Here is a 140,920-nt window from a genome sequence, read left to right on the forward strand (position 1 = left end):
TCCTGCACCTCAGTTTCCTCATCTGTAAAATGGAAATAGTAATAAAACCTAGGAGGATTGTTGTGGGAATTCAATGACTGAATCCTTAGCATGCCTGAAACCATTGCCTTGCTGGTAGTAAGGAGTCATTAAGCACCAACGATTGTTACTGCAATCCACAGCCAAACCAGCAACTACCCCAATAAAAGGAAATATTTTACATTGCATTGAGTTTCTTTTTGTATCCACCCCCCCACCTCCCACCAGGGGTGAGAAATGACTGAAAGGGACCACGAGAGGAGCTTCTAGGTGCTGGTTACGAAAGTGCTGTATTCACTTGGGAAATTTCATCTTGCTGTTCACTTGGCTTTGTGCGCTTAAAGTGCAGTATCTCCCAGGATCTTCACGGTCCTGCGAAGATCGTCATCTCCATTTTTCAAACAAGAAGCTGACAGCGATTTTGATTTGGTCAAAGCAGCAGGGGATGGGGGTGAGGAAGCTCCTTTCCAGAGAACCACCAACTCTCCCCGAGAGCACGGCGCCAGCAGTACCTGGCTCTAGGTAAAAGCAAATGGTTCTGAGTCGTTCCTGAATGTACTGCCCTTCCCCCAGCGCGCACGCAGGCTCGCAGCCCTGAAGGGTACTTGCAGATGCACACTCAAAGGGCCAGCCCCACACGTGGGCACCCCTGGGGGAGACCTGCGCGCGGGGACCCCGCGGGGGAATGGCGCCCAGCCCCGGGCCAATGAGAGTAGCGGAATTTCTTTCATTCAGTGCGGGGCCCGGCTCCCGCCCGGAAAGGGGCGGGGCGAAGTGCCGGGGGCCGGGCCGCCGCGCGCCGGGGAGGGGGCGGTGCCCGCCCCAAGGCCGGACCAATCGGCGCCGCGACCGGGGGGGGAGGGGGGAACCAGGCCTTTTTTCCCTCCGCGCGGGACCAATCCCGACTTTACAAGCTTGAACTTTTGCCACCCTCGGACGAGCTAGCGCGCCCGAGGAGGTACCCCGCCGCGCCGGCTCCAGGGGCAGGAGCGGCCTTAACCCTTCCCGCGCCGGGAGGCTCGCTGCTACCGCCGCGCCCCCCCCCCCAGCCAGCCCGGGGCCAGGCGGGGCGGGACCCTGCCCCCAACCCACCCCATTTCTTTGGGGAAAGCACGACCCCTACCCACATTCCTCTCGGTGGTGTACGGAGTCAGTTGGGGAAAGGGGAGGAGGAAGCACCCGGCCTCGAGGGGGCCCGGGACGCCTGGCGGTCCGCCTAGCTCCGAGAGAGGGCCGTGGCGACCGTGAAGAGCCGGAGAGGGGACACTCCCCGCCTCTACCCCATTCCCTGTAACTCCCTACCTCGCGCAAGCCTGGAGCCCCCATGCGCCAAGCGTCCCACGCCCTCCGTTTGGCCCAGCAGAGCGACCCCTGACTGCGCAGGGGATGTGGAGACCTTGAGCCATCGCGGAAGATCCCGCTACCCCAACAAATCAGCCGCTCCCCAGCTCCCAAGGGACTGGAGCCGGGAAGGCACACACGCACACCCATATTTATTAGCCTTCCCTGGGATGGGGGTTTGGACCAACTCGAAAGTGCAATGTGTGTTTGCAAGTTTGTGCACAAGCCAGGGAGAGGCAAAGCGCTCCATTTGCATACAAGTCTCAGTGGGTCCACAGAGTCCTCGCGCGCTCACCCCTGGTTTGTGTAACTCGCGCGTGTGTGTGTGTGTGTGCGCGCGCGCGCGCGTGTGCTCGCTCGCATCCGTGCCCGCGGCGCAACGCGGGCCAGAAAGCGGGCGGTGGGCGCTGTCAGGCTCGGGGCGGGGGTGCCGGGGCGAGCGTGGGGCGGGAGCCCGGACTCGGCCCGCCCCGGGAGCCGGCCCCTCGGAGCCTCGGGCCCTGCAATGGGACGTGTTCTCCTTTAAGAGTTAAGAAACTTGAAACCTTGTTTGCGCAACAATCAGCGCCGCGGAGCCGCCAAAGTGTCTAGACTGGCATATGATGGGAGGCAGCCAATGACTCCGCGGCGCTCCTCCGGGGGCCCTCAGTGTGCGTTTGAGGAGAACAAAAAAGAGAGAGAGCCGAGCTGGGGAGCGAGCGAGGGAGCCGAGCCGAGAGAAAGAGCCGCCGGGCGCTGCCTCGCCAGACCTCGCAGGGACCGTGGGGCCACCGGGAGGCACTTTTTGTGGAGGGGGGAGGGGGACGACCTCTGCAGCCGCGGCGCCCCGGGCGTCCGAGCGCAGCGTGGGGCGGGCTGCGACCTCTGCCTCGGTGGATTGCATTTTTAATTAAGGATTCCCAACAGCTCTTGGGATTTTTACAGTTTCCACTCAAGTATTGACACCCGCGTTCTGGAGAAACTTGCTCCAAGTGCATCTAGCGCCTGGGACCTGAGACGGAGTTGGCTTCTCGTGCATGCAATTCCAGGATTTTGGTTTTGTTTGGGGTTCTTTTTCTTTCTTTCCTTTTTTTTTTTTTTTTCCTTTTTGCAGGGAGTAAGAAGGAAGCTGAGGGTATCAACAAGCCTGCCTTTCGGATCCTGCAGGAAAAGCCCATGTAGTTAAGCGCTTGGGTTTTAAAGGCAGGGCTGCCCCCGACACGTCTGGGGGGTTCGGCGCGAGCGCTTTGTGCTCATGGACCAAACGCGCAACTTTTGAAGGCTCGCCGGCCCATGCGGGGTCTTTCTGGCGCGGCGCCGCCTGCAGTCCCCCTCCAGCGCCGGGGCTGGAGTTGCTGAGTAGCCGGGCCGCCGGGGTCAATGTAGCCGCTGGCCCCGCGCGGACTGCGGCTCGGCGCGCGCCTGCTCCCCGCCGTCCCGGCCCGGCGAGCTCCCTCATGTTGCAGCCCCGCGGCGCCCCTTCGACGACAGGCTGTGCGCAATCTGCACGGCGCCCGGCGGCGGAGCTTCATGTGGGGCTGCGGCCCGCGCAGTCGGCGCCTCGCTGAGGGAACGGACCCCCGGTAACCGGAGACCGCCTCCCTCCCACCCCCGGCGCCAAAGGATATCGTATGTTCAGGTCCAAACGCTCGGGGCTGGTGCGGCGACTTTGGCGAAGTCGTGTGGTCCCCGACCGGGAGGAAGGCGGCGGCGGCGGCGACGACGAGGATGGGAGCTGGGGCAGCCGAGCTGAGCCGGCCCCGCGGGCACGAGAAGGCGGAGGCTGCGGCCGCTCCGAAGTCCGCCCGGTAGCCCCGCGGCGGCCACGGGACGCGGTGGGACAGCGAGGCGCCCAGGGCGCGGGGAGGCGCCGGCGCGCAGGGGGCCCCCCGAGGCCCATGTCGGAGCCGGGGGCCGGCGCTGGGGACTCCCCGCTGGACGTGGCGGAGCCGGGAGGCCCGGGCTGGCTGCCCGAAAGTGACTGCGAGACGGTGACTTGCTGTCTCTTCTCGGAGCGGGACGCCGCGGGCGCCCCGCGGGACGCCGGCGACCCCCTGGCCGGGGCGGCCCTGGAGGCAGCGGGCGGCGGGCGGAGTCGCGAAGCCCGCTCGCGGCTGCTGCTCCTCGAGCAGGAACTCAAGACGGTCACGTACTCGCTGCTGAAGCGGCTCAAGGAGCGCTCGCTGGACACGCTGCTGGAGGCGGTGGAGTCCCGCGGCGGCGTGCCGGGCGGCTGCGTGCTGGTGCCGCGCGCCGACCTCCGCCTGGGCGGCCAGCCCGCGCCGCCGCAGCTGCTGCTCGGCCGCCTCTTCCGCTGGCCCGACCTGCAGCACGCCGTGGAGCTGAAGCCCCTGTGCGGCTGCCACAGCTTCGCTGCCGCCGCCGACGGTCCCACCGTGTGCTGCAACCCCTACCACTTCAGCCGGCTCTGCGGGCCAGGTGAGCGCGCGCGCGCCGGTGGGGGCTGGGGGGTTCCCCTTCCTGCCCCTTTCCGAGACCTTTTCGGGCCAGAACACCGCGGGCCGGCGGGCGGGTGGAGCTGCGGCTGCATCCGCGGGTGCCCCTGGAGCGTGGGAGCCCCGGGTGGAGGCGCCGTGCCGGGCAGGACAGCCCGGGAAGTGGCACACGTGTCAAATGGCACCTTTTTAAGACTTGGGCAAACTCGAAAGGGTGGCATTGGAGTTTCTCTGCAGCTTCAGGGACCTAATGTAGGCTGCAGCTTCATAGACGGTGAAAGAGGAGGGCAGGCCTAGGAGAAACCAAACGCAAGTGTCGTCCAGTCCCCCCCCCCCCTCATTTTACCCTCAGTCCGTGCCCAGGCCTGTAGCGTTTGTGTGCATATGCTTATCCCTATGCTGCACTTCCCTATATCCAGGTAGACACAAGTTGTGAAATTGGGCGTAGGAAATTCATGTCTAGAGTCAGAAGTGTTCATAAATTGTCACATTGGTTCCTTTGTGCAATTTGAAGCAAAGCTGTCTCCAGGTGGAGATCACCTTCTTGCCCTGGTTGCTGGCAGCATCCCTTGGGTGTCAAATATCAGCCGCTTCCCTCCCCCCCCACCCCCCCCCTGGGTGGTCATCACTGTCAGTTCTGTGTACAGTCTTTCTAGAGTTGAGGGTCCTGGAGGCGACTGCAGGTGGAGGAAGCAAGGAAGCCAGATAATTTATTTACCTCTGAGACCTGCCTCCCTTCTTTGTTCTCTTCCTGGGATTTCCCCCGCACACACCCCACCCCCAGCCCTGCTTACTGAGCAGGCCCTGGATTCTGGAGCAGAGGTAAGGACTGCCAGACGGCCCCCGCCCCACTCTGACCTCTGCAGTGCATGGCTCACACATTTCAGCCCATAGCATCTTAGGGGCGTGAGCATTTGGTGGCACTGGGGATTCGGTGGGGGTGGGACTTCTAGAAGATTGAAGGCTGTTGGGCCTGGGTAGGCTCTGAGCTCCTCCAGCCTATGTCCCCTTTGGAGAGTCAGCATCCAGCCTGGGGGCACATAGTGGGTCAGATCATAGATCTCGAGACTCCCAATGTGGAAGGGGACGGTGGGCCCAGGATTTGTCCCAGATGTCTTGTTCACATGTGGGGGTGGTGGCTGGGGGGAAAGGCAGGTGTAGCTGTCTTGGTGGTTCCTGAAGAGAGAGCACTGATTGGGGGGTGGGGGGAGGTTGGGGAGAAGCACCATGGATCTGGCTGCCCTGATCCCTGCATGGTCACTCCAGGCCCGACTCAAGGGCTTTTGGCAGTACCTGTGGCCCATGGGAGGCTTTCTGTGCTCCTTGTTCCTCTTTGGGACAGCTTCTCCTGGAAGTGTCTTCCTCTTGTATGGTACCCCGTCTCCTCCCTCACTCTGGGGCAAGGGTCCCTGTTGGTGGTTGCTCTGTCGCCGGTCATTTTTGGTGCATGGGAGGTAATTGGTGGGGCCCACTTTGTGCTTTCAGCAGGCCCTGGCAGCTTACTTTCTCTCTTACCAGGTCAGTGTGCCCACAAATACATGTTGAGCACTTACTGTGTGCCAGGCATGGTGCTGGGTGCTGTATAGCAGAGAGAGTAGAAATATGAGTAGGGTGCCCTCGAAAAACAGTCTATCCGTGGGAGATGGGTCAGAGATGGGGGAAAAAGGGCCAGGTCTTTAGGTCTGAACTATCTGAGTGCTGTGGGATGTGGAGGATAACAGGATCCCCTCCTGGAGCTCCATAGTTCTGTCTGGAGACAGCCTTGGAGGGTGGGTCAGGGAGGTGGGCCGTGGAAATGGGCAGAGAGGAGGAGAAGAGGGCCCGCTGAGAGTCAAGGTGCCTGGTCTGCTCAGGTGTGTGAGAGCCAGAAGGGATGCACACCCCTCTCTCCCCAGCTTAGATGCCAACTTAGATGGTGGTTTGAGTTTGGCCAACTTGGGGATGGGGTACAAGTTGAGGGGTGGAGCTGTAGTGGAGCAGTTCTTCCCCATAACCCTGGTCCCAGGGTCTTTAGTAATTTAATAATTTTGACCTTGGATGAGTAACCTGCCCTCACAGTCTCCCTACTAGTTCTTGGGAGGCTCTAGGAAGATTCTCCATATCTGATTCTAGCCTGAGCACTGGCACTTGACTCCCTCCCTCCTCCCCAAAGGAGGCACTGTTACAGCCTGGTGTCCGTACCCTGCCTCTTTGCCAGCCCTCTCCCCTCTCCCCATTGAGGCCACCCTGGGGGTAGGTGGGAGGACAGATGGCCTGGGAAGAGTTTTCAGGAGGTGCCAGGTTGACCCTCTTGCTTCCTCCCCTGCCCGATGGTGTGGGCCGCCGGGACTGAGAACTGGGGAGCCCTTTGCTGCCCACTCCACCCCTGCTGCCTGGCCGCCAGCCTGGCTCCTAGAACTGGGCGGGTACATAGCTGGAGCTCAGCCGTGCGCATCCTGATAAGGAGACTGCTCCTTCCAGGGCTTGAGGGGGAAGAGGGCTGGGGCAGTGGGGTGGGCAGGCAGACAGACAAGACAGATGTACAGACAGACACGCTTGGGGAGAGGAGGCACCTAGCTGGAGAATATAGCAGCATACTCAGCAGGCCAACTGAGGGGCACCCACCAGTTGCCCCAGTGCCCACCTGACCCCCACAGGGAGCCCAGGTGGCCAGGAGGCCCCTTTCTGGGCAGTGCTGACTCCTGCTGCTCACAGCAAACCCTGATCCTATCCATCAGCTTGCTCTGGGACCCTGGGGCCAGTTCCCCTCTTTGGACCTCTTTTCACACGGTGTAAAATGAGATGGTGGGCAGAATCCTGGGGTCTGATGGGCAGATTCCAGGCAACCCAGGCCTTCTCCCCTGCCCTCTCCCCCATGCTTGTCTCAGAAAGTGGGGGTCCTCCCTCCTTTCGTGGCTCTGTCCTGCACCTCCGTCCCTGTGGAAGTCAGGCCCCAGCTGCCCTTCCCTCTTGTGTGTCTTTCTGTCCCGGGAAAAGCCAGTTCGCTGAGCTTGGTGCCTATGTGGACGGAAATGTGGAGAAATACTTTAATCACAGTTCTAACCTGTGTTTATATAGCTCCTTTCTCCTGAAAGTATCCATTAACTTTGGAATAAATCTCCTGCTCTTTGCTCCACCACTTTTTTTTTCTGTAATTATATTCAGTAAATTACTATTATCCAAATTGCGCCAGGGAAAGAGAGCGAGAGCGAACTTCTGAGCGACTGGAGGAGGCTGCCTAGGAAAACACAGGGCTCCCAGGCCAGGACTATAGGAATTAGAATGGGCTAAAAAGTTTTCCTTTTATTTGGCCTGGCATTATCCCTTTGAAATGAGATCAATTTCAAGTTGGGCTTCCAAGCCCCTGCCCCGCCCCTCTGGCGGCCCCTCGGCCTGCCCGCCCTGCTCCTCAGAGCTCCTCCTTGGAGGTGAGGAAGGGGTGATAATGTGCTGTTTGCCTCTTGCTGGCGCCAGCCGGCCGTGCTGTTTATCTGGCTGCCGGGGGAATCTGGGCAATTAGGCTCCGCCGGCCTTAAAGCGCCAGGAGCTCCTTTTTTTGAGGCTCCCATCCCCGGCTTGAGCTTGAGCCTTCAGGTTCTGGGGGTGCAGGGGACTGGTGCTTGGGAGGCCCCCTCCCCACCCACAGCCACCCCTGGGAGGGGGGCAACTGGGAGGCCCCTGGCGTCATGTGGATCCTTTCCTAAGGGAGATGTTGGGCTGCAGAGCAGGGGTGGAAGGCTTTGTCCCAAACTGAAACCTTACCAGGCTCTGGGAGAGGCTGGGAGCTCTTCTGGCTTTAGAATTAGGGTCTAGATCCCAAGAAGGCTAAGTACCCCCTGGGGGCTAACCAGAGGCCCGTCTGGGCTGGGCTGAGCTGAGCACTAACCTTCTGGTACCCTCGGCCCCTGGCTGACTGCTCTTCAACTTCTGAAGGAAGTTGGAGGAGATTCCTGAAGTTGATGCCTGAGGCTGGAGTGTCTGATCTCTCTCTCTCTCTCTCATCCAGTTCTTTCAGAGGGTCCCCAAGGGTTCTGGCGCTCTCCCCTTCGAGTTTAGAGCATCTAAGTTATTACTGAAAAATTAGTATGGCTTTTGGAAGCCCTAAGGTAGCTCCTAAAAGGGGACTGGATGGAGGGCCTGGAGGCAGCCCACACTTGGCCTTCTGACCTTTTGTCTCTCACCTGAGTTAATGACCTGGGGCTTTGATGACCTGGCGATCCCTTTGCCCAGATCGCCCAGATCCCCCAGATCAGCGGGAATGGGAGGCATGGGAGTGAAGTGAAGATGCCAGTTAAAGGTCCCCCAGGACTGTACACAGCAACATTATTCCTAATAGTCAAAAAATGGAGAAAGTCCAAATGTCCATTAGCTGAGGAATGGCTAACCAGACATGGTATATCCATACAGCAGAGTATCATTCAGCCATAAAAATGTTCCATTGATGCTGTTGCGCGTGTGAGCCTGGAAAGCATTGTGCCGAGGGAAAGAAGCCAGACACAAAGGGCCGCATAGTATGTGAACCTATTCGTGGGAATTGTCCAGGATAAGCACATCCATAGGGACTGAAAGTAGATTTATGGTGGCCTAGGGTTTGGGGTTTGAGGGGATAGGGACTGACGGCTAACGGGACAGGGCTTCTTTGGGATGAGGAAAATGTCCAGTAATTACATGGTGGTGTTGGTCTCACAACTCTCAGTATACTGAAAACCCCTGAATTATACACTTTAAGAATTTTTTTTCAAAGTTTTATTTATTTATTTTTTATTTGACAGAGAGAGACATCACAAGTAGGCAGAGAGGCAGGCAGAGAGAGAGAGGGGGAAGCAGGCTCCCCACTGAGCAGAGACCCCCAATGCGGGGCTTGATCCCAGGACCCTGAGATCATGACCCGAGCCGAAGGCAGTGGTTTAACCCACTGAGCCACCCAGGCGCCCCCTGAATTATACACTTTAAAAGAGTGAACCTCAGTATGTGAATGAGAACTCAGTTGTTTGAGAAAAGGTAATTCAGAATCAGTCCCCACCTGGCCTCCTGCTTTGTTTCAGAGAAATAAAATAATGTCTCCTGCCTTCGGATGTAGCCTTGGACGGGTCCTGTACCTGGCTGGACCTCAGCTGGCCCAACCAGTTAAAAGGAGCAGTTGAGCTGGGTGAACACGTGACGTTATAAATCCCTGGGTCTTGGGGTGGAGTTTGTAGGCCTTCCTACTTTTTGCCCAGGATGGAATTTAGCGCTCAGCTCTCAGCCTCTGAAGTTGTTGAGCAGCTCTGTGCAAACCATTTTGTTGGAGCAAACGGGGGCCTGGTCAAGTCCCTCCTAAAAGCTTTGCAGTTCTCACGAGCTGGTGTGAGGGACATTTCTAATTTACAGATTTGCTTTCTGCTTCACTCACATTAGGAGACACCCAGACCGGGAGGGGCCATGGGTGGCAGGAATCTCGGAAGCAACCTCCTCTATCGCCTTTCTTCCCCTCCACGTTTTGGGTCTCAGATAAACAGATCCTGGGAGAAATGGTGGGGTTGATGACAATGGCTTGACTCCAGCCACCACTGCCCATTGCTGCCAAGTTTCACTCTGGGGGGACAGATCCGGGAGGGCAGTTGTCCAGAGTGCCCCACCGTGTGTGGCCTGAGCCTCAGCCAATCAGATTTTTGCAAAAGGAACCCTAACACAAGAATTACAGGCCTTCCAGTAAGTGAGTGGGGGCGTGGACAGGGCCTGAGACCAGGGATCAGGAGACCTAGCTTCTGGCTGAGGCTTTGGCTCTACTGTCAGTTTGCTGTGTGGCCCTGGGCAGGAGCGGGGGTGGGAGGGGGTCACCTCCTCCTGTCAGGCCTCTGTGATCACTGTATGGGTAGGAGCGCCTGCCTCAATTCTCTTTCCCTGTGGAGCTTTAGGCCTCCTTGCATTTTGCCTCTTGTCCTGAAAGGCTGGTCCTCACTCAGGTCTTGTTTCTAGTCCCTGCACAGCTTGAGGACCCGTGGGTCAAGTAAGTGGCTGCTACTGAAGGCAAATTGTTGCCTTCCTAGAGCCTTGTTGGGGGCTCCTTTGGGTCACCCTTTTCAGCCTCTAGGTCCTCATTCTCCGCACCTGTGTCTGCAGAGGCCCCAACTTCTCCATTATCCTGATTACCATTGTCTTTGTCTGCACATCATGTTGACCAAGCACTTTGGGTGCACGTGATGGCCTGATGCCTGGGGTGAACGAGTATAATATGGGGGTGCCTCTTGTTCCCTGTGTCCTTGGGATGTAGAGTCGAGTCAGGGCCTAGGTCCAGATTCCAGTTTCATCATGATTGGCTGGAGGGGACCCTGGGCAAGTCCGTCTTCTCATCTGTAAAATGGGAATGACAACGGCCATCTTAATTTATTTTTGAGAAAAACGAGTAGGCACCCAGAGTGTGATTAACCACACTGTACCTAAGATCCAAAAGAATGATATTACTTACAATAAATGAAGTTGAAAATGCCCGGCATGGAGAAAGACACAGGGTGGGCATTCAGCAAATGTTTGCCTCGGTCCCAGTGGCGCTTCCATGATTCACTTTTCCTTCTCCTAAACTCTGGTCCACAAAAGAGTCCCTGTTTCTAGACCTCAGAGCCTTGACTTTGTTGAAGTAATTTCAGGATGGAAAAGCTGGGTGGGGAAGAAGGGAAGCTGCACTGGGTGTACGGAGCAAACCAAATGCTCCTACAACTAATTGTGCCTTATTATAATTGCGAAAAACACTTATTACCCCTTGTGTCATTACTGATACCTGCCTAATAATAGTTATTACTGCTTTACTACCACTGAGAGTTTGTTTTAGTTTGCGATTTGATGGTGTTTAGTTTCATTTAGGGAAAATGAAGGGTCATTTCATTCATGCAAATTGTTACTTAGTTTAGCAAATTGTTACTTCCCCTAAAGCAAGAGGCTAAGGAATTCTTCTGAAGACAAAATATATGTTTTTAAGGAGGAGTATTTTAGGCAAATGAAAGGAGACCAAAAGAAAAATACTGTAGACAATAAGGAATCACAGAGGGTCTGAGCTGGGAGGCCACGGAGAGCTTGGGGTCCGCCCCTTCTCTTTACAAAGGGGGAGACTGAGGCCGAGAGCTAGCTGGAAGTGACTGGCTTAAGGTCTCCCATCTGGGGAGCTGGGTTTCCTTCCTGGCTTCTAGCCTGTCTTGCCCTTCTGTCTGCCCCAAAGAATGTCAGTTGTAATGCAGCTTATTTGGGAAGGAGCTTCTGTGTCTCTCATGCTCAGTTCTGATTAGAGTTGCCAAATTTAGCAATAAAAGGACAGAATGCCTAGCTGAATTTGAATTTTTGATAAAAAAAAAAAAAAAGAACCCACAACAAAACACAGCACATAATTTTTCAGCATATGTATGCCCCTAATAGTGCAAGGGACATACGTATACTAAAGATGATGCCGCATATATCCCGTGTTTTCTTAGGCAACCCCAGCTCTGACTTTCCCTGCACCCATGTGTCACGTGTTATCATGACAGCAGTGTTTGTACAGGTACTTTTCCAGAAGACCAAGAGCTGTTTTACATATATTATCTGTGTTTGCCCTCCTAGCGAACCTGGCAGGTCTTTATGATTATTAACCCTATTTTAGAGCTGAGGAGACAGGCTCCCAGAGGTGAAGGAACTTGCTTGAGGTCATACAGCCAAAGGGGCCAAAGGGAGCCAATGAGGGCTTGAATCCGGGTCTGTACCCCAAGCCTACAAGCCTCACCTGTTGAGTAAGAGACGTGCTGGGAGATGAGAGTTTCCTGGGGGCTGGGTTGAGTATTTGAGGACACCAATAATCAAAAGCAGGTCAAACCCCCACGTGTGACCTCCCCTGCCCCAGCCTTGACGTGTTGTGTCTCCTGTCTTCCAGAATCACCACCACCCCCCTATTCTCGGCTGTCTCCCTGCGACGAGTACAAGCCACTGGGTAAGTGTGTGCTCCTTCCCACCCAGCTCCCTTCCAGTCTGGGGGCGCCCAGCCTCAGTGCGTACGGGCTGGAGGGGAGGGCTGGGAAAGCAGGCCTGGCTGCCTTTGCGACGGGACGATGGGATGAAGTTTTTACAAACACACCTACAGTTGGGCCAGAGGAGACTCGGGGTCTATAGCGGACTATTTACATCTCGAAATTCCTCCGCTCATCATTAACCTCTCTGTGACCTTTAAACATGGGCCTGTGGGAGATGAATGGGTTTTGGCTTAAGTACCTCACTGGAGATGGGTTGGGTTTTCTTCCTTTTCCTCTCCCCCCTCCCCCAGCCCTTGGTTGCTCTCCTTTGAGCCTGTGGTAATTAGCACTATGACAGATAGGAGAGCAGGAAGTCACCTGAAGGGGAGTGGTGTGCCCCCCCACCTCGCCCCCGTTTAAGCCAAGAAGTTCTCCTGGGCAGAAACAAGAGTTGGACCGTGGAGAAACCTGTGTGCAGTCCTGTCCGTGTGCTCAGTGGAGATGGTCATCCATCCTTTTAGGCGGGTCCCATTCGGGGGCAGAATGGGTTTTCTGGAAAACCTTGGGGCTAGATGGGCAGCTCAGATCCTGGAGTAGAGGCATGTGGTTTTGAAAGCAATGGCTTGTTTTCTGGCCCTGCTGTACCCTCCCCGGAGGATCCCAGGGGTGGGGCCCATGAATTTGGCTTTACCAGTATCAGGAGAGGGACTCTGTGACCCAGGCCGTTCCCATGGGATTCAGGCTCTTGAACTCAGCTAGCTCGGCAGGGATGCTCATACATTCCACCAAGTGACCACAAGAAGTGGGTTTTGTTTTGTTTTGGGGAAAGACCTCTTCCCAGTAGCCTGTGTCAGCATCGTCCGGGAGGTCACTTCGAAGTGTCCCAGACTCTCAGGCATCTGGGCCAGTTTGCTTTCCAGGCCCCGCTGGAAAGTCAGAGGTGCCCACCAGGTCCATTCAGGAGTTTGACCTCTTCTGTCGAGAGGGATAGAGGCTATCCCATGACGGTGTGTGAGTCAGTGGTTTAATGATGGCAGCTTCCTCATTGTTTCTCTCCACGTCTGGTCATCCCATGGAGGGAGGAGCTTTATTTAGTTCTCCAGGGACCTGAAGAGGTCATCTGGTGGGACCCTGTCACTTCGCAGATGAGGAATCTGGCTGAGGGATGGAGAGGGCCCCCCAGCTAATGAGCAGCAGGGCTGTGGCGGAAACCCACTAGCAGCCCCCTGTTTGGGTTTGGCCGTTCCCCATCCCTCCCTCACGGGCCTGTCTCAGCATTTCCCAAGTCAACATAATTGCACTAGTCGCTTAGAAGATCCCTAGTTCCATTAGAGGAAGGAAAAAAAAAAAAAAACACCCAAATGTTCTCAGTAAATGTAGCCTCTCTGTTTGAAAGTCAAGGATCATTGCCCTGAGGAATTGCGGGTCAGCCTGTGATAAAGCAGCAGAAATCAGGACAGTGCCTGGCCCTGCCGAGCAGCCATTTGGAAATCAACAGGTGTCTCGGTTATTTTACAAATGAGACAACTGAGGCCTAGAAAGAGGAAGTGACACTCGCTGGTAGTCACACAGCTCAGGAGTCTGCAGACTGTGGCCCGCCATCTGTTTTTGTATGGCTCGTGAGCTAAGGATGGTTTGCACTTTTTTAGATGCTTAAAAAAAGTCAAAAGAATACTATTTCCTTGTGTGTGAAGATGATAGGAAATTCAAAGTCTAGCATCCGTACTAATAGGCCTGTGGGAACATGGCCGTGTTCCCCTGTTCCCACATCGTTTCTGGCTGCTTCTGACCACACGGTTGAGTCGCTGTAACAGAGATCCTGTGGCTTGCAAGGCTAAAAGTTCTATTTACGATGGGGGTCCTTTGCAGAAAAAGTTGATGAGCCCTGATTTTTACGACTGGTGATGGAGGTGGGACTCAAACCTGTGCCCCCAGCTTCTAGGCAGGGTCTCTCCGTGCCGTGATCAAGGTCGGAAGTGTTCTTCAAGGTCATAAGAAGCAGTAGACGGGAGGCTTTGGAAGAATGCACACAATAGGGCCGTCCCACTTCTGGGACCCTCACTCACAAAACTGGCCACGTGGGCTTTCTAGCGGCTCCCTTGGAAGTAAGGTTCAGCCCTTCAGACAGGAAGAGGCAGCAGGACTCAGGGTGCTGGGGCGCCTGGGTGGCTCAGTGAATTAAGCCGCTGCCTTCAGCTCAGGTCATGATCCCAGGGTTCTGGGATCAAGCCCCGAATTGGGGTCTCTGCTCTGTGGGAAGCCTGCTTCCTCCTCTCTCTCTGCCTGCCTCTCGCCAACTTCTGATCTCTGTCTGTCAAATAAATAAATAAAATAAATCTTTAAAAAAAAAAAAAGACTCAGGGTGCTGAACACTTTGGGACCGTTAGCTATGAAAAGCAAAACCCTCTTTAAGAACCTCCCACTTGGGCATTGTGGGTATTATTTTTATTTTAAAGAGGTTTTCCATCTGTCCTATTTCCCTCCTAACACGTTTTACTAGCAGATAACTTTCTCGTGCCCTGATAAACAGTCTGAGCTATTTTTTTGTATTATTTTCTTTCCCTTGCATTGTTGCTTTTTCATAAACAAAAAGTCAGTTCACTTCTAAGCCTCTGTGATCACGTGAGACAAAAAAAACAAAAAAAAAAACCCAAAGAAACAAACAAACAAAAAACCCACCCCAAATAAAACCCAGAACACCCTCAGCATCTGGCAAGTGGGGATACAAACAAACAAAAAAAAAACAACACCAAAAACAAAACAAAAACCCCAATTGGTTAATGTTTCATCTTCCCGTTCCTCAAACCTTGTGGTAAAAGGAGAAAAAAGAAAAAAGTCCTACAGGATTGAATGGAATTCTAGCTCGCCAGGGCCTTGGCTAACGGTTTCTGTGCCAGGAATCTCCAGCTTGGAGTGGTTCTCCTGAGCGAGGTGGGACCAGCTGAGCCAGACCTGGGTCGAGCTGGGTAAGAAGGTGACGAGCTGTCAGCCTTCCAGAACATGCCTTATGACTCCTTCACACGGGCAACACCTCATGGCTGGGAAAATGTTGCGAGTCTGCCTGCCCAAAAAGGCATGGGCTTGTCTGGGTAGCAGCTCAGTATTCCAGAGAAAATGTGCAAAAGATTTTCCTTTCCCCATCTCACTCACTGCACAGACAGGGGAAAACAAATAACACAAGCCATATGAAGTACTTGAAATTACTTTAAAAAAAAAAAAAAGGCAAAAAACCAGTCCAGGCATTGCAAGTTGCTCTGTGAGCAGGTCTGGATGTTAAGAAGTGGAGGAGGGAAGAGGGAAAAAAAAGTTAATCTGGGAGCAAATGCTTGAGCCGTTAATTAGAGGGGTACAAGTGGGGCAGAGTGAGGGTGGCTAGTAACTTGTTAAAACAGAGCTTCCCCAGCTCCAGCGAGGAAGGAAGGAAGGAAGGAAGGAAGCAAGAAGGAACAACTTTAAGAATTTTAATGGTGGTAATTAAGTGCAGCAACTATGAATTGTTTAGGGGCTTAATTTAACCTTACCCACAGAGGCTCCAAGTTGATACTTGCTTAGTCCCCTGAACTTGGGTTATTTCTGTGGTCAGAGTAGTTGAGACTTTTCAGGTGCCAAGGCTATAAGAGTCCGCATTTTCCAGAGGAGTTCCAGGGCTGGCTGGCCTGGTCTCGTGTGATCATGGGACGAGGTTACAGAGTGGCATCCGAAAGCTGGGAGGGACACAGTGCCCTTTGCAAGCACTTACTTGTGAACACGCATGCATGTGCGCTTGCCCACATACACGCGCGCGCGCGGGCACAGAAGAAAAGAGAGGACTGCCCCCACAGCCAACTAAGTTGTCTTTCTCTTTCCTCCGTAGATCTATCTGATTCCACATTGTCTTACACTGAAACGGAGGCTACCAACTCCCTCATCACCGCCCCGGGTGAATTCTCAGGTTGGCATTTCTGTCCTTGCACGGTGCTGTTGTGTTGAACTTCACGGAAGGGGACAGGTTGGGGGGGAGTTTGATGGAGACCTTTATGATTTCTTCCCTCCTTTTCTTTTCCCCTGTTCTCCACCTCTTGGATAGGAAGGCTCAACGGTCTTCGTCCCCAGCATCCATGGGGTTAAGAACCATCTGTATGAATGAGATCTAAAGATGGTCACTTTGAAAGTGCCTTTTGGGCCACACGCTCACCAGTTGTCTCCACCTTGTCTCTCGTGGGACTGGTGAAAGCCTAGCACGGCTCTCCATCCCTCAGTTTAGCAGGGAGAAGCCTCTTTTCCCAGCTGCTGAGAGGCTACAAAATGCATGTATTTATCTTTGTGGCTTTCTTCTCCTGTCCGCCCTCTGGGGAAGGACTGACGTGGAGGGTCAAGAGAAGGGGGAATGGAGTGTGGATGGAACTAGCTTCCGGGGAGGGTCTGGCAAGCGAGGAGTTGGCCAAAGGCTGGTGGTATCCATGTCTCTCTCTGAGCAGTGGATGCTGGGCTAGGAAGCAGAGATAACCCCAGTTTGGAGTTCCCCAGGCCCCTGCAATGAAGAGTTGGCCACAGGGATCCTCCCGTTCCTGGGAGTAGCTAAACCAGGCTTGCCTTAAGAAATGAGAGGCTGGCGGTGACCTGGAGACATCGCGGGGCCAGGAGGGATTCTGGTGCCGAGGTCTGTGGGACCCTTTGGGAGCATGGTGGATGGGTGTTCTGGAAAGACAGCTGGGGCTTGTGGCATGGGTGTGCACTGTGTGGCGTGATAGCCACTGGGTCCTAAGTGGACATGGCTGGCTGTCTGTGAGCACTTCTGTTTGTGTGCATCCAAGCTGTCCTTCCCCTGCCCCATGGCCATGGCAATAGCAGTGACCATAGCTATTGATGGAGTGTTTCCTTTTGGCCATGTTGTCTGCTCTGGCGTTGTACGTGCATCATCTCAGAATAGCAGTAAAGTACTCGCCCTGGGTCACATAGTAACAGAGCCATTTGCCACCATGCTACTGTGTTCCTGACTGCTGTCCCGTCCCCCTTTTCTGCAAGGGCTGAATGTACCTCCAAAGCCTGCATTCCCCATATGAAGTTCTGGCTGTCATTCTTGCCATCCCCTCCCCATGACTCTAAGAGGGACGCGATGCTGGCTGCCTGTGGCTGCCTGGCCATTACCCAGGTCCTAGCCCTTCCGCATTCATTCTGTATTCCATCACAACCGTGGGAGATCCCACGAGGGTGCCCGTTTCTGTGATAGGAAAACAAGAAGCTAGAGCAGGAAGTGACTTGCCAGGGTCCCGTAGTGGGGCTCATGGCTCAGGTACTGGTGTCCCAGTCTTCAGGGTCCCCCTTACCTTCTGGTCTTTGGTGGCCCAGACTGGTTGGGAGTTTCTTCTATGCCTGTGGGCCCCTACTTGGTGATAACGCCTGAAAGACCTTATCAGATGAGCACAAGAAGTTAATACTTTAATCCATTCTTTTTCTTCTGTGCGTACGTGGATGAAAGCCACATATAATTTTAAAGCAAGAGGCTTAACAGTGTTTCTGAATGCCTGATTCTGTGCCCCTGCCAGCCCTCAGAATGTATTTAATTTAGGTGAGTACATTGGCATGGGTTGTCTAATGGATGAGTAGTGTTTCGACATTCTCTGCTCCCCCTCCCCCTGTTAATGGTGGAAACTCCCATTTGCAGAAATGCTTCAGAGGGCCGTGGTTTGGGTCTGTTTACGGATATAGTCTCTTTGGATCTCTCTCTGTCCTCCCAGAGTGGCCTGGGTGTGTGGCTCAGGCAGGATCGGAGCAGACCCCAGAGACCCTGCTAGAACCAGGAGAGAGCACCCTCTGGAGGGACATGTCCGGAGACCCTGGGGGCTGTTAGGCTTGGCCCCGGGGCCCAGAGTCTGGGATTACCACCCAGTCATCCCCGAGTGGTGTGTGGTACGGCCAGTGAGCAGACACCCCTGGTGCTCTTTCCTGTGGGTGAGGCCCGCATGAAAATCTGGCATCCAGTGGAATTCTGAGGAACTGGGGAGGCAGTTTGGGGTTTCCGAAGTGGGGGTGGAGGGATCGAGTGGGGTCTGCTGGGCTTTGGTCTGAGTTCGAGGTTGTCTCAGGAGGTGAGCATTCCCCATGTAGTCACCCAGGCACCTTCTGGGGACGTCATGCATCTCCTCCCACTCTGGGGGCTCTGGGGGTTCACTGGCCAGCTTTTCCAGCTTCCTTGAGCTGTGGGATTCAGAGGACCGGTGGGTCGGCACTGCCCTCGCCTCCTGGGAGCTCCTAGGCTCGGGGCTGTCGTAGCTGTCATCCTGGAGGACAGGCTCCGGGAGGGAGGCCCTGCAGGGTGATGGGAAGCCCTGGAGAGGTGACAGGTCTCCTCCCTGGATGGAAGCAGGATTCATCCGGCTGAGGTAGAATGCAGGGCTTGCCCAAGGGCAGGACGGGAGGTGAGGTCAGAAAGCTGAAGGGCCAGGCCAGGATGTTTGATGTTCAAGGACAGATAACGCCCCTGCTGACAACAGTTGACACTTACTGACACTCCCTGCTTAGCTCTTTGCTAAGAGCTGGTCATTCTCCACTTCTTGGACTCCTTACCGCACCCCAGGGAGACAGGTGTGAGTCCCCCTGTCTTCCAGGGAAACTGAGGCTCTCTGCTGGGCCAGCTGCCCAAATTCCTGAATTGTAAGTGGCAGGCTCCAGCTGGGAGCCTGAGCGGTGTGACTGCCCAGCCCTCCTGCCTGAGGGTCCTGCCTGGCATTCCAGCTAGGGCTCCCAGCCCCCTGGGGAGACACACCCTGGTGGGGGATGGGGCAAGGGAGAAGGATCGCAAGAATCTGGGGACAGCCTGGCCCTGTTTAGGAACTGGGGATGGGGTGCAGGGATGGTGAGAGGCCTAGAGCTCAGCACCCATCCTTGCCACCACGCAGGAGGGTGCAGACTACCCCGAAGCCATGCCGGCCGGCTGCCCCGGCCCCTTCTGACTCCCTGAGTCCCCAAGAGCCCGGCCCCTCTCTGGAGCAGAGTGTCTGTAGCCCCGAGACGGAGCCTACTCCTGTTTGCCTTGCACTATTTTTATCCAGCTCCAAAGTCTCCGCTTCACTTTCCTGTACTGTTGTTGAGGCCACGTCGGGGATGGTGGGCATTTTGAGGTGCTGTCATTGCCAGGGCAGGCAAGGACACGTGGGTGGCAGGGTAGGAGAGGGACTGGTTACCGCTCTCTGCAGAGTGGTTGACAGGACACTCGTCCGACCTGTTAAGGATCTCCTTGGTTCATGATCTCTGCTGAACGGAAGCCGGAAGCTGGGAGGAGACAGATGACTCTACCAAGATTGCTCCGTGAAGGGTAGAACCCAGGGCTTCTATGAGATTGAAAAACCTAGAAGTCCCCCTTTTGGGGTGCCTTCAGAAGCTCAACACTCTGGATTCCTGGCCTAACTCAGGGCCTAGGATGCTGCCCTTGACTAGCTAAAGTCTCCCCTCAGGCTGTCCTTATGAGCCCTCCCTGTGGCAATACCTCTGTCTTTCTCCTTCTGTGTTTTGGGTTTCAGTCTAGGTTGGGGAGGACAATGAGGTTAGCTGGTTAAATTCATACTAAGGTGTGAGTGGCTGGGAGACAGCCCTTCTTGGCAGTATGAAGGTAGACTAGGCCATAATTCAAGGAATTGCGGGAGGAAGGGCCAGCCACATAGACATGGCCATTCTGAGGAGGGTTGAGGAAGGGGATTAGGGTTCTCTCGGCTCTCGGGGGCTCTAGGCTAGAACAGGATGTGCACTGCACAAGGAGCATTAGGCCCTTTGAGGAGCAGCCAGATGAGGCCCTGTGCTGGGTGCTGAGTGAGCGTTGGGCTGTTGAATGAGAGCCTGAGGTGCTGTGTTGCTTTGAAAGCCAGACTTGCTTCATCTGGGGGCTGCAGCGCTGGGCTGGCGTCTTCAGGAACCGGTGACTCCTCTGTGGTATCCTAGTGCCTAATGGATAACTGTTTGACGGCTTTATTAAGCACCCACTGTGTGCAAGGTGCGTTGTCAGCTGCCAGTCATCGGGACTGAGCTGTCCCTTTCGCTGACCTTGGACGTGTTTGCTGGTCTCTCAGTTGTCAGAGCATGCTGTTTCTTTAGAGCTGCGCCAGTGAGGGTGAGCCCCTCATTTTTAGGGGGAAGAGTCCATCAAAGGAAGGGAGCTGCGGAGGATCACGTGGTTGGGAGCTCAGCTGCACGTGAGTGTCTTTCCTCTACCAACCAGACTTAAGCTTCTCGAGGGCACAGTCCATTCTCCAGGATTCTTACATTCTGTACACGGGCAGAGTTGGGGAACAGAGGCTCAGAGAGATTAGGAGAGCAGCTCAAACGCCTGCCTCCTTTCACCTCTGTGGTTTCTGAAGAGGAACCCTTTAGGGTTGGTGCTATCTGGTGTTCATTGTCAGTGTCTACAGAAGCATGGAGAGGAGCATTGGTGGGCAGCACTGTTTCCCGCTGCTTCCTCCTTCTAGGACCCAAGTTGCTCTCCTCGGATGCTCCCATCTCACAGACCCTAGAGCTCCCTGTTCTTCAAGTTCAGTTCATTCAGCCGGTGCTGAGGCTCTTCAGCAAAATCAGCTGAAGGGTGTGGGCTGCACACCACGAGGCTCTGAGTTCAAGTCCCAGCTGTGCCCTTTCCTGGCTGTGGGACTTTGGGGCAGGCGCTTAACCACCATGAGATGGTGCCTGTGAATCAGCCACAGCTTGGCACATAGCATGTGGTGGATGTGGGCACGACAACGTGGCAGCCGCTGTGCTTACAGCTGGGAGCTCAGAGACACACAAAGTACATGATCTCTAACCTTGTGTGAAGACACAGTGATAATGAGAAGTAGTAGAAGATGCAGTCTAGAGGAAGAGATTAATGATTGACTCTTGGTGTGGTGTGGAGGCAGCCCAAGAAGACTTCCTGGAAGCAGTGATATGCCAATTGGGTTTTATGGGATAAATAGGAGCTTATAGAAGAGACAAGGTTTGGGGCTGGGTTGATGTGTTCCAGGTAGAAGAAATAGCAGGTGCCAGGGTCTGGAGGTGTGAAAACAGCTGAAGGCTGAGAAAAGCAAAGGAATTTAGGAGGTCAAAAAGCAAAGCACCAGGTGTTGGTGGGAGTTGAGGCAAGGGGAGGCCAGGGCCTGGGTAATATTTTTTTAAAAACTTTATTATACCATAGAGTGTACAGTATGTGTCCAGCTCAGTTTTTACAAACTGATCCCACCTGGTGACAGAGTCCGGATAATGTCACTGTCACATGAAAGTGCTCAGGACCTGTAGATCTGGGGTGCTAAGCTCATGGTTTAGGAGGGAGGGCGGGGAGTGGGGGAGTTTTTGCTGCAAGGGGGTTTCACTTGGTTTTGGAGAGTGGGAAAGAAGTCTTATTCTGGGGTTCAAGGCAGATGGTAGCCTGGCACAATTAGGCTTGAACCCAGATGCATCCCCATGGACTCAGAGCTGGCTTTTGGGTATGGCCCATACTTGCTCTGCCTACCTACCAAGTCAGGCTCCGGCCTGGAGGTGGTGGGCCAGGACTGACGCTGGGCTCCCGGGTCAGGACCAGGTTGCCATGTCCAATTCAGAAATGGCCCCAGACTCCTTGCCCTCTCTCAGGGCAGGGGAGTGGCGAGAAGGACCATTCACCTCTGGTTCCAACATGGCCAGCATTTGGAACTTGCACCAAGCCTCTCCTGTGTGTTTTGGTTTTTTTTTACCTTTTGACCAAAGGGAGGGAAAAATGCCTCTCCTTAAAAACTCCAGGGCAGGTCACCCAAAGACCCATTCTTCCCAGGCTGGTTGTTTGAGGCTGGAGAGGTGGCAGGGGTGAAGAGCAGCAGAGACAAAGGTGATTCTAGCAGTCCCAGGGGACCAGGCAGTTGTGGGGCAGGTCGGGGGAGGGGGTCTGGCCAACCTGGTTTGCCAGGAAGCAGGATTGGATGGCGAGCAGCATGCTGGAGTGGCTTCCAGGCCTGGCTTGGAGATTTCCCCAGGGACGTGACTTCAGGCAAGCACCTCCCCTCTTTGATCTCAGTTTGCTCAGCTGTATATTGGGCCACTGATCTCAAGGAGCTCCTTGGTAATGCTGTGTTCCAGGGAGGGTACCAGTTCCTGGGCCTCGGGGTTATGCTGGGAGCTGGGGCTTCTAGCCTGCCGTATCCGAGCTTCCCCTCATTGTCCCAAAGCAAAACCACACCTGGGACAGGGCCATGCAGGGGGAGGGGCTTCGTGTCCTGCACCCCACCCCCAACCCCAGAGCAGTAAAGCTTGGGGACTGGAGTAGGGGTACACTTGACTGATGAAGAATCCAAGGCCCAGAGGGGGCAACTGACATGCCTAAGATCACACAGCCTTATACCCTCTGGGGTCCCTGACAGAGGAACTTAGGGCTGGTGTGTTTCCTGATGGTTGGCTTTGAGATAAGGAGTCAATGTTTTGGTCATTTATTAAGAACCTACTGCATGCCAGTGGCAGGTGATATAAAGTGAAGAAAGCCCATACCTTTCCTTTTAACAGCTAATGATCTAGCAGGAAAGGTAGGCAGCAAGCCGAGACTGGTGAATGATTGCTTGTGCCAAGTGCTGTGGAGATAGGTGCAAGACTCAGCACCAGCACAGAAGCAGGAGCAGGGGATGCTTGCTGTTGGGATGGGAATGGGATGTTCAGGGAGAACATCAAGGAGAAAGTGATTCTGGGTTGGGTTTTATAGGATGCCTAGGAGTTCATCAAGAAGACAACAGGGTAGAGAGATAGCCTGTCGGATAGAAGGAACCTCTTGTGCAAAAGCAGAGAGGTGTGCAGTAGCCCTGTGTTCTGAATTGGTTTGTGGCTCGAAGGTTAATATTTGAGAGATGGGGGAACGGGGAAATATGAATCCAGAGAGATTGTCCTGAATCCACCATTTGGGTGACCTGCCCTGGAGTTTTTAAGGAAAGAAGGCTTTTTTTCCTCCCTTTGGTTGGTCAGAACTTAAAAACACACACAGGAGAAGCTTGATGCAAGTTCCAAATGCTGGAGGAATGGACTGGAATAGAGAGACTGTGGTCACTGGGGCCAGAGAAACTCCCGGATATACTTGGCTCTGGACCTTGTCTGGCATCCAGCACAGGACTTAGCCCATAGACAGAGATCACTATAGAATAAATGAACGAAAGAATAAATGACCTTTTTTTTTTTTTTTTTTTTTGCCTGGGACAAAGGGATCCAGAGTGAGAGAGAACACATAAGATGATGACACTTATTTGAGAATCACAGTTAATGCAGAGCTCTGTGCCAGGTTCTCTCCGAGTGCCATGCCTTTATTCATTCATGGAATCCTCCCAACCGCTCTGTGAGGTCGCTCCTTTTAGTAGCCAAATTAAAGGAGAAGTAACTGAGGCTCAGAGAGGGGGAATAACGTACCCAAGGTCATCCTACTAGAAAACGGTAGAAGTGGGATCAGAACTCAGGCTGTCTGGCCTCTGTGGGATCCCCCGTGTCTGGCACGGTACCCTCTCTGCTCTCCCCGGAACCATGCAGGACCGACACGGTTCCTGCTCCCTGTGGCACATCTGTTCCCCCCGGGAACCTGAGATCTGGCATGAACAACTCTCACCAGGTCCCGGAGCAGCTCTGCTCATCTGATGGTTGCTGGCTGAACACACCAATGACCAGTGGCATGCAGGTGGGGGTAGGGAGCAGGTGTCCGAGAGGGGTGAGGGTGGGGCCTGTTCCTGTCCCGGGTGGTTGGCTTGAGCTAGAGGCAGCCAGCGCCTACCCTACCCCTCACTCCACCTCGGGCAGCCTGTATCTCTGGGAGAACCAGCAGGTTTTTGGAGGAGACCTGAAATTCCAGAAAATGCACTTGGTTGCATCTAGCCTAATCACAACCATCTGTCTGCCAGGCTCTGTGGCTCGGCCTCCTCCTGTCCCCCCTGGCATGCTCTCCCCGGGCGTCTGTAACAATCGGGAGCCGCGCTCGAAAGTTTCCTTGTCAGGGTAGAGTGGCTGTTGCCAAGAGCCTTCTTTGATGCAGAAAATATATCCTGAAGGTACTTTGTCAGATGTTTTTATATTAAACATTCTCCCTCCATGGCCCTTGGCTGCCAAGGGAAGCGGAGATGCATCGCTTTCCCAGCTGCCCTTTGTGGAAAGAATTCCTGGTGTTTTATGGGCCCTTTCCCCACACCACCCCTGTCAGGGCCTGGCACCCTCAGCTGGAGAGGGGAAGGCCTTGCGGGTGGCACCCCTGCAAAGCAGGGGCTGCCCTGGCCCGAGGGAGCGACACTACCCTCACCCGGTGGTAGAAGCTTCTGGGTTTGGAAAAACAGAGGTCTCATGTCTGGAGCAGACATCAAAGCCACTGCCCCAGACTGCAAGGTGAACCATTGCCAGGACTTCAACTGATCTTTAAAAGGAGAGGTAGGAGCTCAGAGATAGGAGCCTGGAAACCATTTCAGTCTCTCGGAGTCGTCCAGAGTTGTGCCCACACAGGACAGAGCTGGGAGCCACTAGGCTGGTGGGCCTTCTGTGGCAGGTGTGGGGAGAAGGTGGGGAGGTGGGTAACTGTGGGCAGCAGGGAGTGTCAGGAGCGAGGCAGGGGCCGAGTACACCTGTTCTCCCTCTGGCTCTGGCCTCTTAGGCTGAACGGGCTGAAATGGGGGCACCCAGAGGCACCCTTGTAGACAGGCTGTCCGCAGCAGCCCATCAGGATGTATGTATCCCAGCGAGTCCCGGACTGTGTCTCTCCCCACCCCTCCGCCTGTCTCTACTCACCTTCTTCGGTCCTCTGGTCTGCCGCCATCCAGTGCGGAGGCAAGAGGCTCCCGGGTCGCCGTGTGGGGTCCCAGCCTTACACTCAGTGGCTGTGTGGGCTTCTGCAAAGCTCAGATCGGCTCTGGGCCTCAGGCTCTGCCCTGCTGGGCCGAGGGATGGGGAGGGTCACTCCAACTCACCCCTAGGAGGAGAGGGGGCGCTTTACAAAACACGGACTCCAGGCCGCTCTCAGGGGGCAGAGGTTGGGAGTGAGGTTTGAGAATCAGGGCCTGGGTCTTCTCTACCTCTTGCCCAGCTCAGGGCCTGGTATGTAGTAGATACTGGGATTGTGTCTGTGATTTACAGAAACCCTCCAGCCCCCCCACCCCAGAGGGTTTAAAACAGAGTAGATTTCATGGGGATGCCTGTGGCTTCTCCACACCCCTAGACTCTCTTATGTTGTCTGTCTCGGGCTCAAGGAAACCCTGATTTGGGTTCAAGGAAACCCTGATTTAGGTTCAAGGAAACCCAGAAGTCCTGCCTCTGGGGCACTCACTGCTCTTAGATCTGAGAGAGGAGCTGAGGATGGCAGAGAGGGCCCAGCGCCTCCTACCAGGCTGCCCAGCTCTTGTCTTAGCTGCCTGCCCTGTTCCGCACAGGGCAAAGGCTGGGGAGAACCCCAGGGATTTCCTCTTGAGTTTAATAGTAGTGCTGTACCTGGCTTGGGGGGCCGGGAAACCCAGCTCCCGGTCCTGGCTCTGTCCCGCATCTCTAGGTGGTCTCAGGCTGCTTCTGTTTGGCTTCTCCATCTGTAAAATGAGTCCATTGGTCTGACTCATTGGTTCTCAATCCTCTTTGCACATTAGAGTGCCCTAAAGAGTTTCTAAAAGGCTCAGACCCATTCTGGAGTGGTTGTGGAGAGACCTACCATCAGGATTTAAAAAAACATTCCTCAGGTGACTCTGATATGCTGCCAGAGCTAAGAACCCAGGTCCAGAGGGACTTAGAGCGTCCAGGCCTCTTCCCCTCAAGGCAGGAGCCTGTTCCATAGCTGGGCCCCTAGCCTGTACTCCATCACTTCTGGGGATGGGTGCTTAAGGCGTCTTAAAACAGGTGGTATAACTCCCAGTTTTCGAGTAAGAAAACTGAGTGTGGGAGGTGGTGAAAATGATTTGCTCCAAGTCAGTCAGCTAGAGGCGAGCAGATGTCTGACGAGCTCCTCCTCCACGAGGCGGGTGTAACTTCCAGCTTCTGCAGTAAGGCGCCTTCTCCAGCAGCTGGAGGCAGCCCCACCTGAGCCCTACCCTCATTGCGGGGACGCCTCCCTTGGTGTGAGTAAAAAGGAACACGTTCCACTCAGCTCTGCCCAGGCCTGCTTCTGGACCTGGAGGTCAGGTGTGGAGTCAGGTGTATGGGTGATGGGCTACTCGGGGACCCTGCTGGGCGGGGGTGGAAAGCCCAGGCTTGGGGGCCAGACTGCTGTGTACATCACTTAGCCTCCCTTTTGCAGCCTTACTCCACTTCTCACAAGCAGGCCTGGCAACACCTCACAGACCCCACGGAGGCCCCCTGTGTAGGGTGTCTGGTGCGCATTTGATTTTCTGTAAATGGTCATGAGGTGACTTGGTAACCGAGTCTCAGCATGCAGGATAGGATTGCATGAAGGACAAGGTCCCCAAGGTAGTGCCTTCTCAGGAAACTTAGAATCTAATTGGAAGGATGGGGGCTGGGGGAGAATATCACTTCCTAGCGAGGCAGTTACGGTGAATGCTACTTCCTAAGGGAGCAGTGCAGGCTGGGAGACAGCAACTTCCCAGGGCGGCCGCAGGGGATGCTGGGAATGGAGCTGGGGCTAAGGTCAGACAGAGGGTTTCACCAGGCCACAGGGGAAAGGGCATCCCAGGTCTCAGGGCTGCTGGGCAAAGGCAAGGCCGTGTGAAGATGCTTCTCTGGGAATGGGAGTGACCCTGGCAGGGCGGTAAGAGGTGAAGCCCATGGCAAGGCCTCGAATGCCAATTCAGGGATGGCCAGACTTTTCTCTGGGGTGAGCCACGGCTGGGTGCCCCAGGAATACTTCTGACAGATGGGTGGATTTGACTGTATGTTTCGAGGATGGGTTTGTATGGCCCAAGAGTATACAGTTTTATTTGTTTAATGTAAACTTTTTATTGATGTATATATGTGCAGAAAACCACATATATCACAAGGGAACAGGTTTTCCAGACTGAATGTGTTTGTGTTACTATCGCCCAGATCAAGAAGCATAATGTGACCTCAAAAGCCCCCTTTTATGTGCCTTTCCAGTCATTTCCCACTACCCCACCCCTTCTGCGTGGGTTCTGTTCTGACTTGAAATACCACAGGCTCATCTTCCTCTTTCTGAAGCTGGTACAGATGGAAACCTATACTCTGGGCTCTTCTTTTTTTTTCCTGTTTAATTGAGGTATAATTGATGTCTGCCATTGTATTCGTTTGAGGTATACAGCATGACTTGGTATATGGTTATATTATGAAACGATTAGTGCATAAATTTAGCCAACATTCATAAACACTTAGTGACAATTTCTTTTTCTTGCGATGAGAACTTTTGAGGTCTACTCCCTTCACGACTCTGAAGTACACAATCCAGGAACATTAACAGTGTTGCACATTTTATCCCCCCCGGGATAGTTATCTTCTGACCGGAATCTTGTACCTTTTGAGCACCGTCCTCTAACCCCTTGCTTCTGGTAGGCACCCACCCACAGAACCTGTGGGCTCTTTAACGTGACAGAATGTTCTCGAAGCTCTCTATATTGCTGTGAATGCCTGTGGTCCATCATTCATTGCTGGATAGTATCCCATGGGCCCATGCCTCGGCTCTCCTAGGCTGATGGAGCCATCTGACTACCGATAGGCACCTGGGCAGTTCCCAGTTTGGGGGCTCCTACCCACGAGGTGACAATAAGGATTCTCGGACAAGCCTTTCTGGGGACATGAGGACATCTAGCTGGGAGTGGGATCACTGGGCTGTGCATTACACGAGGTCAGCTTTATTCCATTTGCTGCCTGGCTGTTGTACCCTTCTAGGATGAACACTAGTTCATCCTACCCATTTTACAGATGAGATCGGAGAGGGGTGGTGTCTGACCTTGGCCGGCACAGCTCCCAGTCGATTCAGGGCCCCATACCCTACCTCCCCTCTTCACCCCTAGGGTAGGATTTTTAGCTCCCTGCCCTTCCCGAAGGGCCTGGGTGGTGCACGCTGGGAAAAACAAAAAGGAGAAAAGAGTGAAAGGAAACCAAACATTGGAAAAGAAGTGTGTTTCCAATAAACTGGGCCTTTCACCGGTAGCCAAACTATTACATTCCTGGGCCCTGGGAGCCGCCGGCTGGGATTGCTCCTCTGGGCTGTAAATCTTGCCGGGCGTCGGGCTAGGACTCTAGCAGCATCCCTGGGACACACAGACAGGCAGTGTCCTTTGGGGACTCAGCTCCTGGGGCGTCGGGGTGACCTGTCGTTGTTTGGGTGGGCTGGCTCTGTCCCAGGGGCGGCCTCTGACAACAGAGCAGCCGAGCCCTTCTGAGGGAGCAGTGTGTGAGTTACCGTAAGAGATTTTCTTTGCCCGCCCACCCCCTCCCTTTCTTGGGTGCTTTGATGGGTTTGAGGTGTTTATAGGCTTGATTCATGACTGAGTTACCAGGGTTTTCCACGGAAATAACTTATTAAAGGGGCCGTGCACACAGCGACATTGATGTCTGCAGAGGGGTGCGCATCAAAGGCGGCCCTCCTTCTGGAGCCAGGCAGTTTCACTGGCCGCTGCTCAGCCACGGTCCAGGAGGGGCAGGAGGGGGTGGGCCTTAGCTGCAGGAAAAACACTTGGGCTTAAGAAAACACTCCCCAGACAAACCCAAATTCAGGTCCATGGAGAAAAAAAACAAAAAAGGAGAGGGGAAAGTGAAAGCCCAACATTCCGGGCCAACCCTCCGTTGGACCCTTCTGCCCAGATGTGGGGACGCATGTGGGTACCCGGCTGACGCATGGTGCCTGGACCTTCTGCTGTCATGCCTGCACCTCCCCTTGGCCCCAGGCTATTGCTTGGAAGGCAGTGCCAAGGCTGCGGGCTGCTTGCTACTTTTTGCCAGGGATTGGGTGGGGGAGATGTAAGGGCTGGAGGGATCTTTTGGTTCTCCCCTTCCTGAGAGCTCCTTTCCTTTGACTTAATCACATCTGATTTGCCCTTTGAGGCTGACCAAAAGCCTTCCTTTTCCAGGAAGCCTTCAGGGATTGGGCAGCCCATAGCGGCTGCTTTTTTTTTTTTTTTCTTTATTCTCAACATTCAGTGGTTTTCACCTCCATACTGTTCCCTTGCCAGGATTCAACTTGGCTTTGAGTTTATCCCTTGTCCTGGAGCAGACTGTGTGAATGCCTTCTAGACAGGACCTGGGTCTACCTCTGTCCCTCGGGTGTGACCAGGAAACTAGTAGCCCTGGTCCCTGGCCTAGCCCATCTCATGTAGGAAGACATGGTTTGGAGACATCCCCTGAAATTCAGTCCTGGCTCTTTCACAGAAATAACAATTGTCAAAGAAATAGTAATAATAATGGCCAAAATTCGAGGGTAGAACATGTGGCATACACAGTACGTGTTTCTTGAGTTCCTTATGACCTTTTAGTAAGGTAGGTTGTATGACTTCGTATCCCATTTTATAGATGAGCAGACTGAGGCTCACAGGGGCAAAGTCATTTGCCCCAGGGGGACGTCAGGCTAATTAGTGGTAGAAGTGGGCTTTGAACCCAGATCTGGCTGATGTCAGAGCTTGTGTCCTTGGACAAGTCGCTACCCTTCTCTGGGTCGAACCACCCCCTCATTTTGTCCATGAGTTCACAGACTGGTTGCAGAAACAAGACAAGCCCTCATGGGGCTGCACAGGGTTTAGTGTTTGTTTTGGTTTATGAAGATATAATCTGTATACAGTAAAACTTTTGAAAGTGTACTGTTCTAGGAATTTTGATAGTTAATGTAACCGCTGCCACACAGTTAAGATACAGAACATTTCCATCATCCCCAGAAAGTTCCTTGGTGTCCTTTTGTGGTCAGCCCTAACTCAGAAAAATGCTTTGAGATTCAGTCATGTTGTTTCGTGGATGGGCATTTGGGTTATTTCCAGTATTTTTGTCTATAAACATGTGTGGTCAGGTTTCTTTGTGAAACGTTCATTTTCACTTCACGTGGGTAAATACCTAAAAGTAGGATTGCTGGGTGTTTAGTATAAAAGAAGATTTAACTTTATAAAAAACTGCTCAACTGTTTCCCCGAGTGGTAGTACCATTTTGCAATCTCACCAGCTGCGCCAGGAGAGTTCCAGTTACTACTCTGTGTCCTCACCAGTGCTTGGTGGGGTCAGTTGATTTTTGTTTGTTATCCTGATAGATGTGTAGTGGTATCTCACTGTGGTATTAATTCACACTTTTCTAATGAGTAATGATATTGAACATCTTTTCATATGCTTGTTTGCAATCTGTATATCTTTGGTGATGTGTCTGTTCAGATCTTTGCATCTTTTTTTCTATTGGGTTGATTGCTTTCTTATTGAATTTTGAGAGTTCTTTATATATTCTGGTTCTCTGTCCTTTAAAAGATATGTGTTTTGTCAATACTTTCTCCTAGTCTGTGGCTTGTCTTTTCACTTTCATAATGGGATATTTTGAAGAACAGAAGTTTTTAATTGTGCTGATGTCCAGTTTATTAATTGTTTCTTCTCATGCTTTTGTGTTCATAAAGAACTCTGCCAAACCCATGGTCATAAAGATTTTCTCCTATGTTTTTTCCAAACATTTTGTAGCCTTAGGTTTATATTTAGGTTTATAATCCATGATAAGTGAATTTTTGTGTCAGGTGTGAGATAAGGACCTGGGTTGTGTGTGTGTGTGTGTGTGTGTGTGTGTAAGTCCACTTATTCTAGTACCATTTGTTGAAAAGACTGCCCTTTCTCTTTTGAGTCTTCTGAGTCATGTTGGCCCCTTTGTCAAAAAATCAGTTGATCTTTTATGCACATTCTCCTTCTGGACTCTACTGTGTTTCATTTTCTATCTGTCTTTCCTTTTACCAGTACCACCCTGTCTTGATTACTGTGGCTCCATACTAAATTTTTAAAGTGGTTAGCATGAATCCCCTGACTGGTTTTTTTCCAGAGTTTTGGCTATTCTAAGCATTTGCATTTTTCTGTTAATTGTACCATCAGTTGTTGATTTCTACAAAAAGGCCCGCTGGGATTTTGATTGGGATTGTATTGAATCTATATATCAGTTGGGCAGGACTGACATCTTGACAAAATTGAGTCTTCCCATCAATGAATATGGTATACCTCTACATATATTTAGGTCTTTGATTTCTCTCATCAGAGAATACAGATCTTGCACATCGTTGTTAAATTTTGCCAAAGTAGTTTACATTTCTTGGTAGTTTTATAAATTGTAAATAATTTTCCAATTATTACTAATATATAGAAACACAGTTTTTAAATATTGACTTTATATAAAGCACAGGATTTTAATGGCTTGGGTGCTTGGTATTGGGTACCATGTTTCGGAGGGAGAGTTGCAAAATGGAGATTTTTTTTGTTCTCCTGGGCTCTCAGGAATGTCACCTCTGTCCTATGACATTTTCTAAGATGGTCAAGTGTGAATTTTTCCTACTAAGACATGTGGCATCTTGGGTGAGTTGCCACAGCCTCCGTCTGTGAAATGGAAAGCGTTAGAGAGAACTGGATCAGATGACCCGATGAGATCCTTTCCAGCTCTGAGCTAGATGTTCACACTAACTATGGGGTGGGAGCTTTGGAATGGAGCTGAGTCCTGATCTGAGGGAACCCTCTCTTTATTGCACAGAACTGGGAGGGGAGGATATGTGCCTGGGGTCCAACAGGGGCTGACCCTGACCAGGGGATGGATCTCCTGTTCTCAAATCCAGTCCCTTACCACCCCCCACCCCGATTCGGATGGGGAAAGACAGTGCAGCAAGACAGCCCAGCGGGAGATGACTCCACAGCTGGGAGGGAGGGAGAGGCTGGGGAGGCGGCCATTAGTGCTGGCAAGCCATGAAGCTGCCAGGCGCTATGACCCTCAGAAGTGGCCAGTTCACGTTTGGCTGTTTTCAAAGTATAAAAGCACCATGCTTGGAAATGCGGGTTTTGGCTGACCTCACCCCAAGTGTGGAGTTTAAAGGCCTTTGTAACTCTTTGGTTTGGAACCGGGTCTGGGCATGGCTGAGGAAAGCACTGGAACCCATTAGTGCTCGTTCCAGTTGCTCTGCCTTGAGGAGAGGGAAGCAGCCTCCTCTCCCCTTAGCACTGCAGACAGCCCAGGAACCTGAAGGGTACAAGCAGTGGGGAGAAGGGAAGGGAGAGGTGGCAGGTCCATCAGTTATCGAGGACCTAGCCTGGCCTTGGTTGGATTGTGCCAGGAGCAGCTCAGCTTTTAATGCCTGTTTGCTTGATATTCCTGGTACCTCTCTGAGTTCTCCCATTCTACAGATGAAGAAACTGAGACTCAGAGAGGTTTCATTTCTCCACCAGAGTACATGTGGAGCCAGTGAAGGAGCTGTGAGTCAGACCCAAGTTTTGTCTGAGCTCAATAGCTGTTGGACCAGGGCTGCTGATGGGCACAGGTTTTCTGTTGGGGTGAGGAAAATGGCCAGGGACTCGATAGTGGTGATGGCTGAAGAACGTGGTGAGTGTACTCAGTGCCACTGAACTGTACGTTGAACAATGGTTAAATGGTGGTTAATTTCATGTTAATGTGTATTTTACAACCATGAAGGAAAAAAAGCGCTGTGTGTCCTTTTCATCCATGCTGCCTCTCTCCACAGCAGGCTCCTTGGCCTGGGCGAGTGTGGGCCGTCACACCTGTGCCTCCTGGTCGGTGGGAGTGTCTGGGCTCCAGGCAGAAGGGCAGGCAGGGGCTTTGGCCAGTGGAGAGCCGCAGCTGGGTTGGCTGTTGATGCCATCCTCTCCTTTAAGGATAGAAACTTAGACCCTGGCAGGATCCCCAAGAGGATGCTGGGACACTGTCCCAGAGCTCTTGATCCACACAAAAGAGGTGGGACCTGGGGTGACCATGGCTTGCTGGCCACCAAAGCTGTGCCATAGTCCAGGGCTGGGCTGGGGCCAGAGCGGCTGCCCTGGTGCCCGCCCGGTTGGCCTCTGGTCCCTGTCCCTTGGCACTGCTGACACTTAAAGCTCTTTCCCCCACAGGGCCTTCCCCTTTGGGAGGGAAGTCAGGGAGGGAAGTCAAAACCAGACTGCCCCCATTTTTTTGGAGATGCATAATGAAGGACGTAGGGGAAATGATATGAGGTACTTCAGCCAAAACAAACAAGCAAATAACTAAATAAAAGGGGCTCAACGAAGCCATATTGGTAATTGTTGAATCTGAGTGAGTCAGCTTAGGTTGGGTTCTTAGAAGCAGAACCTGCGAGGGGGTTGTGCACACACATGGCTTATGGGGAGGCATGTTCTCAGGAGAAGGGCATGAGGGAAGCAGGACGGGGCAGCAAGGATGTGGCCTCAACTGGAGGCCAGCCTCGGGCTCCCCCATAGGGAGCTCTGGAGTTGGCACTGTACTGCGAGCCAAGGAGTCAGCCTTCTGTTCCCACATCGGTCGTTGGCCATCAACACACGCATGTGTGTGAACATATACGCACACATACCCCCGTGTTGGGGGGGGGGCTCTAAACGGCTGACCAGGACACTGTTCCCATAAGGGGAATCTGGGAGCCATTATTGGCCCCGACCTCCCTGTAGCCGGGGATTAAAGGAGCCCCGGGTGGGATAAGCAACAGCACCCACTACTTGGATATAGATGGGAGTCTCTAGTCTCTCTACTTTGGGGGTATGGTTGAAAATTTTCAAAATGGGAAAAAAGAAATCTCTGCTGAAACAAGCTTTTGAGAAGGAAGGAAGAAAAAAGGGGACTCGTGAGGTGCCTGGGTGGCTCAGTGGGTTAAAGCCTCTGCCTGAGCCTTCGGCTCAGGTCATGATCTCAGGGTCCTGAGATCGAGCCCTGCATCGGGCTCTCTGCTCTGCGGGGAGTCTGCTTCCCTTCCTCTCTCTGCCTGCCTCTCTGCCTACTTGTGATCTCTGTCTGTCAAATAAATAAATATTTTTTTAAAAAGGGGGGGGGAGTCGTGCCCGCTTGTGCTGGCTTTATGCCAAGCACCCCACTGCCTTCCTCCGCCTGGGTGATTTCCCTGATCCGAATGGAGTAGTCGAGACTCAGAAACTGAGTAGCCCTGAGTCTAGGGGTTGCCAGATTGAGCAAATAAAAATACAGGCTATCCAGTTACAGCTGAATTTCAGATCAACAGCAGCAACAAGTTTTGTGGAAGCATGTCCCAGGTTGTGTTTGGGGAAAGTTGTCTGTTGTGTACCTGAAATTCAAATTCTAAGGGGCATGTTGCGTTTTGCCTGATGGCGCTGCCCAGGTCACGCATCTATAAGGTGGGGAGCTAAGAATTACAGTCAAGTGAGGCTGATGCTAAAGGCTTATGTTTTTCAACCTTGAGGAGTACAGCACTCACAAAAGATGTTTGGAGGCAGCGTCTTGCCGGGGCCTCATAAGGGTGCTGTTAAGAGCAGAGCCCGTTAGGATCATGTGGTGGGCTCTGGAAAATTCTGATGCCTCGGTCCTGCTCCAGACGAACGTAGTCAGAGTCTCTCTTGCACCCCTCCACCTTTTTGAAAGCACCCCAGGTGAATGGAAGGTTCATTGGCCTGGGCCCCCAGCTCCCCATGTGCACGGACCTGGAAAGGCATATACTGGAGACCAAGAGGAACGTACCCCACAGCCCCTGCCCTGTGTTGGGCCCAGGAATGTGTTTTCGAGAGGCAGGGAGCCTGGCCCCGTTGGCCACCTTCCCCACTTCGGCATCCTCCCACAGGCTCCCTGTCACCTGCCAGCGGAAGTTCGGCCTGGCACACAGGCCCTGCCTCGGCCTGCTGCGTGCCAGGCTCTTTGACAGCTCCCTCGCCGTGCCATTCCCTCCGCTGGGAACGCCCCACCGGGCTGTCTTTGTCCACCTGGCCAACTCCTCCTGTTCCTTCCCAAGGTCCAGCTCACATGCCACCCCATATCGGGAGCTTGCCTTGCCCCCCACAGCAGAGCCTGTCACCCCATCCTCCAGCACCTTGTGGCAAAGACTCAGTGATAGTGGTTCACGTCTGCATAGGAACAAGCGAGGGGTCTGCGGGGCCATCTCACCACTAGCTTGGTACTTGTCCGCGTCTGATGGGTGGTGCTTGGCACGGCGAGGCACTTAGTAAATGGGTATTGAATTGGAGGGAGAAGGAAAGATTTTGTTGAGGGAATGGAGCCCCATCTTTCCCCATAAGGGTCCCCTCTTTCCTTCTGCTCCTCTCCTTGGCTGACACTTAAGATCATTTGCCTGGAGCCTAGGCCCTGTGCAGCCCAAAGGTAAACAGGTTTATAATGACTTGAGGGGAAAAAAAAGCAAGTGAGCCAGGAAGTTGGCCAGTGCCAGCTATGGGCCTGGGTAGGTGGAAAAAGGCCCCTGTGGCAGGCCCTGAGCCTTGGAGCTGGGCCCCAGTGGCCTGGGCTGAGCCTCTGCTTCCCAGAACTCCTCTGGATAAACACGGAAGGAAGTGAGGGGGGCAGCCTCCCCCTTTCTGAAACAGGTCATGGCCCAGAAGGAGGCTGAGTGGTTGGGGAGGCGGGGGCCAAGACCCCACTTCGGAGAGGCCTAGGGCGCTTGTGCTTTTGGTATTAAAAGAATTTTTTCTTTTTTTGAATCGTGGTAAAATACACATAACAAAAAACTTACCGTTGTAACCATTCTTAATTGTCTAGTTCACTGGCCTCAAGTACATTCAGGTTGTGATGTAGCCACGAGCACCGTCCGTCCGCAGAACTCTCTTCGTCTTGCAGAAGGAGGGCGGCTCTTTGAAGCCTGTTCCATTCTGTTGAAAAATGTAACTGAGAAACAATGTTTTCCACTACCGGCTAGGGCTGAGGCCCCGGGTAAATACAACAGCCCCTGCCCTCCAGGAGCTCTCATTCTTGGGGGTGTGGGGGGGGTGGGCAGAGAGGACCATGGCGCCAGGGGAGGTCATGCAGGAGAGGTTGGCGAAGACACAGCTGGACGTGTGGGGCAGGGGGACGAGGCCGGCCTCGGGCTCTGAGTGCGGATCGTGTGACCCCCATGAACATCGGTGGGGGGGAGCGTGAAGCAAGTGTCCTAGCCATCCCACAAGTTCAGAAGGAAAACAACACAGCCACCTTGCTCAGCTCCCTCTCTGCCCAGGTCTCCTGCTGCGTGTGTGTGTTCATTATGACGCCGTGCCATGGAAGATGACGTTTTCTTTGCCACCTTCCTCAAGGCCTTTTGGATTAGTATCACTCTCCCGCGTGGCACCCCTCCGCCTACCAAAGTTTCCCGGCCTCCCTGCTTTCCCAGGGAGCAGTTCTGTGCGGGGCTTTGGCTGCCTGTGGGTGCAGAGGACATATTCCCAAGCCAGGCCGGAATGTGGAGGGAGCAAGTCTCCTCGTTTGGAGCAAGGTCACGGACAGTGGCTGTGGGTATACTTATGTGGCGCCTTCGAAGCCGTGCAGGTGCTCCTATGGGGACTGGAGGCCCTCACTTGGCAGCAGACGGGACCCAGGTGTGCGTCACTCAACCTGGAAGACTTGAGGACACTAGAGGTGGCCAGTGAGTGTCTGGCATCATGTGTCCATCGTCCCGGGGCCCCAGATGGCCACTGATAGGACCTCCTGCATAGAGAGCCAGGGGTGTGGGTCCCAGTTTGGCTCCCTGGTCTTTCTCCTGGAGACAGAGGCAGGTGGCACTGTTCTGGGACGCGGCTGTGCAGGGTGGAGGGCTCTTGGTGAGGGAGAGGTTTGGGAAGGGCTGCCGGCAGCATCATTTTGGTTAGCCTGCATGACCTCTCCTGGCTTTCGTTTTCCAGAGAAACGTGTGCCTTATTTATGGACAATTTGGAAAGCGTAGAAAAATGGGAAGAGACGCAAGGAAGGGGCCATAATCCTACCCTCCAGACATAATCACTGTTAATATTTGGCCTATTCTGTTTAAATTTTCTTTTCTGTTAACAAAATATTTTTTATCCTGCCTTTCCCCCACAGCATTATATAAATATTTTCCCGTGTCATTAACACTCTTCATAAACATTGTTTTTCACGGCTGCATTCTATTCCAGCCTGGGGATCTATTAGCACTGACTTAGCAGCTGGTAAGTCAGACACCTGGCCCCCCCAAGGTGGGAAGATGAACCCCAGCTGTGAGGAGAGCCCTGCCCACGGGGTGTGCTGTGGCTCTGAACTCCTTGGGTTCTCTTTGGCCCCTCCTCTGGGCTGCAGTGCCCCCGGCCAACCCTGGCCCCAGGGAGGTAGACGTCCAGCCGGGGTGGCATGACTCACTGCCTCCTTCAAGCTTCAGAGCCCTGGGCATGAATGGAGGGGCTCATCCAGGAAGCCTTCCCTGGTCACCCCAGCCTGGGGTGGCAAGTGGATGTTTGCTCTCCTCTTTGAAAGCCCCGTAAGGGGGAGCCTTCGCACACCCTGCTCAGATGGTGTGTTTGTGGGGTGAGCGTCGTCCTCGCTGTGCCTGGCCTTTTTGCTTCATGGATTATTGGCTTTAGAGGAGGGCCTTGCCATTCACTAGCTGTGTGACTTTAGACACGTACCATAACCTCTCTGAGTCTTGGTTTCTTTGTCTCTAAAATCAGTGATAATGCCCTGTTTTTCCTGGTTCATTGGGCAAATGAAAAGAGAGAATCTATCCCCGGTGCCTACTCTTGTCCTAGGGAACAATGGGGGATGCTTGGTAAGTGGTAAGGGTTGTTCTGAGCATCAGCTATGAGACCGTACTGGCCTCTCGTTTCCCCTTTCAGCCGCAGGAACGAGCGGCCCTGCGGGGAACGGTTGACCCGAACTGCCGTTGACCCAGCTACAGTTGAATGAACTATCTTTGCTCCCTTTTCTTCTGCCCACACTTGGGTCGGGGAAACTGAGGCCACCCTGAAGTTCTGCCTACACTCCATGACTCTTGGCAGATCCCTGGAGGGTGGCTTAGGGAACGTCTTTAGGGATTCAGGAACACACTGGATACATCAGTTGGTGAGCCAGGGAAATTAGCAGAAACGAGCTCATTTCGATAGCAATGAGCTGAGTCTCCCTCCAGCTGCCAGACATTTATGAGGCTGGCTGGGTGCCGGCGGCCCGAGGCCTCCAACGGCCCCCATCCTTCTGCCTTCCGGCTGGAAATAATTCGTATTTAAAAAATAACAATAATAAAAAAAAGAAAAATCTCCGTCTCCTCTGGCTTTCTGATTCCTTCAGGCCCAGGTGGGGAGACGGTGGATGCCTTTGCTCTGTGAACTCTGTGCAGGGCAGTCAGACAGGAAGGGTCCCCAGTCGCCCCTCCCATATCTGCTAAAAGGTGGGGACACTCCACCTACCTGAGCAGAACCGCCAAGGGACTTTGCCTCTCAGTGACCCTCCCTGTAGCAAACCCTGTTCTTAGGGAGGGAGGGATTGTTAGAATTCCAGTAGGATCCTGCAAGGGCTTTGGGTCTTTTCCCTGCTTTGCGCCTCAGTTTCTGCATCTGTAAAATGAAGAAGAGATTGACGGGAGGATGTGTGACTTTCAGGCCTAGCATTATATGGACACCGGGGTCCCAGGGTTGAGTGTTTCCAGTCCTTTCTGAGAACCATAATTACCTAGGGCATGTGTCCCGTGCAGGTTGTCTGGCCTACTAAGTCACACTCTCTGGGGTAGGGCCCAGCACGGTACATTTCTGGGATAAATTTTTTTTTTTTATTTTTTAAAAGATTTTATTTATTTATTTGAGAGAGAGACAGTGAGAGAGAGCATGAGAGGGGAGAGGGTCAGAGAGCGCAGACTCCACATGGAGCAGGGAGCCTTATGCAGGCCTCGATCCCAGGACCCTGAGATCATGACCTGAGCTGAAGGCAGTGGCTTAACCCACTGAGCCACCCAGGCACCCCTGGGGTAATTTTAAAATTGATACTAAATTAACCTAATATACAACTCACCACGGTAACCAGTTCGTTGGTTCTTGGGATGTTTTCCGGGTTATGCAATATCACCCCTATGGAATTCCAGAAGGAATGTGCATCTTGAATAAGGGCCCCCAAGAGATTCCCCCAATCCCTCGGGGGGCCTCTGCGAGCCAGTGTCCCTGAGGGCTTGAGTTGGACCCTTGGGTGCCAGGCAGTGAAGGCCACTCTCTGCCAAGAGAAGCAGGTGTTCGGGACCTCCATGAGCTAAGGTACGAGGTCCCTTAGAGGAGGAGGCCAGGGTGGGGGAGGGGGGCCGTGTTCCCCACCCCCAGCTTCTGAGGGGAGCAGGGGCTCTAACCCCATCTCTGTCCAGTGCATGTCATACCTCGCAAGCCGGTGAACCCTCCCTTACTCAGTTCTGGTGACCCTTTAACTCTCAGCTTGGGATTCTGAGAATGGCTGGAGCTGCTTTGGGCTCACAGCCAGGACCCTTGCACAGTTATGGCCCACGGGGCTACTCCCACCCCAGGGACCCCCCTTCTGTTCTTTCTCAGCCCACCCCTGTGGCTGTCAGTGCCCCCTCACTGCCCTGCTCGTGCACCCCTGTTCCAGACACTGTGACCCACCCATGCCACCCCCACCCTCTGTGAATTCCCCTCCAAGCAACTCGGGGCCCCTGAGAATTTTACCCCTTAGTGGACAGGATTTCGACACAGTGGTCACGGAGTCTGAGGGGTAGGGGCGGGGTACTGTAGTTTGCACCTCTTCAGTGAAGGGGCCAAGCTCTTTTCCTGGGTGCCCCGCCCTGACCGAGGTTGTGTCTGGTGGTCTCTGGTGGCCCACTCTCCTTCAGGCAGGGAGCTCCTGCACAAGGTTCTTGGTGGCCCTCGAGGCTCTGTGGGGTGTCCAGCTAGCCCCTCGGACAGAATGGGACTCTGCCCCTAGTGCTCTTGCTGGGTGACCCTGCCCCTGGCGTGCCCAGGGTGCCCCCTCCCTGATGCACCTTATGGCTCTCAGGGTCATCATGGCTGTCTGACCTGTCCACAGTCAGCGCCTCTTCCTAGGCCCCCAGCCTGACTTAAGGAAGCCCTGGGGATCAGTAGACGTGGCCTTTGCCTCTGGGCTTGGGTGGTTTTACTGAGTGCTTGTCTATATCATCTGCTCTGAAATTCTTTCCTTGGTGCTCTAGCAGGTCTGGCAGTCCCTTGTGGCTACCCTTCCATGGTTCACATATGGTGGGCCACACTCCTGCGTGACCTTTCTCTCCATGGGCCTCAGTTTCTACATAGGACACCACTGTTCCTTTCTAGCCCTGCCCTTGCATGAGTCACCCCTGCCCTGGATGTGGCAGCTCCCAAAGGAAGGCTGAGCAGCTGGATGGACACACCTGCAGGGTCTTATTCCCGTGGGATTCCCAGAGCCCCCTGCAGTTTGCAGGGAGAAAGGTTGGGGGCTCTGGGAAGGGCAGTTTTCTGCCAGGGTCCCACCCAAACCCCCACTCCCAGCCAATCCCACAAGGTTGACTGGAGTGGCATTCTCTTGGGGTGGCTGCTGGTAGAGCTTGGATGGTGCACAGAAGCGTCTGGGCCGGCATGGAGTCAGTTTCTGCCATCTGGAAAATGGGTCTCTACCTGAAAGGGCTTTTGTGAGTGGGAAATGAGATGATGCATGGGAAGACCCGAGCGGATACTGTCTTCTTGGCCGTAAACATCCCTGATATCCTTCTTACACAGACGAGTAAGGGCAGCTCCCAAAGTCACCCTGTGGCTTGTTCATACAGCCCGTTAGTGAAGGAGCCAGACCCCAGTTCTGCCCGTTGCGACAGTACTTCCTCCTCCTTGCCTTTTTTTCTTTTTTAAAGTAACACGTGATCGGTGCAGAACATTTGGAAAACAAGCATGAGGGAAACCCAGGTTATCCTTAATTCTACCACCCAGAAAGGAAATCATTATTATTTTTTATTTGACAGAGAGAGATCACAGGTAGGCAGAGAGAGAGGGGGAAGCAGGCTCCCTGCTGAGCAGAGAGCCCGATGCAGGGCTTGATCCTAGGACCCTGGGATCATGACCCGAGCCCAAGGCAGAGGCTTTAACCCACTGAGCCACCCAGGCACCCCGGAATATTGTTTTTCTTGTTCTCTTTCTTAGCAAAAGACGGGCAGCAGAAATCTGCTGTATACCCATCTGTTGCCAAATGAAAAGAAGGTAGCCACACGCACAGTGCAAGTAGCTGGGTGCTTGGCAACATCGAGAATGTTTCCTTAACTAGGCACATATTCTGTGTGACTTTTAACGGGTGCTTAGTATTCCAGCTCACAGCTGTGAAGCATTTACTCACCGGTCCCCGGGCCTGGACATGGAGGTTGTCACAGCGATTTTGTTTTTCATTTTTTAACGATCATAAATGCTGTGGCGGCGAGCATCCTTGTGCCAATGTCTGTGTGCATCGCCGGCTGCTTCCTTAGGGTAAGTTCCTAGAAGCGGGACTGCTAGGTCAAAGGCTATGCACGTTTAAGGTCAGAGTGCCCTCCGGAAAGGCCGTATCCGTTTTCTCCCTCAGCAGCCGTGGAAGAGAGAGGTCCCGGATCTTGTAACTCACAACCCTTGCTATTTCCAAACCGTGAGCCCAAAAAGAGTTGGGAAAAAAAAAAAAAGAGAGAGAGAGAGAAGAAAACCACCGAGCTGGGAGCGACTTCCTGCCAGAGGAAGGGAGGCATTTGGTAAATAGACCACTCCCAGTTTTTGAGTAGATGCTCTGAGGCCTGCCTTCGGGCCAAGCCACTTGGGAACATGCAGAAAAGCCGAGAGCTGGTCCGTGGTCCCATCCACTGGGACAGGGAAGGCGGTGAACACCTGAAAGGCCACGGGAGCGTCAGCCCCGGGCAGGGGACAAGTTCAGGCTGAGGGCAGGGCTCCCGCCGGCCGCCAGAGGCCACCTCCATCCCTGGCATCTGGTTCAGTGCTTGGAAGGACGAGAGGGGTGGTGAATATTTGTGGAATAACAAAAAGCAGCTTGTTACTGACCAAAGCCGGCGTGAGCTCTTTGAAGTAGGGTTTGAGTCTTGTTGGCAGCTGGCTCTAACTTGAGCCTAGAACGAGCCTAGAATGGTGCCTGTTCTCTATAAATACTGTCTGGGTGAACCAAGGCTTCACGGGGCAGATGAGTCCAAGAAGGTGGTGAAGGCGCCGTCCAGCTTTTGTCACTGGGCTGCTGCTGCTCCATTCCCCAGCCCTCCCGTCAGTGCTGGAAAGCATGGGTTGGGGATCTGGGTGCCTCCACTTCTGTGTGAGTGGGCTATTTGCTCCCCTTCACCCCCTTCTGAGCTCGACTTTCTCAGTGGCCTGGACTTTGTTCTCAGGGTCCCTTCTGGCTCTCCAGATGAGACTCTCGGTGTCTGTGGACAGGATGGAGGCAGGGAAGAGTGTCACATCCAGTAAGATGGGGGCTCCTACTGGTGAGCTCGACTCAGCCCTGGTCCTGCCCCAGCCCTCAGCAGGGCCCTCTCAGGTGGCTGGTGGCACTGCCCTGAGGAGAGGATCTGGAAATAAGGTGATCCAGCCCTTCTCCAGCAGTGTCCTCCTGTTTCGAATAAGGTGGTGGATTGTTTGTTTGAGAGAGGAGAGGCCCCGGCTAAACATCCTGGTTTTAGAGTCCTAATTGCCAGCCCCTCCACTCCTCACCCCTGCCCTCCATCCCTGCCCCCCCCCCCCGTGGCTTCTTGGGCAAGCCCAGGGCTCTGCCCCTCAGCTTGACTCCCCCACAGCTACCCTACCCTGTTCCCCTCCTGAGCCCCACAGTAAAACTGCTCCTGGTGGCTCCCTTCTCCCTTCTGGCCTCTTCCCCTCCACTTGATAACCCACTCTGCCCCTCTGCTGTGAGGCTAAGAAAAGCTCTTCCTACTGGAGGAATGCATTTTGCCACCTTGGACTTGTAGCCTCAAGATCTGCGCCCTGACCCCATTTCATCAGTGAGGACACTAAGCACCAGAAAATCGAAGCTTCTTGTTCAGAGCCCCTGGTGCAGCAGCGGCCTGGCACAGCACGGAGAATCAGCCTGGGGAAGCCGGGGTCCCAGCCCAGCCTCTGCCTCCCGCCTGCAGTGGGACTGTGGACAAGTCCCCTTTCCTCTCTGGGCCTCAGTTTGCTCATCCACGGAGTGAGTGGGTGCGTGGTCGATGAGCTCCGGAGCTCCTTTCCGCCTCTGCTGCTCTGTCTCTAGGTGAGGATTACACAGCATCCGGCACAGGGGGCGGGGGGAGGTTCTGGCAGTGCCTCCAGGGCCTCGTGGCACCCCCACCCCTCCCTTGCGCCCCACTTCCTGCAGCCAGTTTGGAGCCAGAGACAAAGGCCTGCTCTGGGTAGAAGGTGCGGCCCGTGGGGATGTGCGCCGGTGCCTGGCTGGCGGGCCCTGATAAGAGCCGAGGCTCCCTGTGAATCAGCGGGAGGTGCTGGTAGGGGGGAAGATAGGGTGCACTGGCGCCTGTCTCACCAGCCTCTGCCCATTGCCCCCTGCCCCAGGACCTCCCCAAGCCCCCTCATACAGTGAGAGGTTTTGTGGAAACATTGGACCTGCAGACAGCAAGGGACACAGCAGCTGTGTGACTTTGGTGACTCTTGTCCTATCACCTGTCTTCAAGGCTGGGAGTTCTCCGGCCCCCGCAAACCTGGCATTCAGAAGGCCACAGGACTCTGGGGTTCTGTCCTGGCATGTGGGACGATGTGTAGGGTGGGATGTGTGTGGTTTCTGGGAGTTAAAGGCAAGCTGTTTGTTCCACATCCTCGAGGACCCTGACTTCACCCTATTGTTTGTGATGCTGGACAGAGAGGCTCTGAGCTCCTCTCTGGGTTTGCCCTGGGGTGGGGGGTTCCTGCGGTTGGCAGTAGGGACCAGGAGTTGGGACTGATATATACCTGCTAATGAAGAGGCATCCACTCATTTGCTCACTGAGGGAGGATGTCATTTTGGGACAACCTCTTACTCCATGGCGGTTAAGATATAACTGCACGGGCTTTTGTATCTTAAGTTTTGTCCAGCCGAGGCTTGGCCATTTCTGCCTACAGCCGACTTCATGCCCTTCCTGGGCATGGTGATTAAACTGTCCCATCAGCGATGGACTTCAGTCTGACAGCAGCTAAGGGAGTAAGAGCAGGCGGGCCTGGCCTCCAGACGTGAACTGTGATGGTGACTCTCTAGTGAATCCAGTGTCTCCCCACGAGGGAATTCATGAGACAGTTGTGTCAGAGTTAAGTGTGAAGAATTGAATTCCCCAGAGTTGGGGGGCGGGTGGTGGTGACCCTCAGAATTCGAAGGCCCTGGCTCTGGAGGGTTCTTCTTGTTTTAAAGCATAAATAAGAGAAGGTTATATGCAGGCTACTTTCTGGGAGATGCAGAAGCATGTGGATGTTTTGTATGTCAGTTACTGGTGTGACAACAATAATAATGCAAAATTCCTCTGGCCCGGTTTTCAGTTTACAAAGAACAATTCAAGGATCCCATTGATCTTCTGTGAGAGGCTCTGGCCAGGAAGACAAAATTCTTAGCTCCACTGGGCAAGTGGAGAGACTGAGGCTTAGCAGAGGGCTCACGGTTTGCTGGGGTTTGCTGGGGTCGTGCAGCCAGCCAGTGGGGTGTATGTAGATAGATGCATCTTGCGCCTTCTGGCTTCCAAGGCCTGACCCCTTGCTCTCCCTGCCCCCAGGGCCTCATCTGCCCCTCCACCCCCGCTCCGCATCCTGATCCTCAGCCCCCTTGGTGAGCAGGAAGCTCTGACCAGACATCGTCAGCAACCCCGGGGACAGCAGCAGGTCTGTGAGGTTCCCTGGCCGTGTCCCCCAGTGGTTGGTGGACCTCATGGCCGGGCCACCGGCACCCTCCTGCCCACCTGCTAGCTTTGCTTCTTCACCTGGAGATGACTCACAGTAGGCTCTTCTTTCCAGGTTTGTTTTTTCCTTCACCAGGTTTTCCCTCTTAGTCAGGTAGACATTAAAAAGTTGCAGAGTGAGTAGAGTGAATTTGATAGAGGTTGAACAGAACACCCCCCCCCTTGGAATGCAGGGCAAACGCAGGTGACTCGGGGAGGTTTTCTGGTGGTCACTTCTGCTCAAGCCACCATTTCCCTCAGAGGGTTGACTGTCCTGCATGGGAGCCACTTGCCTGCCCTTCTCATCCCTGCAGATGTGGCAGAAAGTATTCCCCAGGAGCCTTTTGGGTCCTCCCCCTCCCCTCTGCCCCAGCTCTGGACCTTTTTTGGAGGGCACACACAGCTACCCCCAGACCCTAAATTGCCCCCCCTGAATCCAGACCTCTCCCCAAATCATGAATCCCGCCCGGGCTCCATAAATCACCCTAAGAGTGCATTCCTTGGGGGATTTGTAAAATAATCAAAATATTTGGGGAAAAGACCTTAAGATTACTTATGGCTATTAGTGGGATCCATATATTTTGGCACCAAGCATGGCTTAATTGAAAAAATATGTGTGCTTGGTGATTTCTTTCTTTCCTTTTTTTTTTTTCTTCTTCTTCTTTTTTATTTTTTTTTTATAAGGAGTAATCCCAGAGAGAAGGGTGGTTAGGGGAAAAAAAACAGGGAGGAATTGAATATCAAAAGGGTTTGTGTGGCGGAGCTGTTTACAGAATTGTGGAAAATATAATGCTAAATGGAAAGTAAGCCCTGCCTATATAGTCCGGGATTATTAATAGAACTGAATTACCACGCACATAATGAACCTTTTAAGAGACCTGGGACAGCTTTCCCCGTTGCAAAACTAGTTTCCTTCGAATAGCACCATTCACGCTGCTAAGGGCATTGGGTTACAACAATAAATAAAAATGAACAGTGCCCTGAGAAATTCAAGGAATGCACAAACGTTTCAGTGATTTAGTATGAGAAAACACTACTTAAACATTTAATTGAATCGCGTACTTTCATCTTTAAAATGTGAGCGTTTGAACTGCCACCTGAACCTTTCTCTTCACTTCATTAGCTTGCCAGCCTCCTGGGGGGAGGGGTCACGCTCCCACCCTTCCCGGGGCTTTTCCCCTTCCCTGCAGCATCCCAGCTCTCTTTGGCCCGAGATCATCAGGAAAAGGAGACTGGACCAGGAGTTGCCTTGCAAAGCTGTAAAGAGAGCTGTAGAGATGAGGTGGGCTTTTCCAAATGCCCCGGCTTGGTGTTGGCTTGGGGAGCCTGCATCAGTCACTGAACTGCCCCGTCCTGAGACTCAGTTTCTCCTCTGTTGAAAGAGAGACTCAGATCAGATAGGGGCTCTGGATCTTTGTCCTAGGACACGTGCCTGGTGCCCAGGTACCCCAGGTGCTAATGTGATGCCTCCTGGTTAAAAATGATTGAGGTAGGAGCTCCTGAAGGCCCTCCGGGGGTTGGGGTCGGGTGAGGTGAGGCAACAGGAGGTCACGGACACAGCGACCACAGGGCACTTCCTGGGGCAGGGCTGTGTGCTTAGTGCTTGCTACAAAGTTGCCTCATTGAATCCCCCTGGATTAGGGACTTTATGACTCTAATCCCGGGAGGTGGGTCTGGACTGATACCTGTGGAAGGAGGCCTGGCCCCACGCCGCGTGCCGGGCGTTGAGTCTGTGTGTGTGCATAGTGGTTCCAAGTTTCCGGGACAGTGGATCCGGCGAGGGCCTGCTGACACTTTGGGCTCAGCGTCAGAGAGCCGGGGAAGATCACGGGTCTGCAGCACACGTGCCACACTTGGCCAGGTGCTGTGCTTCGAGGTTAATGTGTACAAATGAGAAGCACACGTAGGCAAGCCCTTGAACGTTTGCTGCAGGTGGGGCTGTGGGTTGCTCCTCGGAGGTTAACCGATGGCCCTTCCCGGGTGCCTGGCCAGCCCCGGGCTTGCTCTGAGCTGCTGTGGAGGACGCAAAGAGGCTCTGCTCAACCCTGCCCTTGAGGGGCTCCTTCTAATCTGTTTTTACAAGGCAGAGGAGCCATGTGACCTTGGCTAAGTCATCTGTCGGGAAGACTCATAACCTTTTTCTAGATGCCTGGGAAACCCCCCTGGCACCAAATATCTCTTTTTTGGTGAGAACCTTCATGAACTATTTCATGCCTCACCTCCCAGCTAGAGTGGGGGCTCCTTGGGACAAGGACAGGTGTACCATGTGGCCAGTCTACTCAGAGAATGGGTACTTATGGGCACCTCTCAGGAGCTTGGCCTGTGCCTGGCACGGGGGTGCAAAGCCGAGCAGACCCAGCCCCTGATCTGTGGCACTTCCTGCCTGTCCAGGAGCTTGGGCTGGGGAATAGCTCCTGCAGGCTGCGATACGTGTGGTTCCTGGCCAGTGTCTTCTTAGCTTGACTGTTCCCAGAAGCAGACCCTGAGACAACAATTCAAGTGCACAGTTCATTGTGGGGGCGGGGGGGGTGTGAGGGCTGGACTCAGGAAGCAGCCGTAGGAGAGTGGGGAGGGGCAGTGCGGGGAGCACGAGGAAGCCAGGTGCCTCTGTGAGCACTTGGAGCTGAACCCGGCTGTGAACTTGGGAAAACAGTATCCAGCTCTCCTCAGGGTTATCCCGCCTGAGGGGTGAGGGAGCTGGGGCATTCATCCTCCAGGCCTGGGGTGTCCATTTCTAGCCCTTGGCGGTCATCGGGCAAAACAAGGTGGCCAGGGCGTGGGCTTCAGATAGAAGCAGGTGTGGGGGGGCGCCTCGGTGGCTCAGTGGGTGAAGGCCTCTGCCTTCAGCTTAGGTCATGATCCCAGGGTCCTGGGATGGAGCCCCGCATCGGGCTCTCTGCTCCTCGGGGAGCCTGCTTCCTCCTCTCTGCCTGCCTCTCTGCCTACTTGTGATCTCTGTCTGTCAAATAAATAAATAAAATCTTAAAAAAAAAAGAAGAAGAAGAAGAAGAAGCAGGTGTTGGCATGAGGAAGCCAGGCCGTGCACCAGCTCCTTGAGGGCAGAGGGGCAGTGGGCAGAGCACCAACAGAAGCCCATCTCCTTCAGCCAGCATTTCCTGAGTATGGGCCATGTGGTGGCAGGGGGGATGGGTTCTGTCGCTGCCTCTAGGACACCGGGGTTCGTAGAAACTAAGACTGAAAGCCAGGTCTCCCGCATGCCAGGGCCACACTGCCTTCCTGACAGGACCGTTTTGTGTCCAGGTCAGAGCGGATTGGGAAGCTGGCCTGGAGGCTGCAGGGGGGTGGGGTGTGGGGAGGTGCCTCCCGGGGTGGAGAGGAACTGGTAGGCTCTCTGGCTGTGGCACCCATATGTCCCGTGCAGGTTGTTGCATCAAGATACGTAGCTTGCTGGGGGCCTTACACACTGAGCTCGAGCTCTTGGTTTGTGCAGTCTGTATCTTCAGTGCCTGAACCAAACTGGCCATGGAGCACGATAGCCATGCCGGAGGGGCTTTGGCTGTCAGCCAGCCCAAAGCTTTGTTTTGTTGAGAAGAGGAAACGGTCCCAGAGACACCAGTGACTTCCCCGAGTCACACAGTGACTTATTGACAACTAGAAGTTCAGCCAGGCCCGGGATGGCCAGCTTGCTTTTCTTCCTACTCCTTCCGTAGGAAGCTGCTATGTAAAATATGTTTTATTGTAGTTGATTATAAACAATAAAAACCTCTTGTGTTTAATGGTGCCTTTTTTTCTTCTTCTTCCTTCTTTTTTTTTTTTTGGATGGGGCCTTTTGTTAAAAAGCAGTTTACAACCCAGCATTTCATTGGCTCCTTAGGAAAACTTGAGGGGAAACTGGCATCGCCCATTTTCAGGCTGGGGTAACTGAGGCCCAGGAAGCTCGCCTGGATCGTGGGAGGCCATGGGCCAGTGCTCAGAAGACAGGTTCAAGGCTCCTGCTGGCCCTGGCTTCTAGTGTCTCTGCTGGGCGACACATCACCTCTGTGCTCTGAGTTCTTTGCTTCGGCTAGATGGTCTCCTACCACTCCCCTCTCCCCGCCACAGCTCTGGCCTCTTCTCTCCAAAGGTTCACAGTTAATGGAAGCAGATACCTAATTGAAGATTATGCCCAGCAGTGTGTCATAAGGGTTGACAATGGATTGCTGTGGGATCCCAGCAGGGCTTGCCTAGGTGAGCGTGGGGAGGCTTCATGGAGGAGGTGACATTTCACTCTGGGTAGGGGGCACGTAAGGGACACTCCAGGGAGAAGGTGTCAGGGGATAACAGTAGCATTTGCCAGACATGTAGCACAATGCACCATACTTTATGCATGTTGTCTTACAGAATTCTTACAACAGACAAGCCCGGAAAGGTGGTTTAATTATTACCATTTTGCAGATAGGGACATTGGGCCCCTGAGAGGGGAGATAGCTTGTTTAGGATCTCAGGTTTGGGATTTAAAGCCCCTTGGCTCCCTTCCACCTCTCCCCAGCCTCTTGTGCCACTGCCACAAAGGCCCTGAGGCCTGATCAGACCTTCTGGGCTCTTTGAGGGTCTGAGATCTACAAGAGATGGTGAGGCTGTGAGGGATGTTGGAATAGGGCATGCCCGGGGTGGAAGGGCACTGAGACAGTGCCCCCATTGGTACCAGCCACCTTGTCCCCTCATCCTAGCTGTGGGATCTGGACAGAGTTGGGCCTTCTGTGAGTTGGGACATCTCTAAGGAGCCCCAGAACCCTTAACACTTACCTCCCCTTGGGCACCATCTTTTCACCTGCCTACTCCTCCTGCCTTGGCTCCCCGGGGAGCCTCAGACATACTCCAGGGGCAAGCAGGTATGGCCAGCGTGGCCTCAGCATGCCTACTCCTCCCCTCAGTCCCTGGGCAGCCTTTTCTAAGGGTCCTGCTTCATGGGCCTGAGATGCCTTGAGCTGATGGCGCCTGACGTCAGCCCACAGACAGGGTACTTGAGGCTCTAAGAAGGGAAGTGACTTGCTCAAAGTCTCACTATACTGGGGACTGCGCTGGAACTACTGGGGATCCCTGGCCAGGAGCGACTGGGGTGGACCTCTAGCCCGTCACCATGGTGGGATGGTTAATGGGGTCTAGTACTTGGCGCCTTATACAGCTCACGCACCCCCGTTCCAAAGGTCGTCACAGACTCGAGGTGGAAACTTCCAAAATGTTTCTCTCCTCTTCCTGCAAGGGCTTCCTTCCTCTTTTGGAGATTTGTGGGGACAGGGTTTTGCTGAGGGAAAGAGCCCCAGCTGGGTGATGCTGGACTTCCATGTCCTCGCACCGCTTCCTGGCCCTGCCCACCTTCATCATCATCAGGGGTCCCAAAAGTCAGCAGGTGGGGATGTTTGGGAGCTTGTGCTTTGGAGTCACGTGTCAGGCTTGCTACGTACTCCCCATGGCTGGTCACAGGCTCATCTGTCCTATAAAAGTCTGGATAATGGTGTGTGACCTCGAGTGTGACCTCGCGGGAATGAGTTAACAACACATAGAATATAGTAAATGCTCCATAAACAGGCAGTCACCCCTTATCTCTCTCCATCTGCCTCTCGTGTTGTGCCGACTCTGTCACCAAGCGGGCGGGCCTCCTGCTTGTGCCTCCTGAAATCAAAGGCAGAGGATGAGCTCAAACTCCTACTTGCAAAAAGGTTGGTTTGCCTGGCTGCAGGGGACACTCCCTGGGTAGTGGGCGGCCTCTCGCTGCCCTGCAGGAGGGCCTGGCCACCCTTCTCAATAGATAGGGGTTCACACTTCGGTCTCCCCGACCGCCTTCAGCTTGCCCACAGACACACACAGTGCACCCCAATTCCTCACAGGAAGTACGACGGGTGGGACTTGGCAGGAGCTCAGTAAATGCAGGTGCCTGTTTTATTTTCTGTCCCTCGGTGGTGGTGTTCCTGGGCGGGTGCCCTCTTCACCAGGCATTTTGTAGGGCGGTGCAGGCTAGGTTGCCTACTGGCTGTTGAGCACGGTGTTGGGCATTTTATACAGAGTGTCTTCCTTAATCCTTACCACCGTGTATTGGGGGAGGGGTGTAGTTCATTCTAATCCCCATTTTACAGGTGAGTTCGCTGAAGTTCAGAGAAAAGACCCATGTCATTGCACACGTTAAAGGTCAGTTTGAGACAATAATGCAGAGGACAAGATGAGCCCTTACAGCTCCCTGCAGAGGCAACAGTGAGGATCTGGGGGTCAGGGGAGCCTCTTTGGTGTGGGGGTGCACCGAGGAGGTAAGACTTGGGGCTGGGGAAGGACTGCTTTGTTCTCATCCCTCATCCCTCCTCTGCCACTCCGGTGCTGTGTGACCTTAGGCAAGCCGCTTTCCCTTTCTGGGCCTCTAAGGATTATATACTCATTCCGCCCATCTTCTTGGATTTTCTGGAAGCTCCGGCAGCAGATCAGTTGTGTGCAAAAAGGAACTGTCTTATATTGGTTCCAGTACTGTCCTTATTCTTCAAAAGCTCCTTAAGGGTGTGGGGGTCATGGCCCAGCCCTGAGGGTCACTTTCCTGTGGAGCAGTCACCACCAGGCTGGGGATCCAACAGAAATTCCTGTTTGCTCACCGGAAAGTGCCTTGTAGGCCCTCGTGGACTCCCTGGTGCTCTCAGCATGCGTGCAGGGTTGTGCCCGCCCCGAAGCCTACAAACCACGGTCACTCTTGTGTTGCGAGGCCTCAGTTTCCTCGTTGGTCGCAGGAGAGGAGACACCTTGGATCTGTTGGTTTTTGAACTTTGGGGGGCACTGTTACACAGCATGAAGTGTGGAGGAGCTGTACTTGTAAAAGCACCTTCGAACCTGGGCTTCTCGGCAAGATTCTGTGCTGGGGAGCAGCAGCGGGCAGCGTTCTACCGCTAAATAGGAAAACACATTTGAGGAACCAAGTAGATGATCCCTTCCCGACCCAGCGTCTTTTGATGATGAGCATATTATTCTGCTAAGCTCATGCTTGGTTGACCCTCCAAGGAACCCCAGAGCAGGAGGCTGGGGCGCTGGTAGAGGATAGAGGGCAGGATCCCAGATTGCTTTCCAGTCTGTGAAATGGCCACAGCAGCTGTCTGCTCCCATGCACAAAGGGCCATCTGGGCTTTGTGGGTGCTCTCCACCGACCTCCCGGCACCCGCCTGGGCGAGCAGCCACCCTCTCCCCCGTTTTAGGGACGAGGGGCTGAGGCCCAGAGAAGGAGGAGCCCTGGCTCAGGTGAGGGGCCACGTGAGTGGCAGCACGAGGCGGTTAATCCCTCCTCCCTGGGTGCATGGGGCTTAGCCCCCACCTCTGTATGGGGCTTCAGGCCAGGGGAACCCACAGTGGGGTTAAACAGAAAGGCCTCCTGGAGGAAGGAAAAGATTCCCAGAGTTCTGTGCTTCAAGCCATTTTGGTAAAAAAAACCTAATTAGAGGTGACAATGGTGACTTTGTCTGTGTGCTCACTTTTTCCTCCCTCTTCCCCACACCTCCCCCTTCTCCTCTGTCCCTCATTTGTTACATCCATGGGAAAACTAGGTAACGTTATAATTACTGAAAATATTGTGGGTCTGTGGAAGCTAGGGGGAGGGGCATGCCTGGGAGTGCAGGAGGCCCTTTTCAAAAAAAAAAAAAATTTTTTTTTTTTTTAGGTTTTATTTTATTTTTTTCCTTTTGTTTGGAAACGGAGCCCTTTGCAGTCATGCTGTCACAGTTAAAATAAGGTTTAAATTACAGGCCAGCCCGTGGCTTTTCCCCTTTCTTTCAGAATTTTTGCCAACTTGCAATTTACTTAATGAAATCCTGCTATTCCGTTTAACGGGGATATTTTTTGCAGATGTTGATTTAACTTAGCTTTGCAAAATATGTGAACTGTACCGTTTCTTTTCCTATTTTTAACGGTTTCAGGATTCTAGTTCAGCAACTCCACGGGCTTTGCCATGCCAACAGCGGTGTTTACTCCCATCCCTTGAAAATATTTGTTTTCCATTGCTCTGTCTGCCCTCCCCTCCATCCCACGTATCCACAGAGGGGAGGGGTCCCATACCACGGCAGAATCTTCCAGCGGGGGACTCCATCAGGTTTAGGAATGGGCGGAACGGGACTGATGGAGCTGGAAGGAATATCAAAGTTTCTTCTCGTCCGAACCCCTTGTTTTCAAGAAATGGACACTCAGAGTGGGGAAGCGACTTGCCTTAAGTCACACAGCAAATTAGGAGCAGAGTTGGTTTGAGGCATAAGCTGGCTTCCCTGGACAGAGGTGAGAGTGGGGGACCGGGGGTTCTCACCTCATGGCTGTTTCTGCTCCCTAGGAAGAAACTTTTCTCCTCCCAGGGAGCTTTGGGCTTGCCCCTCCCAAGTTGGGAGGGAAGTTCTGCTTCGGGTCTATCTGAGGCAGCTGTGCATAGTGGAAAAGTCCCTCACCAAGAGTCCTCAGCCTCTTGGGGTTTGGGGCAGAGCTTCTGCTGCCAACTAGCTTCTGTGACCTGGGAACCTTACTTAAATCTCTCCGAGTCTCAGTTTCCCCATCTTTACTGTGAGGGTGGTAGCCCTTGTCTCCCAGACTGTCGTGGATGAGCTCACGGAGGTGAGAGGACAGGAGACGGTCTGGCGGATAGCACAACAGGTGTCCAGGGAGTGCTTTTCTGCAATCCTCACCCATTTCCAACTCCGATTCCCAGAGCAGAACTTGGGGGGAGAGGTGTCTTTGGGCGTCCGGCAGCTATGTCAGAGATGGCAGGAAATGCCCCTTCCCGTTTCACTGGAGACCTCCTCCAGCCACCCTTTCCTTGAGGAGGAGTCACCCAGAATGACAGGGACTCACGTGGAGGCAGGAGACAGTGGACAAATTCTTTAGCACAGTGGGGCAGAGGCCCACAGCCTGAAGCCAGGGTGCCACCCCTGATGGCTCCTGACGGGGGAACCTCCCCCCCTCATAGGATGGGTCTGTCCCTATCCCCCAGGCCGAAGGGGGGTGTTGCTGAGGCATCTGGACTCTGACCCCTCTCGGGGCCTTGCACAGGGTCTCTTGGAGGTCTCTTGCTTCTGGAGGGAGCCAAAGGCCGCTCTGGGGGTGGGGCTGGCAGGAGAGCAGGGGCGGTAGTTCGGAGCTGGGGGTGCGGGGCCGGGCCTGCCCCGAGCACGCATTCCGCACACACGCCCTGGATGCCGGAATGTCCACGGAGCTGAAGGAAGTGCTGGCAAGACAACAGAGCCGCGGGGAAGGCAGTGGGCCGGGCGCTGGGGACTGAGCCCTCTGGAAACGTGGAGATGGCCTGGCTGGGACCAGGGTGGGAGGGACGGCTGCCGGGGCCACCGGTGACCTCAGGGAGCCATTGCCCAGTTTCTGGTCAGTCTGACAGGGCCGGGGGACCCTCCCTGAAGCAAACTGTGCATTATGTGAACTCCATTTATATAAAGTCGTTGTTGTCTTTGTGTCTGCGGGTGGAGGTGGTGGGAAGGAAAGTGTGACTGGAACTTTTGTTGACCGAAGAATTCATCATACTGACCCTTGTATGTTCACGACTCTTGGGTCTCTCAAACTCCTTTTGGCTGTTAAATCTAAAATCACATGTCATTGCATAAGTCATAGAGTTATGTTTTCTTTATATAAATTTCAATATATACTGATACAGCAGAAGTCTTCCTCGCCCTGCTCCTTTTCCTCCTGGGACTTAACCACTCTAAAGAACAAACCATGGTAGATTTAAAACAAAAAACAAACAAACAAACAAAAACGAATAACCATATGGCAAGTCTAGACACTAGTGCGAGTAAACGGGATAGACGCTTTCAGCTCTATGCTGGATTTCCAGAAGAGACGCACCTAAACAAAATTATGTAAGTGGGTCAAGATGACAGAAAATGGAAAAGGGAAGAGAAACACTAAAAGAAAGTAGGTACAACAGTATTAATGTGAGACAGTAGAATTCCAGGCAAAGAGCATTAAAAGGAATGAAGAGGCAAAATTTTACAGGGATGAAGGGTTGGCAGACTTCGGTGAAGGGCTCAATAAGAAACATTTTCAGCTTTGCAGGCTCTGCAGTCTCTGTTCCACTCTCCACTCAGCCTTTGTGGCATCCACAGACAATGCATGAAACAGTGAATGTATCCGTGTTCCCGTAAAACTTTATTTATAATAACAAGTGGTGGGCCACATTTGGCTTTTGCTAACCCCTGACTTATATCAAAGCTAAAATAACCAAGAACCTTTATACACCTAACAGCGTAACTTTGAAATCTCTAAATCAATGATAGACAAATAAAAAAGAGTCTGAGAAGCCCTCAGAAGGTTTAGGGCTTGATGACACGTTGCTTTCAGAAGTTGAAAGATCCAGTAGCCAGAGACACAGAGAATCATGAACAATACTGTAAGCTTGTTGATAAATACATATTTACAGATGCTTGTCTCATTGTACTATACCAGGTCTTTGCTCACACCTTGGTTTTTTTTAAACTAGTAGTCAAATGTGCTTGACTAATAAAGATCAGGAGCACTCAAAATGTGCTTGACTAATAAAGATCAGGAGAAAAAGCTCCTTATCTTCTGCGCTGAGTGCTTTGTATGGTCCTAGATTTCCCACTTGGAAAATCCACCTATCTTCTTGTATCAGTCATAGCCAATAGTAACCAGTGTTCTTGTCCTTAATGAGCGAGTGGTCTTTTGGGGTGTGCACCCATGAAACCGTGGGGAGCTGTCAGGGCCATGACCCTCCTTGCCTACCACCTTTCCATGGCTCCCTGTGTCCATACCACAACACGAGTGGTCAGCCCTAGTCCGATGGTGAAGGTCTTGCATGGTCTGGCCTTAGCCAACCTCTTAAGTTCTTTTTTCTCCGTGTTGCCCTTCCGTGTTGCGTGGTCCGGCCACAGGAAGCTGTTTTTGCCTTGTCTTCTCCTGGCTGAGTGCCTTGACCCAGGCCATTCCTCACCCCCCAGAGCATTGCTTTCTTTCCCCATCTCTTCCAGCCCCTCCCACTGAGCTGTCCTTCTCCCCTAGATGGATTTGGGGGTCTGGCCTTCTTGGCTTCACACCCCTCATTTATAAATGAATATAATGATGCTCTTTTGTAGTTGTGTCCTCTCTTCCTTAGGACTTGGAGCTCTAAGTCTGGTTTCCTGACACCCCAGGAGAACAGGGTTGTGCACAGTGTTAGTTCTAGAAGGTGCCTGTGGGAGGAAGGCAGCGTCTGTGGAGAGCCTTGCTGCCTGCTACACACCACTGGGAGTGAAGAGGTCAGGCTGAATGTTTATGAATCCAGGCACCACCTTGGATTGGCCAAGAGGCCTCAGTTCTCTCCTTCTCTGTAAAATGGGGCACTAAATAGCATTAGCTATTTAGTGGTGGGAACTAGCTGTGCCTGGTATATGGTCAGCTTGCCAGAGATGTCAGCTATTAGTATGGAAGTCTCCAACCAATGGTTCCTTGTCGTGGGTATTCTGGATCCCATTTCGCAGACGGGGAACCCGAGGCCCAGAGAGGCTAAGGCCATCTGTCTCAGACACACAGCTAGCTGGGATTTGAACCGAGGTCCTTGATTCCAAGTCTCACATGGAAGTGCACGCTGACCCGAGGCTCTGTCCTCACATACACCCAGACACACTGAGTCAGGGCCATCCACTGTGGCTCCAGAGTGTCGCCTTTCCTGCCGGTCTCCCGGCCTGGCGCTGGGACCGCCACATCTGTCTGATTCTAGGAAGTCCCTTTGGTTCGGTCTCCTTCCTGCCCCTGTCATTCCTCGCTCGAGAAAGCCAGGTCTCTCAACCACCATGCCAGGCTGTTGAACCCTCCACTCTTGGGATCATGACATATCAGCCAGAAAAGGGGCCTCTTAAATCTTGTTAAAAAGCGTAGGTTCCCGGGCTCCACCCAGGAGCCATGAATCAGAAACTCCAGAGGCGGGGCCTGGGAATCAGGACACCAGGGCCCAAAGTAGGAGGAACACAGGCTCTTTTAACCCTTTTAGTTTTCCAGGTGGGAAGCTGGGGCTCGGAATGGGGTCCATGTCGCGGCGAGGTCCAGTGAGCCTGGGAAACTGGAAAGCCCTCTGTGGACCCTTACGTGGGCAGTGGCTGCTGCCCCTTCCCAGTCCTGTCCCCATGCCTCCTTCCCCACCCCCAGCCTTGACTCTGACTCTCGAGAAGCCCTGTACAATGGAAGTGGTTGCGAATGGGTGTGCAGAGACCTTTCTGGAAACGCAGGCTCTCTGCTCGCAGACTTCCTGTGTCTTACAATGTTATCTTCAGAATAGGAAACTTTGCCCCATTTTTGCAACGCACATCCTTTGCCTGAGAGTCTGTGGTGGTGCCGGCCAGCCAGGGCGGGTCACTTCTCAGGCGGGGACGGGGGGTTGCTCTGACAGCCATTCGAGGAAGGACTCTCTCCCTGTTACCCACAAGAACAAACAAACAGACCCTTTTGCAAAAATAATTCGTGTTGGCTGGCCTCCTCAGGATTATTTGTTCCTGGAGCCCCGTGGTATCGAGGACTGAGCCTTTCCTCAGAGACGGGGTGCCCTCGCTGTGGGGCCCGGCCCCGCTGCCTGACCTCTGGCAAGTGATTTCTGCTCTCTGAGCCTCAGTTTCCCCTTCTGGAAAGGGAGGGCGTTGGACCCGATGGTCTGTAGCCCTGAAGCTTAGCAAGTCTCTATGAATCCTTTGATTTCCCCCTCACTTCCTCCAAGTTTCTCTCTGAAATAAGCACGAGGTTGCTCTTAGACAGTATGTCCTGCCCCCCCCCCCCACACACACACCTGCCCCAGCACTCTGTAGTTTTTTAGAGTTTCCACCAATCCAGGAGTGGTGTGCCCCCCCGCGCCCCCCCACTGCCAGACTGTCGCAGACCTGTTAGGCAGGCAGGTGGCTTCCCCAGGTGACCGAGCCCATCCTGAGTTGGGAGCAGGGCTGTCGGGGGTGGGGCCTGTCCCGGGCTTGCCCTCAGCTCCAGGCCCAGGCCCCAGGCTCACTGCCTATAGGCCAGACGCAAAGAATGTTTATGCTGTTTCTTTTACTCCTCTCAGACTGGAAGTCTTAGGGAGGGCTATTTTGGTTTGAGGGAAGAAATATGTGTGTAGAGCCCGCTGAATAACTTGGAACTGACCAGAAGGAATGATGTTTACAAAAACAAAGAGTCTCTCTGATTTCCTTTGACATCTCCGTCATCTTGTCCTCGCTTCGGCCTCTAGCGCTTCCCTCGCCACGGAAGGACCCGTCTTCCAGGGAGCCTGTGCTGTTGCCCCCTTGCACACAGTAGGCGCTTAGTGAGCCCGAGGGAAGAGCCAGCCTCCTCAGCAAGGGCTCTTCTCACATCTCCGCGGTACTTCTGTTGGCTGGACCCCAAACCCACAATGAGTGGTTCCTGAAAACATCCGACCCACTCTTTCCCCTCAGGGAATTTGCTTCCAGGGTTTTGGGGTGGGGCTCCACATGTTGGGGGGGAGCGGGCCCCCTCTCCCCCCACCCTGGGGCAGGGCCGCTCTTGTGGCTGGGTGGGAGCGGTCGGGAGGGGGCGCTTTGAGAAGGTAGAGAGGCTCAGACTGGCAGGAATGACCTGCTGCTAGGTTGTGGTTCTTGGTGGGTCTCTGTAAGTAGGTGGGTCCATCTGCTGGTTTTACGGGAAAGGCCAAGAAGAGGGCAAGGGTTGAACCAAGTCATGCTCAGATTCCAAACGTCTGGGTGAAGTTCCTTCATCTGTGGGTTAGTGGCAGAATGTCTGTCCCATTTCTGGTCGCACGCACTTACAAGCCCCTGCCTCAGTGTTTTTGCTGGTCTGAACTGATAGCAAGTTTTGAAGCCCAAGAGGGAGGTGCAGAGGAGTTGGGGCAGCAGAGAAAAAGCGCCCAACAGGATGCCTGGCTTCCCTGTCCCATAAGCTGTCCCTGTCTCCCCAAGGGACATAGCAGAGAGAGAGGCCCCTGCTAGCCTCGGGAGCCCGTCTTTGGCTGGTTCCATCACCCAGCGTCTGCTCTCAGGGTCTTGGTGATCCAGAAGACCACTGAAATGCTCACAAGGCCAGTAGCCGTAGACTCCATGTGGGCAGTGGTCTCAGGGGAGCTCTATGGAGCCCTTCCAGAACTTGGAGGCAGAAGGTAGAGGCAGAAGAAAAATTTTTCTGGCCCGGAGACTGTGCCTGACTCCTGGCCCAAGGTCAGTGCCACTTGCAGGGGCTCTGCATTCCTCAGGGGTCCTTTGGCTGGCGGGCTGCAGGGTAGCGCCAGGACAGAGGCACCCCAGGGAGACTGGCGGCTCTGGGTCTCCCTGGCACGGCTCAAGTCCCCACGTGCCTGGAGACACAGGCAGTTGCTCCTGACTCGGTGGCCTTGGGGACCCGCCCGGCCGGAACCTGCCATTCCCCCATCAGTGCCGCCTCCCCGACTTGGCAGGGCCGCCTGCTGGAGCTGGAGCGGCCCTCGGTATTTCCAGCTTGGCCCTCTGCCCGCTTCTCTGGGGCCTTGCAGTCTGTCCCTCGCGGGCCAGGACCAACACACCCTCTCAGCTTGACTGCTTCCCAGCCTTACCCAGGGCCTCTTCCTGCCACCCTGTACTCCTGGGACTCTCACCTTGCCTGCTCCCTAGAAGACAGTATTGATGCCCCAGAGTTGAAAATGCAGCTGCCTCTCAGGAAGAAGGCACGGAACCTGGCTTGTGTGTAAATCACCAAGGCCATGACCGACCTTGGTTCCCCACCTGCCGTGGGCACCCGAGGTGTTTTGACACCAGCTGGGGCCCCTCCCCACCTGCCCTCACGTGCACTTGCTCCAGTTGGCTGGATCCCCGGGCCTAATGCCCTAGGAGACACTGCTGCTTTAAGATGGGCATGGAGATAACTAGGGGGCGAGCTGGTGGGCTGGAGCCAAGGGCCACCACTCCTCCCTCAGGCAGCCGCTCTGAGAGGCCCTGGGGGTGCCAGGGGCTCAGCTATCCAAGTGGCTTCCCTTCCAGATACCTAGAAAGGCAACAGCGTCAACTTGGGGACTCCTCACCAGGGCAGCAGATGGGATGGTGGGCGACAGACTGGAAAGACTGCTGTCTAAGAAACCATGTTTGGTGATTTTCAACCAGGGCAGACTGGAAAGCTCATGGATAATGTTTCCTGTTGGCGGTCATTTGGAGATGTGCTTGAGTGGGCAGATAAGAGCGATCTGTAATTGGTATGTCAGTTGTTTATACAGCCCTCGTAGGATAAACAGTTCTCCTGAACCTTATTTATGTTTTGCATTTGTTTATCAAAACTTCTTTTTTAACTTCAACCCAAGCTGCTTTCGGAATTATTACAAACTCTGGATTTGCAAGTCCTAATTAATGGTGCTTTCTTGCACGTGCACAATAGTTTATCTCGGGAGCATGCATGCTTTGTCCAAGAGCCTCAGCGCTTAGGGTAAGGGAAGCCCGAAGTGTCCTTTCCTCCTCAGTGTCAACATTATGTGAAGACTCCAGGGACAAATCATATGTCTTTATCAGATCAAAAGCAGACATGTTACAGAGTAGATGAAGCATGAGATCTTTCCTAGACCATGCCCACTGGTATTGTCCCCGGAGCTTGTCTGGCCTGTGGACACTCCGGGTGAAGCTGGCATATGGTGGGGTGTGTATGGGGCCAGTGGAAGGAGGAGAAAAGGAGAAAGATGACAGACCAAGGGATACCTGATGGTACTTTCCAGCGACAACAGATGTTCTTTCTTGTTTTGTGACCTGATGTTTTCCCTCTACTGCTTTTATCCTTCCCTGGTCTCGTGGCTCACTGTCGACATTCTGCCAGCCAGCACTGGCGTGAGCCTTTCCACATTACTGCTGATCAGCAATGAAAGATCCTGCTTGGTCTAAGGATGCGGCCCTGATCCTAGGAGACCCAGGCTCTCATTTCATAGCTGGTTCTCACTACCCCCCAAGGTTGGTCACTTTGTTCTGTGGATTCCTGGATTTCTTGGGGTGTTTACCCATGCAAAGGCCTCCCAGAGACTTGACCCAGATAAAGACGGGCCCATATTCCCATCCTCTTCCTCATTGTCTTTGCAGATACCCGAATGACTTGAATAAAACTGAGCATAACCGTAGGGTCCCCTGCCTTGTGTCACCCACCTGCCTGTCATTCTTCTTCCAATGAGGTTAGAGCAAGAGAATAGAGGGAATGAATGAGAAGCAGCATCTTCCCCAGCCCAGCCTCTGATGGCCTCTGGGCTTCACATCTTGGGGTCCTCCTTTCTGGCTAGTGAGAATTATCAGGGGATAATTCGGTACACACACTGACAGCAGCCTTGCATGTCAGGGAGGGAAGAGCTTCCCCCCATGGCATAGACGAGAAACTGAGGCATGTCACAGTTTTATGGTGATGGGTGATGGTGGCACGCAGCTTGGGATGGAGCCAGAGAAGGAGACTTCTGGACGTTTGGGTTTGGTGCTGTTATTTTTCACTTTGGTTTAAAGTGTCTTTTCTGGCAGCGATGGCCAAAAGATAGGGCTGGGACGTTGTGGGAGGCGTGATGCCGCTCAGTGGGCCTGGCCTGCGAGCCCCGGCTGACCGAGGAGGAAGTGGTTAGGCGGCCAGGAATGCAACCTGCGCCTCCCAGATTAATTAATAATTGAGAGCTGGCCCCCAGCCAGGCAGAGCTGCGAGAGAGATAGAGTGAACAAAGAGTGGTTAACTCCAGTGCGGGAAGGAGAAGTTCAACTTTGCCTGTGGCTAAGAGGGAAATTCACAATGGCCATGATTTATGGGCTGAATTATTTGGGATCCTCCTTAGTGGGCCCGATGTGGGCATGTGCTCCAGGAATGTAGACGCTGGCGGCCCGCACGGCCCTTCGTGCCCACTGGAAGGGAGGAGGAAAGGGTGGGGGGCTGTGGGGCCGGTGCCAGCCTTGGTGGAGGAGGCGTGAGGCACACCCGTGGGAGACAGCAGGGAGAGGGACTTGGCCCTGGGCACCTGGCCCAGCTGGGTCTAGGCTGGAAGTTGAGTGCCCGCTGGGACACACTCTTCTGAGAGGAGGCATGGAGGGAGCGGTGGGTGTGGAGGTTTGGCTGCCTGGAATTGCAGTTGCACACTTTCGCCCGTGTGACCTTGGGCAGGGGGCTTAACCTCCCTGAGCCTCAATTTCCTTCCTTGTAAGATTATGCCTGGATTGTTCTCAGGGTTAAATGAAATGCTCAGGAGCAACTGGATTCCCAGGGAATGACTGGAGATGAGGCCTCAGTGACAGCCCGGTGATGGCAGAGGATGCCTATGGCACCTGTAGGCAGGGTCGTCACTTTGCAGAGCTCTGCTCGTGTTTGCCGGGCTCACGCGCAACCGTACAGACACGATTATTCACCCTCCTTCTCTAGGAGTCCCTTCGCGCCTGCCCAGGTCTCAGCAAAGATACTCCTTTCTCCCGCTAGCACTTGGGTCCCTGTGACTGCAAACAGCCCTCCACAGGGGGAGGCAGCTCTAGAAGGCACTGGGCATTGCCATGAGTTGGGTTCAGCCCAGATGTCTCCCTGGGCTTCTTGTCAAGGATTATGAACTTGGTCATGGCACACAAGCCCTATGCCCCTCTGAGCTGAAAAGTGAGCCCTGGCAGGGGCGCCTGGGTGGCTCAGTGGGTTAAAGCCTCTGCCTTGGGCTTGGGTCATGATCCCAGGGTCCTGGGATCGAGCCCCGAATTGGACTTTCTGCTCAGTGGGGAGCCTGCTTCCTCCTCTCTCTCTCTGCCTGCCTCTCTGCCTACTTGTGATCTATCTGTCAAATGAATAAATAAAAGTCTTTAAAAAAAAAAAAAAGTGAGCCGTGGCAGACCAATTAGAAGCACAGTTGACAGGACCATTGCTCTCGTGACTTGAGTCCTGCCATGTGAGGCCATGGGTGCACAGACACAGGCCGAAGGATTACTTTGAGAAATACATAACGGTTCCAGAGGTGATGGCTCACCTTCCTGAGGAGCCTGGCAGGAGGCAGTGATGGTAGAAGGAGCCTCAAAAGATGCAGACAAGCCCTGCCCTGCTTCCTTGTTAACCCGTGAGGACCAGGGGGCAGTCAGCCCACCCACCCCTCTGAGTTTTAGATTTCATAACCTAAAATAGGGTCACTTATGAATGATGGGCTTGGAGGATCAGAAAGCCCTCCACATTTCAAAATAGCATCCCATCACCACTCATGGGGGAGAGCCACCTTTCTTGGCCTGGGCTCTCGGGGCTGTGGGAACCAAGCTTGGCCTCCTGAGGCTGTGGAAACCAGTACTGGACTTGAGGTTGGAGTGTGGGGCCAGGGCTCTGGGACTGTGTCCACCTGCTAGCCTGACATGATGGACTGACTGGCTCCTTCCCTCCCCTGCACCTCCTGCCCCAGACCTGACAAGCCAGCCCGTGACAGGCAGCTCGGAGCCTGGGCCGAGACGGCTTCAAGCCGCACACGGTAGCACAGCCACAGATGGGAGACCTGGTCACAGGCGTGAGCCACTGCCAAGCCTGCGGGTCCTTTTGCAACATTTCTGCAGGGAACATTTAAATCTCCTGTTACTGTGTTCTTTACGGCAAATACTAGTATTTAATTGTGGCTTAATGATCTCTCCAGTCAATATTAGTTTTTTGCTTATTACAAAGCCCTCCTGTTTGTTCTAGAAATATGCAAGAGTGATCCAGGCAACCCTCGCTTTAAGAAAATCCACCAGGTTGGACTCTGCGTTCACTGAAGAGGTGTGGTTTATGCACCTTTGTGTCGCAAAAGGATATCTTAGAAAAGAGGATTTAACACGGGGATTATTTTTTGAATCGAATGCCCCTGCCTCTGGTACTTTATTTTGGGGGTGCTTATGGCAACCTGCGCCTGTAGTGTAAAATCAAGGCAGGTGTGTTTGGCAGAGGTCACATGACACTGTCTTGTTGGTAAATAACAACAGGCTGGTGTTAGATGAAGCGTTTTTTTTTTTTAAGGTTTTATTTATTTATTTGACAGGGATCACAAGTAGGCAGAGAGGCAGGCAGAGAGAGAGGAGGAAGCAGGCTCCCCACTGAGCAGAGAGCCCAATGCACGGCTTGATCCCAGGACCCTGGGATCATGACCCAAGCGTAAGGCAGAGGCTTTAACCCACTGAGCCACGCAGGCACCCCAAGATGAAGCGTATTTTTGAGAGCTATGCAGAGAAGACAACCAGCCTCCCACCCTGTTCTTTGGCTCTTCCATTCAGAGCCATCCCTTCTGTTCCCTTCACCCTCATGGACTTAGCAAGTCAGCGAAGTGAAATCCACCCCCCTTTGCCAAACAGATGACTATAGGCTGTAGGCGATTTGGGCGGGGGGTTCCGAAACAAGCCTTGCGCACAGTGAGCTTATCTGGGATTCCATTGGCCGGGCTGCTTCATGAGGATCCTCAAGTAGAAACGAAGCCTCGCCCTCCTTGCCTCGGTGTCTGGGCCTCTGAGCATCCATGTTGTCATCTGTCAACTGGGAACAGGTGTGGCTGCTCACCTTTTTCAGACCCAGGGAAGACCCAGGGATGACCCAGGGATTTCCCAGTGGCTCCCCGAGCTCCCAGCTCTAAAATCCGTTTGGCACCCCACTGTGGAGAGCACCCTGTCAGGCTCGTGGCGCCGGAGCCCAGGGGAGGAGAAGCAGAGCCGAGGGCAGCCTCATCCCGGGCCAGTCCTCTCGCGGGTGAATGGGTTGGACCCACGTGCCCTCCTAATGGCAGCATCAGACAGGATGTGGTCACACCCAGGGTTGGAGGAAGGCTTTTCCAGGGGAGTGACGACGGGATCCTGAGTGAGCAGGAGTCTGACAAATGTTGGGGATTAGGGGAGGAAACTGTCGTGAGGACCTTCGCTAACTCCCCTGGAGTGAGGTACTCTGCAAGGGAAACCAGTGATCCCTAAGACTCCCTTCTTGGTGTGCATCTTGGCGTGCCTCACTCCAGACCCGTGCTCGGGTGGGGCCTCTGCTCCATCCACTGCACAAACACACACACACACACACCCGCCTTCACCACTGAAATTCTAAATCCTTTTTTGAAGAAGGCTCCTCACCCAATGCAGAGCCCAACGTGGGGCTTGAACTCCCAGACCCTGAGATCAAGACCTGAGCTGAGATCCAGTTGGACGCTTAAGCGACTGAACCACCCAGGCGGCCCCAGAATAATTTTTGAACAAGGAACCCTACGTTTTCATTTTCATATTGACCCCCAAAAGTACGTAGCCGGTCCTGGCTCTCAGAGATGGAGGGACCTGCCCACAGACCAGTTTTGCAAATGGGTAGTCTCAGGAGCCTGCCAGATCAGAGGAGAGTAGGATGGACAAAGTACACAAGAGGAGGGTGTTAAGGCACAGGGAGTTAAGGGACCCCAATGGCAGGAGGTGACAGAGCCAGGGATATGAGGGGTCCAGGCTGTGGGGGGCCTCACCTGGTTATCCCTCGGGCCATTTCTTTTTTTTTTTTTTTTAAAGATTTTATTTATTTATTTGAGAGAGATTTATTGAGAGAGATCACAAGCAGGCAGAGAGGAGGAAGCAGGCTCCCTGCTGAGCAGAGAGCCCGATGCGGGGCTCGATCCCAGGACTCCGAGTTCACGACCTGAGCCGAAGGCAGCGGCTTAACCTGCTGAGCCACCCAGGTGCCCCCCTCGGGCCATCTCTATACCAGCTTTAGGTTCCTGCCCCTGAGGGCTGAGACAGGCTGATGGAGGGCGATTTTGAGGTACTTTGCTTTTATGGCGTTATGTTGGGTCCAAGCAGAAGTCCGGGGCAGGAGGTTTTCCAGTAAAATTGTATTTGGGAAAGGAAAGGAAAGCAAAGGGGTCCCACGTTCTCCCGGACCCTGGAGCTCCCCACCACCTGCCATAGACTGCACCCCTGCACCTCTCCCACATGCCCAGGCTGTCCCCATCTGAACCCCCCCAAAGGTCGATTTTGTTCTCTGTGGTCTCGGATCCAACAGGGAAGTCAGGTTGGGTTGAATCCGCCAATGTTGGCACCTAAAGCTTGAAGATGGAAACCCAGCTCATGGGGTGCCTGGTTGGCTCAGTTGAAGTGTTTACCTTTGGGTCAGGTCATAGTCCCGGCATCCTGGGATTGAGCCCTGCATCCTGTGCACGCGCTCCCTCTCACACAAAGAAATAAATAAAATATTAAAAAAAGAAGAAGAAGAAGAAGAAAAAATAGAACACCCAGCTCCGGGGACCGAGAACCCTGGAGACCTGGGAGGGGCCCGGTTTGTGTGTGAATTCGGGAGTTGGGCCATGAGCAGGGCCCACCTGCAGGCAGGGAGGACTGGGGTGCCTCATAACTGCCGCCTCTTTCCTGGGGACCCAGGTGGTGCGCAGCTTCATGATCTTGCACAAATAGTGTTATTTCAGAATCTTTCCAGGCACAATATGAAAAGCAAGGCTTTCCCACCCCAGTAGGTCTCTGCGTAAGAAAACAAACAAACAGATTCAGAGTCGACTTTGTGATAAGACAAAAGAGGACTTGGAATGGGAGCAAAGTTCAGAGGCTTTTGTTGCAGAAACTGGTTCCTTCTTGAAAATGGGGGCTGATTTTCTAAGCTTCTTATCGCTGTCTCTCCTCTCGGCAGACCTGTCTCCTGTACTTCGCTCGCAGGGCCCAGGGAACCAGAATTCTCCCCGACTCTGGACTGGGTCCCAGGCCTGCCTCCTTGGGGGTCTTCTTCCGCCTCTGGCTTAGGTGACTGGGTTTCCTTTAGGAGGGCCAGGCTGGTCCAGGCAAGTGCACGGTGTTTCTGGTGTCGTCTGGTCCTCCAGGCTCATGGCAGCCTCCGGGGTGGCCGTGGGAGGCTGTAGCCTCCCGCAGAGTGTTGTAAGAAGGGAGCTTGGACCATAGGGCACAGAGACACAGGGAGAGAAGCCTTGGTACAGGGAGCCTGAAACAATCTCACCGGGGCAGCAGAGCGAGATGGACGCTGATGGCAGCAGGGCCCCAGTGTTGCCCCCCTGGTGGGTCTCCCTGAAGCAGTAGGTCCTGGAGAAAGTGGGGTGGGGTTGCAGGGGGACACGGAGCAGGCATGTGTGTTAGGGCCCGGCTGGGAACTTGTTTTCTGTCAAGGGTGCCCCAGGAGTTTGCTTTTCAGAACTTGTTTGAATACAGCACAGGAAAAAGGAGTGGAAACCTTCCCCACCGCGGCCCAGGCTGCCACTTTGTTCCACCAGAGATGCGAGGTCAAGCAGGCCAGGGACACGGCGCGGAGGCTGGAAGAAAGGCCTTCCTGCAGGGCCCCACAGGCCTTTCCCTAGAGAAGGCCGGTTATGGCCTGTGTCTGCCACAGACTATCCTAGCACACCGCCCCCAACCCCATCCAGGGTGGAGGCTCTGCGGACCACCCTGAAGAGCAGAAGGAGCCGATGAGGCAGCATGAAGGACCCAGCAGAGGGTGTGAGGCCACCCCTCAGGACTCCCACCCCGCATTGCCCTGTGGCCCTACCAACCCGGGTTCTGTCCTTGTGATGAGGGAACAGCCTCAGCCCACCAAACCTCACCTAGGTTCTAGAACTTCATCACTTGGAGAAGGGGATGATTCCATCTCTTGGATGGAATTGGCAGCTTCTAGAGAGAGCATGGATAAAGAGCCTGCGTGCCTGCCCCCCACCCCCACCCCAGGACTCCGCTGGGGTTAGTATCCCTTCCCCAAAACCACTGTTCTGCACTGTAGCATCTAGAAAACGCTCATCGGGTTTTGGAAGGGTAGAGGGGGTGTGTGAAAACTGAAACACTAAGAAAGTATGTATGTTTGCGGGACTCTGTAGGGGGCCGTTGGTAGCCGTTGTGCCGTATGCTGTATGCTCTCCGAAAACCGCACTGCCCTCCTGGTAATGGTAAGGTGGGCAGCACGTGGTGGGGTAGTAGCCCACCACAGTGCCACATCCAAGGATTCCCCCCTTTTTTAAAAAGATTTTATTTATTAGAGAGAGGAGGAGAGTGCACGTGACTAGTGGGGGAGTGGCAGGCAGAGGGAGAGGGAGAGGGACATGCAGACTCCCCACTGAGCAGGGAGCCATGACCTGAGTTGAAGTCCAACGCTTCCCTGACTGAACCATCCAGGCACCCCCAAGGACCCCTTTTTAGGTCGAGTCTTTATAGAACCTTCCCCTGCCAGCTCGGAGTGGACCTGGCTGGGTGGTCCCTGATAGTGGCATTACCCTGCTCTCCTCCAGGTTGCAACCACCGGGGTAGCGCAGAGTCCCCTGTCTCAAAGCCCAGGTAGTCAAGCTCAGATGTTGCAGCTTCCTAGCTGGGGGCTGTGGACACGTTACCTGACCTTCGGGCCTCGGTTCCTTCATCTTAAAATGGGAGTGACTGAGAGGGCTGGTGGAAGTGTAAAAGTGACTCGCCAGATGTTGAGATAGTGCATTTAAAGTGCTTCGTATTCTGCCTGGCATCTGGCAATGGTTCATTAAATGGTGGCTGATATATAGTATTATTAGTATTATTGGCTGGTTTATTTTATTACTACTGCTGTTTCCCCTTACTTTTCAACTCCATTGGCATGTCTTATCTCTGTAGATATTATTACCTAATGCGAAAATCTTTATGAACCAAAGAGCCGACTCAGTCTGTTAAATAATGTATACAAATAATATAGAAAGATAAGATTGACAGTGGTTAATAATGTTAGTAAGAATAGGGACAGCTGTTACTTACGGAGTGCCTGTTGCGAACCAGGCATTAATTTGGTGCCCTTGAAGTGAATCCCAGCAGCCTGACTGAGGTAAGCGATGATTGCATCCCCATTTCACAGATTAGGAAACTGAGGTCCGGGGAGGTGAAGTCGTGTACCCAAGATGTCACAGCTGGTGAGTGGCAGAACTGAAATTCACATGCAGGAAGCACTCATTGCTCCTGAAACCACGTTCTTAAGTCTAGCCCTGCGCAGGAGATCCCCAGTGGGTCCTGGCCTAGTGGTGAATTTCCAATGTGCCTTGGCAAGTCGCTTTACGTCTTCCGGCCTTAGTTTTATCCTCTGCAAAGTGGTCCTTTTGGGCCACACGGCCTGTGTGATTCCTGGCCTCCCTCCTCTCCTGCTGTCATTCCCCCTTGGCATTCCCATCTCATCCCTGTCTTGGGGGTGGGCGGGGGGAATCCCCAAGCAGAGCAGCTGGCTGGCCTACTGGCTGCGGGGGGTGGGGGGGGTGCGGGGGTAGCCAGCGCCGACCTCGGCCCCGGAGATTGAGAGAGCCCCTGAGGTGGACCCTGGGCAGGCAGCAGCGGTGGCCAGACCGCCCGTGATGTAATGACCGATTAGGAACTTCCTCTTGGAAGCCTGGCTTCCTCTAGGAGCCAAAGGTGCTGGAGCTGAGGTGGGGGGTGGGGAGGGGCGAGTGGGAGCGAATAAGAGGAAACTCCTGTCAGCTGGGCCCTGCTTTTGGAAAGAGTTCAGCGGAGAGACTCGTTCTGAGCTGTTGACCATTAACATGACATGGCCCCGTGCGCATTCCTTCTCTGCTTTTACTGCCAGAGCCCAATGGATAAAGGAATGGTCTCCCCCTCCCTTAACAAAGGAAAAAAAAAAGAAGTAGAAAAAGAGCCTCTAATGAATGCTGCATATCTGAACTTGCTGCAAAACCCAAAGCCATTTCTGCAGCTTAAAATGACAAAGGAAGGTTAAGTGGAAACTCCTTTTCCCCCCTTACGTTTGATTACAAAAACTACTTATCTAATGGGCAAACAGGGCTTTTAAAGGGGTGTTAGGTTAACCAGATCCAGGGCCACATAATTACTCCCAGGCCTGGGAGCCGCAGATGAAAAAGCTGCCGGCTGGAAGGGAACTTGAAGCCACAGGCATGACAAGGGACAGAAGAAAGGAGCTTTCCCGGAGGGCAGGAGGCCCCAGTGCGGCCTGTGAAAAGGGGACTGGAAAAGCCAGCCCTCTGGGGGCTCCTCTCCAGGCTCTGCTGCCAGCTTTCTGGGTGACCTTGGGCATGTCACTTCACCTCTCTGGGCCTCTGAGTCTCCCTTCCCAGCCCTCGGTGGGGTCGGGGTCTGTCTGCCCTAGCTCTCTCTGCTCATGTGAAGTGTGGCTGTGTCAGCTCTTTCTGTCCAACCCCGGGGAGAGGCAGGGAGGCTGCTGTGGCCCCAGACGGCTGGGAGGCAGCAGCAAACGCTTTGAACACTGAGGCGTATGGGCTAACCCGCCAAGCCCCTGGAGACCAGGAGGACTCAGGGTTCCAGCCTGCCAATGCTCTGAGCCTTCCCATCTCACTCTCTTAGAGCCTGAGGAAACAGAGACTTGAACCTGGGTACATCCGTTCACAGGATGGCCGGGTCCGAGGCAGTTTGGCCAAACTGAAAGGGGGGTGATCACGAGGAAAACAAGCTGCATTGCGTATGCTCAGACTTTTGGAGCGTGCAGCCCACGGGGGAGCCCGCAGGAACGTTCCTGCCCCTTGTTTTGACAGAAAACTGCTGATTCGAAGAAGCTAAAGGCTTTTCTTGGGATTTGAGCTCTTCCCGCCTCCCCCAGGCTGCAGTCAGCTCCCTTGGTGCCCACCCCCCGCCCCAATTACATGGGAGGCGGAGAGGAAGGAATGCCAGCCATCAGAGCGGTTGGCTTGGGCACAGGGGAGAGTGCCTCTTGTGGGCCAGTCTCCTCCTGCCCACCACAGGTGTCCACCACCCTCTGGTGGCAGGAATGTGGGCACCACGGGGAGGTTGGGTCACCGGTGCCTTGTCTGGAAACACAGGGGCTGTCCCCTGGGCCACCGCAGAGCCCTGCTGAGGCCATTCCAGGGCAGCCATAGGGAGCTGCCCTAGCAGCACATACTCCTGCTTTCAAGGCATCATAGCTACACTTAAATGCACCACTCTTCCGAGTATAGGTGGTGCCTGTGGATGTACATGTACGTGTACACCCCAGTTGCCATGGTACCAATCCAGATGTCAAACATGACCATCATTCCAGAACGTTCTTTCACGCCCCCTCCCAGTCATTCCCGCTCCCCAGAGGTAATCCCTGTTCTGATTTCCATCACCGTAGGTTCGTTTTGTCTGCTCAATAATGTTATATAAATAGAAACCAATAGCCTATCTTCTGTATCTGGCTTCTTTCACTTAGCACAACATATTGGAGATTCACCCGCGTTGTTGTGGGTTTCACTAGTTCGTGCCTTTTTATTGGTGAGTTGGATTCCGTCCTATGGATGTCCCTTAGTTCTGTGTTTCCATGATCTTAGTCTGTTTGGGCTGCTGTAACAACAATGCTGTAGCCTGGGTGGCTTAAAAAACACTTATTTATTTCTTACCATTCCTGAGGCTGGGGAGTCCAAGATCAAGGTGCTGACAAGTGTTGGTGTCTAGTGAGGGCCCAACTCCTGGTTCATAGGTGGCCGTGTTCTCGCTGTATCCTCAGGAGGGCAGAAGGGGTGAGGGAACTCTTCTGGGTCTCTCTTCTAAGAGCATTAATCCCATTCAGGAGGGTTCTACCCTCATGACCAAATCATCCTCCAAAGGCCCTGCCTTCAAAGGCAATCACACTGGGGCTTAGGATTTCAGTATCTGAATTTCGGGGGTTCACAAATACTCAGTCCCTAATATCCATTCTCCCGTTGATGGACATCTGAGCTGTCTGCCAAGTTCAGGTGATTCCAAGTAGAGCTGCTGTGAACATTCACTAAATCGCAGAAATCTTGAGCCCGTTATTCAGATGGGAAGCCAGAGGCCAGGGAAAGGAAGAGGGACTGCCCGGTGCAGGCCCCGAGGCAGGATTCCTGACCCCCCAGCCTGGGGCCGCTCTGCCAGGTCCACCCCATACACAGCGCCAGACCGCGCCTCTTCTCTCCTCCCACCCCCAGCCCAGAGCCCTCCCAGCCACAGGACCCAGAGTCTGGCTGGGAACTAGGCCAGGCCCCGAGCAGGGGGTAGTGAGCAGGAGTTTCGGTCAGAGCGCGGTCATCTTTGATGTTGTTCACTCGGCTCTGACTCCCTGGTATTTATTTGCAATTAAGGAGCTGGTTCCTAATTAGGTTGATGGCGGGACCACAGCCTTGGAGCCACAAGGAGAAAAAGATCTTCTGCAGAAGACTGTCCCCTTGCGCCCGAGCGGCAGCTGGGCCGAGGACGAAGAGCAGAGCCACAGAGTGGGGCTCTGCCACTGTGGGGAGGGCAGAATTTGGGGGGCTGGCCTTCTCACTCGCAGAGAGCTGGTCAGCTTTGTGTCCACCACAGTTCATGAGACCCGAATCCGTGTGTGTGTGTGTGTGTGTGTGTGTGTAAGTAAACAGCCACAGTGGCCCTTGACTTGGTTCTAGACATTCAGCCATGCCTTGCTCCATTCGTTATTCCTGTGCTAATGAGCCCCCCTCTTTAACCTCAGGCTCCAAGCTAGAAACTTACTCTTTCCATCAGTACAGTGCTGTACAGTTAGTGAGGGGCACTGCCATCCACTATCCTATCATAACCTCCCATGGTTGTGACCCTGGTTTGTGACCCCCGAAACCCCTAAGGGGCCCCAGCCTGTGAAGGGTTAGGGCCAGCACTGGAACCAGTAAAGAGACAGCTACTTCTTTCTGCACCTGATTGATCTGCTGCTGGAGTTTCCAGAAAACCCAAAGATTTCTGGGTCAGGAATAAGTCCGTTTTACAAGTGGGCAGACTGAGGCTTAGGGACACTTCAGTGGCTGGTCCATGGCCTCACGTCCAGTCAGTGGCAAGAGCCTTAGGTCTGTTTCACTCTGAAACCCTTTGGCTCCTGTGACAGGCATTAAATTAGAGTTCTAGGGTCCCAAGTTCTGGTCCCAGTGCTGCTATCTGGCTCTTGTGTGTGCTTGGGTGAGTCCCACTGGACCCCTGGGGTGCCATCCGTGGGGCACAAGGACATTGGATTCAATTAGTGGTTCCCACAGGCCAGTCTCTGCACTGCATCTTCACTGGTTCACAGTGAAAGAGATGAGAACATTTCTTATATCTAATCATGTTAACTTTTACATTTCTGATTTAGGTCCTACCTGTTTCATTAGTATCAAATTATACTTTCTTTTGTGCTAGTAGTAGTCGACAGTCTTGGGGTTTTCAAGAAGTCTGTACATGACAAAATAAAACAGTAGTAACCCAGTACATTCACAGTCCCTCTGTTGAACAATGTATTGGTTTGCAAAAGCCCAAAGTGTTGGGGCTCCCTGGACAAGATGACATCAGTGGGTCCCTTAACCTCTGGGGCCCCAAGACCCTAAAAGCTGGGTGGGGACAGGGAGACCCTCAGCATGGTGATGGGCTCACTTGCTGGTTTGTTTCTGGGAGACTTCAGACCTAAATCCTTGCCCACTGTCCCTCGGGGTCCGAGAGCCCCGGCCCTACCTGCTGGGCAGGATCCAATGGGAGCTGGTGGTGAGAGCACTGGGCTGATCCTTAGGATGAATTTTATTTCCTTCCTCCTTCCCTTTTAGCATGTTCTAAGAGCACCCTGGGGATACATGCAGTCTTGGGACAGAGGTAAAGAGGATTGAGGCACACCCCTTCCTCCTGGAAAGTCTAGACCAGCCAGGGGCACTGACCAACAGCATAGGCACCTGCTCAGGCATCAGGAGTGACTGCATTGAAGGCCGCAGGTGCATGGGAGGGGGAGATCAGAGAGGGCTTCTCAGAGGCAGCAGTCTATCTTCTGGAATTTGGAAGACTTGGCCAGGAGCCCAGGTGTGATGAAGTGTTACCCAGTCTGCTTAACCATAGAGGCTGCGGGAGGTGAGGCCTGGCCCAGGCAGTGTCTCTGAGCCAGACAGTTGGGGCAGGCTGGGCCCTAGAGGCCTAGGATAGCTCTGGGGTTCATCTTCCAAGCACAGGATCCAATTCCCATGAGGAATGCTGGAGCAAGGCTGGGACATGGGTACTGATGACGTGGAGGTAGATGATGAGGGGCGTTTGGCTTGGCCTGGGTAGGAGGAGCTAAGAGGAGAGGGTCAGGAAGTATCCCCCTCAAAGGCCTTCAGTTCCATTACTCTCAACCCCCTCCTCCCTTTCCTGCCCCTCCCCCAGATTGCCAAAGTGCTTCTTTGCCTTTTATGATGGAGGGACTCCACCCTGGGGCAGAGCTGCCACTTTATGACTGGGTGGCCCTCTGAGCCTTATCTGTAGAGCTGGGACAGTAGTAAGCCTCAGTGAAGCTGCAGTGCATTCTTGGGGAGCGAAGGCCTTTCTTTGCGGGTTGGGGGGGGTATGACTCACCTGGTAGTGGGTGAGCACCTCTAGGATTCAGACCATGACAGCAGTCTGGTTACACACAGCAACACTGAGGCTTGGGGAAGGAGAGGATTTGCTCAGTGCGGGGGCTTCAGCAGGGAGTCTACCCAGAGTGTGGAGGAGAGCCCCCCACCACTCCAGAGTGTGGCCTGGCACTCCCTCGTGTATACCCTCCATCAGCTCATGGCACCTCCCTGGGCCTCAGTTTTCTCACCTGTGAAAGGGGCTGATAACAGAAGTGATCCAAGGCTGTTGGGAGGAAGGGGACATACGTTGCTTCTCCTGTCCCCCAACATTCTCCAGGCACAGATGTTTGCTCCCCTACCTCTCTGTTTCTAGTGCACTAAAGGAACTCTCATGGCTCATGAGAAGACTGGTCCTGGGGTTTCACGGCCAGGCTGGGATGGCACTGCTTTGCTTCCTCTTGGAAACTACCAGAGCTGTACCGGATGATGGATGGATGGAGAGAGGGGCCGTGGCTTGCAGCGTACCTGGCTGCCCACCTGCTGGCACTGGCCTAGTTGCCAGCAGCCTGGTCGCTCACCCCACGCCAAAGTTGTTTCTCTACCTGCTGGCCAAGGGCAAGTCAGCTGAGGGCAAGGACCTGGGTCTTTCCTCCCCTCCTCCATCCCCCCACTGGCCAGAACCAGGAGGAGCCTGGAGGGGACTATGAGGCAAAGTAACACATTCTCGGGGAGTGGCCTGGGGACCTGTGTCTGGGACCTCGACGCCGGGCCAAGGGTGAGGGGCACGCCCTTTGGGGCTCTGCCCAGTCCCAGGCCTCAGCAGAGCTGGCAGCCTTACAGGAGGCCCTTCGAGGAGACAGTTTCCTGCTAGGTGGCTAGGCGGGCCTGCCAGGGCCTAGGAAGATCTGAGGGGCCCTGTCACCCCGCTGCTCTGGGGCTTCTTAGGCGGGGCTGGGCTGAAGGCAGACAGTTGACCTTGCCCAGGCTCCTGAATGAGATTGTTAGCTGTGTTTTCTTCCTGGGGTTTGGTTGGACTTCGATCTTGGAGAAGCTACGCCATAGAGTGCCTTGCTGTGCTCCCATGATAGTCTCGGGGGAACCTCTCCCTCTGAGTATGAGCCCCATCCAAGGGCTGTATGGGAACATGTCCCCTCATGGGGTAGCCCACCTGCTTCTCAGAGCTGACCTCAAAGGAAGGGCCAGATATGTGAAAGCTTTAGAATCTGAGAAGCTGCCCACACAGGACAGCAGCAAATAGGGGGTTGCCCGCTGTCCTTGAGGGGCAGCCCCTCTGACAGGCCCTGGCCTCTGTGTGACCTTCGGTCTGGTGTCAGAAAATTGTTCATCTGGACATGCACATGTGCCTCAAGCTGGAGGGGAAAGGGATTCCAGTCATCCGGGCCACCCCTTTGCTGTCCCTTTGCTGGGGAAACCGAGGGCCAGAGAGGGGCAGCACACACCTTTTGAGAGCTGGTGATGTCTGGAGCCCCGGCTTTAACAATGTAACAATCAAAGCAGTTGAACAATTGCTTTAACAAAAGCAACTTTGCTTTAACATTCAGAGACCCTCAGCTTTCCCATGTGGCGGAAGGGGCTGCAGTTGGGGTGAAAATCTGTACTTTGTGCCAAGAGAGACTGGGAAACTAGGCATCTTGCTCAAGTCTTGCTCAAAACTGGGAAGGGGTTCTGGGGGCCAACTCCCCCACCCTACCATGTCTTCCTGTGCCCGAGTCCCCTTTCGAGTGGTGATGTATGCCCCCCAATAACTTAATCCCATTCTGTTCAGGTTGAGGCTTGGGCAGGCAGGGCTCAGACCCTGTGTGGCCTTTGGCAGGCTGCTGGTGGTGTCTGCCAGGTCTTGGATCCTCTTGTGTAAAATGAGGAGAAGGTGGCCTCGACCCAGAGTGATGGGAGGACCCAGTGAGTCAGGTGTAGCCAGAAGTACAGTGTGCAGCCCTTCCTTTGGGCGTGTGTGTGGGGGGAAGGGGGGCGGTTATCCCTCTCCTGCTAACTTGAGCTTGGAAAATTCTACGGGCAGGAGCCGGGTGCAGTTCCTGTCTGCGTACCCGGAGCCGGAGCACACAGCGGGTGACTTGCCTTCTCCGTGGGCTCCTAAACTCAGGTGCTCCCCTCGGCGGGTGTGTTAGGGGTCTGTTCTCCCACGAGTTACAGTTCAGGGCAGCGCTGCCCTCAGGTGTGCTGAGCGCTGGAAACCCCACCGTACTTTATATGGAAAAGCCAAGCCGCCTGGCCAGGGGAAAGGGAGCCCCTGTGCCCCCCCCCCCCTGCCGCCCACTTACCCCCTCTCCCCCATGCCCTGTGCTTGCCCCGCAGACGCCAGCATGTCTCCGGATGCCGCCAAGCCTAGCCACTGGTGCAGCGTGGCCTACTGGGAGCACCGGACCCGCGTGGGCCGCCTCTACGCGGTGTACGAGCAGGCCGTGAGCATCTTCTACGACCTACCTCAGGGCAGCGGCTTCTGCCTGGGCCAGCTCAACCTGGAGCAGCGCAGCGAGTCGGTGCGGCGCACGCGCAGCAAGATTGGCTTCGGCATCCTGCTCAGCAAGGAGCCCGACGGCGTGTGGGCCTACAACCGCGCGGAGCACCCCATCTTCGTCAACTCGCCCACGCTCGACGCGCCCGGCGGCCGCGCCCTTGTCGTGCGCAAGGTGCCGCCCGGCTACTCCATCAAGGTGTTCGACTTCGAGCGCTCAGGCCTGCTCCAGCACGGGCCCGAGCCCGACGCCGCCGACGGGCCCTACGACCCCAACAGCGTCCGCATCAGCTTCGCGAAGGGCTGGGGGCCCTGCTACTCGCGGCAGTTCATCACCTCCTGTCCGTGCTGGCTCGAGGTCCTCCTCAACAGCCACAGATAGCGGCGGCCCGCGCCCCACCCCCACCCCGCGCCCCACCGCCCAGAGACACAGCCCCCCCCCCACGGACGACACCCCTCCCCCCCAAATATCATCTACCTAGATTTAATATAAAGTTTTATATATTATATGGAAATATATATTATACTTGTAATTATGGAGTCATTTTTACAATGTAATTATTTATGTATGGTGCAATGTGTGTATATGGACAAAACAAGAAAGACGCACTTTGGCTTCTAATTCTTTCAATACAAATATATTTTCTTTCTTCTCCTCCTTCCTCCTTTATTATTATTCTTTGGTTTTCGTTTTGTTGTGTGTTTGTGGTTTTGTTTCGTTTTGTTTTGTTTTTGTTTTTGTTTTTAAGAAAACGATACAGCAGAGCTAGGTGGAAAAGCCTGGGTTTGGTGTATGGTTTCTCCCAATATTAATGCCCAGACAAAAAGCTAATACCAGTCACTCATTGATAATAAAGTATTCGCATTATGATTTTTTTTTTAATGTCTTCTTTTTAACAAAGAGGGATGTGCCGGGCTCCTGTGGGTCTCTGACCCATCCAGCATCCTGAAACTTGATCTCAGTCTTTTACCAGGGAAAGAGTAGAGGGGATAAATTGAGAAGGGAGGAAGGGCATATGTTTACTGTTGAGGCCAGAGAAGGTTCTGGTGCTCCCTCCCGCCCATGGCTACATTGAATCCTCTGGATGGGGCGGGTGTATATGGCAGGAGAGGTTCTCCCAGTCTGATGGGGGAGGCACAGGTCCGTGTCTCCCATCTCTGCATTGTGCACAAGCTGGAAGAAGACGCTTATTTTCACCACTCTGGGGTAATGGCCCGAGGAAGAAAAAGATAATGGGCCTCAGGCCCACCTGCTGCCTTCAAAAACCCACCTGAGCCCCAGGGTGAGGGTCTTTTTAAGACCTAGACAAGCCACTCTCCCACCACTCACCAAAGAGCTCAGAACTAGGGCCATATGGGGTTGTATTTATGATTTATGCAAAGGCAGGTTGGTTGTTTCTACTCTATAAAAGGGAAAAGTGGAGATTCTGAAAGAGCAAAGGACTAGCTCGTAACAGATCAGGGTTAGAAGTCACATTTAATTGTAGGACCAGAGCCATATTAAATGAGTTTTCTCTCTTGAGAAAACTCAAAAAAAAAAAAAAAAAGAAGAAGAAGAAGAAGAAGAAGGCTTCTTTGGCCAGATAACTAAGGGGAATGTTACATTGTATATCTTCTTTCTTGGAGATTTACATTAGCATATTAAGTGCTCAGAGAAGTCATGTGTATTATCTATTGCTGCGTAATAAATTATCTTAAATTGTAGCAGCCTGAAACTAACATTTCTTATCTCTCACAGTCTCTGTGTTCAGGAATGCAGGAGGCGCTCAGCTGGGCGGTTCTGGTCCAGGGTCTCGTGAGGCTGTAGTCAAGCTGTCCGCCAGGGCTGTAGTCATCTGAGGCTTGCCTGGAGCTGGACGACCCGCTTCCAAGCTCGCTCACGTGGCTGTTGGCTGGAGGCCTCAATCCCTCACCACACAGGCCTCTCCACCGGCCTACTCATGACATGGCTTCCCCCAGAGCAGACGACCCAAATGAGAGTGAAGCTGCCATCCTTTATCACCTTGGCTCGAAAGTGGCACGCATCCCTTCGCCACATTCTGTTACCGCTTGAACCGTTCTCGCTGACGATGAGGGAGGGACTGCCCGAGACTGTGACTGTTAGGAGGCGGGATCATGGCTACCACATCCTCTGAGAAATACACCATTTGACTTTGTTTCCCAAAGTTATTTACCGATGGACTCTTCCCCACCCCAGCTAATCCTGTCCCCATATTGGAGGCACACGGGTGCCTCTGATGTTGCCAAGCCCTGGACACACCAGGACGCCCCACGCCGAGGCCCTGTCCTGATGATGCCCACTCGGGATCTGGGTGTAGGGTTAGTGCCGGCGGGGTGGGGGGGCTTCAGGCTCAGGCAGTTAGCGGAGTACAAGATGAAACAAGGAGCCAGTTCTGTGGAGGCGTTAGGCTCCCGTACTCACGGCCAAGTGACAAGGGTGGTGGGGAGGACAGGGGCAAAGGGGTGATGCAGTGAGACTGGAAGAGACCAGGAGGCATCCGTCGCGTGCAACAGCTAGGATGTGGGGACAAGTGTCTCCAGACACTCCTGCTCTGGAGCCAGGTTTAAATCCCGTGTTTGCCACTAGACCGACTCTGGAGACTTCTCTACATGCCTCAGTGTTACCGTAAGGGGGTATAAGATGGGGATAAAACTGCTCCTGCCTGAGAAGTAGGTTTGAATTGGGAGAAATAAGGACATCGCACCGTTCCTGGTCCATCGTCAGCATATGTCAGCTATTAGTAACACAGGGTCGGAACCGGGAAGGGAAGCAGGCCCTTAGATGGCAGGATGAGGTGCTGGGTGACAGGTGCGGGGAGTGGGTGCCTGGTTTCTGAGTGGGCCAGGGAGGTGATCTGTGCGGGCCTTTGTGTTTTTTTTTAAAGATTTTTATTTATTTATTTGTCAGCAAGAGAGCACAAGTAGGGGGAGCAGCAAGAGAGGGAGAAGCAGGCTCCCAGCTGAGCAAAAAGCCCAACGCAGGACTTGATGCCAGGACCTTAGGATCATGACCTGAGCTGAAGGCAGATGCTTAACTGACTGAGCCACCCAGGTGTCCTGTGAGGGCCTTTAGAAAGCTCTCTGTAGGGGCTTTCCAGCAGGAGGGCTGGGATGTGGGCAGGAATGAGTGGGCTGAGCCCAGCACCCACCCAAGCTCCCCCCTGTGCATAGGGCTCACCAACACCAGTCTCTTGAGAGGGATTCTTTGTTCTCAGAAGAAGCAGCCTGTCTGTCACCCCATGATGCCTGGATTACTTCCACAAGTAATGATCACAATCCGCCTTTATCGGGGAACAAGAGAGACAGGGATTGACACTTGCACCCATTTCATAGATGAGGAAACTGAGACCCAGAGCAGGGATGTGCTTACCTCAATCCCTTAATTGTGGAAGTTCGGATATGACCCCGATTGCCTGCTTCCCACCACAAGGTATACTCTGTGCAGACCATATAGTGCCTTCCTTTTGCCACGTTCCAGGTTCTCAGGGTGCCCATGCAGCCAGATGACATTGATTCTAGAATGATGCCTTAAGGACCATACTGTTCAAGGAAAACCACCTCCTGGTTCCCCTGCCAGGCCAGACTCTTTCACTCCCAGCTGCCACCCTCAGGCCTGTGCCTGAGGACACAGGCCCCATTCTGCTCTCCTATATTGTCAGGCCTTGGTCCTCCTTTCGGGCACTGAGCCGAACCGAGCTGTTCGATGTGAGGCTGGGCAAGGAGTCACTGGGTTTTTCTTCGTTTTCTTCTTCCTTTTCTTACTTCTAGGCAATAACTAGTAATAGGCCTTGTTGGTGAGCCCTTTCTACACGCTAGGAACTGGTCTCCAGGAGCATCTCTGCCCGCATGGTCTCAGGCATGCCCCCTTTTCAGATGGAGAAACTGATGCTTACATGAATGCTGTCATTTCCCCCCTATCCCTGGGGGAAGGAACAAGTCCTCTGTGTCAGAGGCCAGCTTCAGGCCCCTCCTGGGTGCTGGTTATCCTCGGCTGGGCGGGAGCAGGCCTGTCCCTCAGGGACAGTCTACCAGAGGAGATTGCTGAGTTCCTGGGCCCCGGGCCATTGACCTCACAGCTCTTGTGCTCCCAGGCTTGCCCTGTCCCGAGGCTGAGGACCTCCCTGAGGTCCTTGGGCGGCCGTGAGTGTCGGGGCGGGGGTGTGTGTCTGAGACTCCCCTTCCAGCCCCTGAGTTTACAGGTGGGGAGTCCCAGACACAAGAGACACAAGAAGCCTAGTGGCCGAGGTCACAGAGGGGCAGCAGGATCCGCCCCTCTCCCTGCTCTCCCAGTCATGGTAAGGTACTTGCAGTAACTCTGTGGTTTCCCCCAGACCACCCAGGGATCCAGTGACTCAGGCTCCAAAGGAGACACTTTCTAAACAAGGCCGGGTCTCTGGAGAGTGTGGTGGGAGCCTGGTCCCGGCAGGCCCTGGGAAGCGAGGTGGGTGGGGCTCAAACCCAAGCTCAGGCCTGGAAGAGGGGAGGGAGGGATTTCCTGCTATTCCTAGGCTTTTAGAGACCAGAGACTCCTTCCACTGCCCCCTCTCCAGTCCCTCCAGTCCCTCCGTTGCCTTACTGCCTGGGAGTGGGGGGTAGAAGAGGTTGATCTAGAAATGAAAGAAACATCTAGGAAAGGGGAGGGGTGGGCCTAGAGGTCTTGATTCATGCTTCAGGTGACAAAACCCAAGGCCCAGAGAAGGGTGTGTGCAATTAGCCTAAGGTCACACAGCAAGGTCAGGGCAGAAAGGAGCTGAAACCTCCGGTCTCTGGACTCCAGGTCAGGCTGCTTCCTGTGTGTGCGCGCGCAGATTCCTACAGTGCTCTGGAGGGTGTGCACAAGCCTCTGTTCCCCTCGGAGAACTCCCCTCCTGACCTCCTACCCCTGTCTTGGAAGCTCCCTGCCCCCACCCCCTACTCGCACAGTTCAGGGGGCTTAGTGCCCACCGCTGCCTTGTCCCAACCCTGATTCAGCTGCTTACCAGTTACCAGATCTGAGGTAAGTTACTTAAATGTTTCTGTGCCTCGGTTTCCCCATATGAATACTAATGAGACTGCGCACCTCCTAGCTGCCTGCTGGGAGGACAGATGAACCAATGCTTGTTACGCGCTCAGCACGGGCGTGTATTAAGGTCTCAGCAAGTACACTTACAAATTAGACTCATTAGAATCATCTGGAGCCCGGAAGGTAGTCCAGGTTGGTCCGGAAAGCTTGGCTGGGGACAGAGCAAGTATTAAGGACTCAAATCCAGGTGCCTTAACTTGCTGTTGGCATCGGGCAGCCACCCCACCCGTGTGAACTTCTGATTCCCCAGAGAGAAAGGACATCCGCGATCCACTGGGTAGTCTCTCGGGGGCGGGGGGACACCAGTGGTTCCCCCAGACACTGCTGCGGCCTCGTCACTGGGCCTCCTGCCCTTCTCCTGCCTCTTCCAACCTACTCTCCACACGGAGTGATGCTGCATTGCCAAATCTGGGGGTAACCTTCCTCCTCAGGATGGTAACGTCCCTATATTCTCGGGATGGAGAATCCCCTCCTAAAGTGGCCTGGAAGACCCTCACCCCAAGGGAATCTGGCCCCGCCCTATCCCTACCCGGCCAGCCCCTTTCAGACAGCCCACTCCAGACCTCTCTCCCTGGGCCTTTGCCCAAGCTGTGCCCAAGCCGTGCCCTCCTCCTGACCCGGACCCTGCCTGCCCAGTCTGAGCTCTGGCCACACTGCTGCCCCTTTTCTCTTTCCAGGGGATCTCCTGGATGCCAGAGAGCTCTCGTGTTCCATTTGTCAACATGGCCCTGGGTCAGCCCCGTGCCAGGCACAGAGGATGGACTCCCTAGATGTTTGTGGAATAAAAGAGTCACAGAGGTAATGGATGGGGCATGTTTGATAAATTCTAAAGGACCAAGTGGGCATCTAGAGGGGTGTGTGTTGTTTATTCTCCTGTGTTTCCACAACAACCCCAGCTGCCTGCTTATAGACCCCTGAGAACCGTCACTTATCCTCAGGTTCCAGGTTCTGGGGGCTCATGTCCTGCAGTCTTATTCTGCCCTCTCAGGGGTGTGGTAGCAAGAATTCCCAGTTTCGGGGGTATTCTTTTGATGCCTTAGAATACAGACTCAAAGAACGTCCAAGCTGGAAAGGCCCTGAGAGTGGCTCTGGTTCCATCACTGTCACAGAACTAAGGTCCAGAGATGGACAGTGTGCTAAACGGGGTCACACAGCCAAGACAGTGGCCAGTGGGGGCCAAGCCCTTGACTTGGAGCTCCTTCCAGACCTGGCCTCTTTGAGGTGCTGCAAAGGTTTCTGTGAAGCCAACATTGGCCTGAGCAAAGCAGTTGAGAGGCAAGAAGGGTAGAGGAACAGATCATTTTTGGTTCTGTTTGGTTTTATTTGTGGTAAAGTAGATACAGCATAAAATTGCCTAGTTAAACCATTCTTAAGTATCCAGTTCAGTGGCATTAAGTACATTTGCATTGTCGTACAGCGATCACCACCGTCCACTTCTAGAATGTTTTCATCTCCCCCATGCTTTTTTTTAAAAAAATTTTTTTAAGATTTATTTATTTATTTGACAGAGACAGCGAGAGAGGGAACACAAGCTAGGGGAGTGGGAGAGGGAGAAGCAGGCTTCTCGCCGAGCAGGGAGCCTGATGTGGGGCTCGATTCCAGGACCCTGGGATCACAACCCGAGCCGAAGGCAGACGCCTAATAACTGAACCCTCTAGGAGCACCCCCTGCCCCTGCTCATTTTTATGTTACTGTGGTAGAATGAGCAGAACATAAAATTTGCCACTTTAATCATGTGTTAAGTCTAAGTTCCAGAACACTGAGTGCCTGCTCATCGCTGCATTTCCTATGCTTTTTAATAAAAGGCCAATGAAGACTAAGTTTTTAAAATTCTGCACCCTGGGGGTGCCTGGGTGGCTCAGTGGGTTAAAGCCTCTGCCTTCAGCTCAGGTCATGATCCCAGGGTCCTGGGATCGAGCCCCGCGTCGGGCTCTCTGCTCGGCAGGGAGCCTGCTTCCTCCTCTCTCTCTGCCTGCCTCTCTGCCTACTTGTGATCTCTGTCTGTCAAATAAATAAATTAAAATCTTAAAAAAAAATAAAATTCCACACCCTGAGATTTTGAGGCTTTGGCTGACTTCTGGCAGCTGTATGACCCAAAGGAAGCTGTGTGTCACCTTGGCCTGGTTGGGGGGGTCTGCTGCAGGTGCTGGGGAAGGGGCTATCCAGCCCAGGCTGACCACAGCCTTGCTGGCTGACTGTGTGCAAAGCAGCTCCCAGGGAGGCTGGTGGAATATAGATAAAATGCCTAGAATTCCCAGCTGTACAACAGGGAGCCTATGGGCCAAGCAGAGGTGGTAAATGGTTTTTAATGTGACCTCCCCAGACTGGGGGAGACCTGGCTGAGTGATGCTGTGAGGGGGCTTGTGTTCTCTTTGGGCCTCAGTTTCCCCTTGAAAACAAAAGGTCCAAACTAGATGGTTTCCTGCTGCACACCGCAAAATCTTAGGACTCAAGAGGGGCAGATGGAGCCGACTTTCAGACTGGACCTCCTGAGAGGTAACAGAATATTTACTTTGTTTGGCAATAGGAATAATAATGTTATCATTTACTGAGGGATGTGCTCTGTACTACCCACTTTGCCATCATCTCATCTAATCCTTATCCCTGTTTTATAGATGAGGCTCAGAGAAGTTAAGTAAGTTGCCCAAGGTTAAACAGCTAGTAAGTTTCAGAGCTCCAATTCCTACTTTGATCTCTCTGGCTCCAAAGCTGATGTTCCTACCCCCTAGCCCTGAGGGTAACAGAATGCAACTTGATTTTCCACAGCTGCTAAGAATGCAGGCTTTGAAGGTAACTCCCCAGGCTTCAGGCCCAGCTATGCCTCCCACTGAGCGACCTGGGGCAAGTCACTTAGAATCTCTGAGCCTCTGTTTCCTCCTTTGTTAGAATGGACATAAAAATAATACTCACCTCACAGGGTGGTTAGGAAGATTAAATTAAATTAGTTTCTATGTGTGAAGCAGTTAGAACAGGGCCTGACTGTAACAACTAGCATTTGTTGAATTCTTTGAGTATCTTTTTTTTAAAGATTTTATTTATTTATTTGACAGAGAGAGAGATCACAAGAAGGTAGAGAAGCAGGCAGAGAGAGGGGGCTAAGCAGGCTCCCTGCTGAGCGGAGAGCCCGATGCAGGGCTCTATCCCAGGACCCTGAGATCATGACCTGAGCGGAAGGCAGAGGCTTAACCCACTGAACCACCCAGGCGCCCCAATATCATGTTTGTTGCCAGCCTTTTTTTTTTTTTTCCTCTTTTGGTCAGTTTTGTTTGAACCAGCAAATTGGAAATGTTTATTTTTAATAGTTTCGCTTTCTATTCCTCATCATCGAGCAATGAACAAAACGTAGCTGTAGGAATGTTAAAAAAAAACACACACAAAGGACACTGCAGGCGCGCACGCAGCCCTAAAGGCATTTTCCTTACTGTTTTAACAAAAACATATTCATGTATGATCTTTTGTAGAGGAGAGAAAAAGTCTCTTCCGTAGGTCATTCAGTGTTGGCTGAGTTCCTTAAATTCTCTAAGATGAGGGGCACCTGGGTGGCTCAGGTGGTTAAGCATCTGACTCTTGGCTTTGGCTTAGGTCATGATCTGGAGGTGATGGGGTCCAGCCCCATAGCCACTCTGTGCTCAGGGCGGAATCCGCTTGAGTGCTGTCTCTCTGCCCTTCCCTGCGTGTACTCCCACTTTCTCTCTCTCAAATAAATAAATAAAATCTTTTAAAAAAATTGGTCTAAGATGGGCAGCATTTTGGTGTTTTCTTTTTTAATCTTTTATCTTCTTCTTTATTTGAGAGAGAGCCCACGCGCGCATGTGCGCTTGTGCAGGAATGGGGGAGGGGCAGAGAGGGAGGGATGGACAAGCAGACTTCTTGCTGAGTGCAGCGACGGAAGCAGGGGTCAGTCTCGTGACCCTGAGCTCAGGACCCTAAAGTTCAGGACCTGAGCCGAAATCAGGAGTTGGATGCCTAAATGACTGAGAGACCCAGGCACCCCATTTTGGAGTTTTCTGTATAGAAAGTAGACCCTTTGGAAATGGTGACCCCACCCACTGCTGGTTCCTAGCCTCCTCTACTGGAGGAGTAAGGATGGTTCCATTCTTGGCCCTGACGCAGCAATTTTGACTCTTTATGAATCCTCTGCTTTGTGCTGCCCCAAATATAATGTCAATGAATGTCAAAAACCACATCAGATCTCCAGAAAGCCAAGTAGCGCCGGGTCTGCCTTGGTGACAGGCCTCGGCTGGCTCCTGGGCTCTCCTGGCTCTGGGGCTCCAGGGGGCTGAGGTCTGACCCCTGGGGCCACTCGGCCTCATCTGGGACCACGGTCAGGATCTCTGCCACGTCCTCACCATGCTAAAGGGTGTCCCCGCCATGGTTTGCAGGGAAGAAGCAGCAGCTTGAAGGCTTTAAGTTGAGGGATTGTCAGTTCACATAGCTGGGATCCCATTCTGTCTGGGTCCAAGCCTGGAGAGTCCCAGAGGTGCTCTGCGAGGGGAGGGCTCTGGCTGGCCTGGCTCCCGCCCAAGCAGGCAGTGTCATTAGACATCTTCTGGGACAGTTTCTAGGCCTTGGGGGTGGGCTCCCAAGGGACCAGAAGAAGCCACAGGCCTTTGAAGTGTGTCTGCTCTTGAATCTGCCAGGGTTGGGGGGTGGAGAGGAGATTTTTGGGACCCTAAAATCCACAGAGCCACTGAAGACCATCTTTTTTTTTTTTTTTTTTAAAGATTTTATTTATTTATTTGACAGACCGAGATCACAAGTAGGCAGAGAGGCAGGCAGAGAGAGAGGAGGAAGCAGGCTCCCTGCTGAGCAGAGACACCCCGCCCCCCCCCCCGATGTGGGGCTTGATCCCATGACCCTGGGATCATGACTTGAGCTGAAGGCAGAGGCTTTAACCCACTGAGCCACCCAGGTGCCCCTGAAGACCATCTTTAAACACAGAAATTTTGCCACTTTTCTCCCCAAGCCTCATGCCAAAGCTGCTGCTGCTGTGGAGGATGGAGGACCAGCTTTGGAGAGGAGTGAAAGCCTGCGAACCAAGGTTTGACTCCTGCCTCCATCATTTCCCAGTCTCCGTGAACTTGGGCATTTCACGTGCCCAAGACGTGTATGTCTTCAGGCACTGGCCTTCTCATAGGTGAAATGGTGAGGATATCCTCTATCACGTCGGGACCAAATGAAAAAGCATGGAGTGTTGGGAGCCAGTTCTCCACGGGTCTCTCTGGAAATCTTTCAAGCAAAGGCACTGACTGCCTTTGTTCTAGATGATCTCTTCAAAGAGGCACTGCAGCCTTAGAAGGTGACCCTTTGTGCCGAGGGTGGGCATGTTGACTACCCACTGTCGTAAGAGTTTTGGGTTCCCGAAGCTCAGGGTTCCTCCCCTCTAAAGGACCCCACCAACTGTGCAGGGCTCACCTTCCCTCTTTGCACAAGGAAACCAAGGCAAGTGGCAGGCTCATGCTGCTAGCTGTGCTGTAATAGAGACCTGGAGTCTCCAACTCAGGAATCTGCAGTCCTCCACCAGCAAGCAGGAAAGGGGGCAAGCAGACTTGTTGTGTTGCAAATAGGGCAAAATCTGAGATCGTCGCAGTCCTTGACAGTGATGAGGATGGGGCGCTGGAAGAGGAAAGATGAGGGCATCCCAAGACAGTTAATGGGATTTTGGGAGGAGTCCATGAAAATCAGCACCAAATACGTTGCCTGAATTGTATGGCCAAGTGGGCAATCAGTGACCCTCTGTTTTGCTGCCTTTGGATGAGGAGAACCTGGGGAGGCGGTCGCAGGCTGAGCACTGGGAAGAGGTGGCCCAAATCGTGCCCTGGTTGTGGCTGACTCTCCTCTGGGTGGTGGGATCTCCTCACCAGTCTGTGCCCAGTCTCACTTTCTCCCCGTGCAAACAGCTACAACTAGGACCTCTGCTCCTTTAGGATAGCAGTTTCGGATGGGCACTCACACCAGGGGACAGGAGGGAAATTCATGACTGCTGCTGGCAGAAACCCAAGGTGTTCTTAGAACTTAGGCTGGTTCCCTTGAAGACAAGGGTGTGGGCTCATCACACCGTCTAAGAAGAAGGATGACCCGGCCCCTCTTGCAGTCCACTGTGCTAACTTCAGATCCAGTCAGAGACAAGGAAAGGTCCATCAGTGGGTCCTGCTGCCGTAAGAGAATGTTGACCTTCTTGGGAAAATTAGCCCAAGACAAATTCTGAGAGGAAACCCAAGGCTCTGAGGTCAGGTTTGTGCTGATGGTGCCCACTAACTGCTGTGGCTGTTTGACCTTGGTGCCAGCTCTCCAGAACCGGAAATGGGCACTGTCACCTTTCCCCAGGGACGGAAGTCAAGATGATTCTCACAGCTCCAGCCAACCCTCCATGAAGCTCCACGTCTTTTTCCTGTCCTTAGGGCAAGCCCAAGACCTGGCTATTTCATCTACCACTTGGAAAACTAGAGGCTGGTAGATTGAAGACGCACCTCTGCAGGGTCACAGACTGGGAAGAGGTTGTTGACGCTGTCGATGGAACAGTGTGGGTCATTCCTGCAGACGCCCACGGGGAAGGGGCCTGTTTCTGTTGAGACCGACTGCATGGCTGCCTTGGCCCAGACGGCCCCCCATGGCTACCTGAACCTCTCATCCTACCAGATGTGGTCAGACTTTTACCCTCAGAGACCCGTGCAAGTAAGGGACTCTGAGCATCTACGCTGTACACCATGCTTATAACCCTGGCCAAAGGCTGACCTGGCTGTCTCGCTGTGGGTGTGGTCCCTGCCTGCTTCAGGCAGAGTCACTGCCCCGAAACTTTGACCCCGTCTTCTGACTATGGGCGGGTACCTCCTTGCTGTTAACCCTTTTCCAGGTAATGGTGGTGGCCTTCCAGTCTGCTCAACCAGCCAGTTTGAGCCTCAATATTATGGCTCTTGAAACGAATCGTGTCATGCTTTCAGCTCTCTGGGCCATGTGCAAGGTGACAATGGTGTGCCTTTTATCCCAGAAGGCACTCCACAGAAGCCTGACCGTCAAGGTATACGGTGACCTTTCCGGCTCCCTCCCATTCCCAGGGATGGTCTTGGTGAGTCAAAGTTCCCCACTCCGTTTCCCTCACATTGCTCTTGGTCCAAACTCCTGATGAAGGCAGGTTGGTCACTGATTGTGGCTGTCCCCAGAAAGGGCTCCTCTGTGGGGCCATGTCCTGGGGAATGACCAGGGTGAGAAGGGTGTGGGGTTACAGAGACCCAGTTTGAGAAGGTGCCATCCTGCCCTAAGCATTCCTGGACACACTGCTACTTACATCTCCCCAATAGCCAGCCTCCTTATCACCACCTATGCTTGGCAGTCTGGCCAAAGGAGGATTCAAACAGAATTCTGGTTAAATTTTATAAAAATGTCCCATCACTCTTGTACCTGGTCCTTCGGAGAGAAAGGTCTGGGTACAAATAGGTGTGCTTGGAAAAAAGGTGAAGTGCAGGGGCGCCTGGGTGGCTCAGTTAGTCAGGTATCTGACCCTTGGTTCTGACTCTTGGTATCCAACCCTCGATGTCAGGGTCATGAGATCAGGCCCCACGCTGGGCTCCATATTCAGTGAGGAGTCTGCTATATTTTCTCTCTCTCCCTCTGCCCCTCCTCCTCGCACTCGCTCAAGGTCTCTCTCTCACTCTCTCTCTCAAATAAATAAATAAATCTTAAAATAACACAAAAAAGGAAAGGTATGTAGGCACTCAAAAAGAAATACTGGCCGTGGAGGGAAGGGCACGAGCCCCAGCCCCTGGGAAGGGAGCGTCTTGTATGTTGGGATCCCCCAACCTAATGGACCGGGCCCCTGCAGCCCTCCCACACTCATGCTGGCACCTTCTGTTTCCTGACTGCTGGGTCAGCCATCCCCCAACAGTCAGCTCTGACTCTGACTTGATAGCAGAAGGTTTTCTGAACCTTCCTCCCCAACCACGATGTTAAGAGAAACAGTGTAAAAGAGTCCTAACTCTGGCACCCCAGATGTCTGCGCCAGCCCACCCACACCACGGTGCCAGCATCCGGTGGGGCTGGTGGATGCCACCTGCCACCTGGTGTTGACAGACAGGACACACAGGGCTGACTAGTCCTGGGAGGTAGTCTCTCTAAAATCAAGGTAATTTGTTACACAGCAATAAATAACGAATACACCATCCATGCTCCCCTTTCACACTCACCACAATGCTTCAGCATCTGTGGGATGATGCCTGCTTTACCGATGAGAAGCAAAAGCTCAGAGACGTGAAGCCGTTGCCGAGGGTCACACAGCCAAGTGGTAGTGCAGGTTGTAACCAGGTCTGCCTGCCTCTTGTGTCCATGTGTTCCAGGTTGCACCTTGCTAGTTTTCCCTCCTTCAAGGTGCTGGGGTTCTTCTTTGACTCGTGGACACTGGTCATAGAATTTCATGCCCCTCAGCCTGGCCCCTAGTTCTGGACACCATGGATGAGAGGCTTAGCAAGCTGGGGGAGCATGGAGTAGCTAGTGGGCTTCCTAATACCACCTCCCCATATGGGGAGGCTGGCCTCAGTTTCTTCATCTGTGAAATGGGTCTGAGACCCCAGACAGGTTGCAAAGAACCCATGAACTCAGGAGCTGAAAGTGCTTTGGAAAACTAGAGGTACAGGGGTGCACATTGATGTGGTCTGAGACATGGCTCAGGAGGAGAGAATGAAGGGCTTGGTGGAGGGCCTGGGATGGAAAGGAAGCAGAAGGGGCCAATCAGACATGGGGTCTGGGCCGGGATTCCCTTATGAGCTGTTGTCAGCTGTGATGCCACCTTCCTTCCTGTGCCTGAAATCCTGAGCAGTCCTCTGAGGTACATGGTGCCTTTTCTAGACTCTCCTTTTAAAACATCCCCCCTCCACCGCTGTAGAGCAGTGGGATTGTACTTACACAGCCCTGAGCCCCTCCCACGTATGGGAAGCTCACATACATTATCTAATGGGATACTCACACTGAACACGCACTAACCCTTTTAATGTATCTGTGTGTCCCGTTTCACAGGTATGGACAGATGAGGCTCTGAGGAGTCATTTGCCTCAGGTCTCATGGGAGGTAAGGGACTGAGCCAGGGTTTGGAGTGAGACTGCCCTGGATTCAGAGTCTGGTTGCCTTTCGGCTCCTTGGTTTTTTATACGCTTGACAGACAGCCATGCTCTCTGAGATTGGGGTAGGGGCAGAGGGGGCCCACAGTCCTCCCTTGTGGGTGGGATTCCAGTTGCCCACAGGCTGGTTTTCTCTTCCAGGAGGGGCTGAGAAGGACAACCCCAGACCACATGGCTCTTGGCATCATAACCTTTCCGTGATGTTGCTTTAACCCCATAATGGGGCTCATAATGGGTCCATCTGGGAGTTCTTTTTGCTCCCCTCTATGCCTCAGCCAGAGGGGTCTTCTTAGAAAGCAGCCCTGACCAAGTCCTTCCCCTGCATAAAGCTCTCTGTAGGCTGCCCATGGAAGTCCCAAGCTCCTTACAGCACATATAAGGCCCTCCTTGGCCTGCAGCCCCCCAGCCCCTCTCAGCGGAACCTGTTCCCTAAATAAGAAGGTGCCCTAAATGGCTGAAATGATTTGTGACTCCAAGCTTCTGCCTATGCTGTTCACTCTTCCCAGATGCCCTTCACCCACTTCCTTGCCTTGATTGTCAAACTCCTTTCTGTTCATTAAAAGAAGTAATCCTGGGGCTCCTGCGTGGCTCAGTCATTAGGCGTCTGCCTTCAGCTCGGGTCATGATCCCCGGGTGCTGGGATCGAGCCCCACATCGGGCTCTACATCGGGGAGCTGCTTGAGGGCGGTAACTGTGTCATGTTGATTTCTGGGCATCAGGCTCCACATCGGGCTCCCTGCTCGGCAGGAAGCCTGCTTCTCCCTCTCCCACTCCCCTGCCTGTGTTCCCTCTCTCACTCTCTCTCTCTCTCTCTCTCTGTCAAATAAATAAATAAATAAACAATCTTTTAAAAAATAAGAATTAAAATAATAAACGAAGTAATCCTTAGGCAGATTTCATGTATTTACCAGGAGACGTGCACGTGAAACAAAATGGCATATGGTGAGGATTGTCTCCTCCCCCTGCCCCATTCCGCCTCAGCCACCCAGACCCCTTTGGGTTACCTGTTTGTTGCCTGCCTTTGCATCCTCGAATGTTATCACGATTGTCTTTTGCTGGGCTGGCTGGGGAGCTGCTTGAGGGCGGTAACTGTGTCATGTTGATTTCTGGGCAGAGAGCCTGGGGTACGGTGGTTGTAAGTGGAGGATATGGTGCAAGCAAGTATCTTCTGATGGTGAAGGTGGAATGCCTGGGGCTGTTGCACTTCCCCAGGTCCCCTGGTGTTAGGGAAGGATGAGCAGTGCTAGGGGCTGGGGGAGATGGTGGGGGGAGGGGACACCAGCAAAGAGCTACATCTTCACCTCGAGCTATAGAGCAGAACAAATTCCAGATGGATGAGACTGCAAAATGTGAAAACAATGAAACCATGAAATAACTAGAATAAAATGTTGATGATTTTGATCTCTAGCTGGGAAGGGCCTCGCTAAGCACAGCGGTAATGGAAGAAATGATCCCGGGAAAGATGTATGTATCTGCTTGCTTAAAATTGGGAACTTCTGTGCATCCAAATACGCCCTAGAGGGAATTAAAATAAAAACAAATATGTAAAGAGCACTTGCAAATCAAAAAGAAAGTAACTCTAAAAACCTCAATAGAAAAAATATAGGCAGTGGACCTGAAAAGGATATTAACAAAAGGAAAAATGTAAGTGGCTTAGTTTAGGTTTATGTTTTAAAGTAAGTAAGAGTATGTGGAACCTCGTTAGAAAACACAAGATTCTGTTGAAATAGGGAGATGGTGTTTTTCACTTACTGCTTTACTCAACTATTTATATGTAGAAAAATAGTGCTCCATGGGGCTGAGATCAAGTGAGCTGAACAGGATAAATGTCTTTCTATAGGGGGCGATGTTCAGGAAATCAGTTTCTCAGTACAGCTCAAAGCCTTAAAGATGTTTATGCCCTTTGTCCCAACAATTCTGCCTCTGGGGTTCTTTCTGAGAAATAGTCTTTTTTTTTTTTTTTTTTTTTTTTTTAATAATAGCAAAAACTCCAAAATGGTCTAAATAGCCAATAACAGAGAATTACAGAAATGATGGTACACCTGTATGACAAAATATTACACAGCCTTTAAAACTCGTGCTTAAGCGGGGTTCCTGGGTGGCTCAGTCATTTGAGCATCTTAGTTTCAGCTCAGATCACAGTCTTCAGGGTCCTGGGCTCAAGCCCCAGGTCAGGCTCCCTGCTCAGCAGGGAACCTTGCTGATTCTTTCTCTCCTCCCCTAGTGCCCTTTCGAGGTCTCTCTCTCTCACATAAGTAAGTAAATAAGTCTTAAAACAAACAAACAAACAAACAAATAAAATTGTGCTTAAGTGTTAATGGCTTTTGCACCTGGGAGGCTGGGAGGGATACCAAGATGCAACTGGGTTTGTTTTCCTTGCACTTTGTCTTTTTCTGGACTATTTACCAGAAGTGTGTGTTTTTTTTTCATGAAGAAAAATATCATGTTTTAGAATTATTTTTAATCACTCGGAAAAGTTATCATGTAATAAGACCAGATGGGAAAAAAAAGCAGGTGCTAAACCTACATACAGATAATATGATACTTAATTTACCTCTTTTTTTTTTTTTTAAGATTTTATTTATTTATTTGACACAGAGAGAAGGAGCACAAGCAGGGGGAGTGGAAGAGGGAGAAGCAGGAGCCTGGCTGAACAGGCAGCCGGATGTGGGGCTCGATCCCAGGACGGTGGGATCATGACCTGAGCTGAAGGCAGGCGCTTAACGGCTGAGCCACCCAGGCGCCCCTACTTTCTCACATTTTTCAAATCTTCTGCAGTGAGCATGGATGAGCTTTATTAGATCATGTTAAACTTTATTACAAATTATATAATTATAAAAACAGAGTCTCCAGAATAAACGTGGCACCAAAAGGGATTGGGCATTGAATCTAAATAAAACATTTGTAACTGCCAGTGTTCTGCTTCATTGAAATCTGACTGTGTGAAAGGATAATGAGTGAAGCATCACATTTCTGTCATCCAGTAGTGCATTTACACGCTTGACTTAACCCTTAGCCTCCCTTAACCCTTGTGGCCCACCCTGCAAGGTACTGAGACTAAGGGAATTCTGCAAAACACAGTGGAAAAAATGGACACACATGTGTACACACACACACACACACACACACACACACACGTACGTCTGCTGGACCTTGAGCAAAGCCACAGTTCTGGAGGACTCCCATGCTGTGTAAGACCCTCGTCATGGCTTTTGATGACTGAGCCACAGCATGACTTTCTAACGGGGCTTCCTGCCCTCCCCTGGCCCAGTAGGCCACGGTGGGGGTGGGCAGGGCAGGGGTGGGAGGGGAGGAGAGAAGGATGCCCCTTGTCCTTGGGAGGTGATGGGGTGCATCTCAGCTTCATTTGGCTCTCAGGGCTACACCCTGACTAGTGAGACCCCTAGTGAGACTTCCAGACTTCCAGATGGCCCGCAGACCCACCGGGGTCAGCCCAATAGCAGGCTTGGCAACAAGGTGACATGTTCCCGGAAGAACAGAAGACCACGTCCTCCTGATGCCTCCAGGTAACTGCTTTCCACTCCTTAAGTTGTAGGATTCACGTGTGATTTGTTTTGAGGGGCTCTTGGGATGCAGAGGATTCTCTGAGCCTCTGCACAGACACCCCAGATCACAGATAGACTAAGCCCTCCATGGGGGACTGCAGGGACAGCACATACAAGATGATGGGGCTGTGCTGTGTGGGACATACCGGTCGTACACACTGGAGGTCAGGCTACGGAAGAGCGTTTAAAAGAGAGAAATGATGATAAGAAATAATAAAGCAACTATCATTTATTGAGTACCTATTATGTGCCATGTATTATCCCATTAAATTATTCCACTGTCCTTGTGAAGGAGGTAGTGTTCTGCCCATTTTCTGGGTGATGAAACTGAGACTCAGGTGAAATGAGCTGTCTGGATACCAGGCAAGCAAACGGCAGCGTTAGGATTCAAATCCAGGGGCACCTGGGTGGCTCAGTGGGTTAAGCCTCTGCCTTTGGCTCAGGTCATGATCTCGGGGTCCTGGGATCGAGCCCCGCATCGGGCTCTTTGCTCAGCAGGGAGCCTGCTTCCCCCTCTCTCTGCCTGCCTCTCTGCCTACTTGTGATCTCTCTCTCCCTCTCTCTCTGTCAAATAAATAAAATATTTAAATAAAAAAAATTAAAGAAAAAAAGAATTCAAATCGAGACAGTTCTCTTTCCCCAACCTATGTTGAGAACACACCTGGCACATGTTGTTCTCCGAGCGAGTTGTTTGAAACAGGTGGACTTAGTGGATACCTACTGAATGCCAAGCCTGACGCTTTTATATGGTATCTGATTTAATTCCCAGGACGGCCTCTGTGCGGTACGTGTAATTATTGGCATTTTACAAATGAGAAAACTGGGGCTCAGAGGTGTGTCCAAGATCACATAGAGCCAAATAAAGGCCTTTTTAACAGAAGCTTTATGGGGAGAATGAGTCAGGAGCAACTGGGATCAGAGCCTCCAGAGCCGGAAGAGACTAGGGAAGGGGCGGGGTTCCTCATGGGACTCTGTCTCCACCCACAGGAGGCCTTAGAAGGTCCAGGGGTAACTGATTTTGGACAAGCCCCACCCCAGCTACTAATACCTACTGAACAGGGTCATGAGGGTTAAATGAGATACGCAGGAGTGCCCTAGGCTCCCGGGAGACACTGGCAAAGGTGAGGTTCCGCTTCTCCTGCCCACTTTCTCTTCTACTGGCCTCCGTCAGTGGGTCCCCGCCCCTGGGGGGCTGGAAGCCCACCTTGCCTATCCCTATCCCTGACCCACACCTGTAGGTCCTAAGGATTCCTGGGATGAGAGCCAGCTTAGCGGCTTCCTGGCTCTTTGACGGCTCTCTGGGCATCAGTCTGGACAACCAGGTCGGGCTGGGGTCAGGGGGTGCTGACTAGATGCTTTCTGGGAGTCTCCCCAGACCCAAGTGGGCCCTCCAGCCCTGGCTCTTTCCACCAGCCTCTGCTGCCATCATGCTGAGCTTGGGGACAGGCAGCTACCCGCAGAGGCTCTGGAGGCCAAGGCAGTCTCCGGACCATGGCCCCGGGAACTGTCCCTGAAGGCTTTCTCAGAGGGACGGCCCCCAAGCACATTCCAGGTGACATACCATTTTCCTTTCTCCCACAGCAACTGGTGGGGGCCCTCCCACTCCAGCAGGGGACAGGAAAGTGACTCAGCACCCCAGCCCCTTCCTCAGACTCTCACACTCACAGCCTTGCTTTGGAAAAAGGGTGGTTTTCATTTCTTTCCTCCCCCCCCCCCCCCAAACACTTACTTGTCTGTCCCTGGGCTCTTTTTCCCATGGGCCTCCCTGGTCTGGGCCAGGAGTCCGTGGGCAGCCCTCCTCCATCCTCTCCTGATGGAGGCCCCTGCCATCCGGGCGGGCTGTGTGGCCCTACTGTGCGTGGTGGGAAAGAGGCCGGACTCTGGAGGCCCCAGCTGGCCTCCTATTATATTGGCTTCTATTAAACTGAAACACATAGCACATCTATTACACAATAAACCACAGCTATTTCATGGATCAAATTAAGTTTTATTTGGGCAAATTACAACCTTTCCTACAGTCGTGCCTTTGTGAGGCCATTCCTTTTTAATAAAAGCAAGCATTTTGGGGCTGGCCTGGCTGGACCGAAGCTCCATGGTGGGGTGGGGGCTCAGGCCAGGGCTGGCAAGAGGGTGGGAGTGTGTGTGTGTGGGGGGGGATGGGAATTCTTGGGGCCCCCCCTCGGGAATGGATTTGTCCATCTTTCCCTGCTGTCTTCCCATCCCAAGTTTACCATGGAAGTCTGCAGAGAAGTTCTCATTTAATAGGAGAAAGGCGGCGGCAGCAGCAGCAGCAGCAGTGGGAAAGCATTTCCCGGAATCCAGGAGGAAGCGTGAGTCACGGGGCCTGCTAAGTGAGCCCTGCGTGGCCACTGCGGCCCCGGCCCAGGAGGCCTGGAGCACAGGGCTGCCCGCATAGACATGCCCACTGCCCAGGCTGACACAGGCTCCAGGAATGCAAACAAAGGTGGGTGGAGGGGCCTTCTGAGGGCGGGGGTGCTGGGCCAGACAGGAGGGGGCAGGCTTGGAGGAGAGGCCTGCTCAGGACCCTTGGGGCTCAGAAGAGCCCCTCGCTGGTATCCCTGGAGCCCAGGCAGGTGGGAAGGCTCCTGCCTCCTGGGGTGACACGGCCTTGCCTGCCATCTCCGGCTTCCAGGCTTCCTCATCAGGCAGGAGTTGTCCCAGGTCAGATGGGATCTTAACATGGGTCCCTGGACCAGCAGCAGCAGCATTCCCTAGGGGAACTGTTTGGAAATGCAGATTCTCGGGCCCCTCCACAGCCCTACTAAGTCAGAAGCTCCGGGGGTGCGGTTTTACCAAATCCTGCAGGTCATTCTGATGCACGGGCTGGCTTCTGGTCTACTGTGCTTCCTGATCTGTAAGTTACCTTCAAATCCACACCTGCCAGATATTCATTCAAAAAATTAAGAGGTACGGGCGCCTGGGTGGCTCAGTGGGTTAAGCCGCTGCCTTCAGCTCAGGTCATGATCTCAGGGTCCTGGGATCAAGTCCCACATCGGTCTCTCTGCTTGGTGGGGAGCCTGCTTCCCCTTCTCTCTCTCTGCCTACTTGTGATCTCTCTCTCTCTGTCAAATAAAATTAAAAAAAAAAAAAATTAAGAGGTAATGCTTACTGGGTGCCAGATCCCTGCCTAACTGCTTTGCACGTGTGAACCCATTTCATTCCCTGCCTGGTGATCATTTCTCCAGTTTACAGGTGACCCCAGGGCTGCTTTGGAGCCAGAAGCCAGTGTTTGGGGATCTAGGGGTGATGGGAGGCGCTGGGCCTGATGCACGGACTTGGCCCGTGCTGGGTAACTGCTTTACACAGCAGACCTTTCCCTGTGTAGCTGGGTCGCTTTTCCTAAAGGCCCCTCAGAGGCTGCCCTGCCATCTCAGAGGTGGCTGTGGGGAGATCTCGCACTCCAGAATGAGGAATACAGAGGGAACCAGGCAGGTGGAGTGAGAGGAACGAGAAGGCCCAGGAGGAAAGTGTGCTGCGGAGAAGTGGGGCTTCCCAAAATCTTGTTCTCCATCCAAGGGTGGCCTCTCGACCAGCAGCAGCAACTTCCCCCAGGAGCCTGTTAGCCTTTCAGAGTCCTGAGCCCCAACCCAAACCCACTAAATCTGACTCTGCATTTTAACAAGCTGAGCGGGTCTTCTGCACATCTTCAAGCTTGGGAGAAGCCCCGGGTGAGGCGCAGAGGCATGTCCCCAAACCCCAGCCTGCCACAGAGGGGGACAGGAGGACAGGATCTGGGATCCACACCAGCCTCAGCCCAGCTCCTTTGGGGCCCCCTTAACACCAACATCCCTTCAGTAAACACTAGAGCCTGAGGGTGCTGTGGGGAGTCCTTAAAACCTGCAGCCCAACCAGGATAGTGGGAAGGACTCTGCCTCTGCCAAGTATCCTCCTCCCAAGGTCAGGGATCTTCACGTCCTCTACCCTTTCTTCCTGGGTTCAAACCTAGGCTCTGCCACTTACTGATGGCGAGTCTTGCTGTAGACTTCCTGGTGCCCCAACTTTCTTTTTCTATAAAATAAGAGTAACAATATTTCCTAGATGATACATTTAGTGTGTGTGCAGATTAAATCAGTAGATACACATAAAGGACTTAGAGCAGTGCTTGGGACACGACTGCATTAACACAGTGTCTTTGCTTTCAGCCTTCCTTTGTTTCCTGGTCTGCGTGGCCCTTGGGCTCGGGGGTGGGGTGGAAGAAAGGGTTTGCTGGTGGAGGCATACTCAGTGCCAAGGCAGGGTGCCTGGCTTGGATCCTGGAAGTGACAGGGGCTCGTGTGGGGACAGAAGGAAATGTGTGTGTAGGATACCTGTGATGTGCCAGGCTTGGTGCCAGGCGTTTCCCTCCTCGCCGCAGTTGGAAAGTCTTGTTCCTTTCCGAGCTCGCAGAGGCTGGAGACCCTAGAAGTGCAGTGAGCAGCCCAAGGTCAGTCAGTGAAAGGTGGAGCTTGTACTTGGCGGTTCAGACCAGCCAGCCAGACCTGCCTCACACCTACTTCCCATGACCCCATCCTTCTACCTCCACTGCAGCCCCATCTGGTCCCTCGAGGAGGTAAGGGGATCCAGAAGACTAGACCTGGCAGAGGAGTGGGAAGGCCGATGGGGCCAGGGGACACGGTTCATGGCTCTTACCCTGGGGCCTCAGTTTCCCCACGGTGGTGCCTCCTTGCGGAAGCAGGGCAAGTGTACTGAATGGCCCTGTAGTGGGTTGAGCTGCTCCTGGATTCACTCTGCCAGCACAGTCTGCCTGTCCCCTGTCCCATGATTGGATGGCAGGTGTTTGGTGGATGTATTAAATTGCCAGCAAGGGAGGGGAAGATACCTCTGGTTTCAGCTCTGATGTATGAAGAGCTTGGAAATTGTCACTCTCATCCTCACAACAATGGAAAGCTGAATGAATTACAGGTCAAAAGCTTTGAGCTGCTTTAGAGAATGAGGATAAGTGGGCAAACTGCCCCTTGGAAACCTGGCGAGATGGGTTAACACGGAGAATCAACCACGATCAGCTTACCTGAAGCAGAAGCCACCAGAGCAGTTCTTAGGCACACTGAAGTGGTAAATTTTTTATCCTCCCTCGGCCAATGATAATTTTAAAAACACATTTTTGAGGTGTGATGGACATACAGAAAGCTGTACGTATTTAGTGTATATAATGAGTTTGCACCTGAGTATGCATCCATGAAACCATCAGCACCATTTATGCCATAAACATCCCCATTTCATCGCTGAAAGTTTCCTCCCATTCTCTTTACTTATGTGTTATTGTGTTGTTGCTATTAAATGGTAATTTGGATGACCTGCTGGCAGCTCTGTACGGACTGGGTTGAAAGTTACAAACTTGGCCCACTCCTAGGCATGCCTATACTTTCATGGGCTTTACCCCCAGGAGCCCTACCCAGTTCACATGGTGAAGATCAGAGAAAAACCCCTTCTGTTTTGGGCAGAAGAAATAAACACTTTGAAATATGCCCAGAGGTTTTTCCATAACAAAGACCTACCCTTCAGAAGAAACTGCTTTCCCAGAGCCTTGTCTGATTGGGGGAAGGACAATTAGAAATCCCAGCCCTTTCTAGCCTTCCCGTGTCATTTAAGGGGAAGACAAAAGGGCTAAGATATGTTCTGAAGGTCAAGCCTAGGGACTCAGGCCAATTAAAAACAAAACAAAACAAAAAACCCCTGAGATTTAATGATAAAGAGTACAGAACACTTTGCCTCCCCAACATTTACCACCAACACAGCAAGTCCTCAGTGTACTAACAGTGGATTATAACAAAAAGAGCTGCAAGACCCAGATTCTCTTTCAGAAGAAGTTCTTAGGGAAACCTAAAGACAACAGGGCAGGAAGCAAACAAGAAAATTCTAGGACACTGGAACCTCTGATACCTAGGGCTACAGCAAACCTTAAACATAGCCCAGCTCCTAGTCAAATTAGCATAAAGCCTCATGCTAAAACCACCTCGGTTCCTATAACCTGATATACCATGTCTAGCTTTCCACAAAAAATTATAAGGTGTGCTAAAAGGCAAGAAAAATTACTCTGGAGAGTCAAAGGAAGTAATGGAATCAGACTCAGAGATCATAAAGATTTTTGGAATTAAACAGGAGGTTTAAAAGAACTATGATTAATATTCCAGTGGAAAAAGGAAATAACATGCAAGAACACATGGGTAATGCAAGCAGAGAGATGGAAACTTTAAGAAAGAATCAAAAGGGAATGTGAAAATCAGAAACACTAACAGAAAGGAAGAATGTCTTTGATGGACCCATGAGCAGAGTGGACATGGCCAAGGAAAGAATCAGTGAGCATGAAGATATGTCAATAGAAACTTCCCAAATGGAAATGCAAAGAGAAAAAACAATGGGGAGGAAAAAAAAAAAGAAGAAAAGAAACATTATCTGAGGACCGGGGGACAATTATAACAGGTGTAACCTGTGCATCATGGGAATAACCTGTCACCAAAACTAAGGGGATCTGTCACCAGTAGGTCTGCCTTCCAAGCAATGTTAAAAGGATTCATTGGAGAGAAGGAAAATATGTAGGTCGAAAACTTGGATCTACACAGAGAAAGGAGAGTATCAGAGAAGGGATAATGAAGATCAAATAAAACCTTTTATTTTTCTTATTCTTTTATTTTAAAGATGTTATTTATTTATTTATTTAGAGAGAGAGTCAGGGTGAAGGGAGAGGCAGAGGTGGAGGGAGAAGGAGGAGAAGAGAGCCTTAAGCAGACTCCCCAGTAAGCACAGAGCTTGATTCAGGGCTCAGTCTCATGACCCCAAGATCATTATCTGAGCCAAAAACCAAGAGTCGAATGCTTAACCTACTGAGTCCCTTATTTTTCTTATTCTTTTATTTTTTTAATTTTAAGATTTTATTTATTTATTTGACAGAGAGAGAGCACATGTAGGGGAGCAGCAGAGGGAGAGGGAGAAGCTGACTGCCCACTGAGCAGGGAGCCTGATGTGGGGCTCGATCCCAGGACCCTGAGATCACGACCTGGTCCAAAAACCAAGAGTGGGATGCTTAACCTACTGAGCCACCAAGGTGCCCCTCATTTTTCTTATTTTTAATGGATCTAATGGATAGCTGTTCAAAGCAAAAACAGTAGCAAAAAAAAAAAAAATTGGGTGATTGTAGCCTTTGGATAAGTGAAATGAATTCCAGCAAAGTTACAAGGAATGGGAGGGAGGGACTGGAGCATATTGGTATTAGATACCGTGAAACAGTATCATGCTATTGAAAGTAAATTTAGATTTATTATAAAGGTTGTAAAGGTATGTTGAAAACACTAGGGCAACAACTAAAAAAAGTTTTTAAAGAAATTTAATTGATATACTAGGAAGGGGGAGAAAACGAAATCACAGAAAACCAGAGAAAGCAGAAATGATACAGGAAGATTAAGAAAAGAAACAAGTGCGACAAACAAAATAGTTAGAAATGTGGTCGGTACTAATCCAACTACATTAGTGTCACCTTAAATATGAGTGGTTTAAATATACCAATTAAAAACAGAGGGATGCCTGGGTAGCTCAGTTGGTTAAGCAGCTGCCTTTAGCTCAGGTCATGATCCCAGTGTCCTCGGATCGAGTCCCGCATCGGGATCCTTGCTCGGCAGGGAGCCTTCTTCGCCCTCTGTCTCTGCCTGCCATTCTGTCTGCCTGTGCTCGCTCTCTCTTCCTCCCTCTCTCTCTGACAAATAAATAAAAAAATCTTAAAAAAAACAAAAACCAAAACAAAAACAGAGGGGCGCCTGGGTGGCTCAATGGGTTAAAGCCTCTGCCTTCAGCTCAGGTCATGATCCTGGGGTCCTGAAGTCGAGCCCCACATCAGGCTCTCTGCTCAGCGGGGAGCCTGCTTCCCTTCCTCTCTCTCTGCCTGCCTCTCTCCGTGCTTGTGATCTCTGTCAAATAAATAAGTAAAACCTTAAACAACAACAACAGACTATCAGAGGGATTTAAAAAAACAAAACTCAACTATCTGTTGTCTAGAGGAAGCCCACTTTATTATTTATTTATTAAAGATGATTTATTTGAGAGAGAGAGAGAGAGATTGAGAGCAAGTGAGCATGGGCAAGAGGCAGAGGGAGAGGGAGAGAGAGTTTCAAGCAGATTCCCCGCTGAGTGCAGAGCCCAACGCAGGTTTTGGGCTCATAATCTGAGCTGAAACCAAGAGTTGGACGAAGCCCACTTTAAAACTAGAGACACAGATATGTGAAAAGGAAAGCAGTGGTAGCTCCGCTAATCAGAGTTGGAGCAGCAGTGGTAATTTGACTAAGCCGACTTCAAGACAAGGAAATCGATCAGGGATAAAATGGGCAGTGCATCATGACAAAGGGATGGGAATTCTTTAAGGAGATAAAATAACCCTTAACGCACATGCACCTCATAAGAGAACATCAAAGCACATGAGGCCAAGCACTGAGAGAACTGCCAGGAGAAATAGACAAGCTGCCGTTCTGTTTGGGGATTCACACGCCTCTGTCAGTAATGGACGCATCCCATGGGAAGACCATCAGTAAGGACATAGTTGGATGAAATAGCGCCATCAATCGACTGGATTCAGTTTATAGAAAACATCACCCAACAAGGGCAGAATGCATATTCTTCTCAAGTTCACATGGAACCTTCACCAAGGTAGACCACATACCGGACCACAGAACCAACCTTAACAAATGGAAAAGAGCAACATCTGGGTAACATCTGGGAGATAGGTTCCATTTCCTAAGAGACCAAGTTATTATTCAGGGAGCAGGGCCTCGGGAGCCTGACAGGGAGCCTGGGGTGTGATTCTGGCTCTTTCACACACCCGCTGTGTGACCTTGGGCCAGGCACTTAATCTCTCTGAGCCCCAGGTTCTTCATCTGTAGAGTGGGGATGATCATAGTAACTACCTGATAGGTAGGATGTTATAAGGATGAAATAAGACATTCCATGGAAGGTGATGATTAAAGCCTTTCTCAGCTCAAGGTAAGGCCTCAATAAATACTCCCTGCTCATGCATGGTGTTAGTAAGACGGCAGGAACACGGTCCTGCTGTGTACCAGCTCCTGCTGGTCACTGGGAGACACAGACCTCAAACACAGGCTCCCCTCCCGGGCTCCTACCAGGAGATGCAACACACTTCCCACCTTGGGGAGCAGGTGTCCCCAGCTCCTGGCAGGGAGGGAGGCTCAGCTAAGTCCAGTGGTGCAGGGTGGGAAGGGTTTTTGACCCTGGACATTTGAGGTAGCCTCCAAAACATGGGCATCCTTTCTAAACTGAGAATACAGGTGGAGCAAGCAGAAGCAGGGTGGGTTCCAGAACCGGTGAGAGCAGTCTGGTGGGGCTCATGGATCCCAGAAAGGGTCATGGCTGAAAAGGTCAGGGTGCAGAGGTTACTTGGCCCAGTCATCTTGTGAAGATAAGCAGACTGAGGCCCGGAGAGGGAGGAAGGGACCCCCCTCCCCACAACACTTGTCATACTACACGTTTCTATCTGGGACCTAGCCGAACTCAGAGAATGAGAGTTTGGATTAGGGAGGAGGATAATTTAGTGACGACTGATACTGATGACAGATGAATATGTGTTTGGCAGTCTTGCAAGGGCTTTCCAGGACATACACATACACAGGACATACATTTTATTCTCAAAAGTAACCCTGTGAGGCAGAAACTGTTACTTCCATTTTATAGTAGAGGAAACAGAGGCATCAGTGCTTTTGGGATTTTACTAGACACTGTAGATGCCTCTTCTGCACCCACTCCTGGAGGTCTGTCTCCCTTGCTGGCAGAGCAGGAATGCTGTTCCTCTGTCTTCCATATCCCACAATTGGAGGTTCCCAGAGGAGGTGCTCATCTCAGCCCATCATAGAAATTGGGCGAGGGAGAGGATGGGATGTTCTGGTCCTCCTGTAAGTGGAGGGAAGCTAGGGGAATTCTTGAAGGAGTTCTTGATTGACTGAGAGAGGTGAGGTCTGGTGGGGGAGTGCCAAGGAGCACTGCTGGACACTGTGGTGTCTGCATGTGATGTTGGAACTAAGGAAGCCACCTTAGGTCCATGAGGAGACACATCTCAGAACACTGTGACACATGGAAGATGGCAGAGCAGAGGCGGGAATTAATGGGGTCCTGGAAGAGGTATTTGAGCTGCTTGAATTATCTAAACCCAGATGCCATTCCTCTCATCTCCTGGACCCATGAGCTCTTACATCTCCTTTTTGCAATGCTGGTTGCATCAGGGTTTTCTGCCCCTGGACACTAAAAGCCTTCTTGTTGGTGTAAGGATAAACCCTAAACCTCTCCCCATGTCATCCAAGACTCAGACCTATGAGCTGTGTTTCTCATCAACATCTGATGTCTTAGCCAGAGTCAGGGACTTGCTAATCCCATGCTGGGCCATGGTCTTTGGGGCCTCTGGGCCTTTGCACATGCTGTTTTCTCTGCTTGAAGCACCCTCCCATGTGTCAGTTCTACACAATCACCCTCTTCTCTCTCTAGAGACTCTCTCTGCATCACCTTCCTTGCAGAGTCCCACAGCACCCATCTGTGTGTCTGTCATCACTCGTGTTCTCACTTGCTGATGGGGATATCTGCTCCCTCTCCTGGACTGAGCTCTGGACTGAGGGCAAGACCTGTCACATTCATTGCTGTGCCCTTGTCACCTAGTGCAGGGCCCGGCCTACAGCATACACTCTCTATGAGGCTGCAGAACGAACATGGGTATGGGGGCCCTCTGAGTGTCCCGGCGCTCGCAGGGGGCCTGAGGGGGGTGATGCCCAGCTCAGCAGTCTTGGTACCAGCAGCCGTCATGGAGCTGCATGCTCCCTGGGGTCAGATGCCCCCCACACCCCCTCTCCTGTTCTCTTCATCATAGCCCCCCATTGCCTGCTTTTACAGATGAGAAAACAGGGCTGCGGAGGGCTGAGGTGACTTGCCCAGAGCAGGGATTTCAATGCAGGTCTATTGGTCTTTCGTGGAGTTAAAAAAGTGAATGTACTGAATTGTGTGTAAATATATGATTGTGCGCGTGTGTGCGGGTGTTTGCAGTATGAGGGTAGGCATACTGGCACTTTAGTTTTCCAATTTTCTCGATATTTCTAATTTTGCTTCAGAAGCATAATGGGGAAAAATAAAAAATATATAGCCCAAGGTTTAGAGAATTAATGTTAGACTGGGCTGTGTGTCCTGAGGATGTCACTTTCTTTCTTTCTTTTTTTTTTTGTAAAGATTTTATTTATTTATTTGACAGACAGAGATCACAAGTAGGCAGAGAGGCAGGCAGAGAGAGGAGGAAGCAGGCTCCCTGCCGAGCAGAGAGCCCGATGCGGGACTCGATCCCAGGACCCTGAGATCATGACCTGAGCCAAAGGCAGTGGCTTAACCCACTGAGCCACCCAGGCGCCCAAGGATGTCACTTTCTTAAAGAGCCTTTGGCACAGCAGGGAGCCCACATAGCTACTCCCCAGGATGCAGTCTGGACTCTGCAATGTCAAGGTTCCCTGATGCCCTTACTTCTCATCTCTGCTCTCCTGAGTTTGGAGACATTTTCCTTTTCAGTCACCTCCCTCCCTGGCTCCATCCCCTCCCTTCCTCCTTTTTTCTTCTTTCCTTCTTTTCTTCCTTTCCCTCTCTCTTTTTCTTTCTTTAAGATTTTTAAATCAATTTTTAAAGATGTATTTCTTTCTTTCTTTGAATGGAGGGGAGAGAGAGATGCATGCCTGAGCCCAGGGAGAGGGGCAGAGAGAGAGAGGGAGAAGCAGGCTCCCCGCTGAGCAGGGAGCCCAATGTGGGACTTGATCTCAGGACCCTGGGATCATGACCTGAGCTGAAGGTAGAGGCTTCACCAACTGGGCGACCAAGGTGCCGTCCCCCCCCCCCACTTTTTTTTTTTTTTTTTAAATCTTTAGGTTATCCCTACACCCAATGTGGGGCTCAAACTTACAACCCTGAGACCCAGAGCCTCACACTCCTCCAACTGAGCCAGCCAGGAGCCTCTCTCTCTCTCTTTCTCTCTCTTTTTTTAAAAGATTTTATTTATTTATTTGACGGAGAGAGAGAGATCACAAGTAGGCAGAGAGGAGGAAGCAGACTCCCTGCTGAGCAGAGAGCCAGATGCAGGTCTTGATCCCAAGACCCTGAGATCATGACCTGAGCCGAAGGCAGAGGCTTAACTTACTGAGCCACCCAGGAGCCCTTCCTCTCTCTCTCTCTCTTCCCTCCTTCTCTCTCACATTCTTTCTTTTTTGCCTGTCAGTGCAGATGAACAGAGAGCATTGTTTACCTTTTTTCCGGCATTATTTAAGCTTCTTGTTCTTAAACAAAGTCAGATCATTAGGCTGCTGGGGTGTGGTTGGGGAGGTGGGAATACACTGAGCTCCCCAAACACAGCCCTTTCTTGTTTCTATAAAACTTTGTTCTGAAGGCTTCTTCAGGGCCAAAGAACAAGCACATAAACAAGATTAGGTTGTGACCATTGTGCTGTCTGCCCCTTGCCCGGCGGACCCTGGGTGGAGCCCCAAGACGAAGAAGGTCTGGGAGCACCGGGGAGCAGAGCCAGCACATCCTGGGATGGTGACCCCACATGCCCTGGCTCAGGCTCAGAAGTAGAGAGAAACAATTGGAGGGACCAGCCAGACTCCCCCCATCCCAGTCTAGCATCCCCAGGGCTCAGAGAGGGGAGCCCCTGGTTCCCTCCTCTATGAAATGAGGCCATTGTGAGAACCCACCAGGGCACACCCGGGCTTGGTGGGAGGGAGGACCAGGTCCGGCCAGGAGCTCAGGCAGTGTGGGTCCAACCGGCCTGTGAAGGTGGGCCTGGGGTGGGCAGGTCAAAAGGCACCTGTGTGGAGAAACCTTTGTTCTGTTGGTTGCTTGGGAGCCTCATGCCTTCTGTGAATCACTTCTTACAGCACGGGGGTTTTTCCCACCTCATGTTGAAGTCCTGTGAACCCCTAATGCCAGCTTCTGCTTCCTCCTGGGCGGGCCGCCAACAGCCGCCTGCCTCTCTAGGCCGTGGGAGCGACAGACGAGGAGGCTCAGGGTCCCCCTTCTGGGAGAGGGCCCTGCCCTGGATCTGCCAGACTTCGAGTGCCCCCTCAGCCTTCAGCTTTCACCCTAAGAAGTGGGACATCTGGCCTGAATGTCACGAAGGACCTACTGAGCTTTGGGGTTCCTCAGGCAAGGGCTGGGATGGCTGGGGGGAGGCTAGCGGGGAGCGGCGCTCTGTCCCGCCAGGTCCTCCCTCGTGGTCTCCCCACATCCGGCCCCGCTCCTCGACAGGGTTCGAGGCAGTGGCAGCTACTGGTTAACGCGGACCAGATGCAGCCCTTTCCCCGGACACGCTCAGCGGCCTTCCTCCTCGGAGGCCTGTGGGATATTTGAGACTCTGTGGAGTTTGGCTTTGGAGCCTGGAGTGGAAACCACAGCCCCATTACGCGGGCACATCTGATCTCCCTGGGAGGAGAGAGACGACTGGCCTCAGACAAGGAGAGACAAGCTGGAGGCCGCTGGCTCTGTGGGGAACAGTTTTGCCTCCCCATGGAGGACAGGGTCTGGGAGCCCCAGGGAGGGTGAACCCAGCATGCTTAGCCAGAATGGAGGCCTGATCTTGGAGGTGCTCGGCTCCCTAATCTCCGGGGTTGGCGGCAGAGGCCAGGGGCCTCCAGAGAGGAACTTGAGGTCCTGTGAGACCTGGACATCCACCGAGGAGCCATTCCAACTCTCGCCACCCCGGTCTTGAGAACGCATATACCGAAAGGTCTTATGTTTGCCAGACTCATCGTTAAAATAGAAAACTTCCATCGAAAGAGAACGACTGTCTCTCCCTCTTCCTCCCCAGGGCAGACCAAGCAAATGAGTTTGCACAAATGGGCAGGGAAGGATTCCAAAGTCACTGCCTTGTGAGACACCCCAGCTTCTATTACTTGCCCCCTTGGGTGACTTTGGGCCAATGACTTATTATCTCCAGCCTCAGATGGCCATTTTCCCAGTGAAAATAATGAGCCTCAGGGGCGCCTGGGTGGTACATTCCGTCAACTGACCGATTCTTGGTTCCGGCTTAGGGCATGATCTCAGGGTTGTGAGATCGAACCCTGCGACGGGCTGGGCACTCGGCACAGAGTCTGCTCGGGACTCTCTCTCCCTCTTATTCTGCCCCCCATTCCTCAGTGAGCCAGCTCATGCTCGCTCTCTCTTTCTCAAACAAATAAATAAATCTGAAGAAAAGAAATAATGAGCCTCACCTTGGGGATGGGGCCTCTCTGATGTGCATAGAGAGGCAAGTCAGTGTTACTCCCAAATGACATGGATTAAATCCTCCTTTCCTGTTTCTAAATAATCCAAGACCATTATAACTGCCCATCAGAACTGCGGTCGGCAGAAGTAAGCGAGACAACCCCGGGAGTGGCCATGGTCCTGGCCAAGTTGGTCAATTGGCTGGCTCTGTGAGCATCTCTGGGCTTGAGTGATGGCTTGGGCGGGGCGGGGGGGGGCTGTCTTTGGAACTGCTTGTGCTCAGCCCTGTCATGACTCTCTGGGGCAGGAACCGGGGGCTGAGACCATCTGTGTCAGCCCTTCCGGTCTGAGCTGCTTTCTCTCCAGGAGTGAAGGCTCAGGCAGGGCAATGGGTCCCTAAGCTTCTGCTCAGCGCCCACTCGCCCGGGTACTTGGCTATTTCTGTAGGGTGTAGAACTGACTTGCTTGGTCACTCAACAACCTCAGTTTCCTCCTCTGTGAAATGGGGACACCTGTCCTGTTAGCTCCCTAAGTGGGGAGGAGTGTTATGGTGGGTAGGGAGAGTGATCTGGTTTGTTCATGTGATCCTTCCTACAGGTGTGGGGAGAGACCTCAGGCTCAGGGCATCAAGGGATGGGAATGCAGAGTGAGTTATTGCCCCCAAAGATCAACTCCTAGAAGAAGGGTATATATATATGTATTTTTTTTTAAAGATATTATTTATTTATTTATTTGACAGAGAGATAGATCACAAGTAGGCAGAGAAGCAGGCAGAGGAAGAAAGGGAAGCAGGCTCCCCGCTGAGCAGAGAGCTGGACGTGGGGCTCGATCCCAGGACCCTGAGATCATGACCTGAGCCGAAGGTAGAGGTTTAACCCACTGAGCCACCCAGGCGCCCCTGAAGGCTGTATTTCTAGGCATGGGATCTAGAAGTGGGGAGGGCAGGTTCCCTATAAGCTTAAGATTTGTGGAAGGAGAGACATTGGGCTTGGTAGCAGATCTTGAAATAGACATAATAAAGCCTTCTCTAGTCTCGCCAAACCCTCCAATGGTTCTCCATCCACGCCCCCCTTCACCCTCCCTCTCATTTGTCCATGTGTTCATGCGTCCAGTCATTCTGCAAATACCCCACGAGCACCCTCTCTGTGTCTGGCAATGGGGATGCTCATTAAGGCTTGTCCCGATCTCATCGAGTTCTTACGAGGATTAAATGAGGTCATATATACAGACTTTTAAAATAATGCCTGAGTATAGAGCTGAGAATAGAGCTCTACAATTCTGAGTATACATGCTGAGTACAGAGAGCCTGCCCTCATGAAGCTTTTACTTTACATGAGGGACAAAGACTTTTGCCAGTGAGTTGCACACATCAGTGCAAATGCACCTGCAACAGAGGCCAGGAAGGAAAGGGACGGGGTGGTGAGGGAGTGCCTAATAAGACCACCTCCTCCCAAAGGTCAGTACTTGCTGGGTATCTGGCAGTGACCTAAGTCCTTGATGTTGACTGACTGGCTCCTTGCTGTGTCCTGGAGGCCCTTGTCATCTCCATTTTACAGATGAGGAAACCGGGAGGAACCAAGATCTCAATTGTTCCCCCTTTTCTGTGCTGTAGGAGGAAGGCGGCTCCCCTTTCCCCCTTTTCTCAAATGAACCGAGACCTTAGTGAAAGGCAGATGTTTTTCTCAAGGTCATAGAGCTGGAATGGCTGAGTTTCCTAGTTCATCACCTCCAACCAACTCGGGACAGAGTTTTTAGTCCAGTGAAGATAAATCAGCCAGTTAGAGTTGGAAGATTGATTATACCTATGGCCCCAAAATTGTTCACCCGCCCCACGCCGTATCCCCGTGCTTTGCTCAGGAAATCTACAGTGCTCTCCTACCGGGGTAGAATGTTCTGTAGTCCTTGGCTCTGGACTCTGCCCTGTGATTTGCTGTGGCTGATGGGACTTTAGCCAAGCCCGTGCAAGTAGGGGCTTCGTGGAGCGCTCGCGTATTTCCCCTTTTGCCCATCTCCTCCGCCACGTGACTTTCCTTGAGGAAGAGAATATGGTAGAAGTGACTCCATGCCTATTCCAGGAGTAAGCTTAAATGGCCTAGGGCCTTCTGATTTCTCTCTCTTTTTTGGAAGTCGGCTGCCATGGGAAGAAACTCGGGCAGACAGGACAGGGACCAGGAACTGCGCGGAAGGAGAGCGGAGGAACTCCAGCCCAGGGGCATGAGGGAAGCCCCTTGGATAATGGGGGCCAGCCGAGCTCCTGGCTGAACGCAGCCACGCTGATCCCGCGTGGAGCCAGGACTCCACGCAGCCCACCTGCAGAACCGAGAGTGGGACTAGAGAGCGGTGCTGTCAAGCGCTTGAGTTGTGGGGTATTTTCGTTAGGCGGCAGAGGTGACTGAGATGGGTGGGCTGGCAGGTGCCTAGTTTCTGGGACTCTCTGGGACTTCTCACCTTTTTGAGAGCCCTGAGCTCTATTCCCATGGTTCCCAGTCAACTGGCAAGGGCTTTTCTCCTGTTGTATTCTTGCTAGGGAAGGGGAGGGAGGGGAGTCGTGTGGTTTCCTTGCATCCCATTTTGAAGGTGTTGCCTATGACAGGCTAATGAAGCTCCTATGACACGAATGACAGTCTATGAGGTTGAACTCTGGGGTCAGTCAGACTCCCAGGATTTAAGTCCCAGCTCTTCCCATTTCTAACTGTGAAACCTTGGGCAAGTTATGCAACCTCTCTGTGCCTCAGTCCACCTCTGTAAAATGAGTTTAATGTTTGTGCCGATCTCATCAAGTTCCTATGAGAATTAAATGAGGTGATATACACAGACTCCTCTGAAATAGTGCCTGACTCATTGTAAGCCCTCAAAAAATATTATCTATTTTTTTTAAAGGTTTTATTTATTTATTTGACAGAGATCACAAGTAGTTAGAGAGGCAGGCAGAGAGGGAGAGGGAAACAGGCTCCCCACTGAGCTGAGAGCCCGATGTGGGACTCTATCTCAGGACCCTGAGATCATGACCTGAGCCGAAGGCAGTGGCTTAACCCACTGAGCCACTCAGGCGCCCCTATTATCTATTGTTTTATGATGACTATTACTGCCACCACTATTACTGCCACCCCCGCCGGGCAAATACACCCGTTCCCAGCTCTCCTGCTACTCCAGAGGCTCCCTCCCAGTGATGCTTCCTGGGAGAAACTAAGATGCCCTTAGGATCTCATGCACACTGAGGAGACGGAGCTGCTGAGTGGAGAGGCTGCAGAGAGAAGGGCCATAGCCCTCCCCAGGCCTCTGACCCAGGGCTGGACAGACAGAACAGATGGCCGAGAGGGCCCCCAGGCCAGGGGAAGGCTATAAACAAAGGCTGAGAGGCAGCTGGGTGGGCACTTGGCGGGGGAGGGGGTGTCATCGAGGAGAGCCGTCCTGCTGGTTCTGGGTGTCTGAGGCCTGAGGACGAGAGCCCTGGTCCCTACAGATGACATCACATATGCGGGTCTTAGCAGGTTGGTACCATGGAGTCGCTGCTCTTGGAGAAGAAGGAGTCACAGAGGACGGTGTCTTGGTGCGGGTGGGAGGAAGCACAGCCCAGGCTCGAGGCTCGGAGGCAGAAGAGCAAGAGACTCAGTGGCAAAAGGTGTAGGTGTGGAAACTCTGGTTCTGCCTTGGACAGGCTGGGCGACTTGAAACCTCAGTTTCCCCATCTGTCAAGCGGTGATCCACTTCTCAAGGGCATAATGAAGGTTCTGGATGGTGGATGGGAAAGGCCTTGGCAGGAACTCAGTGCTGTGCCCACACACACGTCCCGTGGAGTCTTCCACAGGGCTCCATCCCCGGCCTGCGCTGGCACCTGGGCTTCCCAGGCCTCTGCTCCTGGCCACCTGCGCACCCCTTCCTCACCTCCCAGCCTCTCCAGTCCCCTTGGTCAGAGTTCTGGATGCAGACTCAAGCCGGGCCCGGATTCCATGGGCCTGGGATATGGGCAGAGGTGGCTGGGCAAGCGGGACAGCCGAGGGCTGGGTGAACACTCAGGTAGGACTCCTTACTGACCCGTGTGTGGGGAGTTGGCAGGCAAGCAGGGTGCGAAGGGGCTCAGGGTGGCAGCTTCCGGGCCTGCAGCCTATGCCCGGCTGGGACGCATGTACCCACCCGATTCAAACAGAGTGCTTTTATACCCTCTACTACAAAGCAGAATGACAACTTGGAGGCTTCGTGATCTGGATTCCCAGTCACAGTGTCTGCTCTGTGTTAGTTAGTGGGGAGGGAGGGTATGTGTCCCATAGACCGAGGGCATCGGCCAGCCTAGAGGAAGTGGCCCTCTGCTTTGCTTCTTTGATGGAAGGTGTGGTGGGAGGGTCAGGGTCTGACTTGGTGGGTAAAATCTGGAACATACAAGAGACATCTGATTTTTTTTTTTTTTTGGCTTAGTGTGGTTCCTTTGCTGGAACTGCTCCATACCCTCATTAACCACACGTTTCCAGCAGAATTTGCCACATTGATTCTCCCCAGGTGGTGAGCACCTGACCCACGCTGAGCCAGTCGGTGCCTTCTGCAGAGAATTTGGAATCAGAACCTAAAGACTTCAGGAACGGCCCACTGTCTTCACATCTGGAGGCCACGACAGGCTGGGAGCTGTTTTCCACTGCTGACCCGAGTTGCAGACAGAGCCAGCACCTGGCGGCAAGGTAGGAGGGAGGGGGCCTGGCTGGGCACCCATGGGACTCTGTGCCCTGATAGCACCCTTTCCTGAGGCCCGCTGGGTCCTGCGCTGGGATTCTAAGAGATGTTGCTGGCTCCCATCAGGAACTTCCCGGCTCCTTCCCGCAACATTTTCTTTTTCTTGCTGTAGTTAGCGTAGGTGAGTTTCTCTTGCAATGAAAATAATCCCACCTGATACAAGGAGGAGCACAGTGAAATCTATTTTATGCGACTGCCAGTCCCTGAGCCCGCGGCTTCACCTGCATGATTTTGTTAGCTCCTTATGAGGACTGTGAGGCAGGCCTTGTTTCCAGCAAGAGATGAGAATACTGAGGCCCAGAGAGGCTAGGTGACTTGCCTAGAGGCACACAGCTGACAGGAACTTGAGTCTGGGCTGGCTGATTCTAGAGGCCAGTAGACCTCTTCCTATGCACTCACCCCTCCCTGCTTTTGAACGTCACTCACTGGCCTGGGAGTTCTGCTAAGCCTCCCGCTCAGCCCGTGAATCTCTGGGTTTATCCGACTCTGATCTATTCAGTAAGATTGTGCATCTCGAGAAAGAGCCCACTGGTTGGGCTTTAAGTTTTCAGTACTGTGCTGGAGGTGGACTCCTGGGGGAGCCCAGGCAGAGCCCAGCCCAAACCAACCCCTAGACTGAGCTGGCTAGTAGAGGAGGCTGATACCATATTCTGCCACAGCTCTGAGGCCTGCCTGCGAGTCATGGGGCTGGACGGTCTGGGGCAGCAATGGTCCACCCCCAGACCCCAAGCCTAAGCCAGCCCCTCTGGGAGACCTCTCAGGACCCAGGTGGCCGTGACCTTTCCTCTGTTCTTCCCCACATTCACATTGCCATGGTCCCATCTTAGGACCCAGGAGTCCACTGAACGGCCATGAAGGACAAAGCTGACACCTGGGATAGGCTTGGCTCCCCTCCTCCCCAGAAATGGGCAGTTGACTTTAGAGGGTCAGATATAGAGAGAAGACCCAACACGGGCTGGGTCATGGGAAGATATGGGTCCCAAGAGAGATAGCAGGGGCCTTAGCATCTCCAGGAGGCTCTGGGAAGACTCTCAGGTCCAGGCCTAGCTGTGTGCAGACTGGTAGGCTCCCCAGAGACAGAGACAAGCTGTCCCGGCCCTTTGAAAATCTTCTAAAGTTCACTCATTTGAATTCTATGAATGTACAGTTTTCAGAAGAAATGGAGTCATACTGCATGACGTATACAATTTGTTTTTCCACTAAATAGATTGCGGATGTTCTTCCAAATGAACAGAGGTTTGAGTCATTCTTGTTAACAGTTGCCTAGCAGTCTACAGACTGGACAGCTTAAAGAAAACTTAAGACTGGTTTCATTGTGAATGTAGATATAAGAATTCTAAATAAAATATTAGCCAAAGCCTAATCTATCATGACAATAAATGAAAAGAATTCTTCATAATCCGATAGGAGCTTGTTTCAGGAATGCAAGGATGGCCAATATTGGGAATCCACCAACAGGGCCCATTATACTGACAGACAGTCCAGGGAAACCGTGTAATTCTCTCAATAGACAGTAGAAGAGGTTTGCATGCTGACGGGCAGCCCTTTCTGGTGAAGTCAGAAGGAATCCGAAAGATGGGTTGAATATGTCCCAAACACAACAGCAAACAGAGGGGGATATATACTAAAGACATTCTCGTTAAAGTCCAGAGCACCGTTGTCCCAACTAGAGGCCCAGGAGAGTGATCATTAGTCCGGCAGGGGGGGGGGGAGAAGCTGGTGCCCAGAGGCCTCTGGGGAAGGTCCACTCTCTGGAGACCCTCCTGCTGGAGGTAAATTTACCCGGAAGCTAAAGAAATCAGCCTCAGGGCTCCTTACTTCAAAGTCTCTGTAACCAAGTCTCCATTCATAATTTAGTATTCTTGGTCTTACAGTCCTTTAATTGTACGTGGCTCAGGCCCCCACACCCGGGCCCTTCTCTGACTCTAGTTCAGAATGCCCCTCCCCCTGATTTTCATCCTGGCACCACCTTGAATCCCCAGCAGCCAGCCTGGGCCTGGCCGGGTGTGCAGAGCAGACTGTGGACTGAATGAATGAGGAAAGCAGAGGAATTTGTCCACTCCCAGGTTGCTCTGTGATCACTGGCAGAGCCAAGACCAGAGCTTGGGTCTCTCCCTGCCTTGTGGGGGGTCCTGCCCACGTCACCAGGCAATTGCTTGGCTTTGTTTTGCCCCATGATGTCTAGGAGATGCTAAAAGCATAAAAAAGGTTGAGTTGCAAGCTTTGGTGATTGGAGGGACACCCATAGGAGGAGAGATACCCAGGCTGCCCTGTACGTGGGGCTGCCAGCCGTGGAGACAGAGAGGTGGTGGTCTTGGCACTGGTTCTGGACCTTCCACCTGCAACCTCTTAGGGTCCCTGAAGTCAAGAGGCCTGGGAGCCACCTCCCGACACGCCCGCTTACCTCAGTCTTCTCCTTTGGAACTTTAAGAGCATGTTGAGTTTCTGACTCTGCTGGGGCAGGCTTGAGGCAGCAGGGACAGGGAGGACAGGGGACAAACATGGCCCTGTGCCTTCCTCTCTGAGGCTGTATTTTGTGTGTGTGTGTGTGTGTGTGTGTGTGTTTCAAGATTTTTATTTATTTATTTGACAGATCACAAGTAGGCAGAGAGAGAAGGGGGGGGGAAGCAGGCTCCCCGCAGAGCAGAGAGCCCGATGCGGGGCTCGATCCCAGGACCCTGGGACCATGAACTGAGCCGAAGGCAGAGGCTTTAACCCACTGAGCCACCCAGGCGCCCCGAGGCTGTATTGTGTTAAGTGAAAAGAGCAACTTGGACAACAAGGGGATCCCGTTTTTGTAAAAAATAAATATGTATTTATAGGTGTGTATTCACATGGGCAAACATCTAGAAAGATACTTACGGAAAAGTTAACAAAAGTGATATCCAGGTAATGGCATCCTAGTGGGTTTATTTTTTTTTTCCTTTCAGCTTTTCTGTGTTTTCTAATTTTTCTATAATGATTATGTATTACTGTGGAGGGGCAGCACAGAGCAGCGTTCAGGAGTCAGAATGGGGGGCGGGCGCCCGGATAGCTCAATCAGTTAAGCATCCGACTCTTGGTGTCCACTCTGGTCATGATCTCCGGGTCCTGGGATCGAGCCCCACATCGGGCTCCCCTCTCAGCATGGAGTCAGCCTGATGATTCTCTTCCTCTGCCCCGCCTGCCAACTCACTTGTCCTCTTTCTCAAATAAATATATAATTCGTTTTGAAAAAGTAAAAAAAAAGTCAGAATGGGGTTAGCATCCTAGCCCTCCTTCATTCTAGCTATGCATGTGCACACAGGTGCACAAGTGTGTGCCTGCACCCCTCTGAGCTTCAGGTTATTTATTTGCAAAAAGGAAGTGCAGGTGACCTTGACATGCTGCAGGCACTGCATGGGAAATCCTGCCTGGCCCCACCCAGGAATCAGATTTCATAGAACCTGTCATGGGGCGAATCCACTTGAGAAGCATTGGATTCTGGGTGGGACAGGGAAGCTATAATGAACATTATTGAGACAATGGGGCACATTTGCCTATGGACAGTACATCAGATAAAAGTATGAAAATGTTAAATGTCCTGAGTGTCATCACTCTGCAGGGATTGTGTAGGAAGATGGCCTCCTTCTTAAGAAATAGTTGCTGGGGGGCTCCTGAGAGGCTCAGTCGGTGAAGTGTCTGTCTTCGGCTCTGGTCATGATATGCAGGGTCCTGGGATCGAGCCCCGCGTTGGGCTCCCTGCTCACCTGGGAGCCTGCCTGTCCCTCTCTCTCTGATGCTCTCCCCACTCCTCACTTTCTCTCTCTCACTCTCTTAAATTGAATAAAATCTTAAAAAGAAATAGTTGCTGAAATACTTGGGGGAAAATACCATGACGTTGGCAACTTAATTCTCCGATGGCTCAGAGATAAAATAAATGTAGCAAAAATTAAAATAAATTAAGTTAAATGAACTAAAGTAAATGCACACGGCAGATCTTAATAATCACAAGCCACGGCTCCATCCAGCCTAGAACTGCCTCTGCCCTGCCTCCTCCCAAAAAGGCCCCTTTTCTTACCAATCTCTCCCCTGAGGCCCCTTTTCCAGAGGAGGTGACCCCAGAGAAGGATCTTCAAGGATAACAGGTCCGACCGTGGCCTTCTCCTAAAATTCAAGGCTTCCCCCAGACTCATGCTCTAAAAGGCCCCATCCCACCTCCATCCTCATTTGTCACACAGATATGCCACAGGCTGTCCTCTTTCTTGCAATTTGCTCCCACACTTCCCTTGGGATCCCTAGAATGCCATCCTTCCCTGTCTTACTACCTAAGTCCCGATTACCCTTCAAAGAAAGCCCAGGGATGTGTTCAGAGACCTCCCTCTCTCCCAGCTTAATGAAGAAGCACCCTTTCTCGGAATGACCGTTTTGCTGTTACTCTAGTCTGGGATGCCTCCGTCATCCTGTTGCCTCCGTGAGCCTGGGAGCTCCAATGTGCACGGATGGGGTATCCCGAGGACGTCTTGAGTGCCTGAGCCCTGAGACACTCTACACATGTTTGTTGACATGGATTTGCTACCATTTTGGAGACTAAATACATGTTGATATATAGATAGACTAGAATGCTGTGTAGGTGCCAGAAGAATGACATAGATCAGTATGGAACAATCTGAGACAGAACAGTACATGAAAGAAGCAAAGTGTATCACTGTGAATGTGGAAAGCTACTATTTGTGTAAGAACAAAAAAGTGTAAAGAAGATACTAGCAAAGGCTGCCTCAGGGAGCGGGGCTGGGGAGACAGGGAGGGGGTATGAAGTTTCACATTTGTGACGTGTGTATGTGAACTTCTGAACAAATTTTACGATTTCTGATAGAGCTCCCACTCTTCAGGGGAGGTTGAGGAAGCCCCAGGAATTGGGTGCTAAGAGAAGAGGGGAGAAGCAGGGGAGCATCCTCTTAGGTGGAGAAGCCTGGGTGGCCTGCCTGTGGCTCTTGCTGAAGGTTCCTGACACTGAGCCCCTGGCAATGGAGGGGCGCAGCAGCTTCCCAGAATCCTCAGCGCCATGGGAGTCTCCCGCTTCCATGATGTCCCATCCTCTGAGCCTGCAGCAACTCATGCCACCCACTGGCGCACCTCTGCCAGACTTGCATCCTTGCGGGAGATGCCCTGCCTCCACTTCCACATGCTAAGTCCTGTTTGGCTTTCATGGTCCCCCTTAATTCTTACTCTGCCCCTGTGTTCTGTTGACCCCCTGTCAGAGGCCTCCCTCATGCCCTCTTGCTGCCTCGGCCCTCAGTGTTTGCCATGAAGTCCTTAGAGCTGAGTGGGCCCAACCATCAGAGTAGAAGGTGGGAAGGGCATCTAGAAAATTTTGGCTCTGCTGGCCTTTCTCAGACCCAAGGCCTCCTGCTGCCCAAGCCCTTTGCTTTCTCCTGGTGTTGGGACAAAGGACTGCCTACTTCAAGCCTACACTCTCCTTTCACTACCCAAGGAGCGGTGGGAATGCTGTGCCTCCTGGAACCCCTTTGCAAGGGGAAAGGACTAGAATATGTGTAACAAGAAGCACGTGTTAAAGAAAATTATTTTTGACACTGGCTGAAATGGTTAAAACAGTGCGTAAGGAAGATTATATTCAGAAATATTGAGATAGGTAAAGAGACCATCACAACAGGGAGAGAGATTGGGCTCCACTCTGGACATAGCAAGGACAGCTGGGATTTCTGGCAACAAGTAGAATAAGGGGGCAGTGGCTGGAACATCACTAAGAGCTGACATCAAGGGTGTGGGGCTTCTTCCTAAACCAACTTACCAGGATTCTTGCTGAAGGCAGGAAAGGATGTTCAGATATCCAGGGTAGAGGGATTCTTGCTAACACTGGGCTGAGTGGGCCAAAGACAAGGCCCAAGGTGGAGGCCTAGTCGAGAAAGAGGCTCCGAGGAGCCTGTCTGAAGTTTGGTCAAGGAGACACTCTTTGTCACATGTTATAGGATCTTGGGAAAATCCCCCTTTTTACAGGGAAGGAAATGGAGGCTCAGAGAAGTAGCCCTTTGCCCAAGGCCTGCTTTAGTCCACCTTCCCCTCCAAAGGCTCAACCCCAAGGCTCCTGCTGCCTTTGCCCCTCGTCCACAAGCCACGGGGGAAAAAGGCTCTGGGCTCCAGGCCTGACGTTGCCACTGACTCATTGCCATGTGACCCTGTGCAAATCCAGCCCATCTCTGGGCCTTTCAGGATGACCCAAGAACAAAGCCACTAGAGTCTTCTGGCCAAGCCATGGGAGCTGGTGAGAGGGGAGCCGGGTGGTCCAGGCCTGGGACGGGCAAGGCAATAATTAGCTGAGCGCTCTTCTGGAATGTTAAGTACCCAGCCCTGGAATGCAACTCCTGCTGGCTACAAATACCACCCCCCTCCCCATCAGACAGGCCCTGCAGGGAAGATAAAAATCAGGGTGTGCAGACACTGGGGACCCTGTCTCAGGAATCCCTCAAGCAAGGCAGCTCAGCTCTCTGACCTCTCCCAGGATCGCCCTCCATTTGGAGCTCCCTCCCTCCGAGGACTTTGCTGAGTGTGGCTCTGCCTCCTGGGGTCCAGGTCCTTGTGTCCTCCCCTCTCCATTGGTATGGGCTAGGCTTCGTGACTGCCTCCAGCAAACAGAATGCAGCAAAAGTGATGGAATGTCGCTGCTGATATTAGGTTACAAAAAAGACCATGGCTTTCATTCGGGGCATCCTTCTGCTCTCTCTGAATGAAGCCAGCTTCCACGTTGTGAGCTGCCCAGCAGAGAGGCCCAGAGGACAAGGACCTGAGCGGGAGGCCAGCAGCCCGAGAGGCCGGCAAAATCAGTGAAGGAGCAGGCTTTGCAGTCTGGCAACCCGTGAGGCACGAGATCCTGCCAACGAGCAAATACAGCGCACGTGAAGCCAGTGCTTGCAGCGTGCCTGGCCCATTCCCATCATCCTTTCCCCTGCACCCCTGGGGAACCAGCCCATTTCATAGACATGGGAAGTGAGACCCAGGAGGTTCTGTGACTTGCCCAAGGTCATATGGCTGGAGGATGTAGTCCAAGTCCAGCTTCTCCAGCCACGACCCCCTTGGAAAATAGGGGCATCCTACCTTGGACTTGACAAGGTATTTAAATGTCTCCTTCTTCTGGAGCTTCAAACTCAGGTAGATGTTATGACTCTAATGGCCAGATGAGGAAACTGAGGCCCGGGGGAGATTGACTTGTTTAAAGTCATACAGAATATTAGTTGCAAAGCTACAGTTGGAACCCAAGGTCCTGAGTTAGAGCTCGGGATCTTTTTTTTCTTTAATTTTTTTTTTTTTTTTTTAATTTGACAGACAGAGATTACAAGTAGGCAGAGAGGCAGGCAGAGAGAGAGAGAGAGAGGAGGAAGCAGGCTCCCCGCAGAGCAGAGAGCCCGATGCAGGACTCGATCCCAGGACCCTGGGACCATGACCTGAGCCGAAGGCAGAGGGTTTAACCTACTGAGCCACCCAGGCGCCCCTTGGGATCTTTTTTTTAGAAGATTTTATTTATTTACTTGAGAGAGAGAGAGAGAGAGAGGGAGGATGAGCGGTGGGGAGGGGCAGAAGGAGAGAGAAGCAGACTCCCTGCTGAGCAGGGAGCCCGGCTCAGGCTCAATCTCAGGCCTGGAGATCACAACATGAGCTGAAGGCAGACACTTAACTGCCTGAGCTACCTAGGTACCCCAGGATCTTTCTATACCACACAGCAGGCTGCCTTTCTCCCCTCTCTCCACCAAGTCCTGTTCAGATAGAATCCCATGGAACTGGAATCAAAAGACAGACTTCAATGATTCTCAGCCTGATTTCCTCAGGACTCAGGGGTACATGTCCTTTAGGAGAGCACCTTTGCCATCTAAGTTTGGGGCCTGAGACCTTGAGCCTGGGTTCAGACCCTACAGAAGCTTGAATGATCTTGGGGTCAAGAGAGGGAGTTCATCCTCAGATCCTGCCGGGGGGCACGGTCTGACTGTTTTCAGATGTCCCACATGGAGAAGCCAGGACAAGATGGGCAAAGGTGCTCTCCCATGGGGTGGGACATGACAAATTTAGTGCCCCACTATCTCCACTCTAGTCAGGACCTGAGACTGCCAGATTTGGGGGGCTTGGACCATGGCAGAAAGATGGACAACAGAACATTCTAGAACACTCACCAGATTCAGATCCAAACTCAGAGGTGCCCTGAGAACCCCCATTCTGCTCCTCAGCTTATAGAGAGCCCGTGTATGGGCAAGACTGCATGGTGCCCCCGGGGGCCTTACTGAAGGCCAGGACACTCAGGGGAGACTATCATGACTCCACTTGCACTTCCTGTCACCAGAACGCTCTGCACTGAGAGCCTCTCCCTAAGAAGAAAGCTCCATTCCCTGCCTCAAGGCCCAGGCCCCACTCCCAGCAGTCAGCCTGGGGAGATCATGGACTGTCCTAGCTGGGAAGCACCTCAAGAACCATCCAGCTCACCTTGAGCTCCCAGGGCCAACCTTGCCCATTTACTCCTGAAGACTCAGAGGCCCGGAGGTGGGGGGCGAGACTTCACTTGCCTAAAGTCACAGAGCCTCATCTACTCTCTGTTCAGTATACGAGGCCCTCGGCTAGGCTTCTCAAACTTCAGCTTGTATCAGAATCTTCTGGAGGGCTTGTGAAAACACAGAGAGCTGGGCCCTCCCTCCAAGTTTCTGATTCTGTAGGCCTGGGTGGGGCCTGGGATTCTGTATTTCTGACAAGTTCCATGTGGTGCCAGTGTCGGTGGTGGAGGACCACACTTTGAGAACCAGTGTTCTAGACTGTCTGCCAAACTGCTCTCCAGATGGTGCCCCAGAGCTTGGACCCAGGGCCATTTGCAGAGTCCCCAAGTGCCTGTCTAGGCTCCATCTCCTCCGAGGGAGCGGGGTGTGGCTGAAAGGTGGCCTGTCTCGTTCATCTTTGGAACGATTCGCCAAGCAAGCTTCCGTCTTTGTTGATCCGTAAAACCCACAGGTAGAAATGACACACCCCAATGTATAAGAAAACATTTTTGAAAACAAGAATCCTTTTATTATAACCATATGAAAAGTATTTTACATTGTCTAGGTAAATCGAGTATTATATGCAAGATTTGCATGTAATGCAAGGATGTCAATAGGAAACGAAATGGTTATCTTCATTGTGATGTTTTCTGTTTCTATGCTTCACCACTAGGGGTGGTTTTATCTTTCATTGTGCTTTGTCTTTTTTGGCACTAAAGCTTCTATCTGTAAGAGCTGATGCTTTCTGAAGTGGATATTGGCGGATCTATGGATATAGTTTTTTATGGGGATATGGATTTGGATACAGAGACAGCAGCAGGCGCCAGCAGAGATGCAGATGTAGAAGTGAGGTTCTTAAGGAGAAAGGGCGTGCTCCTTCCCTCCCTTTCCCCGTGCCCAGGATGTGGCTATAGTACCAGGAGCCAACCTGGACACATCAGGACAGCAGACAGCCAGGTAGGAGGGGCCTGGGGCCTGGGTACCTGGACACCCTCCCGGAGTAGGACCACTGTTCCTGTCCTGGACAATCTACTCCTGGGTCATCATGGGAGAGAGATGTAAACTGCACTCTGACACGGCTCTGACCCATACATCATGCTCCCATGTTCTCCAGCAGACAACAAGCTCCTTGAGGATCAGGACAAAGCCTCTGTCTTTCTCACCACAGCTCCCAGAACATAGTCTAGCAAGTTTCAGTTCTGGTTCTGCCCTCCACTGGCAGGCGGCCTGGGGCAAATGACCTCCCCGGCTATTTCCTCTTCTATAAAATAAGACTAAGAAACAGTTTCACCAGATTGTCATCAAGCTTAGTGAGAGACTGTGTGTAAAACACTTCGTTAGCCCTATGCTGGCACATAACATAATGGGAGCAAATCAATAATGGTGGTTATTATCGGCTATTAATGTTCAGAAATCTGATCCTGTCCCCACCCACCCTGCTTTACACCATTGTTCCCCATTTCCCTTAAGATAAAGTCTAAATTCCCTACCATGACTCATAAGAACCCTCTATGCCCACCTCCCCAGTCTCATCACTCATGCTTGAGACAACACAGCGGGATAGGGTTGCTCTGACTCCCATCTTCCCCAGGGAGCTGTCCTAAGGTCAGAGGGAAAGGTAAGCAATGTGCTAAACCCAAATGACTGTTGAAAATCTTTTAACCTGCCCAAAGCTACAGTACCTAGACCTAGCACCTCTCAGGAAGTCCAAAATAATTTTCCTCCAGTGTAGAAACATGTGGCACTATCTTCAGTGGGGTACCAAAGTAGCTGCTTTGTGTCCAGGGGCCTCACTGGGCCAAAAATGCATGTCTTTAATCCGTGAAAGCACATTCAAAATGAAAAGTTCATGTGATGCTTCTCTACTGTACATTCAGTCCCATAACATGCACCATCCTGCCTCTGAGCCTTTGCACATGCTGTTTGTTCCTTCCACCTCCAATACCTTTCCTGCCTCCCCCTCCGCTTGTCCTGGCCAATCCTTACTCTTCTAATAGGGCTCTGTGCAGGTGCCACTTCCTGGAGGAGATGCTCCCTAAACTGCCCCCGGTGCCCCCCACCCCCAACATGTCTGGCAGGCACATTTCCCTAAAACTCATTTGTGCTATCCAGCAGGCCTCCCACTGTCTATCACTGTAGGCCGTTGGTTGGATTTTCCACCAAGTCCTTCCTTCTCTTATTCAGTGCTCAGACCCCAGCACCTGGAACAGAATTAGGTGCCCAGAGGTGCCCCAGTAAATGCCTCCCAAGAACCGACCCACGAGTGAACACTGGCAAAGGTCAGGAATGCCTTTACTTCCATCATCTGGCATCCTGGGGAGGGCAGGAAGGGGACAGGGGCCACTGTGGGGGCCTCTCTTTCCCCATCATCCTCCCAGACCCTTTCCCTGCCCAACAGGGCGCCACTGGCCTGTCCCACACCCTCTCTGCCGCCTGCCCAGTGACCTAATTATTGTTTTTTCTTCCAGCCCCGCGGAGGGGAAAACAGAAATTCCTGGTGGATGACACAGGCCCGGCGGCCGCCTGAGAGCCGAGCACGGGACCGGCTGGGCCGGCTTCGCCCGCCCTGAACCCGCCGCCCGCCCCGCCATTAGGGCCGCGGGAACCCGTCATCAGGCTAAGTACAGAGCGGGCGGCGGGGCGGGCGGCCGGGAAATTGCCGGTTCCCGCTGACCCGCGGGGCCTGCGGGCGCCCCGAGTCTGGGGGCTCGGGGCGGGCGGGCCGGGGGCTGGGGGCACCTCGGGGGTTCGGGGGGGGTGCCCACGAGCGACCGGTGGCCGGTTCTCCTGCCCTGCTAAGGGGCGAGTGGGGGTGGGGGTAGGAGTAGAGGGTGCGGGGGTGGGGGTGGGGGGCGGTGCCAGGCCGGGGCGGGGGCAGGGGCGGGGCGGGAGGAATTCGGAGCCGCTCGGCCCAGGGTGTGGCTTGCGAGGCTCGAGGCCAGAGCCTGGTGGCCGCGCAGCGACAGCCCCCTGTTAGGGCTCTGGGGGCCTTTGGCGTCTCTTTTCTGCCCCCGCCCCCCGACTCTTAGAAACAGCACTGGGCCTGGAGCCAGACCGCCAAGGGGTCGAAGGCCTTAATCCCAACGGACTGCTTCATGGGCCACTCACTCTCCATGGGTCTTTGATGCTGGAGGGAGCCCCAGTTCCTCCATCCATGAAATGGGTTAACAAAAGCTATGGAAGAAATGAGAGGTGCATTGGTCTGCCCTCTCCTCCTTGCCCAGCAGATAATAGATGCTCCATTTTCTTCCACTTATTGGGGAAAAAGGCACTCAGTCATGCATGCCTTCCATCAGCAAATATTGATGGCACAACTACTGTGTGCCAGGTACTGTGTGAGGCCTTGGGGTGATGGTGATAAATAAGACAGTAAAATCTTACACCGGACAAGAGTGCTTCAGAAGGTGATTGGTGTTACGGTCTAAAGGGAAAAGGTATTGTGGGGGATGGGTTCTATTTTAGAATCAGTGGTCCTAGAAGAAAGGTCTGCAGGGAGAAATGCCCTTTGACATGAGACCTGAGTGAGGTGTGGCAGTGAGCAAGGCCATTTTCTAGGCATAGCCTTTTTGTTTTAAGCAAACAGGTGCAGAGGCCTGGCTCCCCCTCCCCATCCCTTGTCTGTGGAAATAGATTATCAGGCTCCTGGGCTCCTGGACACAAGATTGCTCCTTTCCTCCACCAGTCCACAGGAAGGAAGCCTGAAGACCCTCTCTCCAGTTCGACAGACCTGGGTTTCAAAGATTTTTAAAAAAAATTTATTTATTTGACAGAGATCACAAGTAGGCAGAGAGGCAGGCAGAGAGAGAGGGGGAAAGCAGGCCGCCCACCGAGCAGAGAGCCCTACGCAAGGCTTGATCCCAGGACCCGAGATCATGACTCAAGCCAAAGGCAGAGGCCCAACCCACTGAGTCACCCAGGTGCCTCCAGACATGGGTTTTAATTCTGACCCACTGGCTGTGTGACCTTGCACGAGTCACCTGATCTTCCTGAGTGGTCATTGTTGCAATAATGGCATGTTCCTTATAGAGCTGTGTGAGGCTTCAATGAAGTGACACTTGACGTTTGTAAGCCCAGGATGCGTGGCCAAGTGAATGGTCTGTGGGATCCCTGGGAAGACCTCAGTTTCTTCATCTGAAAATTGGGTTCTCTTTGTGACTTGGAGTGAAAAGTGGACTTACCTTGGCCCCGTCTTGTGTAATGGGGAGACAAGTGATAGAGCAGTGAGCAGCTTGGACAAACTCTGGGAGATGGTTCCTAGGAAGCGGTCTGATGTAGGTAACCTTCTGGAACTCAGAGCCCTGTTTCGATAAAGGGAAGCAATAGAACACAGCTCCTCACCCACCTGCCTGGACTGTCCATGCCTCAGCCAGGCACTCAGTGAGGTCCAGAGAGGAAATATCCAGCAAGTGCAGGTCAGGGCAAAGCTGTAATCTTGGCCAAGTTCATAGGTCATATTTTCCTCTTCTTCCCTCAGTTCCATCTCTCTGCCTCCCTCCATGAACTTGCTCTTCCTGGGGAAAAGGACAGGAGCTTAGTCCCTTCACTCATGCCTGAGCGGGGATTTCAGTCCCCAGAGATAGTTCTGCCACACTCCCTCATTTGACACATGGGGCATCTGAAGCCCAGAGAGGGCAGGACTTTGCCAAAGACACACAGCAGTCCCAGTACATGAGAATTCATGGCAGCAGACCTCTGATCCAGGGCTATTACTTCATTTACTTTATGGCCAACTTCCACCGATTTTGTAGTAGGAAGCAACCGAGGCCCAGAGCCATAATGTGAATTGGCAAAGGCTTCCCAGGCCAGCGGGTAGCAGTGGGGAATGAAGAATGTGTTCTAAGCAAGGGTAGGTAGGGATGGGGGAGCTGGGACCTTTCTGGATCCCACGTATTCCTCCCAGCCCCACCTGCTTTAAAGATCTCTGAGCCCCCAAGGAAAAAGGCATTTGGGGAAATCCGTGGCCATTATCTCCTCCTCCTCACTCAAGAATAGAAAAATTCCCCTTATGCTGACAGGGCAGCCTGGAAGGTGCCAGGATGCTTGTTGTGGCCCCTGTTTGTCTGGGTCCCATGAGAGCCTGCTGTGATGGCTGAGCTGTGGCCGGGCCTGGAGGCCACCATGGTCAGACTTGTACTGCCTCACCCCACTCAAGGACTCTAGACCAATGCCCTGTTGGGAGCCTTATCTCAGAACTTGAACATCAGCCTCTGCGACTGCAAACACAATATCCTCTCGGCCTGCGATTTTTGCCAGTAGCTGCTCCAAGGGGCTGCTGTTCATTCATTCATTCATTCATTCACTCATTCATTTGCCCATTCGTTCACTCATTCATTCAACAAGTATTCCCACAGAGCCTCTCAGGCGCCAGGCCTGCTCTGCATGTTGAAGGTGGAGCAGAAAGCAAGGTGGTGAGGCCTGGCTCTCTGGAGCTCACATTCTGTGATGGAGGTTAGGCAAACAAAACAAAACAAAAAAAACCACGAAGATACACAGGATATTAGGTCAGACGGAGTGAAGACAGAGTTTGAAAAGTAAGGGGACAGCATGTGATGGCGGTGCTCTCCTCCAGTGGGTGATGGGCAGAGACCACAACCAAGTGGGGTGGGGGCCGTGCCCTGTGGATGTCTGGAGCAAGAGGTGTTCTGACAGTGGGAGCTCCGGCAGAAAGGCTGAGAAGCAGGACTTGCTTGGCATTGTCAGGGAAGATAAGGAGGACAATGTGGCTGGAGGGATGGGGAGGGAGGAGGAGGAAATGAGCCTGGAGAGCCCAGGGGATGGACTGTGCATGCCTTTGTGGTTCCAGAGTCCCCCCCACCCCCACCCCGCCCCTTCTTCTGGGTCTCCTTGGAGTGGCACTGTGTCTTTCCGGGGCAGCCTGGACATCCCGTGGAGCCCATCGCAGAGCAGGCCATCAGAGTCACCCCTTTCCTTCCCTTTTTATTTGACTTCCTCCACCCTCACACCTGCTTTACCTGTTCTAGAAAGTAGGATGAAAGAGATCAGCAAGAAAGCTGACCTCTCCTGAAAAGAATCTGGAGTCAGGAAAATCTCTCTGGATTCCAGACCAGGCCTCACTACTTAGTAATTCCGTGAGCTTGGATAAGCTGCTTCAACTCTCTGAACCTCTATCTCTGTATCTGTAAAATGGGACCGCACTACTGACTATCTAAATAGCTGTGAGGGGAAGTGTTCGCCCACTCTCTGACCCAGCAGCCACACTCCTAGGTCCATAACCGAGGGAAACAAATGCTCATGGGTCCAAAAGGCACTAAGGATTCCTAGGGGTTGGTCACAGTAGTCCCAAAGGGGATCAATGCCAATGTCCCTCAGCAGAAGAGTGGCTGGACAAGGTATGGTATTGTTGTGGGATGGGATGAGTGAAAGAAGCCAGGCATAAAGGACAGGTACATGGTGTTCCATTCATAAGTTCAACCACGGCCAGAGCTAATTTGTGGTGTGTGTGTGTCGGGGGCCGTCCCCCAGGGGGGCTGCTGATTGCGAGGGGGCCTGAAGGAAACTTCCGGCATGTTGAAAATGTCTTCTGTCATGATCTGGTTGGTGTCACGCAGGCTTACATGTATGGAAAAGTTCATTGAACTTGAGTTCCATGAACAATTGAAGGTCGGTGTGTGTGGTGCTCTATGTTCTATTTCGGTATCGCTCAGAGAGCTGGCGAAGGGTGAACGAGAGGAAGAATGTAGCATGTCTGTCTCAGACCCTGGGGAACATTCCCTACTTCCCAGTGTTCTCTGAGGGACAAGGAACGCCATCTGTCCCCCAGGCCCCTGCCTTGTCTGTCCTGTCGTGGACCAGGCTTCCGTGGGGGGAACAACTGAAAGATGGAATGCAATTCCTTTTCTTTTCACGTTTTGCCTTTTTTTTTTTTTTTCTGGTACTTTGCTTCATGATGATAGCTTTTATAATCTTTATAGTCTTCATCATTATTGAATGTGGCAACTAGCTGTGGGTCTGCTTTCCAGGCTGGCAGCCTATGAGATAGTGTTAAGAACAAGCCCCTCCCTCTGAGGTGAGGGAGAGTGCCTGGCGAAGGGCCCCAGGACCTTGGGGATGGATATGGAGTGGCAAGCCCCAGCCCCCTGTAGCTCTCATTCACCCACATCCAAAAGCCCCCAGGACCAACTGGCTGGGGACAACTCTACAACTTGCTCCCTGCTCCTAAGTTACAGTGCCAAGCCCAGAGAGGGCTGTGACTTCCCCAAGGTCACACAGGAAGTCTGCCGCGGAGCCAGGCAAGCAGAGGGAAGGATGGGAGGCTGAAGGCCTGGGCTGCCTGGGCCACCAGCCGAGCTCCCCCCTCATGCTCACGAGGCAGGGCCCCTCCTGAACAAAAGCCAGGATGTCTGTGTTGCCTCCTGCTCTGAAGAGGAAGGAAGCATATCTATAGCATTAACGGGGGAGTACTTTTATTATCAACTTGGCATGGAGAGTGGGCTTCTCTGCCAGGTGCTGTGAACCCCATCACCTCGGCCCCACCCAGCTCGGAGCCACAATCCAGGACCCGCCTGCCTTGCCTTTGTGCCATTCCTCCTTCAGCTTTGCGCAGATACACCACAGCCTGTCCCTGTTCTCAGCCTGCGTCATCTTGGTTTGAGGCCTCCTGGGGGCTCCTGCGTGTGAGGTGGGGAGGCCTGAGGGAGAGGTGACTGTGTCCCAGCCCAGGTACTGATCTGGTCTCCCTTCTCACCTGCCTTTAGGTGTCAGTGTCAATGTCACCGCCTCAGAAAGACCTCCCGTGGCCGGCCAGATGTCCCCCCTCTCTCAGAGCCTGTGCTGTCTCTTCACGCCCTTACTACTCACTTGCGGTTCTCTCTGCATTGGCCTCATTGGGTACAGTCTGCCTTTGGCCACAGAGGGTGGGCTCCTTGAGGGCAGGAGGTCCGTCTGTCGTGCACCTCTGGGCCCTGGCACCAGGTGCCCCCCGTAACAGTATTGCTCGAAGGTGGACGTCCTCTGGTAGGAGGCAAATGGCAGGCGAGAGTGCTGGGGAAGGAAGCGTCAATCCCGGGGGCATGTCAGGAAGGAGCGCTGAGGCCGAGCCTGTGTGGTTGCTGAGGTTCCAAGGGAATTGGCTGGACAGCCAGGAAGGGTGGGAGGCCTCTCTTGACACCCCATGCCTGAGAACTCAAGCCCTTCCTTTATGAGCCAGAAGCCTATCTGGGAAATTGTGTGGGGTCCCCACTCTCCCCAGGACTCCAATCCCCCTCCTTGGGGAAGGAAGGCAGCCCAGGCCTTCTCCCTAGAGGCACAGTGGCTCTGAACTGGAACTCTCTCTTGGGGCTTCTGTCCCCAGGAGGCCCTCAGAGAGGGCCAGCACCTTGCCTTGGGTCATACAGCAGGGTGGCGGTAGAGGCCAGGGGTCTCTGGGTCCCACTGTCTGCCGAGCATAAGGGCCTTATTGAGGTGGGCCTTCAAATGGCAGGCAGCCCCAACCCTGCCTCCCACACTCTCCCGATGCTTCAGCTGGGAGCCCGGTGTCCCCATGTAGTTCTGGGGAGCAAGGCTGTCATTGTCCGGGGGGACATCTTCCCCAGCAGTACCCGAAGCCCACACTTGCTCGCCTGAGCTGCGCTCAGGACTTGTGAGGCCTGGCTTCTGAAATCCTATTTGATGGGCCTTGGCAAAGGTGTCTTCCAACTCCTCCAGCAGCCAGCCTGGAGCTTTCCCAGGCTGAGGCTTCCATCGGGCTGGAGACTTCGTGCTTATAGGTGCCTCGGTCTCAGTTCTCCAGCCCTCGGGCACTGACCCCAACACTCCCAAGGCTGGCTAGGTACTCCCTTATACACCTCCTGCTCCAGGCCCAGGTTAGGTCAGGGTGGGGTCAATCTTCCTGTCCCCTCTTTCTGGAAGCTCCTGTGGTCATGGACCATGTCTTTATTCCCGTGTCCCTCATCCCCGTCATAGAACCTATCACAGTCATCACATGAAAGAGATGACTCAGGATGTCATCTGAGGGGCTCCAAGAAGAGATTCCAGATCCCACAACTCCCATCCCCGCTAAATCCCCAGGAGCCATGGTCTGGAATTCCACTGAGAGAGTCACATTCCTTGACATTCTCTTCATGGGAATAAATCAGAGGAGTAGTTTATTCTACTTTTGGGCCCAGAAGCCTTAGGAACTTTGGAGAGTGGGAGTGAAGATATGAGTGGGGAGGGGTCTGCCAGCCTGTTCCTCAGCCTCTGGCAGGGAAGGCTGAGACCCCAGAGAGGTGCTGACCTCTGGAGACAGACTTGGGCTATAGGGGCCCTTGGGGCTGGCGGGAACAGCAGGGCCTGTCTGGGAGGAAGCCTCTGACAGACGCTTTATCAGGCCCTGTCGCCTGCGTTATCTGCGGCTTCTCAGCAAAGAAGGAGCCACAGTCCTCCGCTGTGCTCAGACCACTCCAGGCCTGGAACAAAGCAGCCGAGTCAGCCGGCGGCCCCATGGCTCTGCAGTCAGACCTGTGGGCTCCACAGCTCGGCAGCCCACGTGGGGTGTTCAAGGGGGTGGCTGGCCTAGCCTGGCGACAGCTCGTCTGCTGGGACTCCCCAGCTGAGTGCCTGCCTCAGAGGGACCACCTCCCTAGGGCCTGTCTACAGAATGAGGATGGGGCACAGGGTCACCCCAGCCCCTCCAGGGCCCAGCTGAAATGTCAGCCACAAAGGACGGGACACAGAGGGGCCTGTCCAGGAACAAGGGCCAAGTGTTGGCGTGGGACGATGGCCGGGGCTGGGCTGGTCAAATGTTTACTTGGAATGGTTCAAGTGGGCACCCTCAGGCCATGGGGGCAGCTGGCGCCTGGCATGGGGCCCCTCTACCCACCCCCACAGGGTACTGCAAGGATTCAGACCATCCCAGATGGGCCCAAAGCCAAAAGCACCCAGAGGGGGCTGCCAATCTAGGCTCTGGCATGGTCATTCCCTCCCAGTCCCTGCCCACTGCTGGTGAGAGGAAAAGCAGGCAGGGCGGGTTCAGCCTCTGTCATTCTGGAATCACCTGCTTCTTGGGCCTCAGGTGGGGGCGCCATGAATGGTTGGGCAGGTTGTGCACTACAGAAGGACACCTTACCACTGAAGCGAGTGGACCTGAAATCCTTGCATCTGGGCAAGGGGCTGCATCAGCCCAGAGGGTACTTTTTTTGTGACTGTCTGCTAGGAGGGGGTGCTTGGGCATTGAGGATGTTAAGAGCATGATACGGTTCTTTTGTAGGAGCTCAAAGACTGTTAGGGATGGGGTTGCCAGATATCAAACAGGATGTCCAGTCCTTCAATTTCAGATAGACAACACATACACTGTCTGAAGTACAATTCCGTCCCATGCAATATTATAATGTTTGAACTTAGCAGTGGTAGAGGTCTGGTCATATCAGACCTTCCCCCATTACTCCCAGCACATAGGGCCTTAAGGGTCATGGTGAAGACTGTGGGAGGCTGAGGAGAGGCCAGTGTGGCTGGAGAGGATCTCGGGAGTTAACATAGGTGAGATGGAGTGCGGATTTGGGGTACTCCGGAGTGAGATGGGGCCACACTGGAGGGTCTGAGCCATGAGACTTGGCATGGTGCGGCGGGCTCCCTCTGGCGGCCGTGTTGAGAATAGGCCAGAGGAACAGGGCTAAAGCAGGCTGACCTGTGGTGAGGTTGTCACTCACATCTGGGCCAGGGGACCAAGGCAGTGAGTGTCAAGTTGGAGAGAAAGAGCTGGTTCTGGACATAGAGACTTTTTGTTATGGAAATCATCAAATGTGTACAAAAGTAAAGAGAACAATGCAAGGAATGCCTGTGTCCCTTTCCCTATCTTCCACCATCATTAGCCCATGGCCACTTTGGTTTCATGGAAACCTTTTACCCCCTCCTGGCAAATGGATTATTACAAACCAAATCCCAGATATTACATTACTTCACCCATAAATATGTCAGTGCCACTGAAAGATATTTTGAAGCAGCAGCCGCCAGGAATTGGCCTAAAGACTTCAAGAAGCTCTTTTAAGAGAGAGGGGGTCCCTGACCCCACTGGGTACCCATTGCTAGCAGTTGGCTTCCCAAACTTAGGATGATTTCTCCTAAAGCATTCTAGTTTTTCCTCCCCTAGGTGGTGTCTTCTGAGGCTCCTTCTCTTTCACCCTCCTTTCTGCGTACTCTTCTTAGCAAGATGTTCCTCAGGCTGGGGTCTTGGGACACTGGCATTGACCTTTCGTTGGAAGCGCCTGCCTTCTCCCCAGACCTTACAGCTGTCCAAAGCCTCCCCTCTTTCGGGTCCCTTAATGACAGGAGTGTCCAGTGTCTGGCATAAAGGCTCCCTAGGTCATTAAAGATACCACTCCCTGGGAACCCAGGAAATGTGGGTGCTCTGGCTGAAGATAAGGTAAAGTCACAGGAGGAGGTACAAGGATACAGAATCAGACAGTGAAACCCTAGTAAGCACCTATGTTTGCTTTCCAGAATGCCACCTCCTCCAGGAAGCAGCCTGGCTCTGCTTCCAATTCACTAGGTGACTTTGGTTAGGTCCCTTCGCCTCCCTGGCCTGGAGAAAGGAACCCTCTCACTATACAGAGTTTCTACCTTTCTCCCTACTCTCAGATTCGGCACCCCCAAAGTCCCCGGAATGGGGGATCTGGGGGGCAAAGCTGGACTCAGGGAGAGGCTGTTGGGGACATGCTAACTTCTGACCCATCTCCACACACACATTGAGCCCTGTGAGGCTCGCATACTATCCCCCACATTACAGAAGAGTAAGGCCAGGTACAGAGAAGTAAAGACCCTTGACTAGTGTCCCCCAGTTTGTAGCTAAGCACAACCGGGCCTTGAGTCTAAGGTCAAATGTGCAGCGTTGGTGCTGGGGGGCCGCTATGGTTTTTGAACATCTCTTCCCCCCACATCCCTGCTGCCAGGGCTGAGGCCCAATTCTGCAGTCACCTTGCTGCCTCAGAGCCTCCTAAAGCCTGGAGCTCCTGGCAGCCTCCTCACCACGGAACCAGGAGGCCAGCTCACCTTCCTGTTCAGTATACTTTCTTTCACCCAGCCCTCCCATGGCCTTTGCTCAGTGGGCACCAGACACACCAACTAGTTTAATCTTCAGCAGCTGAGTGAGGTGCTATGCCCATTTTGCAGATGTGAAAACCGTATACTCAGAGAGGTGTAGTGACCCACCCAAGGCCACACAGCTCTACGGTAGTGCAGACAGAATCGAAGCCAGAGTTCTGAGTCCAGGTGCTCTTTCTACTACATTGTAAGATCTGGCTTAGAACAGAAACAGGTCTCATGACCCAATACCATTTAGCTGTCCTGGCTTCAGGCATCTTTCTGCCCCTAACTCCTTTGTACCATTTCATCTGTGTGATCCCGCTTGATCTTTCTAATAACCACGAGAGGCAGGTGTGACTACCATTTGGCTTTCACAGATGAAATGCCATACGTGCCCCTGGGGAGACTTTCAGAACTTCCGGAATCTTCCCCAAGGCTTGAATTGCGCTGTTGCTCGGCCCACGGATGCTTACGTTCTTCTAGCGCCCCCTACAGCCTATCAATGACATTGACTCACCCCGCTGGGTCATGGGGAAAGTTTTCCTTCAGAAGTGTTTTTTCCCCTTTTTAACCCAAAACTTCCCTCAGTTGCCCCATCTGGGCCTTCCCCTCACAAGTCTGGACCCACCTTGGCTCTTCTTGCTCCACATACTTGGCAATCGTTAGAACAACAGATGCCTTCTGTGACTTCATCTTTACGAAATGCCGATGTTAGAGAGGACCCACAAACTGGAGGGGTAGGGTGGGCATGCTTAAGAACCACAAGAATGAGTCTGGGTTTCCACAACGGAGAGCTCTTTGGAGTAAGATTAGACTGAGGGTTCTCCAGGGAAGGGACTGTATCCCCTCCACGGTCCCTGCATGATGAGGTCCCTCAGAGCACTGTTCTCTGGCAGGGAGTGTGGGGAGGTTGTTGGGGGGAGTCTGCCCGGCACCTGCAGACACGCCTGACCTTGCTTCATTCCCCTCTCCTCAACAGTGACCAAACCATATCTGAAGCACATCACAGACACCTTATTTCTTTCACAAACATTCAATATTACTTAAGAGATAAGGATTCTTTTTTTTTTTTTTTTTTTAAAGCCACGAAACCCTATCACTCCTAACGCATGGGCCATTATCACAGTTAACAGCATCAAATATCTAATCAGTAGTGCGTGTTTGCATTGCCCTGACTGCCTCATGAATGCCTTTTTTTTTTTTTTTTTCTTTTTAACAACTTGTTTGTTTGAGTCTGGATGCAATTAGGTCCACACATTGTGACTCTGTGTGTGTGTGTGTGTGTATGTGTGTGTGTCTTTAAGTTACTTTGCTTGGAAGTCACCCAGAATAGGTCTTCTCTTTGTGATTCTGTCACTAAGTCCATGCATAGATCCCTTGGCTTCATTTTGCTCTCTGCTTTTATGAATTGATTTAAAATGTTTCCATCTTGGGGCACCTGGGTGGCTCAGTGGATTAAGCCTCTGCCTTCAGCTCAGGTCAAGGGATCAAGCCCCACATTGGGCTCTCTGCTCAGTAGGGAGTCTACTTCCTCCTCTCCCTCTCTCTGCCTGCCTCTCCACCTCCTTATGATCTCTGTCTGTCAAATAAAAAAAATCTTTAAAAAATAAAATAAAATGTTTCCATCTTGTTTCTGGTTCCAAAGTCGGCCACACAACAAAGAATATCCAGAGGTCTAATTTTCATTTGTGTCCCCTTCACCCACTGCCCCCTCTGCCTAAGTATTAATTAAAAAAAAATTTTTTTTTTAATTTTAAAATTCTAAAAAAATTTTTAAAAATTACATTGGTGTCCACGTGTGCCTCGTATATAATGCATGTGTATGTACATATATAATCCAGATCCCTCCCTCCTCATCTCTCAGGAATGCTAACACAAGAACACGCTGTCATGCTTACCTCCACCTTGCTTCGGTCATGGTCTATCTTGCCCTCAATCTCGCCCGCAGGTGTCTGTCTAGATCTTTCTTGTTCTTCCTCACGCCAGACTCCTCCACTGTGCTGATAAGCACAGCCCCCTACTGATGGACATTTTCCTCGTTTCCTGTCTTGGGCTGTCACAAACAGAATGGCAGTAAAAAGCCTTGTGCTTCCCTTCTTTCGGGACACCTGCCAGAGTTGGTTTATAGTCATGGGATTCCTGAGTCCCAGGTCAGATACGCGCATTTCTGCTGGCTTTGGCCACATGCCCCTGCAAAGGGATGACACCATGTCAAGTTGCTACCAGCGGTGGAGGAAGGTGACAGTTTCCCTCTCTGGCTCCCCAGCAGAACGAGTTGCCAGACTTCTGGATTTCTGCCAATCTGATAGGTGGGAAATGGTATCTCCAAGAGGAGTTTCCACTTGCATTTCTTTTATTTGAGCCTGTGGATCATCTTTCCTATGGTTCAGGGCCATTTGCATTTCTTTTCCTGTGAATTGCCTGGTAATATTTTTAGTCCATTTTTCTAGGAGGTTGTTGGTTTCCCTTTTCTACTTTTCCAAGTTTGTTACAAATAGGAGACGTTAATCCCTTGTCTGTGATAAAGGTTCAAGTATTCCACTGATTGCTCATTTGTCTTATTTGTTCATTCATTTGCTCCTCCCAAGCCACTGGATGCTGGAGATACTGCGGCGAAGAGGGTGGCCCCAAGGGGTCCCACCACTGTGTGCTGCCCAAGCAAGAACCTCATTCCTGTCCTGGATGCTGTCTACACCAATCCCTCCGGGGTTGTCCTTTCTGCCTCAGGGCCTCTGGCCCCCTGTCCTACTCAGGCCCTTAGCATCTTCCAGTCTGAGCTCAGCAAGGGCCAGAAATGAGCCCAATGTACTCTGTATCTCCCCACATGCCTAGCACCCGATGGATGAGGAAGTGAAGAGTGAGGGAATCAGTGAATGAATGAGTGAATAAATGAATCTTACAAGGATAAAACCGCCTTTGGCTCAGGAAACCAAGTCAGAGGGGAGCTTAGAAAAGCCCCTCCACAATCAAAGTTTCTTTATCCCTTGCCTTCTCTTCTAATTCAAATCAGAATGCTACTCTTTATTTATTTATTTATTTATTTTAAAGATTTTATGTATTTATTTGTCAGACAGAGAGAGTGTGCACAAGCAGGGGGAGTGGTGGGCAGAGGGAAAAGCAGACTCCTTGCTGAGCAGGGAGCCTGATGCAGGACTGGATCCCAGGACCCTGGGATCATGATCCCAGCCACACCCCACCAACTGAGCCACCCAGGCATTCTCCTCCCCTTTTAAAAATTTTTTTATATTTTTATTTTTCAATTTTTATTTTATTTTTTTTTAAAGATTTTTATTTATTCATTTGACAGACAAAGATCACAAGTAGGCAGAGAGGCAGGCTGAGAGAGAGAAGAGGAAGCAGGCTCCCTGCCGAGCAGAGAGCCCGATGTGGGGCTCAATCCCAGGACCCTGAGATCATGACCTGAGCCGAAGGCAGAAGCTTAACCCACTGAGCTACCCAGGTGCCCCCCCAATTTTTTTATTTTTTAAAGATTTTATTTATTTATTTGACAGAGATCACAGGTAGGCAGAGAGGCAGGCAGAGAGAGGAAGGGAAGCAGGCTCCCTGCTGAGCAGAGAGAGCCCCAATGTGGGGCTCCACCACAGGACTCTGGGATCAGGACCTGAGCTGAAGGCAGAGGCTTTAACCCACTAAGCCACTCAGGCATCCATAAAAAGAATTGCTACTCTTTAAATTGCTTGCAGACAATTTATTTTGTCTGTTTCATCTCATGATTTATTTATTTAAGATTTTATTTTTAAGCAACTTCTACACCCAATGTGGGGCTAGAACTCACGACTCTGAGACGAAGAGTCACAAGCTCTACTGACGGAGCCAGCCAGATGCCTCTCATTTCATGTTTAAAAGAACATCTGCTTATTGTCAAAAGTGGGGAAATTACAGGGAGGTACAAAGAAGAAGAAAATCGATATAACCCCTCGTCCAGCGTAAGCCACTATGAACACTGGTGTGTATTTCCATTCAACTTTCTTCTTCAGTTTACATTTTATTTTTGTCCCTCTGTTTTCAACGTATCTACATATGTATATATGCATACATGTACCCCCTTTAACATTCTCGCATACCTAATGACATTGAACTTCAGCACATCATCATAATTGTAAATGGTCATATAATATGCCAGGCCATGAATGTATCATATCCGAGCTAACCTCTTCCTCCATGTCCTCATCTGTAAAGTGGAGATAACTGTGTGTCTACTTTGTAAATTCCTTGTGAGGGTCCACTGTGGTCCCAGGCATGGCAAGCTCCCGGTGGCTGTTAGACACGGTCATCATTGTTATTACTCTATCCTAATTGTGGACATTTAAATTCTAACCTCATTCTACTGCAAATAACTCTGTAAGGAACCTCTCTCCAGCTCCGGGAAGTTTTGTGGGGGCCTCAGGCTGCTACATCCCACACACCTACTGAGCACAAGGGTAGACAGAGTGAACAAGGTGTGCTGGGGAGAACCAAAGTTAGGATGGCAAATTGGCCTGGGGAGAGGGATGTCTGCAAAGGCTCAGAAGCCTGAAAGCCCATGGGAATTCCCAGGAGCTTGGTGGAGCAGCAATGGTAGTCCCTTCTCTATCAAGAGGGCAGTTGTGACCCAGGAAAGGAGGGTAGCTTGTCTGATAACAGGGATGGGAACCAGCTTTGGACCTCCTGACTCCCTGGCCAGCATTCCACATATGCCGTGGGCGATCCTGCCCTCTCTAGAAACATCTGGAAGACTAGGTGAGCTCTGATCGCCTCCACATCTCCTGGAGGTCTCCCAAATGCAGACCCTCAGGCTAGCGACTGGTAGGTCTCCAGAAGTCCTACCCTCACCTCCCACCCCTCAACACAGCCCCTTGGAGACAAAGGCTGGAAAGTCCCAGGGCCCCTGCAAGTTACCAGTCAGAGTTCAGCCACGGCCTGCCCTGTGTTTATTTTTTAAAAGACCGTGGCCATGACACCCAGGGCTTCTGCCAAGAGGGTGGAGCCCTAGCAGTTCAAGAAAGAGTTGGGGGCTTGAGTAGCATGAAGGTTCAGGGCCTGCCAGGACAAGCCAGCCCTAGGGACAGATGCTGACAAGTGGAAGTAGAGGAGTCCTGCCTGTCATCATTCAAGGTCCACCATTAAGACTGGTTCTGTAGCATCTCCAAGGCTTTCTACGCATCAAAAGATTAGTAATTCTTGGGAGGGAACATGTCTCCTCTTTTGTGGGCTGAATTCGAAGGCCCTGTCTATAATAGCAGCTTCATAGCTTCATGGTCCAAACACACGTGTGTAATTCTCTTCCACACACTGCTCCTGTTCCCTGCTGTTTCAAGAAGACAAGGCCAAGGACTGGGAGATGGCAGTTCCATTATGGGGGGAGGTCCACACTCCAAGCCTTAGACATTTTCTGCGAAGGGGGCCTGACATTTCTCTGAAGGGCCTTTGGAAGTTAAACCTTAGATTCAGATCAAGGGATCCCAGAGGCGTTTGGCTTTTCCTCTCATGGGCAGGAATGTAGGAAGACCTCAGAGATGAAGAGGGACTTAAGCACACCATTTGGTGGCGGAATGGGGCTGAGAACACAGGTCTCCTGATTGCAGTCCCAATTCTCTGGGACCATGGTGTCCCCCTCCAGCAAAGAGCAGCAGAGGGGAGACATTTAGCAGCAGCTGGGGGGAGGGGTGGGGGAGGCTCCAAGTCAGGTTGTGCCAATGAGGGGCTCACTGTACCCCCCCCCCACCCCCCTGCCTGCCTTGAGGAGCTACTAGAGGCTAAGACATCTGAATCAGCGTGGATAGAGGGCTGGCAGGGGCGGGTCCGAGAGCTGTGGGGAACAGGGTGGAGAGAGACTGGAAAGTTTCCAGCGGGAGTTACATAAAAGGTTGAAGGGTGAATGGGATCTCATTACCAGAGAGGTAGAGAAGGGGTGATCCAGGAGCGGGGAAGAGCAAGGCGACATCCTAAGAAAAGGAGGTGGACCTTCCCACTCCTAGCTGCAGTGAGTCCCTGGGGCTGTCGCCGGGACCTCAGTAGCTAGTGCAGACCTCCCCACTTCCGGGCCCCAGAATGCCATCCAGCACCTTGAGAGGGGCATATGCGTTTATACAGAGATTCGTGAGATATGGGTATTTTATTCTAAAAGAGTGAGAGTCTAATGCCGGCAAGCAGGAGTTGTGCCAGCTGGTGAGGAAAGCCCTTTTTGGAGCAGTGGCGTGTGGATCTGCCTGTGCTGGTGGGGGCAGGGGCTGCTGCTTTCTAGGTCTTCATTCTATTGACTTGCAAATTGCAGTTTAAATGCCATCTGTTCACATTCAGGTGTTGAGGTGGCTACCCTCTCCTCCTTTCACCTTGATCACGTTCCGACGCCCACCCCCACCAGCCCCCGTGAGTGGCTCCGTGAGCCTCGGTTTCCCCACATGCAAAATGAGGCAGGCTGGTTCTTAAGGCCACTGGCAGGCTCTTTGCTGGGATGGCATAGGCGCCCTCTGGTGCCCATCATTGTCCATGCAACCTGGGAGCAGTCTCTGCCTTTTGCCTGGCGCTGGGAGAGTGTGCGGCCCTGTGTCAGAGTGGGACTGTGTATTCAATGGTACACAGAGGATGTGTCAGGCTTGGGGTATATAGAAGGCACAGTTTTCCTGACTCTCAGTCCCTGATAAAATCACAGACAGAGGGGAACCTGGGTAGCTCAGTCGTTGAGAGTCTAAGCCTGCTTTTCCCTCTCCTGCTCCCCCTGCTTGTGTTCCCTCTCTCTCTGTCAAATAAATAAATAAAAACCTTTAAAAGAAAATCACAGACAGAAAGGTAGGGCCACTTAAAACAAAGGCAAACGAGCTGCTCACTCAGTGGGGGTCTACTCTCTCCTTCTGTACCTCCCCCATTATCTCTCTCTCTCTCTCAAATAAATAAATCTTTAAAACAAAGGCAGAGACTGCCAAGACCTTCCTGGGGTGGACCTGGGATGCCCATCTTGCTAATACACATGGACTGCATTACTCCTTTGCTCAAAATCTCATCTTGCTACCTCTCTGCTAAACTGCATGAATATCAAACTCCTGGCCAGGGCACTTAGGGTCCTCCTAAAAGCCCCTTCTTGGTCACCCTTATGGCTTCATTTTGACACTTTTCCTTCTTTCCTGTCCCACTTCAGGTGAACTATTCAATCCTTTCCCATCTCCTCGCCTCTCTTTATGCTGGTACTTTTCCCTAGAGTGTCCTACCCTCTCCTTTGGCCCCCACAGCATCTTTCAAACGTTGCCAAATGCTACCTCCTCCAGGGAGACTTCCTGGATTTTTCCACTTGGATCTGAGCTCTCCTTCCCCTGAATATCTTGGTAACTCTGTCTACAACTGTCTCCTCAGATGTAGAGAGTTTCCCCAGGTAACTCAGGTTGAAAATGTCCAGTTGTCTAGCTCCTCCCTGGGAATGGCTCCATGTCTGCTTTGTAACCATCCTTTCAGACACTGAACCCTCCCTGCTGGCATCCAGGCTGTCCTCTGCAGTACCGTGACTCCCACGAGGAGTCCCCCTCCTTTGTGCCCTCAGTTTTAGTCAACACGGCTGCTCTTGTGGAAGGAGGTCTGGTGGTAGAGGCGAAAGACATGCCACTTAGGTCAGACTCTTATTGGGTCCCAACCTTCAGAGTGCAAATGGCTGTCCAGGACATAGGTTCCAGCTGCTGAGCTGTGTGTGGAGGCTGGTTTCTGCATGCCCCCAATTAAAAGACCCCATTAGCCTGGCTCTTTCTTTCCTTCAAAGTCAGAAGTAGTTTAACTGTAGCCTTAATAGTCAATACTTCTTTGTTATTTGTTATTTGGTTATTTGTAGAAGTCTGTGATTATCAATGTGTTGTGCACTGTAACAT

General features: G+C 52.7%; 1 protein-coding gene and 1 long non-coding RNA gene across 3 annotated transcripts; one reads left to right on the forward strand and one right to left on the reverse strand.

The window, feature by feature from the left end:
* Positions 1-285: 285 nt before the first annotated feature.
* Positions 286-1,719, reverse strand: LOC123388208. The gene is made up of 2 exons (XR_006602772.1): positions 1,321-1,719; positions 286-536 (listed from the first exon to the last, which is right to left on the reverse strand). It is a non-coding gene; the product is annotated as an uncharacterized LOC123388208 (long non-coding RNA).
* Positions 1,720-1,919: 200 nt separating this feature from the next.
* SMAD6 (SMAD family member 6) lies at positions 1,920-76,748 on the forward strand. 2 transcript variants are annotated; one of them, XM_004758624.3, is made up of 4 exons: positions 1,921-3,777; positions 11,650-11,706; positions 15,579-15,656; positions 75,718-76,748. In XM_004758624.3, exons 1-4 carry the CDS (start codon positions 2,970-2,972, stop codon positions 76,257-76,259), a joined length of 1,485 nt encoding a protein of 494 aa, XP_004758681.1. In that variant the 5' UTR covers positions 1,921-2,969; the 3' UTR covers positions 76,260-76,748. The 2 variants fall into 2 exon arrangements, with proteins under 2 accessions (XP_004758682.1, XP_004758681.1); XM_004758625.3 differs by lacking the exon at positions 15,579-15,656 and having other exon boundaries at positions 1,920-3,777.
* The last annotated feature ends 64,172 nt before the right edge of the window (positions 76,749-140,920 follow it).

Source organism: Mustela putorius, unplaced genomic scaffold, assembly GCF_011764305.1.
Source record: "Mustela putorius furo isolate JIRA1106 unplaced genomic scaffold, ASM1176430v1.1 tig00003896_pilon_pilon_pilon, whole genome shotgun sequence".
Lineage (NCBI taxonomy): Eukaryota > Metazoa > Chordata > Mammalia > Carnivora > Mustelidae > Mustela > Mustela putorius.

Bases quoted from the DNA above. Each gene is read 5' to 3' on its own strand.
- SMAD6 (XM_004758624.3), top strand. From the start codon at position 2,970: ATGTTCAGGTCCAAACGCTCGGGGCTGGTGCGGCGACTTTGGCGAAGT. The intron at 3,778-11,649 runs GTGAGCGCGCGC...CCTGTCTTCCAG, and splicing joins CAGCCGGCTCTGCGGGCCAG to AATCACCACCACCCCCCTAT. The intron at 15,657-75,717 runs GTTGGCATTTCT...CTTGCCCCGCAG, and splicing joins CGCCCCGGGTGAATTCTCAG to ACGCCAGCATGTCTCCGGAT.